The 122172-nt window shown below is 37.9% G+C and overlaps 4 protein-coding genes and 1 pseudogene across 5 annotated transcripts; 3 read left to right on the top strand and 2 right to left on the bottom strand.

Moving 5' to 3' along the window:
• Positions 1 to 7546: 7546 nt before the first annotated feature.
• On the bottom strand, positions 7547 to 31500 carry kif4 (kinesin family member 4). Its single transcript, XM_028466741.1, has 31 exons — positions 31409 to 31500; positions 29615 to 29757; positions 29350 to 29464; positions 28775 to 28965; positions 28602 to 28691; positions 26579 to 26745; positions 25140 to 25234; positions 24881 to 25000; positions 23406 to 23581; positions 23187 to 23248; positions 22970 to 23102; positions 22301 to 22359; positions 21889 to 21994; positions 21309 to 21407; positions 20925 to 21101; positions 20700 to 20803; positions 20466 to 20610; positions 18737 to 18847; positions 18501 to 18584; positions 18303 to 18416; positions 18069 to 18224; positions 16722 to 16819; positions 16397 to 16526; positions 16105 to 16275; positions 13588 to 13707; positions 13424 to 13501; positions 11930 to 12028; positions 11599 to 11760; positions 10508 to 10633; positions 8954 to 9052; positions 7547 to 8030 (listed from the first exon to the last, which is right to left on the bottom strand). The coding sequence occupies exons 2-31, from the start codon at positions 29735 to 29737 to the stop codon at positions 7830 to 7832; spliced, it is 3711 nt and encodes a 1236-aa protein (XP_028322542.1). The 5' UTR covers positions 29738 to 29757; positions 31409 to 31500; the 3' UTR covers positions 7547 to 7829.
• A 1754-nt stretch (positions 31501 to 33254) lies between these two features.
• LOC114476056 (homeodomain-interacting protein kinase 1-like) lies at positions 33255 to 36336 on the top strand. Its single transcript, XM_028467300.1, has 6 exons — positions 33255 to 33781; positions 34227 to 34418; positions 34916 to 35097; positions 35211 to 35448; positions 35538 to 35627; positions 36019 to 36336. The coding sequence occupies exons 1-6, from the start codon at positions 33485 to 33487 to the stop codon at positions 36334 to 36336; spliced, it is 1317 nt and encodes a 438-aa protein (XP_028323101.1). The 5' UTR covers positions 33255 to 33484.
• A 6193-nt stretch (positions 36337 to 42529) lies between these two features.
• Positions 42530 to 63510, top strand: ammecr1 (AMMECR nuclear protein 1). 2 transcript variants are annotated; one of them, XM_028466126.1, is made up of 6 exons: positions 42530 to 44010; positions 48977 to 49087; positions 53152 to 53266; positions 56175 to 56265; positions 58051 to 58147; positions 59334 to 63510. In XM_028466126.1, the coding sequence occupies exons 1-6, from the start codon at positions 43535 to 43537 to the stop codon at positions 59446 to 59448; spliced, it is 1005 nt and encodes a 334-aa protein (XP_028321927.1). In that variant the 5' UTR covers positions 42530 to 43534; the 3' UTR covers positions 59449 to 63510. The 2 variants fall into 2 exon arrangements, with proteins under 2 accessions (XP_028321927.1, XP_028321929.1); XM_028466128.1 differs by lacking the exon at positions 48977 to 49087.
• Positions 63511 to 66114: 2604 nt separating this feature from the next.
• tmem164 (transmembrane protein 164) lies at positions 66115 to 97525 on the bottom strand. Its single transcript, XM_028466909.1, has 6 exons — positions 96660 to 97525; positions 78625 to 78674; positions 75538 to 75604; positions 71794 to 71872; positions 69436 to 69536; positions 66115 to 67254 (listed from the first exon to the last, which is right to left on the bottom strand). The coding sequence occupies exons 1-6, from the start codon at positions 97095 to 97097 to the stop codon at positions 67048 to 67050; spliced, it is 942 nt and encodes a 313-aa protein (XP_028322710.1). The 5' UTR covers positions 97098 to 97525; the 3' UTR covers positions 66115 to 67047.
• Positions 97526 to 104064: 6539 nt separating this feature from the next.
• On the top strand, positions 104065 to 104182 carry LOC114476295 (uncharacterized; annotated as a pseudogene).
• Positions 104183 to 122172: the final 17990 nt, after the last annotated feature.

Raw genomic sequence — 122172 nt, 5'->3', positions numbered from 1 at the left:
TTTTGATGATTATAACTGACAACTGATGAAAATTCCAAATTTCATATCTCAGAAAATTAGAATATTACTTAAGACCGATACAAAAAAAAGATTTCTAGAAATGTTGGTGAAAAGTATGAACATGAAAAGTGTGAGCATGTACAGCACTCAATACTTAGTTGAGGCTCCTTTTGCTTGAATTACTGCAGCAATGCGGCGTAGCATGGAGTCGATCAGTCTGTGGCACTGCTCAGGTGTTATGAGAGCCCAGGTTGCTCTGATAGTGGCCTTCAGCTCTTCTGCATTGTTGGGTCTGGTGTCTCACATCTTCCTCTTCACAATATCTCATACATTTTCTACTCTAAGGTCAGGCCAGTTTGCTGGCCAATCAAGAACAGGGATACCATGGTCCTTAAACCAGGTACTGGTAGCTTTGGCAGTGTGTGTAGGTGCCAAGTCCTGTTGGAAAATGAAATCTGCATCTTCATAAAGCATGAAGTGCTCTAAAACTTCCTGGTAGATGGCTACGTTGACCTTGGACCTAAGGAAACACAGTGGACCAACATCAGCACGTGACATGGCACCCCAAACCATCACTGACTGTGGACACTTTACACTCAACCTCAGGTAACGTGGCTTCTGTGCCTCTCCTCTCATCTCCAGACTCTGGGACCTTGATTTCCATATGATATGCAAAATTGTCTTTCATCAGAGAACATGCATGGCTTTGGATCACTCAGCTGCAGTCCAGTCCTTTTTGTCTTTAGCCCAGGTGAGACGCTTCTGACGCTGTCTCTTGTTCAGGAATGGCTTGACACATGGAATGCTACAGCTGAAACCCATGTCTTGCGTACGTCTGTGTGTGGTGGTTCTTGAAGCACTGACTCTAACTACAGTCCACTCTTTGTGAATCTCCCCAACATTTTTGAATGGGTTTTGTTTCACAATCCTCTCCAAGGTGTGGTTATCCCTATTGCTTGTACACTTTTTTCTACCATGTCTTTTCCTTCCCTCCACCTTTCTATTGATGTGCTTAGACACAGAGCTCTGTGAACAGACAGCCTCTTTGGCCATGACAATTGTGTTTTGCCCTCCTTGTACAAGGTGTCAATGGTCGTCTTTTGGACAACTGCTAGGTCAGCAGTCTTCCCCATGATTGTGTAGCTTATAGAACTAGACTGGGGACCATTTAAAGGCCTTTGCAGGTGTTAGTGGGGCACCAGGTGTCTTCAATATTGAACCTTTCCACAATATTTTTATTCTTTACAGTGAGGAAGAATTTTGCTGAACGTGTGGTTTTGACTGCTTCGATGACCTCACATGGAACATGAAGGAAGATAGAAATAGATATGAGCGCTTAATGTTTTAAATGAAAAACCTTCTTCTTTCCAGTGAAGGCGTTTTACATCTTTTATTTTCACTCTTGGCCTATCTTATCTGAGAAGCGGTACACCCCAGTGCAGAGTCCAGGGTCTGCAACAGAAAGCCTGTGTGCACAGCATTAATCTGCCACAGATAAAGTCATTTCTGACTCCTTCACATTGGCAGCAATGGAACCGTTATCATTTCTGATCTGATAGCAGCATCAATTCTATAAGCATAAAATCCTCTTGTGCACAAGGTCACATGCACAACTGCAGTGGAAGATCTCATTTCAGTAATGATTGACTCCATTAGGGTTATTAAAGCGCTGTATAGATTGGTCTCCTCTGAAGGTGCATGACTAATTTAAAGTGAAACTTCTGGTTTCTGACAGGATTGAGTTGAGTTTAGACCTGACTGTAGAGGCATGTGACAAGGCTTAAACACATGTGATACTACATTTACAGCTTTTCTGTGATGTAATGATGCTTTTTCTTTACAGGAAACGTTTTTTTTTTTTTTAAATCATGATTTCAAATTGCTACAGAATTGTTCTACTACAAAGTAATAATCCACAGTTGTGTTTGTCAAATAAAGAAATGTCTTTATGTATCAAACTCATTCGTAAATGGGAATTAAAGCATGAAAATGAATATTTTCAACATTATTGTGCCCTAGTTTGCAATTCCACATAAAAAATTTTATGTAAAGTACAGATGTGAAAGTAACAGATTACAAGTACTCACGTTACTGTAATTGAGTTGCTTTTATGGGTACTTGTACTTGTTTTGAGTCTATTTCGTAATCACTCATTTTACTTGTACTTAGGTATGTTTTAAAAGAAGTAAAGTCATTTGCTACATATCTTCATCCAATCGTTGCTGAGTAAATTATTAATTTTTGTTTTCAAATGATCAACCGACATTGCGAAACTACAAAAAAATGAAATGACCAGACAACAATCAAATGCATCACATCATAGCCGACCTATCAGATTAAACGTAGTGCGCCGCGCCAAAACACCATTGAATGTAGGTTATTTACTCAGTTTTAGAGTTCATTAATTTAACTATACTTGGAGGCTCAGAATATTTTTATTTTGAATATAATTCAATGGTGTTGTTTACTTCATGTTTTCAATAAGTGTCAGAAATCAGTCCCTACAGGATATTTACTTAAATTTCCTTGATTGTGTGACCAATTCTTTATTTAATCTTCCAACATTTAGTGGAATAACTTGAGATTATGAAGTACTGGCATTGAATTTGTGTAATAGGAGGGGCTAAAACATCTGAAACTGAATTAGTTGGTCATTTACACAATGATTCATGTTTTTTCTGCCAGTTTTATTTTCTCCAGTGGGCCAAATTGGATGCTCTGAAGGGCCGGATTTGGTCCACAGGCCTTGAGTTTGACACATGTGCTTTAAAAGATCAGATGGGGAGATTAACACAGAGACTAAATGTGTATATGTATAGCTTATTTTAGGGTGACCATACCAGATGTGTGAACCAAACACATTATGAACTGAAGTACAGCAGAGTAAACCTTAATTTTGTGTTGCACATTTTTGCAACATACTCAATCAAAGTGCTCAGAGTTACCCTCTGGGTTTTCATCCCTTGCCCTTTAATAATTAGTATTCGTATGAGTAATAATGATTATTATTATTTTCCATATGAGTGCATTTTCTTTAAAGAGTTGGGTGTTGGGCATCAAACTCAAGTGATTCAGTTTGTCACAGCTCTCTTCATGGCGGAGGGTGGAGTCTATATAAAACAGTGACGTGAACATTATCTCCAATGACGTGCCGTGACCACTAGGGTTGGGTAGGCACTTTGCAAATCGAGACCACCAATGACAATTTCATATGTTTCTGCTGGCAAGTGTTAATTCAATTCAAATCAATTTTACTTGCATGAAGCAATTTCCAACAAAGTCATCTTAATGCGCTTATCAAAATATAAAATTCATAATAAGAAAGAAAAAACCCAACAAGATCAACATGAACAAGCATTTAGCCATCTAACAAAATCAACATCATAAACGCCATTAAAGAAACATAAACAATTATTTTATATAGCCTCCATACTCTCCCAACAAGATATATCTCATGACACGGCAGCACATCCGTTGTTTGTGTTGGAAACACAGAAACACGGAGAAAAAGACAACAACAACAACTCAGAACAGCCTCAGTGAGGAGCATCCACAAAGCCAATCCTTCCTTTTGTATCATTCACTGTGAAAAGTATGAAACATTTTCTGACCTTACCTTTGTTGAAGGTCTGGTAACTCAGGTGTTGGTCTCCCATCTTTTAAAAACTGTCGTTTTTCCTCAAAAAAAAGTTTCTCTATCATCTCTAGCGCTGTCATCCTGCCTGTAGTGTTACCCCGCCCACTAGCTAGAGAACGTAGCAGCAGCGGTCACATGGCATCTATTCACTAATGTACTGTGAACTTGTGTATAGCATTTAGCATAGCGCGGTTATGTCCAAAGGCAGCTCTCTACGCTAATTTAATTATATTATAATTAAAACAAATAATCAAAATATCAATTCACCCTTGGGTAGGCACTGCCTCCCTTGCCTACCCTGACGGCACGTCACTGATTAACCCACAAATCAAACTAAACAGAGAATTTGAGTCATAACTGTTGGCAGTGTGTGGGTTTCCTTATCACTGTCACTTTAATATGACAATGGTGGTCATACATCCAGCAGTGAGCACTACAGCCTTTAAGAGCTCATTTCACCTCTTTTTCAGACATCTGATGTAATTTATTATATATTTGTATTTATTTATTGATTGATTGATTGATGTGTGAGGTGCTTCAAACAAACACTGACACTTTGTTGATTGATAGAGATAAATCAGTAGGGGATCAGACATTGCTAATGGACTTATTCAATAGTTCATTTAAAGCTGTTGGTCAGTTTAAAGTGTATGAAATGCTAAATGAGTGTTCTGTTTTGATAGCTTTATTAGCTAAACATACCTGAGCAAACATTCTAAAAGTTCTAATAAAAGAAATCTGTTATTAATGTATGAATATGGCACTTTTAAGGGGTTATCTGCCTGAAAACAGCCGAGGGTGTGGGAAAATAACTGTTTTTAAACGTTTAAAGTGAAACTAAGAGGCTATTTTGGAGATTGTATTATTTATTAAAAATACTGTGCCTGAGACACTGAGTGTAACTGAGCTATATGAAAGCAACACTAAAACTAAAATATTCATTGATATAATTTGGTATTTTTTTTACATATAAAGTGACTCTCAGCTCGCTTTACTCTCAGTCTCATCATGTTAGGTTTTATTGTTATTATTCTATATTCTGACATTGTTGAGTTTTGGTCTTATCAAAACGAGCCTCTCTCAATGTGACTGAGCCACGCCTAAAAGCAGTCGTTACGAGGCTGATAAGCTTTAGTCGTTTCTCATTCTAACTCATGCAGAGGTTACAAGATCATAGCACAAACCATTAGTCGTTCACACTACAGCCATAATGGTGGAGGTGGCCTACAACTGTAGCCATAGCTATCCTATTGTCGGACACAAAAATGTATTACCACCATTTATTTCCTTGTTTTTACAATTAAAGCAGGGTGGTATTTTTTTTTAAAAGTTTTTTTTTTTTTTTTTTTTTTTTATCACAAATAAAACTGTTTTTTTCAACCTCTACATGCAATAACATGCAAATTAAACACAGAAAATGACTCCAAAAACACATAAATGTACAGAAAAATACACAAAATGACATTATACACAAAATTACTCAATAGACACACAAAAACACTCCAAATAAATAACTGAAAAAATATACATAATGGACTATAAAATGACACAAACATTACAAAAAAAACAATACGACGATGACAAAATTGCACAAAAAGACACAAATACACAACGTTATTTCAAAAACACACAAAAAGAGAGAAAAAACATGACAATAATCCAACAAAATAGACAAAATGAGAGAAAAATATACAATAATCCAACAAAAATACACAAAATGAAAGAAAAATATACAATAATCCAACCAAAATACACAGAAAACTTTGTTCCTTCTTTCATTGATGATCAGATCAGTCATTAATATTGATAATGTGGCCCTTTGATCAGACAATCACATTTTTGTGGCCCTTGTTGTAATAAAAGTGGACCATCACTGGGCGACACTCATTAACAGTAAAAGTAATTAAGATTAGACAAAAATATGAATGATCCAAATAAAAAACTTGGAGCTACAATTTATGTGTGAATGCAACTGAAAAATAAAATGTGTCTTTTTGCACAAATAGATTTAAACACTGATCAGCTGATGATCTGGATAATTTACTTTAAAATGTGATATTTAAGGAACAAACAGCACCATCGAGGATTTAAAATGAACAAAGCTCGAGGCTTTGTCTGACTTAACCCAATACAAATTGAAATTAGCCCAAATCTGGACTCTGAAAAGATTGCATCATCCCTCTTGTAGCATTTACAGGAATGCTGGAATGTGCAGCACCATCTACTGGTGGGTGGTGTGAACTGCAAACAGTAGAAATTCGTTCCAGTCCTGCATCTTTAAGATGCTTTCCATCACCTGACTGTAAGGAGTGACTCGACTTTCTCTCACAAGGAGATTCATTAAATCTTACTTTTCACTGAGATTCACGTGTTTTGTCTTAGAGCGCAACATTGAAAAGTGACGGCCCTGGGGCCACAAGTGGCCCTTGATCTAATTGTATGTATTCTATTTACTCTAAAATTATTGGGTTTTTTTTTTTTGTTTTTTTTATGCACAAATGGACAACCGAACCACACAGAACTATTAAAAACAAACAAAACAAGAGATAATATATAAAATAAGAACAAAAAAAGAAAATTACAAAAGAAACTATCCCCAAATGACAATCAAAACACACAAATCCTGTGTTCTTTCCTGTATTAACGCTCAGATTGGTCATTATTCTAAATGTTGGCATAAATGTTAATTGTGGCCGATGGATCAGACAATTTCACCTTAAAAGTGTACGACTCACTCTTCACCATCTGCTGGTCATTTTATTTTATTTCCGCTCTATTTCAAAGAGAGTTTTTCGATCCAACAGTGTTGCTTTCTAAGCCAATGCAGCAAAACAATGCGTCACACAACAGGTCTGCTTCCAGAGTTACTGCTGATCAGTTGGAAACCAAGAATTTGGACGAATATTGGCAGTGGAATGCCTTTGTTCCTGCTGAACGTAATGATCTGCATTGTTCAAAGAAAGCTCACAGTGTATCATCGACCTGCATGTGCAGTAAAATAACACCAGGGTAATGAGGCGATGAGTTCCCACTGAGAGCCAACTCCACATTTTGGCTGAAGCCTCGTCAAAAAGAACATCGCAGACATCTCAAATGTCATTTTGACCATAGGCAGAACAAAAGTTAGACATTTAAAGTAGTATGCCGCTAGTTGATTTCCAAAAGTAAGTTTTGACTATAGGCAAAATGACGTACCCCATTTACATAAATAGGAATAGTGACATATTTATACATTTAACTTTAGATTGGCATGTTTAGGTAATTGATGGTAAAACAGCCGGTCATAGGGACTAAATCTACCATGTACCCTGCATTCATGTCCTAAAAATATAAAGAGGCTATTTAGCCAGAGCCCAGGAGTATAAATTATATTTGATCCTCAGTAGCAAGATAATTATTAAAAGCATAACTGAGCACAAAGTAACCCTTTACAGTGACTGAGCTACTTTAGCAGCAAAACAGTGAGGATTTATGATATTGTTTATGATTTTTTTTTAATAGAGGTTTCAAAACAAATGTGTTATGCACAGGTTGAGCAGACATAAGTTTCAGTTTAAAAACTAACCAGCAGCAGATGCTACAAAATGACATGACATTTGTTGATGGTGTTCTGTGTCTAACAAGAAATAAACTCCACAAATGAAAAATTCTGAACAAGAAATAGGAATTTACATTTTTATTTTTGTGCTAAAACGATTTGCAATGTTAATATTCCAGTGCAAACGAGGCTGTAAAAGTTTAAATGATCCGACATCCTGATAACAGAATCCAACCAATCGGGCGAGGTAATGAAAAATCCACAGTAAGCTTGAATCCTCTACGGTTAAAATTTAGTTTTTAGAGGCATTAACATGTCAAAGTGTTCCCTCTCAACCACAGAACTTACAGGTAAGCAGTCTTTAGTTATAGTTTTATTTGTCTGACACAAAAAGCAATATGTACAAAAACAAAAACAGACGCTTGAACTCCACAATCAATCATTTGGGTCCAGTTCAAACCCAAAAAAGACAACTATAAAAGCTAAACGCAGAGTCTAAAATGCACAAATTAAAACCAGGAGAAAGAGGCAGATTTAATCAGTGGATGAATTACAAATACATACAAACGATCAAAATCCTTCTACGACTAAACAAATGGACGTTAGATTTACAGTTTAATAACATTAATTATACATTATGTATAAACCTAAATATTAATCTTCCTCTCTGACTGGGGTGCAGCCAGAGAAGAAACTGTTCTGGAAACTGGTCAGGATTCGTTTCTTCTTCTTCAGGAAGCTGACGGTCGTCTTCCCTTCAAAATCGTCGTCTTCCTCATCGTCTGCCATGAGAGGCTTCCTCACCAGCTTCAGGTCAGCTGTGGAGTGGCCCATGTCTCCGATTTCTTTCAGCACCTGAAACGTTACCAGAATAGAAACTTGAAACATGATGCTTCCCCCAGGAAGACTAATTGTGTAGATCAGTGGTTCCCAAACTTTTCACAGTCCCATACCCCTTCACACCTTTAACCTGAAGCCATGTACCCCCTACTCCTGCACACTTAATAAACATAATGTCATATACAATGTAGAACTACAGTTAAATTTGTCCCTGAATTTTACCTGTCCTGTTGAGGAATAATACATCATAATAATAATAATAACAACAATATTTGCATTTCCTGAAGAACATGCAAGTGAGGGTGCAGTTGCTAGCCTGCGTCATCCTACCTTAGCTTAGCATGAGCTAGCATTGACCTAGCATTAACATTAGCCTTGCAATAGCTTTAGCCTAGCATTAACATAGACCTAACATTAGCTTTAACATAGCATTACCACTAGCAATAACATTAACCTAGCATTAGCCTAGCAATAGCATTCACTTAGCATTAGCTTAACCCTTACAATAGCATTAGCCTAACATTAACTTTAACCTATCTTTAGCAATACCTGCTCTATTTATATTCTAGTTTCCAGTGTTTTTAATTTCCATTCACATATGGCAATGACAATTTGAGTACCCCTGGGGGTACCCGTACCCTACTTTGGGAACCTTGGGTGTAGATTAAACCTTTCTTTGTTTTCCTGATTATTTAGAAGTCAGACTTCTGTCTTCTCTAGCAAGATAAGATTAATGTCAAATTTTACAAGCACCAATAACAGGAACAATTTCAGGTAAACATGTTGATAGTTTGAGTTATGACCATAAGTCAGCAAAAAACAAACATTTTTTTTTACTAGTTTCTAATCGTCAAGGACACAAATTGTCACGCAAAGTCACAATCTATTTAATTACAACGTGTTTAAATCCTGAGTTGTGTTTAAAGATGTGGAAGTACCTTCTTGGTGGGGGTGCAGGAGGGGGGCTTGAAGAAGGTGGAGTTCTCTGGGCTGATGGAGGAGGGGTCCTGAGATGATACATTTTTACTGTTTGCCTCCTGAAACAAAGACAAATCCCCATGCAAAGAAAGAAAAATCAATGATCCATGTAACAAACAGGGTTCCCACACTTTTTTCACAATGATTTTTCAAAACTTTTCCAAAATAATTTACCAAACTTCCATGACTTAGTTCTGAAGCGCAAAGATCTTTTTTTTGTGTGTGTGTGTGTGCGTATTTGTTAGTTTGCTAGACCGTGGCTCAGGTGGTAGAGGGCTTGTCCTCTGATCAAGAGGTTGGGGGTTCGATCCCGGTTTATATATCTATGCGTTGAAGTGTCCTTGGGCAAGACCCTGAACCCCAAGTTGTTCCCAGTGGTTGACGAGCACCTTGCATGGCAGCTCTGTCCCATTAGTGAGTGAATGTGAGTGTGAATAAGCTGATATATAAAGCACTCTGTGACCTCTGTCTGTGAAAGGTTTATATAAATAAACATTACTTAATTCAGTCAAGGTTTGGGTAATGGTTATTGGTTCGGATAAGAAGAGCTATGGATGGTTAAGGTGAAAACTCCCATTAAAATGTATTACTTTGCACTCCCCACCAGGAGGCGCCACAACATCAACATGTCATGCACCACTAAACATTTTGTGCTGTGACACTACACTACTGAAGCACGTACAGTAAAATATGAGGAAAAGGTGTTGCCACGCAGGAAGAATTAAACAAAGTCCATTTCACATAATTGTCAAGAACTTTGTGCACAATTACAATAAAAAATATATATTTCACATCCTTTTACAAATGAATAAACCCAGGTGTGCTTTTGAGGTAGAATAAAAATGTGTGTAGTAGTAGTTCTGTTGAAGAGATGGTTTACTAATAAGGCCGAACAATTTTAAGAAAATATGTGGCAGATATTGTAACTTTCTTCAAATCAAGTTTTAGTGCAATATTCACAATGTACAGTAACATTTAAAAACATTACAGAAAATTACATAATACCATTAAAATATTAAATGCCATACTCTGGCACAAGAGTCCAACATAACTTTTTAACTCCTGTGAGGAAACAAAATAAATAATAATAATAAAAAAAACCTAAGTAAATGAAAGATGTATGTAAAAAAATAATAATGTAATTTAAAATATTGTGTAAGCTACAATTCAAAGGCAAATATAAATTGTATTGACATGGATTATTTATGTCATATAAAGTAGCATTAATGTCACCCCTCGGGGATCAATGGTTTACTGAATCTGATCAGGTTTATTGATTAAGTTTTGATCAACTTAATTTAAATTAACCTAATTTAAATGATCTGATGACATCATTCCAAACGGTAATGATTAAACATAAACAAATGGACGCATCAGTTATTTCACCACTACGGGTCAGAATATTTTACAGTATTATAATCAAGTTATCTGTCTGAAATGGTGATTTCGATCAGAAAATGATAAATCGTGTATCAGTGAAATACAGTGTGTGTGTGTGTTAGGTGTAGACGTACCTCTGCAGGTGATTGGTCGTCCATGTTTCGACACTTGCCGTGATCACACTGACAGTTCTCACCACACGTCATCTTCCCTTTACGACATCTGCACTGCTTATTAATGCAGCGCCCTTTACACGCACACTGAAGAACAACAACAAGTTGTAGCTTTAGTAAAATAAAAATTAGATTAGGACAATTTTAGATTTAAAAAAGTTAGGATATAGAGTAAACATGAGGTATTATGAATAATATAAGTCTCTGGTAACTCATTTTCAACATTTTAGTGAGGGACATTTTTTTTTAATATATTCTGGTTAACATCATAAACACTCAGTGTGAGCATCTTTGGCAGTGAATGAGTTAATAATACTCAAACCCGAATCATAACAGCCATTTTAGAGCATTTTGACCTACAGAATATTTTGTACTATGAAAATCTCAACTCTGAAAAAAAAAAAACAGATTCTGAAAGATTAGACTAATTTCATCAGAAATGTTCTTTTGTTTGTAGCTTGTTTCGTTCATTCATAATCAGCAGTTGAAAATAGGTAAGTTTAACACAAAAAGTCAGTTTCTGACAAAAAGCTGAGAAAAAAAACTTTCTGAAAAAAAAAATCCTGTCAGTGACTTTGAAGCCATTTTTTTTTGCTTCAGTGACACCTCAACATTGGTTTCCTTCTATACAACAACAACACTGAGACCGGGCTTTTGATGGCAAAATTATTATTATTTGTCTATCTGGGTCAGAGTTTTATGGTTCCCTTACAGTATGTTGACCTTCCTCCAAGTCTCCCCCTCCCCGCATTCTCCACACACACAACTTCCTCCTCCCGACATGGTGAGTCTCGCCGTTTACCACGGTTTGTTGATCGTTTTCTCTCATGATCGTGACACTCTCAATAGTCCACTTAGGTCCACACATGCTCTGCTCAAGTGTGAGCTTCACCGTCTTATATATAAATATACATTTGAAGCGAGCATTTGGATTTGAAATGTCGTATACTTACATCAATGGCAGTGAGTGACATAATTAAAAACAGTGCCTGCACATGTTGTGAATGTGTTTCTTAATGTTTAACATCCTCTATCATCCAAGCTAGTCTCACCCCGGTTGCTTTGGGTTTCTTTGAGTTTCTTCGGCCTTTCTCAGGTCGCCATTCATCTAATTCATCGTCGTCCTCGTCGTCCTCACTGGGCGACACCAGCTCGTCAACAGAGATGGTTGTATTCAGGGCTAATTTAGCTGTGGTGAACCGCTTGACTTTAGGCTTTTGTTGAAACACAAGGTAAGGAGAAGACCATAAAAACCATACAGCTTTGGATCATACTGTACATACAGTATTTATATATCAAACTTTTCTCATTCTGATGCAGTTGCATATTGACAAACATGACAAATGAAGCTGAAGGAACTAAAAAAAAGAAAACCTTACTTACTTTTGGAGGACGATACTCAAATGAGTCATCTGGGGTTTCTTTGACGCTTGGAGGCACCAATACTTTAGTCTCACTGGCCATGTGAAGCAGAGAGAGTTTCTGAGAAGGAATTTTAAAGACATAAGTAGAGCCTGGGTTTACTGCTAAGCTAAACCCAGTGAGATCACATCACATTAAAGAAGACTTATTTTCTGTCTTTCATATCGGGAGGGGTGGGGGGGGGGGGGGGTCGTGTCCCATGGCTTCATTTTAAACTACTTTCTTAAACCTAGAGAAGTGTTCAGTAGAGATGATATCAACGTTCAGCTGACGACACACTCTATCATCATGTCTGCAACTACAGCCAACTGATGATCTCACAGTGTCCACAATCAGATGCTATGCTAATGCTAATACACACACACACACACACGCATTACTATTGAAGTTTCATATTGAATGTTAAAGGTCACAGGTGTCTTAGTCATTTATTTCCCAGGTTTGTTGTACTTTTAGTCATTTAGAAACTGATGCAAATCCTTGTGCTGGGCTGCTTTTTAGCAACAAAATGAGCCTAAAGCACCAAAAACAATCACAGGTTTGTAAAAGTGTCAAAAATATTCAGCAAATTTCCACAGCAACCTCGATTGAAGAAATTTGGAACTATTCAACAATATAAACCTTTCATGGGAATTATTTATTGAAATTAACTGGAAATTGGGAGTAATATTAAATAACTGCATCATATCCAAACATAAATATTAGCATCCATTCAAAATAATACAATTAAATAACATAACATTTCAACTAGGGTTGCAAAATTCTGGGAACTTTTAAATTTTGAATATTTCTATAGAAAATTGTTAAATGTTAAATATAGAAGGAAAACAAATATTTTTGCATCATATAAAATACTGAAATAATTTATTTTAAAGTTACTCCCAATTTCCAGTTAATTCCAATAAATAAATCCCATGAAATGTTCATATTCATGAATATTGCCAAAATTACCAAACTTAAGTTCGTGTGAAAATTTACCACAAAATTTCCTCTCCTTTGTAATCCTATGAAGCTAAAACTGATCTGGCTTTAAAATAAAGCATCTCCTTTTCATTTATTACATTTTACTTTACAAATTATTCACAGACATTAACAATTACATTTATTAGCCCAAACTTCAATGTGTTCAACTTCTATTTCATGTAAACATTACTTAAACAGTTTGTTGTATTTTACATATCAAGTCATGCTCTAGTGTTTCAAATAGTTTTTAATTTATGTTTCTGATTTAAAACGATTAACATGATTTTTACATGAAGCAGATTATCATTTTATGGCTTATCTTTTTAATGTATATAAAGTATGTTTTTATTATTGTTTTGTTCTATCCATTTTTGATCACTTATTGACTTCTGCCACAGAACTGCTACATAGCCTTTGATACACGTGTGCTATAACAAAAAAGGGAGGATCCTCTGCTTTTCAGTCAGATTCAACTTAAATTGATAAAGTTACCTGTCTGTATTCCTCATTTTGCTCCACAAGTCTCTGGTTCGACTCAGTTATTCCTCGAAGCTTTTCCAGTTCTTCTTCCTATAAACGCATTAAAAAACATTTTTAAATATTTTGTCAAAATAACTTTGATTAACTGCATTATTTGTTTAGTTTGTGAGACACACCTGGAGTTTCAGGCGCTGGAGAAGCTCCTTGTCTTTTGAGCTTTGCTCATCTTCCTGCTTTGTTTCAGCCGTTTCCTCACAAATGGGTTTGTTCTGCAGTTGGTTCAGCAGGTAGAGAACCTGCAAACAGTAGGAGAACAAAAGAAAAGCTGGTAATTAACACACACAACTACAAAGACATGCAAACTCACAGTAATCCTGTTTACTGTCCATATGTTAACTAAATACACTCCATAAAATATCTCCAAGACGTGCTAATTTCGACTTATACATTTTTGTCCTAGTTTTCACTGGCTGCACTTTTTCACCTGATTAAAACTAAACAAAGACTAACTACATAACAAAAGCAGATATATTTGAAGGGTGCATTCACACAAGTGAAACCTGGCACGAGTTAACAATGCCGAAACTTTTTCCGTGTTCCCGGAATGTCTGGGTGGTTTGTCCTCGTGTAAACATGCAAACACAGCTCTAGAAAGTGACAACTTTACTGTCAATTTGAAGCAATTCTAAAAGTGCAGCTTAAACAGAAACCGAGCTAAATCAAAGTGTTAAAATGATCAGCTGTTCTCCAATCACTCACTGAAGCTGAGTTTATGGGACTATTCTAAACCTAAAACCAACCTAAACTGATTTTGACCAATCAAGTGGGTAAATTTAAGGTGGACCAAGACAAACTCAAATATAGTTGGGCGGACCCCGCGCACAAAGGACTCTGCGCGGACTGTCCCCTCTCCTCGGAGCTTACATACCCAGGTGCACCACCGCGTAGTAGTTTCCATTAAAATCCTACATGTCCCATGATTCTTAGCGCTTCTCTGTAGTCCTTGTACTCCTGGGACGTGTTTTAAAGGTGATGCTCCTGTCGTAGCTCGTCTACCAGTCTCTCCTCTAAACTCGTGTTCATCTCTTCTGCTCTGTTTCACCATGTGGGTGAAATACAGGTCGATGTTACATTTAACGGGTCGATACAATGACGAGCAGTGTTTTGTGTGACACCAACTACGCAGAGAATACCCCGCGGTAGTAAAATTTGAACTTTGCATTTAATTGCTTTGTGAGTGTCCGCCCGAGTATGTTTGAGCCTTTAATGAACCAATCAGGAGAGATATCTGTGTGATAACTTAACCCATATAAATACCAGTTAAATAATATAAAAACATGTTTTAGTCGACGTAAGCAGTGGGCGTGCACTGCCGCTGTTCCCACTCAACGTTCTTAAAGCCAAAATACAGCGCTTAGGGGAGCTTCCATTTTGCAAATTTGATGTCATTTGGAGCCAGAGTCTGTGCAGTAGGGTCCAGCGGGAGGAGCCCTGGTAACATAGCCCGCCCATTTAGCATACTCCCCTGATGACTTCTGCAGCCCAGCTACGCCAAGAACATAAATATCTTTCCTGCTGGAATTCTACCAACGGCTTGTTCAGATCATAGAGTTTAGAACAAAACGACCATATATTTCAACACAAAAATCTAGTTAAATGGCGTCTGGGCTTTCGTTCATGAAGATTAAGATTAAATCGGGGCTTTCGCCTTTAATTGGCCATGTAATGTTACTACATTAATGAAATTTGTCCTCTGCATTTAACCCATCCCTGAGGAGCATTGGGCAGCCATTTTGCGGTGCGTGGGCGGCGTTCAGGGTTAAGGGACTTGCTCAACATCCCACAGTGATGGCCCAGGTGAGGCTTGAACCGGCAACCGTCCGATTACAAGCCCAGCGTCCTTAACCACTCCCTCTGAAGTAACTGCTATTCACAAAGAGAGCTCTATGGCTGTCAATCATCGTCATATATGACGTAAAATCCTTTTTTTCAACCTCAAATAACTTATTTAAAACAAAAAATGAGCACGTGAACACAATGTAGGGTGATAATAACTAATGATCAGAGTTTAGATTTGGAATAAAAATATGAAGTTTATGACCTATACTGCAGCCAGTCAGCAGGGAAAGCTCTAAAAATAAAAGCTTCACTCCAGCTTGTCCTGTCCATTCTTTTTACAGTCTATGGACGCAAGCACTGAGCAGAGGCCACATAAAGGTTGTCTGACCCAAGGGCCAAAATATTAACATTTTCTGCATTTAGAATTGTGTGCGTGTGTGCTTTCTCTCATTTGGTGTATTTTTGTTATTGCTTTGTGTTTTTCTCTCAATTGGTGAGTTTTGGTGTCATGTTTTTTTTTTCTGGCATTTTGTTGTTTTTGGTGTACATATCAGAATCATTTTATGTTTCTGATAGTTTTGTGTGTTTTTGTTGTCGTTTTGTTTATTTTTTGGTCATTCTGCGTAGTTCGTTGTCATCTTTTATATTATTCTGTCTGTTTGTGTGCTTTTAGAGTCAGTTTGTGCATTTACATTGGGAGTCGCGCAACAGGTCTCCAGTTGCCTGTGTCTGAACTACAATAATAGCAAAAAAGAATTCAGATGACTAAAACAAGAATCAAACTTAATGCTTTGTCAGAAAACTTGCCCTAAAACTAAAGTGTCTTTAACCCTGCTTTATAGGAATGTTGTCACCTTCCCTTGATGTCTCTGCTCAAGCTCCAACATCTGCTGCTGGTGCTCCATGTCCATTGTTGACATCACAATTCTCTCCTCACTCAGCACCTTCCTCATATCCTGAGCATTCCTTCTCTCATGTTCCAGCTCACTCTCCAGTTTGGCACTCAGGATTTTGGAAGAGACCAACTAACAACAGGGAACAGATGCATTAAAAAAACGATAATATTATAAGTATAAATTCAGGATGCTGTCACACTGTGGTCAGACAGGTCAAGGTTAACAAAGACTCCTCTCAGCTTGGGCTCACCTCAGAGCTCAGCAGCCTGATGGCACACTTAGCTTCCACTATGCTAGTGAGACCGTCTACACGTTGTTTCAGGCGACTCTCGCTGTCTGCCAATAGAACCTTCTGCTGAAGATCAGCAATTTGGGCATTCCTGTACAGAAGAAAACCACTGCAATTATTTACAAAACCTTCACTGCTCAAAAACACATTACAATGCAATAGAAATAAATTTTTTGGTTGGCAGCGCTAACCCTTAAGACAAAAGCGTATAAAGCCACTTGACTTGAGAGATAGACAGAGGGGGAATGTAAAAAAAATAAATGAAAAGGCAGGAAGTCTGTCTCACCTGAGCCCAATTTCAGTCTCCAGGTTCTCCACCTGCTTGGTCAAAGGAGCCTCTAGGGCCTCCTGGCTCTCCAGCTCAGAGATGATCAGTGTTCGACGCTGTGTAAGAACAAAGCAGGAATATAAATGTTAAAGCACAGATGACGACAATAAAGCAAACAAATCTGTGGCTTTACTTCTTCAACATATCTAACTAACTTCACGTTTCATGAAACATGTAAACATGTGGACTGCGCTTCTTAAAAACTCTCTGAACTTAACAGGACAATACAAGACCAGACAAGAAAAAATAAAATAAAATAAAAATTGCAGCCTTTGCAATTAGAAAATTGAGTTTAATGGTATCGTGATAATATCGTAAATGCAATTGATCGTTCAGTCTTAATCAGTATCCAAAGTTACTGAAAACAAAATAATTCATATCCTCGCTAATAATTTTGATAAATAATTAAGAGCCGTTCATTATTGTGACTTGATTGGTGCTCTAAGGCAGTGTTTCCCAACCAGAGGTACGCATACCCCTAGGGGTACGTGAGCACACTGCAGGGGGTACGTGGAATAAAATTAAGAATTTATTTCAAAGATAATAAAAAAATATTCTCAGTCATTTCACGTCCGTCAATAAAATGGTATGTGTGCGCTATGACTTGTTTTTAAAGTTTAAATGCCTGTTTAAAGGAGACATATTTAAAGAAGCTCCTTTTGTGGTAAATGTCATAAAAGTTATATATAACACAGGCAGGTTAATTATTTGTTTTGTAATTATTTATATTACTTATTTTTTTCTAATTTCAACTTTATTATTTTTCTTTAATAACAATATAATCATAATATATTAGCATTAATTACACAGTATTAATAATACAAACGTTTACTATAAATAATATTATTTCTTATATTTATCATTTTTATTGCCTTGAAGGCAACATAATTTTATGTTTCATTTGAGTTAAATAAGAAGATAATACCTGAATATCAATTGTTCAATTTAAGAAGATGAAATAAAGTGACTTGCGTTAAATATTCAGTTGTGTTATGTTTTACTTTTGGAGAATCATGAACATGTATGAGTGAGGGGGTACTCATGGTATGACAAAAAGACTCAAGGGGTACATGAGACAGAAAAGGTTGGGAACCACTGCTCTAAGGTACGAGGCTACTATTAGTTATTCAAAAAGTAGTAATGGAATGTGCTCCATCCAGAAACCCTGTTAGAATTCCTCGACTCTCAGTGGACAAATGGGAGGCAAACCCTTTAAAGCAGTCGACTGTCAGTTTGCTTTGTGCAGGGTGCAGCTGCAATCCTTTTCTATGTTAGCATTTATGAGAGCGTAAACTTGTGGCTCACCCTGATCTTGCGAGCAGGATTCTCTCCAGCCTCGATCTGCTCTTTAAGGTGACGGATCTCCTGCGCCAAAACCTTCCTGTCATCCAGCAGATCGTTGAGGTGGCGCCGGGCCTCCTCTGTGCTGACCATCACCTCCACTTCATTGAGAAGCCATGCCTGGGGATTGAAGGAAACATTCAAATGAAAGCTTTTAGTCTTAGTCCAATGTATTACATCTTTTAAGGCTTTAACTACCTTAACTCGAGCAGCAGCTCCCTCCATGCCTCGGTTCTGAGTATCTTTGCGCTTATCGGTGACCTCGCTTCTCTTTTGCAGAGCGTCTTTTAACCTCTTGTTTGCAGCAGCAGCCTAGGAGAGGAACAGTTCTTATGAGCAATCACTGATCACTTTATCCCTTCTAAATGTTTTAAGGACAGATTTCTTCACTCCCACCTCTTCTGTTTTTCGTCGCAGAACGGTCGCCTGGTTCTTGAAGTCTCTCTCAAGTTTCAACAGCTCATACTGGCGTTTACGATCCTGTTAGTCAGTAAAAAGAAAAAAAAAAAGCAAGGTTTGAAAAACCACAAAAGGAGCCATTTTTCAAGGAAGAAAAATAAATAAATAAATAAAATAATTGCTGCTTGTGACTGACTCAACTTTTCCTCATTGAAAGGTTTATATTCACTCACCTTCTCCTTAAGCTGAATCACCTCCCGGTCCTTCTTATTCTTCCATTGGCGGAATTTTTCAGAATCTTCCCTCATCTGTCTCATTAGCTGAGTGCGCTGTGTTTTCATCGCCTGTGACAGAACAGTGCTATTAGCATCTGTGGCTAATTAAAACCCTTTTCTGCAGTGGAGACCACAAAGAGAATCAGGGCCACGGACCTTCCTTATACGCTTACAACTGAAAATTGATAAATTAAGCGCAAACCAAATTAAAATATACCTAGTTGTTTACAGTGCAAAAACAAAACATACTTTTAAACAAATTAGCATTAAACAACACATTTAATTATCCTTTTTGAAGATTGTGACATGTATTTATTTTTTGTAATCGTATGACATTTTTTAAATAAAAGAGGCAGAAAACTGTCCAGTGAAGACTATGGACTCCTTCATCAGTTCAGCACAGCCTTGTTTCCCTTAATATGAAGGAATTCAGAATGGCATGATTTTATGGGGATGGCAGACATTCTAATCAAGCACATTTATGATTTAGCAAATTGTTTTTAAAAAAAATGTATTAATCATCAGTTTTAATTAGTGATGCACAACCTTATTGGCACATTACCTGTATTAACCAACATTAGCATTAAAATAAAGTATCAGGCATTGGTCATTCTGCCAATAAAATAACAAGTTTTTTTTCTTTGATCAAACCATAGACATCATTTATGTAGACGCACATATTGTGTTTTTTTTCCTCATATATAGCTCTGACACGGAATGCTTGGATCTTGAAAAAATGCAATTCTTTACCTCTCCAATATAGAATGTAAGTAGGTAGTAACTAGGGGTAGGGGAAAAATTGATTCACAGAAGATGTTTTTTTTATTGCAAGTCAAACAATACAACAAAGTACAGGACGAAAGCAGTTATACAATTCTTGTAGTCACTGAGAGTTGAGACTTACTTCTGGAAGAAAGGGGCGCTGGCCTAAGCTTTTATTTAGGCTATTTTATTTATGTAAGTGATTTCTTGTACAGTAAGTACGTTTTTATTTGTTAAGCATGAATAAATGTTACCTTTAATCTTAAGTTTGCCTTTGTGTGATTACATGATTGGAATCAGTTTATTTAAAATTACCTTATACAAACTGTATTGTTTTGATGCCATAATTTGCCTTAACACACTATGCATTGTATCAATTTTTGAATCGAATCGTGACCCTAAGAATCAAAATCGAATCGTGAGACACCCAAAGAATCACATCCCTAGTAGTAACTGTTTTAGGTAGGATAGGCTCCAAGTATCTTCATTGTTTAAAAAACAATTCTTATGAATAAATACCACATGTTTTACAGGACACAAGTTGAAGTATTTTTTTTAATATTTTGCATAAAGAATCATCACTGATGTTACTCATTCTTAGCTTTGTCTCATGTCTGCATTTGTCAGCGGGACAACATGATAAAGAGAATAAAGAATAATTTTGTATGTCCACTCCACTACAGAAACTAGATGATGTCTGCAATTAGGTGAGAAGAGAAAAATATCTGTATTGGACAAATGAGTTGCAAAATATCAGCCAAAAAGGCAATATTGTGCATCTCTAATATTCATCCTTTTAGAATGAGTTCATTTATTCATCAAGTTTGCTTGTGTGATGTCAAAATGAAAAACTTTTTTTTGAAAATGAATAATTAAAAAAATAGTTGGGAATAAATCAATAAAGGTAACAAAAAAGGCTGAATACCTGTATTTCCTGCATTAGCTTGCTGACTTTTTGAACAGATGACTCTTTCAGTTTGAGCAGCTTTGACTGCTCGAGGAGCTTTTTCTTCATGTCCACCAGTTGGTTCTCCAGCTCCTGCAGCCTCTTCCTCCTCTGCTCACTGAGCCTGGAAAGTGCAGCGTCACGAATACAGACAGGAAAAGAAAACCCATTATCCTCACACTTTGGCACCAACTAAAAAGATGATGCTCTTACTTGGCGTGGTTGGTGTCTTTCTTGGCAGACTGAAGGGCCAACACCAGGTCCTCTTTCTCCTTCTGAAGGGAATCCACTGCAGTTTGAAGCAATTGGACATTTTTCTGCAGACCACAGAATGTTAGTTAAATACTGGAACAAATTACTTTGGTGAATAAATTGTATGTTCCCCTGAAGGGGGAAAGTCTTGCAAGCTTTTTTCAGATACTTGGTGCATCCTCTTACCTGGTGCTCTGACTGCATGGGCTCCAGCTGGCTGTCGTTCTGGCACATTTTCCTGACAAAAGCTTCCTTCAGACTCAACACCTTGTTGAGTTCAATCAGTTCTTTGGAAAGCTGTGCTTGCCGCAGTGCATGATGGGTTGTGAAAGCCTCAGGGGAGTCCTTGACAGCAGCAGCATTCTGTTAAAAAAAAATGTGTTCAGAGATGAGAAACAAGCAGTGAGTTAATGAGAGTTTTCAGCCTTTGAATCAAGTACTGTGGGGGTAAAAAGAGAAAGTTTAGAAATAATAAACAAGAAAAAATGTTTTATTGCATAAACATTGTGCAATAATCTGAATGCATAATGTAAATTTGTACATTTACAAGGAATATAATTGATAACATACGGATGTAGATTCTTCTGAGGAATTGTTCCCGGCTCCATCAGGTAAATCTTCCCCAGCAGCCATTGCGTCGATGGAAGCAGCAATATCAGCACTCTCATTCTGAAACAGTGCACATTAGATTGTTCTCAACAAAGTTATTAAATACATGCAACTGTACAGTTTTGTTGCATCGTATTTGAATTTTTAAAGGTAGATTTATTTAAAGGTTATTTACCAAAATCAGGTAAAAAATGCGGAAATTACATTTTTTATTTTTAATATCTATGTCCTTCACTTAAAAGAGAGAATATTCACTCCACTGCTGGCAGCTAAATATGGCCTGTGCAATTCCCTCCTTTTTCTTCAAACTTGGCCCAATTCAGTACAACAATTCAATACAACCCTGATATCATCAGTAACACGAAAGAAAAAAATTACTGTTTGTTAATTGTTCAAAAGTAAAATGTTCTTGAAAGTGATTCTGTCTACATTAAGATAGAATTAAAATGAGCTTAAGATATAGTTCAGCAGGAGAGATTTCCAAGCTGAGAAACCCTTTTGAGAAATTTATTAGTATAAAATATGAAGGAAAGGAAAATACCTTCAGCTCCAAAATTACTTCTTGCAAGTTCTTCATCACCTCAACATTTTCCTTTAACTCTTGGTCCTGCAGCGTCTCCAGCACATTCTGTAGGTTAACTGTGCAGCTGGGAACAAACAAAGACTTAATATCATTCTCAAAGCCATTTTAAAAATAATCTCTACTGTTTTTTAACATGTTTGGCCTAAAAGCTTTTAAATATATCTATTAAAATATGTGAGCTTAAAAAAATGCCGAATTAAGCATCTTTTCATTCCATTAAATGGTAAATGATGTGTTGTGGGACAGCAACTTATACTGTATCTTATAGCTTCTAGGCCAAACTTGTTAAAATAAAATAAATAAATAAATAAATAGGTGACCGTTCCCTTTATTTAGAGTCCTAAACATCCGTGGCTTTAAATAAACTTACGCTGCATGGTCCTGCAGCAGCTCCAGTTTGCCTTGCAGTTTCTCATTCATTTGTTCAGTCTAAAAATAAAAACAAAAAGATAAACATGAACATCTGCAAAACATAGTAAGAACTAAGGCTGAACGATTAATTGCATTTTCGATATGATCGCAATATCATAAAACACAATTTTCTATTCGCAAAGGCTACAATTAATATTTTTCTTCTTTTCTTGTCTGGTCCTGTTAAGTTCAGAGAGTGTTTAAGAAGTGCAGTCCACATGTCTACATGTTTCATGAAACGAGAAGTTAGTTAGATATGTTGAAGAGGTAAAGCCACAGATTTGTTTGCTTTATTGTTGTAATCGGTGCTTTAACACTTATATTTCATATTTATTTAAAGTTTAAATAAATCTGAAATTGAGTATTAAGAAACAGATTGATTTATTGCTTGTGTTCATCAAAAAATACATTACAAAAGGCCCTTGGAAAAGAAATCGCATATTAAATTGCAATCGCAATATTGAGGAAAAGAAATCGCAATTAGATTATTTTCCAAAATCGTTCAGCCATAGTAAGAACAGACATTAGGGGGAAAAATCTGATTATTCAAAAGCAGTTTGTAATTTGTATGTTTCAGAATATTATTATCTTGGAACAAAGTCTAGAGTATAATGGAGGTGGTGCTCACCAGAAGGATCTTCTCAAACATGATCGCTGTCTGTCCAGCTGCTTCACTCAGCTCTCTGCTCAGCTTGTTGTTCTCGTCCTGCAAAGCGCGGTTCTTTTCCAGCAGGTGAGACACATTCTCTCCCGAGTTGCGTCTGTGAGAGCAACAGCGACATTTGTTCACTCCAAATAAAAAGCATTTAGAGTGCAGTGTAACTGGTGGCACTATAACACCTTACCCTGACAGCACGGGGGCAACTCCTCCACGCGCGTGTAGTAGCATCACCTTAAGTTCCTGGACCTACACAAGAAGATCAATCAATCATTGAGGATAATGATCAAACCACGAATATCTCCAGCTCATTGAATCTCTTTTAAGAGAATTATGGCTGGACTACAAGGCAGAGCGACCACATTTGATCTGTTCCGACACATACAATTAATTTTCCATACTGTACCTGTTTCTTTAAACTGTTCATCTCTGCTGCTCTGGGATCAATATTTACGATGGGTTTGTTCTTGATTTTTCTAGCTCTATCAGCGTATCGCAGTGTGTTAATGGTTTCCTCCATATTTGAGTCGGCTGGACTAACGCAGGCAATCATCAAAGTGTGGCTGTTGCCTCCCAATGAGTCTGAAAACAAAAACTTCATTTTAATTTGAGATTTTTTTTTCAGCGGATTTGAAAGCTGAATACCGTAAAGATAGCGTAAACCTTACAACATGCAAAGTTGCAATGGGGTTCCATTCTAAATTCTGAATTTTTTATAGTTCAATATGCACACTATACATTTTTAGTTTAATCGGATGAAAAGTTGTTGAGATATGGCCAATTAGTGAAGGGATGTGTTGATTTTTGCTCGTCATTTTTTTTTTTTTTTAACCCATTTTCATCTTTCAATATCTCAGGAGCGACATCACACAGGAAACTGAAATTTGATATAATAGTAGAGCTCCACCTAATCTCTCAGAATATACAAAAAGATTTGCTATACATCCTATCTGGTGGACATGCCAGCCCCACAAAATTGGAAAAAAGTTTGTCTGAGTTTCGGGCTGAACATTTTTGGGCTTTCAGTAAACAACTTAGCATATGTCTCAGCTCACTGTAATTTGATCAGCTTTGAGCTACAAACATAGACTGTTCACATCACTAATGATTAGTTACATATATGCTCTTTGTTGACAGTCTCCTGAAATTGAAAAAAATTATTTTTTTTTTTTACAATTTTCATTGGCCCATATCTGCATGTAGGAATGTAAGAAAACAGTCTGGTCTCCATTTTATTTTATACTTTAAAGGTTAGTCTTTCTTAAGATATAAAACAATTTTTCTTCATTTTTTATTGTTATTTCACTACTCGCCAATATTGAAAATCATTTACATGAGACATTGTAGCTCGTCTGTGTCTTATAATCATTTATTGTTTATTAGTTTTACACTAGTAACACACACACACAAAAAAAATGTCACGTCCACCCGATAGTATGTATAGCAGATCTGTTTGTATATTCTGTGAGAGTAGGTGGAGTTGTATTACAATACCAAACGCGGTGTAATTTTTGAGATATTGGAAGCTAAAAAAAGGCAACAAAAATAAGGACACACGAAAATAGACAAATATATCCCCCCAGATAAAATGTCCATACCTAAAAAAATCATCCGATTAAACTAAAAATCTAGAGTGTGCAGATTGAATTATTAAGGACAATTGGTAAAAATTTCAGAATTTTTTTAGAATGAAGTGTGTGGGATGTCCTGAAAATGTATTGAAATGACATGGAATGACCCTATTATAGAAGAATCAAAATGTTTTTCTTTAGCGATGGCAGAACAAAGCTGACTGCATTATCATCATCATTTATTTTGTTTAAGGCCCTGTCCAAAAAAAAAAATCTATTCAACCATTTCAACCTTGAATTAAAAGCCTACCTTGAAGCAGACGGGTGAGCTTAGAGTCTCTGTAAGGAATAAATGTGTTTTTCTTGCTTTCTTCCCCTAAAGCACTAATAACATTACCCAAAGCCAGAAGGCCTCGATTAATGCTTATGCCTGCAGACACAAAAAGACATCACATCAGATACCCACTTTTGTTTTTACAAATTTTCATCAAAAAGTGCAGCATTGAATAACATTAAAGAAAAACTGCTGGTGGGCTTATTGGAATAGGATCATGAACTAAATGAGTTACCTTCTTTTAAACGATCCCCTTCTGCTTTCGTCTTCTTCTGTCGTTCTGAACCAGCCAGATCAACAAGATGGAACTTGGAAACTATTGAATCCACTCTGCAACAGAGAATGTAAACATTTACTGTAAGGAAGAAACCAGGAAAAAACTGTGATATCCCCTGACAATCTCTGGCACAATCAGTTCCAACACAACAAAGGTTCAAAAAAAGATTATTTCAAAATGTTTCAATGCTTCTGACCAGATTAAATGAGCACTAAACCTATTGAAGTTATGCTTAAAATGTGATCCTCTAATTTTTGGTGCAATGCATGTATTGCTGCTAAGGCATCCCTGTCCTTGTGTAAGGCAAGTGCATTTCATGCACAAGGCCACTCAATGGGCTTTACATGAAGAAAAAGTGCAACAGAAAACATTAAACAGCTTAAAAATCAATAAGAACATCAAAATCAGCAGCAAAAACATTTAAAATCAGCAGCAAAAACATTTAAAATCAGCAGTAAAAACATTACCATAAATAAACAATACCAAGATTAAAAGTCTCCCTCAGTCATAATCAGTAGAGAAAAAGAGTGCCTTTAACTTGTGTACCAGGGTTTCTACAGCTTCAGTCAAATTAAATTCAAGACTTTTTATTGCCATTTGTAATTCAATGCCACATTAATAATTGGGTTAGAGCACATTTTTTCCAGTGTCTGCTATTGCAGACGTGCAACTGGCGGCCCCCCAAAGTAAACACAAAAAAAATACACAAAACAATAAAATACACAAATAAACCAGACTAAAATGATCAAAATCACTCCCAAAACACAGAATGACAACAAAAATAGCCAGAAATCTATAAAAAAAACAACCAAAATACTTAAAATAAAAACCATTAAGAAAAGAAAGTGTCTATTCATACAGTTGCCGTATGTACATCCTCCGGTGCTATTGGTTTGTTTACCGAAGTACACGTACTTAGAGTTAGGGTTAGGTTATAACCCTATATCGCAACAATTTTTTAGGATTAAGTTTACTCTTAGTCACGTGACCTAAACGGGCCAATGACTGACCTATCACATGACCTAACCTGGCCAATGAGGGGTGCTGCGTACGGATAGAATATCGGTTTATTGATATGGCAACTGTACGGATAGCCACTGCCTTAAGAAAAATCTTTGTGTGACAGGCAACTTTTGTTAAATTTACATTTTCCCATGTTGTTTATAAATAAAAAATAATAATAATGCTACTGTTACAATCATAAAATCATACTAATTAAGTGTTAAAATTGAAGACTTTTGAAACTTTGATTGAAGACATCTTAATGACAACTAATTATTTTTAGATTCATTAATGTAATGCCGTTTAAAACATTTTAAGGATCTGCGAGAACCCTGTGTGTAGTGTATGAATTGTCTCAAAATGTCATTAAAATTTGAGTGTAAGAAAAGACTGACTTGTCTGTCCCTCTGCGCTGCTCCACTGTGACGGTAAAGATGGCGTGGGACCTCGAGGACGCCGAGTTCATGGCTGTGGAGCCGACAGTGCGAGCAGAGTTCCCGCGCTCCAAACATCCAACCATCTCTTGGGCAGAAAAGACCTGCTTCTCAGTCAACCCCACAATCTGAAAAAGTGGTTTAGTGACAAAACAATTAATGATAAAATCATTGTGGGAAAGCAATTAGAAAAAGCTGTGTCAGCTTCATGACTAATGGCACGTTCACATGAAACGCGTCGAAAGCGTCAGGTTTACATAGACAATACCACGCCTCCTGTGCGGTGCATTTTTGAAGCTTCACCCGAGGCGGATGCTGCACGTTTTGAGATTTCACGCTTTTGACGTGCGCCTGGCGTCTCCAACGCAGCTGACACTAGAGTTGGGATTGTTGAACTTTTGGGGCATATCGCGGCACTTCGACCAATCAGGAGCTTTCCATAATCGTGACAAATTCAGAATAATGAAAAAAAAATACACTAACAGGAGACAGATGGACAGGCGCTCTTCTGCTGAAATAGAGTGCCTGTAGTTGGTGTCCTGGTAGGAGATGCGAGCGCTGATTAGGGGTAGGAACCTCTGGGTACCTCACGATACAAAGCTCACGATAATGATTATCTCACGATATGACGATACTGCGATTATCGATATATTGGTCAGAAATCAATCTACGATAGTCTATGACATAACAAGAAAAAAAGATTACAATTTTTGTTTTACATCTCTGAAAGACAATACATTGAAAAAGTGTCCTACGAACAGGGACACTATTAGTGCAACATTTCTGTAAATAAGTGTCAAGGTATCAATGTAAACGAATAAGAATCTCCAATAGTGCTTTCTGTAAACAAAAAATAGGGTCTTCTTTACCAGTGACACCATTATAGTGCAATATTCCAGTAAACAATATATTGGTTCCTTCAATAAACAGTGACAAAATTTCTGTGAAGACCTACCTGCACATTTTAGTAAAAAACCAAAAAAAATAAAAAATAAAAAAAAATTGATACTTAGCGGGAGCATATCAATAATCGATCGTGCGGAAAAATATTGCGATACATCGCCGTATCGAAATATTGTCACACTCCTAGCGCTGATGCGGGTCAGCAGGGTGGTCAAACTGGGCATGGGAGAGACAGAAGTAGCAATGAAAGCGACTCGTCCGTGCGCATCTCGTGAATCCAGAAACTGTTTAACTTAGCGTTGTAACGTGGTTCCACGTGTTGTGTCGCACTTGTAGTTAACGAGCAGCTGGCTGGAGGATTGGCGTGTGTGTTTTTCTCTCTCTCCCTCTGTTTCTCCATCTCTCTCTGCTCCTCACTCAGCGCTGTGCTGAGAAGAAGCTTTTAAACTTTGCTTGAATATTTATTCCTGTTGATGCAATTTAGAACAGAAACGAACAGTTTGTTGCTTAAAGCACATCTGACGTCACGTTATTTTCCACTGCTAATTTATTTTCTGGGGTTGTGTTGGAATGGAGTATTATTCATGGTTCCTTAATGTGCTTAATACTATAATTATATATCTTTATACTCAATAATCCTGTTAATAAAATATATCTTCAGTCAGGCCAACTTTTGTCAAAGCTATTTTCAGGACAAGGACAAAGTTATCTTTCATGTCTCACTCTATTTTTTACTTGCTCTTGTTCTACATCACCTGTTTTTATTATTTGTTAAATATTTTTTACTTGGGTGTCATTCTACATCACCTTTGTTCATTTCAATAAATGTTCATTTTTTCTTTTAAATTGAGACTTGTAGCATTTGTTATCATCATTGTGTAATTTTTATTATGTAAATTCGGCTCAAGAAAATTGGCAGTCCGTATCGGTCATCGCCTAAATCTGATGGAAAAAAAATCGGTATCGACCCTAAAAACCCATATCGGTCAACCCCTACGTCCAATGAGGCACGATTTTGACGCCCAAAACGCGTTTGGTGTGAACACGCCATAAGTAAAGTAAAAAACCAACAGACACTCACTTTAATTCCATCTTTAGGGTCCTCCCGAATGCTGAGTGCAGATTTATCTTTGGAAGAACACAGCAAGTCCAGGATGTCTTCATTATAAATCTACATTAAAAGGTAAAAACTTATTATGAGCTTATGCATTAGGATGAAACTAAAGCTTTACAGCGTGGTTTATAATAACAAACCTCCAGGTAAGACACAGCCAGACAGAATTCAGAGTTGGTTTGTTTCTCTCTTTGCTCAAAGATGCGTTTGATGACTCGAGGAATGACTCCCACTGAAGCGTCGTTCTCCTGAGCCGAGGTGTAAGTTCCTCCCATCGAGAAGGTTTTTCCTGAGCCCGTTTGCCCGTATGCAAGAACAGTGGCATGGTAGCCTATAAAAAAAGAGAAGAAAAAGCAAGATATTAACACCTACGCGAGTTATTTCAATTTAAAGGAATTACAATTAATGTTACACAGCTGGCTTTTTGTAACCAGGCAAGAACTGGGCATCAAGCTTTTATTGGGAGTGTTGAAAGTCTTATAATATATACTAATTAAGAGATCGCAGAAGCAATGATAAACAGAGGCATTTCTTCTGTTTTTTTAGGAACATTTTCAGTTCAAAACAGTGTATTTCAGACATTATGAGAGTCAGAACTGTAACTCTGTTCACTGTACAAAGTGATAAACTAATGTAAGTTAGTTTTCCCCAAAGCCTACACAGAAAATATGAAATAATGAGCCTGTGGGAAAGGGTTGAGAAAAGTGAGTGCTACCTTTGAAAAGCCCATTTAATAAAGGAGCGACAGCGGTGCTAAACACTTCCTCTTGCTCAGCGTTGGGATCAAACACGTAGTCATATGTGAATGCCTTTTCTGTTCCGACAACAACCTGAAAACAAACAAAGCAATTGTAGCAAAAAAAATGCCAAGTGTGATTGGCATTTAAGATAAAAATAAATACATTTTAAAAAGCTGAATTAAAGCAGGAGGAAGTATTGAGAGAAAGCCCTTGCATGTGATGCTCTCTGTGTCCACATACCTGTTGTTCTCCTGCTACAAATGTGAGACAACACTGACACCCCTCGCCAAGTTCTTTAGGCACCAACGGGCGACACCGTAGGGCAACACGAACAGGGATCACCTTTGCATCCTCGTTTGTCATGATGCGATGCAGGGTGGGCACTTAAAAGTAGAAATAAAAAAAATATGATGTTTAAGAATCAACACAAGTGGACAAATGAGGTCAATGGGATTACAGAAAATAATTAGTTAGACATTTCCCAACTATAGCAATTAGAGGGCAGAACTGCAGTCAACATGACGATTAATTTTCCTTCAAAACTCCACTCAGCTACTATATCATCACTTTATTCTAATAAAATAGAGAACCAAAGGATAATTTGTCATGCTTATTGCAAAACACCAGCCATTGCTTCAGGATTTTATGAAAGTGGAGAAGCTTGCTGTGAAAGATGTTTGTTATAAATCCATGACTTCAATAGGATTGCCCCTAAAGCCTTATGAATGAATAGAGTTCATTATAAAACTGAGATGTTTACTGCTATAAATAAAATCATAGGTGACTTGAAGCTATCTTAAGTTTAAGTAGGACCTCATGTAAATTAAACAAGTTGCCATAGCAACATGGTTATGCTAAAAAAGATGCTTTATCGCATGAAACAAGTCATGATTATTACTGGTTTGAAATGTTTCAAATATGAAGGTTAACCATTGGTCTTAAATTCAAATTCTGTAAAACCACCATTACGTGTCATTATAGTATTAACCTAATAAACATAAAAGTCACAATTTTTAATTTTACAGTGTCAAAATCAGGTAGCCCACAATTATTTTATGTGCAATTAATATTCATTGCTTAATTTAGCATTTTATAACATGTTATGAAATATTGCATCCAACTATTCAATTCTATGTACATAGTAGTTTTTGTACAAGCTAAAAAGGAAAAAAAAAAGTGGATCACTTAAAACAAGCACAACAGAGAGCAGAGGAAAGTCATCATACAGTATGTTGAGTATGAACACGTCCACACAACATAGGAACTAATCTTCAAACTGTGGGAAAGCATTGCTAATTACGGTAAAAGAGGTGGGACAAAAGACGATACTGGGCTCACAATATGGTATTTTGTAAAAAGGAAAAAAAAAAACTTAAGATTTGCATTTAAAATGAATACCATACTTACTCTGGGTGTGACAATTTCAACACAACAGATATGTAAGGAAAAAATAAACAATAAAATGAATAAGACCAATTTAAATTTAAATCAAATCACGTCATTCTGAAAAAGAAATATTATACACACACATATATATATATTACTTCACACGTTTTTTAATCATCAACCTATAACAGTCTACACAGCCCAGATATAACATATGGACATATTATTTTTCAATATTAGCTTGTTTTCGCCTGGCGAAATAAAGCAAAATAAATGATAACAGTATCACAAATCCTTTCATGCCATCCTCTGTTGATTGCTTTAGTCTAGATACACACAGACTGTATTTCCTTGCGTTTGGTTCACACTCTTAATGTACAAATATATGTTCTTCCATTGAGTGAGTCATCTTCATCACACCAATACAATGATCATATTGAAACTGCTCATCTTTGCTGAGCTGACAATAGCAGTGAACAAAACAACAAATGCTAATGTTAGTATTAGCAGCAAGTTAGTCACGGAACAAAGCTACCTCCAAACATACTTAGGATTACAAGCAAAAAAAAGAGCCATTGAACCAACTTTGAACTCGTTCTACATGTTAAGTACTTGATAAAATGCACAAGTGTGAGTAATATTACTTACAGCTGCCTGGTTAAATAACTTTAATTATCTGTGTTATTCTCTCCGGTTTGTCAAGACGTCTCAGCCCGCGATTTTCAAACCCAAGCTCCGCCTCCTTTTTCTTCTTCTACTGTTTCTCTATGAGGTTGATTTAACCTGAGGCTGCACTACTGCCCTCTACTGGAGGAGAAGAGAACTAAAGCCTTCGCCCATGTGTATTTGGTTAGATTATTGAAATAGAACGGGAATAAACGGAAAATAAGCACAGATAGATGCTCACAAAAAGAAGATTTTTGAACATCTACTTGTTTTACTACATCATTGCTGCCACTACATTACACCTACTGTATCGTATGCACTTCAGAACGGGGCATTAGGTCATTAGCATAGGGCTTCTCCATCACAACGTGATTGTTTTTTAACCGATGAGAAGTCGTATCTGATTGGCTGCAGAGGGCACTACGTCCTCAACCAATCAGGAGCAGGTATGAGATGAAAACGAGCTGTCAGTGAAGACAGAGCAGTTGCAGTTAGTGAGCATTGTGAAGACAACTGTTTATGTGACTTTTAAAGCATCTGAGTGGAAAATGTCCCAATTTCTGTTCTCTGGAACTTCAGCTGCTGCAAGTAAGAAAGACTCAATGACAAACAGGGCTTTTATACTTTAGAGAGGGCCTTTAGACTGGAAAGTGTGTGTTATTACAGTGGTGTAGCAGCAAGTATTTATGTCTCCTCAGAAAAATAGTTCCTGTATTTTATTCCTGAGATGGATAATTAAGCAATATCACACCAGAGGGAGTGCTGGTGTGCTGAAATATCAGCACTGGTGTAGATTTGATTGTTGTAAATATCTGTATCTTTCTAATCCTTATTTTTTAACAGTCTTTTACTTAATTACTGTATACACTTATTTAACGTTTATTCTTTCTAACGTTTATTCTTTTATTTGTGATTATTTCTTGAGTGGCTGTAACAAAAGTAATTTCCCCCTGGGATTAATGAAGGAATTCTGATTCTGATTCTGATAATCATACCAGTGCTGATATTTAACCCAACAGCACCACCTCAAGTGTGATATTAGCTGTTGCCAGGCAACACATAAACGTTTCCTAACTGACCGTTGACTAATGTCTGTATAAAGTCCCAGTGCTGTTGTTGATCTATATCAGCAATTACGTTTTCAATTACCCATGTTCAATTACAATTAAATTAAGATAACAGTGAGCAGCATTTTTTCCCAATCACAATTAAATTACAATAATTTTTTTATCCTCAGAAAGTCAATTACAATTGTGTTTTCAATTACTAAAGTCCAATCACAATTACTGAGCTTGAAATAAATAACCTAATAACATTGAACCTACCTCATGTGTTAGCTTTCTGTTAGCATCTCTTATGATAACAGGTCCTAAATCAGCTAAAACACACTAAAAATTAATTTCTATCATCTAATTTATTTCCTATCCATTGGTTACATTGTTAGGCTTCCTAATCAATGAAAATATAAGTTCTAATATTTTTGTAGTGGGCATCTGAGCCTTTTATGTGTCAGTGTACCCCTCAATTTTTATATTTTTTTAATGGTAAAATGTGGAAAAGCTGGATTTGAAAAATATTTGAATAATTGTTAACTACATATGTGTAAAACTGTGCATAAAACTGTAACATGGTTCTTTAATTTTTGTGTCAAATTATAATTGACAATTTTTATAGAATTTACATGGTAATTACAATTACAAAATTAAATTTTCTGATTTCAATTACAGTTTAATTACTCTTACGACAGCAACATAATTTTTCAAATGCGATTACAATTACAATTACACCAAAATTGTAATTAATTATCAATTACACGATTACAATTTTAATTGACCCCAACCCTGATGGAATGTGACGTCTCTTTTCCAATCAAATTACTAACTGTTGTATGAGTTGCATTGAGTCTCTTCCAGGTACCAAGTCCTGTTGGAAAATGAAATCTGCATCTTCATAAAGTTGGTCAGCAGCAGGAAGCATGAAGTGCTCTAAACTTCCTGGTAGACGGCTGCGTTGATCTTGGACCTAAGGAAACACAGTAGACCAACACCAGCACATGACATGGCACCTCAAACCATCACTGACTGTGGAAACCACAATACAATTATGGAGAAAATATGTTGTCCACTACAGACACATACACAGACTGAACTAGTCTATACTCACCCTCTGTTCTTTCTTTCTACTGCAGCAGCAGAACTTCAGGTTCTCCACAGCAGCACTGTGGATTACTCCATCCTGGAGTGTGTTGGTGAAGGCAACTTTGGGAAGGTGGTCAAGTGCCAGAACCTCAGCAACAATGAGACGGTGGCTGTAAAAATAATCAAGGAGGGCTTTGAAGAAGATCTTGAGCATGAGGTACTTGTTTGTACCTTCTATCATATTTGAGGGCTCAGGTTTTGCTACTTCTAAACTCTATGAAGAATATTTTTTGTTATTAATGTGTAATTACTTCAACATAGCAATGTACATTTCAGGACTTCTGTTCTCTTCAATGCAATTTTGGGAATAAACATATCTATTTTTATTTATTCATAACCTAATATTCCATGTACATATCATATCAATATACATGTAAATGTAAAGCTGATTTACACTTGTTTATATAGCTTTTGTACCTATTACTTTATATATTTATTCATATCTAATCCAACATTGAAAACAAACTTTGTTACCATTTGCACTTTTTTGATATTTGCAAAATAACAATATAAGATTATTTAAGACCTGTTGGAACCAGATGATGTATTTTAAATCAAACTGTGCTTTCTTCTTCTTTTTTTCTATTTTTTTTTTTTTACAGATTTCCATGCTGAAGTTAATCAGTGTCCTGGATGCTGACCACACAAATTTGCTCAAATTTTATGAGCATTTTGTGTACATGAACTACAACTGCCTGGTATTTGAGATTCTGGACGTCGACCTTTACACTTTAATGGAAAACCGAGAGTGGGAGTACCTGAGTCTGACTGAAATCCGTTCTATTGCTGAACAGGTATGGTTTATAATATTTGTTGTCAGAGTGTGGGTGTGTGTGTGTGTGTGTGTATGTGTGTGTGTGTGTGTGTGTGTGTGTGTGTGTGTGTGTGTGTGTGCGTGCGTGCGTGCGTGTGTGTGTGTGTGTGTGTGACCTTTTAACCACAAATTAATGCAATATCATCCGACCAGCAGCAAAAAGGGGCGTTTTGGTTTGTAAGCGGGTACACCCCCTTTAAAGACAGATACACCCCCTTCTTCTCATTCATTTTTGAATTGTAACTTAACGTCTGGTCTTGATCGGTATTTCATCTGACCAGCAGCAAAAGGGTTAGGTTAGGGTTAGGGTTACTTCTACTTCTACTTAGACTATGACAGAAGTCAAGTAGCAGAAATGATGTATTTTCAAACCCTTTCTTATTGGTTGGTGAAAGGCCAATCAGATTGGTGTAAAGCCTATACAGCAAACAGACAATGTTTATTCTAATCCTGTGTCTTCTGATCTTGTTTCTGCAGCTACTGGTGGCTTTAGATTCCCTGAAAGACCTTGGAATCATTCACACTGACATAAAACCTGACAATGTCATGGTGGTCAGTGGGAAGATCCAGCCATTGAAAGTCAAACTAATCGACTTTGGTCTGGCTATTACAACTTCCAGCATGGAGCCTGGCCTTGACATTCAGCCTCTAGGATACAGGTAGGAGGATTTCTCCTCACATGGCTTAGCTGTGGTTATGACAAACCTGTATTGTATTGTATTGATTTGTTGGTCACAGATTCTCACTCTTAACTCGTGTCTTTGCTCCTCAGGGCTCCTGAAGTCTCCATTGGCCTTCCCTTCAGCGAGGCCATTGATGTGTGGGGCCTGGGTTGTTTGCTCACATTCCTCTACATTGGAGAAAACCTCTTGTCTGTGTCCTGCGATTATCAGATGATGAAGCGTGTTTCAGAGCTTCTTGGTCTACCAAAGGACGACCAGCTCCAGGCCGGGGTTCACACCAGGAGCTTCTTTTGTGAGGCTGAGGGAAGCCCAAAATGGCGATTGATGGTAAAACTGAAGTTTTTTTTTCGGCAAACCTGAGTTCACCAAAGTTTAACTTTACAATGAACTTCATGACACTCATCTTGTTTTCCCAGACACCAGAGGAATATGAAGCTGCGAACAACATCGTACCTGAGGAGGAACAACGTTTCGTTGAGTTCTCTTCTTTGGATGATCTGGTTAATGTAAGTTTTGAATTAACATTTTCTATTTAAACATTTGTTTTTTTTTCAATTTAAAAAAAAGCAAGTTTTTAAGTTTAATAACTCTTAAAACATGGATGACATAGATTACTGTTTAAATATTCTAAATCATTTATTTGGAAAATGCTATTCATGATGAATGAGAAATTTCCTTTAAACAAAATCATTGCAGAAATATCAACAATATCTCTGTAAATGGTCCTACTGATCATTTGATCTGATGTAAATTCATGCAGTGTCCAAATCTATTCACTGTCCTGTTATTAAGTCTTGACTGCCATGAAGCTTGTGAGATATCCTGACCATAAACTACTCACTGATATGCCTGATGTGTGAGCTTGTGTAATAACCAGTGTCTTGTATTAAAATGCAGGTTCATCCAGGAGAAGAAAGTGGTGAGGCTGAGGACAGAAAAGCCTTTGTCGACCTGCTGAAGCATCTCCTGCGCTTGGATGGAGATGAAAGGCTCTCTCCCTGTCAGGCTCAGGTTCACCACTTCTTCACCACATCCCACCTCAACCAGCAGGAGACCAGCAGACACTATCAACCCTCCTCACAGGTTGATAACACAACCTGCCCTGCATCTGGTGAAGAGTCTGTTCTGGATCAAGCCTGTGTGACAGAACGTTCTTTGGTGAAGAGGATTCGAAGGCTTTTCCGAAGAATCAGGACTTTTTTTGTCAAGAAGTGAATCCTTATACATGTAAATACATTTATGTTCAATAGTTGGTTTTAGATCATTTGGACTTTCACAGATATATTTTATATATTTTTTATATTAAACAAATAAACATGTAAATATTTATTCTTTTGTTCTTGTTCCATGTTTGTGTTGTAGTTTAAGAGCCTCTTAATTTTATATAAGTGACTTAAACTGGAGGTGATCAAAGAACAGGTGGAAAACGCTAGAACCTTGGTGTTCTGATTGACTCAGATTTGATCTAACTGCTTATTGTTAGATTAAATCAAAAACAGCCTTCCACCAAACTTCCTGTTAACTTCAAAACAAGAGCCCTTTTTACACAAGTGTTTAAAAACACTAATGGAAGACGAGACGAGATGTTTTTTTATTTTGAAAGGGGATGTTTGATTTTTTTGCCGGTGTCATGTAGTGAGAGCACATCGTACTGAGATTCTACAGTATATACGCATATATGCACATGCGCGCACATGCGCATTACCAAAAAATAAATTTTTGCTAAAAAATAGTAATTTAGTCTTTTTTGTTTATTTTGTTTGCAAAGTGAATGGACGTGTTTTATTTGTTTAATGGATTATGTTAGGGTTAGGATTAGGGTTATAATCTCAATACGTAGGTAAACTCAGTACGTGAACCATTTTATATTCTGCTCACAATGCATCATGGGACAGTTGAGTGTGACAAGTGTGCCCACCGTGCACACTTTAAAACTGTCCCAATATAGCAGGGGTGCACACACTTTTTCGGCTCCCGAGCTACTTCTACCATGGACAGATCTTCAACATCTACTGTGTTGGGGGGGTTAAAATAGTAAATATAATGCACAATTATGATTATGATTATTATTACAATTGTTTCATAATGATTAATTATTTGTATAATATCAAGGCAAAGCAAATGTACAGGTACATCTAAAAAAAAAAATTGAATATCATGAAAAAGTTTATTTTTTTGTCAATAATTTCAGAAAGTCAAACCAATATATGATATAGACTCATGACACATAGAGTGATATATTTCAAGCCTTTATTTCTTGAAATGTTGATGAAAATTTGAATATTACATAAGATTAATTTAAAAAAAAAAGGATAACTTAAACAAAAATGTAAGGCTTCTGAAAAGTATGTTCATTTCTATGAACTCAATACTTAGTTGTGACTCCTTTAGCATGAATTACGGCATCAGTGCTGCGTTGCATGGAGGTGATCAACCTGTGGCACTGCTCATGGTGTAATGGAAGTCCAGGTTGCTTTGATAGCAGCCTTCAGGTCATCTGCATTGTTGGGTCGAGTGTCTCTCACCTTCCTCTTGACAATAACCCATAGATTCTCTACGGGGTTCAGGTCAGACCATTTTGTTGGCCAATCAAGCACAGTAACACCATGATCATTCAACCAGCTTTTGGTACCTTTGGCAGCGTGGGCAGGTGTCAAGTCCTGCTGGAAAATGAAATCAGCATCTCCATAAAGCTTGTCAGCAGAAAGAAGCATGAATGTCTAAAATGTCCTGGTAGATGCTGCGTTGACTGTGGACTTCAGAAAACACAGTGGACCAATTAAAATACAAAAAATAAAATAGAAACAGTAACACTTAAAAACTGAGTTGGATTAAAAATGTAGTATTATTAGGTTTAGTTGACAGGTTTGGAACATCAAAAAGAGGAAGCGCAGACTGCAAAGATATGCTAAAGGAGAAGCTTTAAAGATTTTTTTTTTGTACACATGAAAAAAATAAATACTTCTGTATCCCCATCTCAAACTCCCTTAAATTAAATCCATTTATTGATTTTATTTATTATTTTAAAAAGGAATTAATTTATGCAGGCATATACTGTATTTGTATATGTGTATTTGTAAATGTGTTTTATGTATTTATATGGATACATGCTTTATAAAAAGATGTGGTATGGATGGTGCTGCATGAACGGATGCTTCTCCTATTCTTTCTTTTGGGCCCCTTGTCTTTGCTTTCTTTGTTCTGATTGAGGATTTGTTTGAGTTTCAACAGACCTCATAATAGTGTAGTTTTGGAATGGTTTTGTTAGTATGGTGTCATACGCCGCCATTAATGTTCATATTTTGAATGGAAAAAACAAATCAAAGGATCAAAAGTGCCATTGCTATGAATGATCGCCCATGTAAAAGCCAGTTATCTAAGTGCTAATTTGTCTGACTTGTCCTGCATGAAAACCAGGTGACGTCTGAGTTGAGAGTGATTCCAGCTGTGGCAAATGTGCCACAGGGATGAACAACAACCAGAGCTTTGTTCCCCATTGTCCATTCAATTATAAATGAAGATCACTGAAGAAGAAAATGCACTTCTTTCCACAAATAGGTAAATCACAGTAACAAAAGATGCCCTTAGTCATTTGTATTGCAAGGACATTACCCAGACATTACATCCTGCACAGCTGCACTGAGGATCTGCATGCATTAACTCCAAGCTCAGCAAAAGCTGGCCATTACAAACTGTGGATAGCCTGGAAACAAGAGAAAGATAAATGATCATCTAAAAAAACTGTCTTTCATGTATTTTCATAATCTGTCATTTAAACAGATCACTAAATTATATCCCATGTTAAATTTGACCAATTTCGTAACCAAAATATTTGTTCATTAAGCAATAGCAACGATTTCATAATGTGTCCATTATCCTTTGTTGACTATACGTCCATCCATTCAAGATTAAAGACGCTGAGTCATTCTAAGGTCACTCTGTGGGGATTATTCTGTATAGCTGCTGTGTTCCTGAATGATGAACACTGAGACAGTGAGTATGTAAAGACAGGAAACTACACAAGCAAATGCAATTCTACACTAAGAGCATGAAGGAATATATTAGTTGAACAAGAAACATAACAACAGATAAGATGCAATAGGTGGATTGATTCATTTGTATTCCTATATTTTTTTTATTGTACCATGTACAATTAGTTGGTAAATGGTTAAACACTTTTTGCTACAATGTGTGAGCATTAAAACATTTGGTTTAAATAGAGGTGGATTGAATAAGTGTTTGAGGGAGATAAAAACAGATTTTTTTGCTGAGCCTCACTTACTATGGGGTGCTGAATGTGGAAACTGTCACATTTTCATAGCTGTCATATTTTGAACAATTAGCTCACATTCCTTACATTTAGCTCATTTTCTTTCATTTGAGACATACATTGATGTAAAACAGCATGTTCTTTAGCATTATAAAAATGTGCACACATGAAGAATAAATCTAAATGTAAATGTTAGATGTAAATATAAATGTTTAATGTATATCTAAATCTAAATGTTAAATCTAAATCAAAATGTGTAAAGCTAAGTGTTTAGAAATTATGTAAAGTGGACAAGTCAGGGCCTGTCAATCACTAGGCCTCGCCCACACCACAGACTGCGGCTGCGTCCGAATAGTCCCTCCTATCTCCTTTCCTATCCACTGTTCCTTCAGAAGTGTTTAAGAGGTGGTCATGATAAAGTGCGTCCAAGTTCTCTTTAAGCTCAGGAAAAAAGGCTCAATGTTTCCTTTTTTACCTCCTTTAGCCTAGGAAACACTGATGCATCCTTTACCAAAGTAGACCCACAATTCCTTGCGGCAACAACATTTTCTTACGGAAACTCAGGATGACCGACAAGTAATGTTAATAAGTTACCAATGCAATAATGTGCCTGGAACAACAGAAAAAAAATAATCTAAAACCCATATTTTATTATATGTAACACATATTATCAGATTATAACAGACGTAAAACAGACACTCTGTGGTTCAAGAATAAGGGATCAAAAACATTTTTATCCACATTATGTTTTATTCAACATAATTTATATTAGTGAGTAGAAGGTGAGTGTGAGCAACCATTCTCAATGTGATGCTCTTTTAGCTTCACTTTTGTTCCTCGTAGCCTGTAGCCTCTTTTCCTTTGATTTACATTCAAACCTTTTTCTGATTATATCAGTGGAAAGTGTTATAAATGTGCTTTTAGTCCATTTTCGGAAATTTTTAGTTTTTTCACCACGGCAGACGTCACTAACCTTCGCGGCCGTCAGATTATTATGTCACGAGTTGAAGTGCGAATGATTGTCAAAACAAATGTGAATACCTTTTCCTTACTCCTCTCCTAACACCTTTCCTTAAAAGTGCAGTACGCAACTCTCAGATCCCTCTCTCCCCCTCCCTCCCCGCTGCTCTCTTGCCCTGCCTCCAAACTAGTGTTATAAATGTGCTTGGTCACTTTAAATGTTGTTGCCGCAAGGAATTGTGGGTCAGCATTATCTGGTCTCCTTTGGTAAAGGATGCATCAGTGTTTCCTAGGCTGAATGAGGTTATAAAGGAAGCATTGAACCTCCTTTCCTTAGTTTTAAGAGAAATGGAACACTCCTTATCATGGCCGCTACTTGAACACTTCTGGGGGTTACGGAAAAGTGGATAAAAAGGAGATAGGACGGATTATTCGGACGCAGTCATAGATTCGCTGAAAGTAACAGCATGCTGTATGTCAACTCACTTTTGCCAGTGATGAAGACAGAGGATTCAGAGGACCTTACGGTGGGCGGAGCCTTGTGATCGACAGGCACTGACCAACCCACTTTGTATCATTTCTAAACATTTAGCTTTACACTTAGTGACCAATTTAACATTTAGATTTACATGTAACATTTAGATTTGACTTTTACATTTAGATTTGACTTTTACATTTAGATTTGACTTTTACATTTAGATTTGACTTTTACATTTAGATTTATTTTTCACGTTTAAACATTTTTAACAATAATATAGAACATGCTGTTTTAAATGAATTTGTCTCAAATGAAAGAGAAATGAGGAAAGTGAGCTAAATGTTCACAATATGTTGGCTACGAAACAGTGACCGAGTTTTTACATTCGGCACCCTATACACTTACTGCCAAATCTCGGCCTCTGAACGAAGTTAACTTACTTTATTTAAAACAGCATGAGAAACCACAGACTTAAATAGCTCTATATCAGAGGGGTCAAATATACAGGCCTTATGCCAACTTCATTTGCAAAAGGGTCCAGCCTGGCCTCTGGTACAACATTACTAAGTGTACACATATAGCAACATAGACAATTTATAAACATTTCTGAATTTTATTCAGAAAGCGGTTACTTGTATTATTTGTACATTTTTAAAGGATACAAACCCTAAAATATAAAGTGCATAGTAAATGCTTGGATTGCAGTGCATATGATGATGGTGGGTTCTAGAAAAAATAAATAATAAAAGTTTGGGATCCAATCTGATATTGAACAAAACCAGTCCAGTGTTAATTTTTGGACAGTAAATTTTGACTAAACTGCAACTTAGTTTTAGTCCAAATTTGGTAACTATTTCAGATATAGTCTAGTTTTAGTCAAATAAATCTGTTACAGTCGACTAAAATATACAGTTTGTGCTGTATATTATATAAAATATATTTTTTTAAAGACAATTGACATTTATCAACCAGATATCGGATGGTTCCATTTGAGAATTCTGAGATCAAAGTCAGAATTTTGAGTTTAAAGTCAGAAATTAGAGTTTCAATTTGGAATTCTGAGAAAAAAGTAAGAATTCTGAGAGAAGAAAGTCATAATTTTACTTTCAACTTTAAACTCAGAATTCTGACTTTTTTTCCCCAGAATGAAATCTTCTCTCTCAACAAAATCAGAAAAAAAAAACCAAAAAACAAAAAGCACACACACACTATTCACCATAAATAAGCAAGTGGCTTGTATGCGTTCATCTGTTTTCATTGATGATGATTTCTCATCATTTTGGTATAAATAACCTTGTAATTCAGTCTTTAGCTACAATTGTTTTTTGTTTTTTTTTAAAAAAGTACCTCATTGTTTTGTGTCTTGATTAAAGTAACATCTACTTCCTTTTGGGGTTAATAATATAGACCATCTGTGTTTAGTAATATATTTATTATCCTTTTAAATTCACCACAACAATTTTGCTTAGTAGAGAGTAACATTAACTAAAGTCTCACGCACGCACACGCACACACGCACACGCACACACACACACACACACACACACACACACACGCACACGCACACGCACACGCACACGCACACGCACACACACACACACACATAGAGAGAGAGTTTATAGCGACACTATTTCCCCTTTTTGCAAACGTGACATCCTAAAGCTACGCCATTAGTGTAGCGACTTGACGCAAACGCATTCTCTGAATCGTGTTTCCTACGTGCCTACGACACGGATGCCCGTCGGTGCGTCCGTGTCCACAGCCTGAGTGCAGCGGGCTGTCAGCCGAACACTGAACTGTGGCAGCTGACACACGGACCGTGGGTAGCTACTAGCTAGACCCGGTGGTTTACTCCGGGTCTAGAACCATCCTCTGTGAACGGACCAGCCCGAACACACGCTCAGTGAAAACTTTCAGCTCTCCATCTGACGCCTGGGCGGTTCGGACCGTTTCCTTTGTCAGTCGGTTCTGGAGCAGACTGCGTACAGGTGTAAAGTGTGCAGTGCTAACGCTACTGTATGTGATGACTTGTTCGGCGCTGACGCGTCTCACGGTGCCATGCCAGCACTGCATTGTCAGATGCCATTTTACTGTGCGTTACTATCCCAGCGTGTGGAATTCCAACATACTGGGCCTGCTGTGTCATTAGAAGTTCGCCAACAAGCTGGTGCAATGAGAGACTGCGCTGTCTGCCACACTGTGCGCAGTTTGTGCTGAAGCCTGTGAGTCCTGCGTGCTCCGGGGCTTCCACTCGGTCGGTAGGTGGGTAGGTAGGTAGGTAGGTGTGCTGCTGCTGCTGCTGTGGGGTTTCACATCTGGACCGACACACGGTCATCTGTGGCCTGTCAGGACTCGGTTCTTCCTGAACTTGTATGTTTTAGGGGAGCTGAGCTGAGCTGGATCGTGTCGTGTTGGACAGTGGGTGTGATTAATAGGCCGGGACCTGGCAGTGTGGAGGATCCATTGTAGCCTGTGTAGCTGGACTGTGTGACAAGTCGAGGTAACACCGCTATACTAAACATGCATTTTCAGTAGCAAAGTCACGCATGTAAAGTCGAGTTCACAGTCTTCTCGCAAAATCTGTTTCCGTCGTGTGACATAGTGACATTAAAGAGTGAAAGTGGAGTATTGTCCGTCGTACGTCTCAGCGCAGTGGGATTTTTACGTCTGGCCGGCGTCCCCCCACCCTTCCCGCGGTGACGGTTATGGGTCGGAAGCGGTGTGTCGGTGCAGATTGTTCCAAGATGGCGGCCGGGTGCTGCGGGGTGAAGAAGCAGAAACTGTCGGGATCGCCCGGGTCGGGGGGTCCCGGCGGGGTGGGGGCGGGAAGCGGGGTGACAGGAACCGGACATTGTGGCTCGGAGTTGGGGATTGGCTCCTCCGCCACGGTTGTGGCGGCAGCAAATGTGAGTAGAGCCAACGGCCTGGGGGGAGCCGGCGGCAGCGTTAGCGGTGGTTGTAGTGCTGGTGGAAGCAGCGGCTCGAACACTCTGTCTCCAGCCCCGGCCGGTTACACCTCATCCGGCCTCTCCCCGAATCTCAGCCCGGGACCTGGCTCGGGAAGCGGAGGCAGGAAAATGGTCGTCTCAGCGGAGATGTGCTGCTTCTGTTTTGATGTGCTTTATTGCCATCTGTACGGATACCAACCTCCAAGAACACCCAGGTTTACAAACGATCCCTAGTAAGTATTTCTCTCATCCATTGTTGTTAGACTGCATATCTGAGCCACCGTTTGTACTCCTGTGTAAACGCGAATAACACAATTAGTTCTTGGTTAGTTTTGGTACAGGGTTCAAGGACATGAACACAAACTACCAGGTGCAAATTACACACACTAATTTGTGAATATATTCATTAAAAACGGACGATACTGGCTTTAAATGACCAAGTTGTACTCGGTGTTGTGGTTGACTTGGTGAACAGTTTAACTTGTGACCGACTTCCGATCCCAAAGCTGATTACAGCAGATACAGTAAAATGTAGGTTGCTTGGTTGTCCACAGACCTGTTTTCAAGTTTTGATTTAAGTCTAGAAAATGGTTTAGAATAATGTGTTTGTAATTATTGGAGTGGTCCGTTAACGATTAGCATGGCCCTGAAATAAACCTTTAGACTTTGAATATCTGTATCGAGCTGAGTGAGGTAACACAAGAAACAAAACCCAATCCAAAATCCACCATTGCGTGAATTTAAGCCAACTATGTTGTATTTATTTCCAAAGGCGACTATAAAAGGGCTTAGCTGCTACCGGCAAACAGCCGGCGGTCGTTCACCAGTTAAAAGCCTCACCATTTTATCCTTCACACTGGGCCTTGTGGAGCCTTTTGCTTGGCCCACCGCTAAAAGCAAGCCGATTCCCAACGTGACAGATACATTATATCGCTTCAGTTTAATGAATGAATGATGACCGGTGTCACTTTAATTTCATCTGTTGATGATTTCCCGAGTGTTTATTTAATAATGAATATTACATTGGTCCATTCTAAATAGCACTGATAGCTAATGCTAGTTCAGGCTGTTCGATACTAGCTAATATCAGCTAGCAGTGAAATAGGAGAACATCGTGTAGTTTTACGGTTTATCTGTACTTTATCCCTCCAAGGCTGGCTGAAATTACGAGTATTCTTTAGAAAACATGTGAACCTCACAGTCGGCCTTTTAACTTCCATAATTCTGCTCAACAAACAGGTAATCTGACCAGGTTAGCATTGTTAGCTCATAGCTACTGAGCAAAGTAGTTGGAGAGAATCAGCAATAATTAGTATTAAATGTACTGATGCTGTCTCTATTAATGGTAATATAAACATTTACTATAGGGATGGTTATATACACTTTGTTTTATGAAGTCTGGATTAGTGAATTGTCGATTTAGGAGAAGATATAAATCTTAGCATCAGCCAACAAAGGAAGGTGCTTGCTACAGCCATTAGCTGTAAAAATAAGCAAAAAAAAGTAGAATAAAACCCCACCAGGGACTCCCATTCTTAGCTGGAAACAAGCTTTTATTTATTTTTAAGGTGTTTTAGAATTAATAGTTGGCACCATGTGTGATGGTTAGAGCATATTAAGTGTTTAATGTATGGACATACTATAGATACATAGTGTCCCTGGCCTCCTACATACAGACAGACAGAGATCCTTGTAACATGATACAGTGCTATTTAGCTGTCTGAAAGGACACGTGACACGCCAGTATTGACCACAAGTTGTTAAAGAAACATTTAGACTTTTATTTTAACGAGTCAACGACTTTGGGTTTACTCAGTCATGCCTTTGTCTGCATCACATGACCTACACTGACAGCCTTGGACAAAGTGCATGTCTGCCAAACACGCACACACTGTACTAAATGGTGTACATTCATGGCAAGCAATGGTTAAAACGTGCACATGTGGTGTAATGTAATACATATTGTTTTAACAATGTGGGCATGGTAAACCCATTATACAAGCAAGCAAAAATAAACCTCTGGATAATAAGTTTGCCATTTCTGTGAAGTTCAATGCGGCTGTGCTGTTCTGCATACATGTAATTTAATGCTTTGTCATGCACTGTAATCTGTTGGATGTATTATTAAGTGGTTAATGACAAAATGTGGTATAATTTTCCATCTTATACTGTGTATACCTGCCTTTCCAGTTCAGGTTGATACAATAGTTTTCTAGAGAGGCTCAGTTAAACTTCTGATCCTCCGTCCTATGCTGTAAATGTACCACTGAGTTAACTCGGTATCCTTCATTTTATAGGAATGGTAGGAATTCCCTGTAGAGGCATTTCTGCATTCACAGCAAGAGTCTTTCGTGAAACACTGCTTTGACATTAGACCTTTTGAATGAAAATCTAGCACTTAGTGGTCTTGAATTATTCAGCCCTGTCTTCTAAATCTATCACACCATCACTTTAACTTCACTCTTTCTCAATGTTTCCCCCCCAGGAAATTTCACACAAATTGCTTTATGCATCAAGATGCAAGAACTAATCCAAACTCGCAATTGTGTAGCAATAGCTGAACCATGAGTTGATTAATTTGTCCCAGACTGAAGAAATCTATCTTACTGCAGCCGCACCATTTATTCCTTATACCAGATCAGATATGAGCTTTTAGAAACCCATTTTGAAATGTTTTACCTGTTTAAATTAATATTATTATTTCCTTTGTGGAATACATAACTTTTTAATACCAGTCTTTGAAAGTATCTTGTACACCTTCTTGACTCCATGGTTGCCTTCAAATCTAGCTGTGAGTGTACAAAGTGTAACCCCTAAATAAACGATAAACGTGTGCCTCACTGAGCTTGGTTTTATGAAAGGGACACGACTATCGGTGCGATTAAAACATGTTGTCCCTGAGTCATGCTGTGAAAGCCTGATTGCAGCATCCACGCTGAGCACTGGCTCCTCTAAACATTTACTACCGCTGTATCATATGCTAATTAGGCAAAGTGAAAGATCAAACTTGAATAGAAATCAAGAGTTTTGACTTAAGAGTAAATAATGCAGGGAGTTTGTTTTCTTCCACCGCTGAATGATTTTGGTGAGCGATGATGAAATATTTAAATGTCTTATCTGTCCTTGGGGACACAAAACCCATCCAAGCTCAACTCTCGATCAAGGATTTATAAATGGGGAGGAAAATATGGTTTTAGAGATTACTTGTGTCAAAATCTGGCCCTTTAGAATATCTATTTTAGTCTGCAGGTGTAAATAAAAATGTCATAGAAAACACAAATCATTGTGTAAATGACCAACTAATTCACTTGTAGATATCTCCGCCCCTCTAAATACATCAATTCCATGAAACTACACAACATTTAGCTGTGGCTCACACCGTTTGCCGATGGTAATATCACTCTATACTCTAAATAATTATTTCACATCATTTCACCAAATGAAATAGAAATTGGTCACAAAATCTATCGGGAATTTATAGTTAAGCTAATGCAGGGACAGTTATCTATTACATATTGCTTTGATATTGTTGGTGCCTTCTAAGGATCGACCAAAGATCGGCCGAAATACGGCATTTTTTATGATAATTGGTATCGGCTGTTTTTTCCCCACAAAAGTGTCTATTTATATGGTTGCCGTAGGGACAACCCCTGGTGCTATTGGTACGGTTACTGAATTACAAGTACGTAGCATCTTAGGGTTAGGATTAGGTTAGGTTATAACCCAATATCGCAACAATTTTTAGGGTTAGGGTAATGCTGCATTCACACCGAATGCGTCTTCAATGGCAATGGATGCATCTGCCGCACGAAACGTACCGCAGAATCAAAAAATGTCCCCAGCGAAGCCCGGCCCACCAGTGACACATCCAACTCAATGAGTTTTACTGCCTGCTGAAGCGAGGAGCTGGGCTCTTTTTTTTCTCCTCTCATAAACATAAACCACCAGTGAAAAAAGCCGGTGTGATTAGCGGCTAATGCTATCCTAGCTCAGTGCCGACTGTCAAAGATGAAAACTGCAGAGAGAACTTTTACCTGCTACTACCACCTCCTCGCTGATTCTCCTCCACACCTCATCCTTCCTAGTCCAGCCCCAGTTATAAAGGCTGTGTCATCCAGCTCCAGGTGGTCACACTCAGCTTCTACTACATGGTTGAATGGGTGAACAGACCGGTGTCTGTGTTGACGGCCTGACGTCATTGTCAACAAAGACTCTGATTGGCTTTCGTCACGCGAAACACTCGCAGGAGTTCAATATTTTCAACTTTTGCGAATGTGCGGATATGTGTAAAATCGGGAGCGTGCTCACATGGCCAACGCACTTGTGCGAATCAGACCCCACCGTTGCACAGGAACGATTTTGCACCTGGGACGCATCTATCCATTGACATTGTATGTAATCTGGACGTACAGACATTTCGCGATGCATCCGGTGTGGACGCAGCATAAGGTTTAGTCTTAGTCACATGACCTAAACTGACCAATGACTGACCTATTACGTGAACTAAACTGGCCAAATAGGGGTGCTACGTATGGATAGAATGTCGGTATATTGATACGGCAACCATACGGATAGCCACTGCCATTTCCCACCAATAGTTAATAAATAAGTTCATTTTAAAATGCACAACAGTGTACCAAATCAAACTGTATACTGTATTCAGTTTAAATCCAGGTGTGTTACTCTAAAATTTTGACACCAAAATTAAAATTTTTACTGCAAATAAATAGCGGTTTTCTTGATTACTAATAATCTATGCTGGCCCTAAAAAAAAAAAAAAAAAAAACAATTTTGGCTGACCCTTCGTGCCTTCCATACTTTATCATTGATACATGCAAGTGCAAACTCGGGCAGAATAATGTTGAAATTGTTCTGGTTCAAGATTTTTATTGTCATTTTCTTTTGACATAAAAAACGAAATTTGTCCAACACCATCCAACCCTTATTCACCTAAATCTGCCTCCCACTAAGACCAAACTGGTCCGTATCGGCCCTGATCTGAGGCAGGATGAGGACATTTAAAGGCTCGAAACTAGCTGTTAGATATGCAGGCTCAGATTCTAACCAACATGAATGAAACATACCAATGAGAATAGATGCCACTTAATAGAAACAAAGCTATTCCTTTAGTCTTCTACTAAAGTGTAGTGTCCATCTGCTGTGCATGTTGGTAATTAATGTCCTCCTGTTCTCTTTCAGTCCGCTCTTTGTCACATGGAAAATAGGCCGAGACAAGCGGCTGAGGGGTTGTATAGGTACATTTTCTGCAATGAATCTGCACTCAGGACTCAGGGAGTACACCCTTACCAGGTAAGCAGCAGCAACACAAGTGCTGCCATGAGCAATGTCACTAGGGGAGAGCACTAACGCTTAGGACAGCAAAGTCAGCAACACTTGTCACAAACACTAACCCACTGCTCACACAGTATATGTTTTAAGCTCTGTCATTTTTTTTCTTCTTCTGTACGTTAGATCCTCTGTCAAGTAGGGCTGAACAATTTTAGAAAATATTGTAATGGCAATTTCTTCAATATTGCAATTTAGTATGCGAATATTTTTTCAAGGGCGTCTTGTCGTGTATTTTTCAATGAACACAAGCAATAAATTGATCTGTTTTATAATAAGCAGTTTCAGATTCATTTAAACTTTAAATAAATATAAAATATACATTTTAAAGCACAGATTACAACAATAAAGCAAACAAATCTGTGGCTTTACCTCTTCAACATATCTAACTAACTTCACATTTCATGAAACATGTAAACATGTGGACTGCACTTCTTAAACACACTCTGAACTCAACAGGACAGTCTATAAATAAATAAAATAAACATATATATAAAAAATAAAGCTTACTAATATCCAGTCAGTAACATCAGGAGAACTAATATCTGCTTTAACCAATTGGATGTTTTTTAGGTTAATCAAAATCCCAACAAACTTAAAAAATAAATTATTACTAACTTTGCGATTAGAAAATGGCATTTTGTTATTTATTATTTGTTTCGACGCAATTGTCTGTTGTGATCACAATATGAATGAATAGTTTCCATCATTTGAAAGTGGAGTTTCCATCCAAACCTGACACTCGCATACACAACAATCTTTTTGTTCACAAATGCGACTTGGAAACACAATCAAAGACTCGATCCAGTTCTACTGCTCTCTTTGTGTGACGCCAATTTTTTGATTCAAATTGTGAGGTGCAGCCTCACAAATACCTATAAAATGCTTTTTCTCCTCCTTCAGAGACAGGTTTTGGCTGCATATATACTCGTGCAAGTATACGCGTATCACTGTTTTTTTAAACTAAAGATTTAATGTATTATTATTTAAACATTTTGCAGTATTTAATTATTATAATTGCTGTCAGAGACATTGTTCTATTTATTTACTGAAAGAAAAGAAAGAGGGCTAATATATGTAGTATTCTGTGTCCACTATTCTATTTCCAACCAAAAAAAGACAGAAATGGACTCTTGTTTGGAAAACAAGCAGAAAAGTGATTTTTTTTTTTTCTTTTACGATTGGCCAAAATAAGTGGATCACGTCCAAAAAAACAAGTTAAACAGTTCTTTAACAAAACTAAACTCCCAATTTGTGTAATCTCATGTTTGAATAAGCTTCATTTCGAGGAGGATTTAGCATTCATTGGCTAACTTGGTACAGATTGTCCATAACAAACACCATGTTCAAGCATAAGGGTGTCCATATGTGCACTTGGCACCAGGACACCCTAGGCCGCAGTTCGATGATCGACTTCGTAGTCGTGTCATCGGACTTGCGGTCGCATGTCTTGGACACTCGGGTAAAGAGTGGGGCGGAGCTGTCAACTGATCACCACCTGGTGGTGAGTTGGCTCCGATGGCGGGGGAGGATGCCGGTTAGACCTGGCAGACCCAAACGTATAGTGAGGGTCTGCTGGGAACGCCTGGCAGAGTCTCCCGTCAGAAGGAGCTTCAACTCCCACCTCCGGGAAAACTTCAATCATGTCTCGGAGGAGGCGGGGGACATTGAGTCCGAGTGGGCCATGTTCCTTGCCTCTGTTGCTGAGGCGGCTGATCGGTGCTGTGGCCGCAAGGTAGTCGGTGCCTGTCGTGGCGGCAATACCCGAACCCGTTGGTGGACATGAAAGGAGTTTGGTGAGGCCATGGAGAACGACTTCCGGATGGCTTCGAAGAGATTCTGGACCACTATCCGGCGTCTCAGGAGGGGGAAGCAGTGCACCGTCAACACTATGTATGGTGCGGATGGTGCGCTGCTGACCTCGACTCGAGACGTTGTGGATCGGTGGGGGGAATACTTCGAAGACCTCCTCAATCCCACCGACACGCCTTCCAATCAGGAAGCAGGGCCCAGGGACCCGAGAGTGGGCTCTCCTATCTCTGGGGCTGAGGTTGCCGAGGTGGTTAAAAAGCTCCTCGGTGGCAGGGCTCGGGGGGTGGATGAGATCCGCCCGGAGTTCCTCGAGGCCTTGGATGTTGTGGGGCTGTCATGGCTGACACGACTCTGCAACATCGCGTGGACATCGGGGGCAGTGCCTCTGGATTGGCAGACTGGGATGGTGGTCCCCCTTTTTAAGAAGGGGGACCGGAGGGTGTGTTCCAATTATAGAGGGATCACACTCCTCAGCCTCCCCGGTAAGGTCTATTCAGGGATACTGGAGAGGAGGGTCCGCCGGATAGTTGAACCTCGGATTCAGGAGGAGCAATGTGGTTTTCGTCCTGGCCGTGGAACTGTGGACCAGCTCTACACCCTCAGCAGGGTCCTTGAGGGGTCATGGAAATTTGCCCAACCAGTCCACATGTGTTTTGTGGACCTGGAAAAGGCATTTGACCGTGTCCCTCGGGGATTCCTGTGGGGGGTCCTCCGGGAGTATGGGGTATTGAACCTCCTGATAGGAGCTGTTCGTTCCCTGTATGACCGGAGTCAGAGTCTGGTCCGCATTGCCGGCAGTAAGTCGAAATCGTTTCCGGTGAGGGTTGGACTCCGCCAGGGCTGCCCTTTGTCACCGATTCTGTTCATAACTTTTATGGACAGAATTTCTAGGCGCAGTCAGGGCGTTGAGGGGGTCCGGTTCGGGGGCCTCAGTATTGCATCACTGCTTTTTGCAGATGATGTGGTCCTGTTGGCTCCAACATATCGTGACCTTCAACTCTCACTGGATCGGTTCGCAGCCGAGTGTGAAGCGGCCGGAATGAGAATCAACACCTCCAAATCCGAGTCCATGGTTCTCGACCGGAAAAAGGTGGAGTGCCTTCTCCGGGTTCGAGATGAGGTTCTGCCCCAGGTGGAGGAGTTCAAGTACCTCGGGGTCTTGTTCACGAGTGAGGGAAGGATGGAGCGAGAGATCGACAGGCGGATTGGTGCGGCGTCTGCAGTGATGCGGAGTCTGCACCAGTCCGTCATTGTAAAAAGGGAGCTGAGCCAAAAAGCGAAGCTCTCGATTTACAGGTCGGTCTACGTTCCAACCCTCACCTATGGTCATGAACTTTGGGTCATGACCGAAAGAACAAGATCACGGGTACAAGCGGCCGAAATGAGTTTCCTCCGTAGGGTGGCTGGGCTCTCCCTTAGAGATAGGGTGAGAAGCTCAGTCAGTCGGGAGGGGCTCAAAGTAGAGTCGCTGCTCCTCCGCATCGAGAAGAGCCAGATGAGGTGGCTCGGGCACCTAATTAGGATGCCCCCTGAACGCCTCCCTAGTGAGGCGTTCAGGGGGCATCCTCCCTGAATGCCCCACTAGGGCATCCTCCCTAGTGAGGCGTTCAGGGCACGTCCCTCCGGAAGGAGGCCCCGGGGAAGACCCAGGACACGCTGGAGAGACTATGTCTCTCGGCTGGCCTGGGAACGTCTCGGGGTCCCCCCGGAAGAGCTGGAGGAAGTGGCCGGGGAGAGGGAAGTCTGGGCCTCCCTACTGAGGATGCTGCCCCCGCGACCCGGAAACGGCTAAGCGGGAGAAGATGGATGGATGGATGGATGGCTAACTTGGCTAATCATTGTTCCTCCATGATGAAGTGCCCCCCCCACCACCCCATTAGTCAAGCACATGGCTCTATGTGAACCAGACCCTGTGGAATGTGTTAACCTGCTTCTCCTAGCCTAAGGCGTCCATAGCTGACATGTTATTGTGTGCATTTGCATTGTCAAACAGACTCTAGCTGGCGTCTTCATGTCCGTGCGATGTCGACATCAGATTACTGGCCTTGATGACCCGCTGCCACACACTGCATTAACTGAAAGTCTCTTTTCTTGCATGTTCTCACACAAATGACTATAAAAGTCAGGCTGTCAGAATTCACATCATGTAGTGGATCCCAAGTCTTTTTTTTGTCTTTTTGCATTATGACCATTTTTTGTTCTTTGTGTGTATGCAGTGCCCTTAAAGACAGCCGCTTCCCCCCTATGACAAGGGATGAGCTGCCTCGCCTCTTCTGCTCAGTGTCTCTTCTTACCAACTTTGAGGATGTCGGTGATTACCTTGACTGGGAGGTAAGAGGCTTGGAGTCTTGTTTTTTTTTGTCCCCAGTGCTCCTTAAAAGAATAGCTTTTATAATGCAGTGCAGCAGCCAGACTCATTAAGGAATCCCACATAGTTTGCTTTCATTGCACACCAGTGCATCCACATCCCTGTCAGGTTTCCTCCTGTTTCTATCACCTGACATTCTTTGAATAACAGATACTTTGGGTATTTGAGTGAGTTAAGTTAAGAATCCTGATCCATTTAATTTTTTAATTAGATTGCATGATATATAATTCACAGGAAAATTCTGGCTTTGATGTATAAATTTGCCTGACTAGCCTTGGATTCAGTGCTTCTATTAATCCAGCAAAAGTCGTCTGAATGTTTATATTAAAGGGAATAAGATTAAGCATTGATGAAATAGGCACATTTAATTGCTTTCATTTCCTTGATAAAAAGGTTGAAGTTAGTTACCAGGCGTCCTGCAGAGCTGCACAATGACTTCATCACATTCTGCTGTGTAGCAGCAGGAAAGCATGGACTGAGTTTAGGCACATTAGCTGTGCCTAAAGAGGGCCCTGGTATGCAACTGGCGGACCAGGGCTCTCAATCTAATTTTGTGTGGTCCCCAAAGTAAATGCATTAAAACAATTCACACAAAATGACAGAAAAATACACAAAAAGGCTAAACATTTGGACTCCAATAACACAAAAAACTACAATAAAAATATATAAGATTACTCCAATAACACACAAAATGCCAACAAAAACATACAAAACTACAATTAAAATGCACAAAATGATTAAAAAATACACAAAATGATAGAAAAATACACAAAAAGACAACGAAATGACACAAAATCCCAACAAAATACACACAAAATTGCTAAAAAAAACATATATTCCAGAAAAATACACTGTCAACAAAATGGCATAAAATTGCTCCAAAAACCAAAAATATCAACAAAATGACACCAAAACTACAATTAAAAATACACAAAAGGGCAACAAGATGTCTCCAAACGATACAAAAACACACTCCAAGATCAAGAATATGGAAAAATCAATGGAGGAAAATATAGAACGACCACAAAACTCCTAAAATCCTTTGTTCTTTCCTGTATTAATGCTCAGTTTAGTCATTATTCTAAAAGTTGACATAAATGTTGATAATGTGGCCCTCAGAGCAGACAATCACATTTTTGCCACCCTTGTTGTGATTATTTACCCATCCCTGCTATGTACGCTAGTTAAGTATCCTGATGCAAATGTACGTGTTTGGTTCAGTGTTTCCTTAGAGGGATTGAATCAAAGACGTGTAACAATAACTACAGTGGGGCAAAAAAGTATTTCAGCCACCAATTGTGCAAGTTCTCCCACTTAAAATGATGACAGAGGTCTGTAATTTTCATCATAGGTACACTTCAACTGTGAGACAGAATGTGAAAAAAAAATCCAGGAATTCACATTGTAGGAATTTTAAAGAATTTATTTGTAAATTATGGTGGAAAATAAGTATTTGGTCACTTCAAACAAGAAAGATCTCTGGCTCTCACAGACCTGTAACTTCTTCTTTAAGAAGCTCTTCTGTCCTCCACTCGTTACCTGTATTAATGGCACCTGTTTGAACTCGTTATCTGTATAAAAGACACCTGTCCACAACCTCAAACAGTCACACTCCAAACTCCACTATGGCCAAGACCAAAGAGCTGTCGAAGGACACCAGGAAAAGAATTGTAGACCTGCACCAGACTGGGAAGAGTGAATCTACAATAGGCAAGCAGCTTGGTGTGAAAAAAATCAACTGTGGGAGCAATTATCAGAAAATGGAAGACATACAAGACCACTGATAATCTCCCTCGATCTGGGGCTCCACGCAAGATCTCATCCCGTGGGGTCAAAATGATCATGAGAATGGTGAGCAAAAATCCCAGAACCACACGGGGGGACCTGGTGAATGACCTGCAGAGTGCTGGTAACAAAGGTTACCATCAGTAACACACTACGCCGACAGGGAATCAAATCCTGCAGTGCCAGACGTGTCCCCCTGCTTAAGCCAGTGCATGTCCAGGCCCGTCTGAAGTTTGCCAGAGAGCACATGGATGATACAGAAGAGGATTGGGAGAATGTCATGTGGTCAGATGAAACCAAAATAGAACTTTTTGGTATAAACTCAACTCGTTGTGTTTGGAGGAAGAAGAATACTGAGTTGCATCCCAAGAACACCATACCTACTGTGAAGCATGGGGTGGAAACATCATGCTTTGGGGCTGTTTTTCTGCTAAGGGGACAGGACGACTGATCCGTGTTAAGGAAAGAATGAATGGGGCCATGTATCGTGAGATTTTGAGCCAAAACCTCCTTCCATCAGTGAAAGATTTGAAGATGAAACGTGGCTGGGTCTTCCAGCATGACAATGATCCCAAACACACCGCCCGGGCAACGAAGGAGTGGCTCCGTAAGAAGCATTTGAAAGTCCTGGAGTGGCCTAGCCAGTCTCCAGACCTCAACCCCATAGAAAATCTGTGGAGGGAGTTGAAAGTCCGTGTTGCTTGGCGACAGCCCCAAAACATCACTGCTCTCGAGAAGATCTGCATGGAGGAATGGGCCAAAATACCAGCTACTGTGTGTGCAAACCTGGTAAAGACCTATAGTAATCGTTTGACCTCTGTTATTGCCAACAAAGGTTATATTACAAAGTATTGAGTTGAATTTTTGTTATTGACCAAATACTTATTTTCCACCATAATTTAAAAAATAAATTCTTTAAAAATCCTACAATGTGAATTCCTGGATTTTTTTTTTCACATTCTGTCTCTCACAGTTGTGAGAGACAGTGTACCTATGTCATCATTTTAAGTGGGAGAACTTGCACAATTGGTGGCTGACTAAATACTTTTTTGCCCCACTGTACATTGTTGTGTGTGTTGTGCCCAGGTGGGTGTCCATGGTATTAGGATAGAGTTTTTCAATGAAAAAGGATCAAAGCGCACCGCCACCTACCTACCAGAGGTTGCAAAGGAGCAAGGTAAGATTAGCTTCCACATGTGCACTAGTTAGAAACTGGGCTGACCGTGTCCTTTTATCATCCCACACCACAAAGCAGAAGGTGGACATACTGTAGGTTTGAGCTCTGTGCGTCCGTCCGTCCGAGTTAAAGGAGACCGCTTTTCTCAGAAACTGTTTAACATAGGATAACCACATTCTTTGTGTGGCTTCAGGGTATCATTACATTGATGGAGTTTGAAACTCACATATGTCCGCAAGCAGGTGGGGCAATATCCAAGGTCAGTGCGTTTTGGCCGATAACTTCCACACCGTATGTTGCACATTCAAAAACTTTATATCTACAGATTCCCTGAACAGCACTGAATCAGCTGAGCTAGGACACACCCATTTCCGCCTCGACTTTTGTGGCGCAAAATCGCGAAAACTGCAAAACCTACTTTTTCTAACTCCTCCTTGGGATTTTGTCTAATCAGCGTGAAACTTGTCACATAGTATTCAGTTGGACCTGATATGAAGTTGAGGAAATTATTTTCTTCGGTCAAAATATGCGCAAATTATTAACAAGTAAAGTTTTCAAGTTAGCTATTGAAACGTGAACTGGTGCTTATCTCGGTCAAAATAAAAGCTAACAACACCAAATCTGAGATCCCTGGTTGGCATGTGACTGTGAGGTTATAAGCAAAATTTGAATAATGTACACCACTAGGGGGCGCTGCAAATATGGGGCATTTATATCTCTTAAATGTCACGACCGACTAAATTTTACCAAATTTGGTGGGTATGACCCTGGGGGCGCTCCGGAGGCCATATCTCGAAAATCGTAATTGTTCAAAGTGGGCGTGGCTTATTACAACATAAACAACAAACATTTATTTCATCCTTCGTGACTTCGTACTTCCATGGGCTCCGCAAAACCTGGGGGCAGAGTCGCGTGGGAAGGCTTGGCCCCCTTTCGTAACGGCTTGCAGTTCTAGTTATTATTATTATCCCTCGCCACAAAGTGGAAAGGGCGATATAGGTTTGAGCTCCGTCCGTCCGTTTAATATAGTGAGATAGTTAGTTACTGGATATTCTGATGTGGTAATATTTTCTTATGTATACATGTAAGTTCTTAGATTTAGGACATGTAGGAACAGGTTGGGAGTTATAATGACAACCAGTCTGGCAGGGGGTGTTGATGACTATGGGTATGTATTGTCTGGCATCTGGCGATACATTTCGTATCCTGATTCATAGGTCACGATACGATACGATATGTCCTGATATTAAAGTTTAAGGCAGTTATTGTGATTTTTTTTTTTTTTTTTTTTTTTTTTTTTTTTAAATAAATGACTTAATAAACAACTAATCTGTAAATGTGTACACCTTCATGAGAACATTATGTATGAAATATATTTTATTGGCATATTTTACACTCAAAACATTGGCTTTAACATGCCATGTGCCAACAACTTAGAATAAAATATAACATACAATCTGCCTGTGGCTTTTAAACCAACTTTGACTTTAGTGCAACATGACTTTAGTGTAACTTAACTGAGGTATATGCCTAGAACAACAAATAAATGAAGAAAGTTTGTACTTTCTTTTTAGATTTTATTGAAAAAACACAAGCTGGTCAACATGCCCAGGTTTCAGTGCATTTATTTGTGTAGTTACAATGTCTCCTGCAGTGGAAAAGACTTTCCTGGTTAAATAAAGGTAAAAAAAAAAAAAGATATGAATGCATTTTGAATCGATCCGAGAATCGCGCGACGTAATATTGTGATATATCACCGAATCAATTGTTTTCTTCTTGTTCCAGGCTGGGACCACATTCAAACCATAGATTCCTTACTACGAAAGGGAGGTTACAAAGCTCCCATCACAAACGACTTCAGGAAGACCATTAAGTTAACCAGGTAGGTAAAATACCATTCTGATCCATTACGGTGTCACAGCTGTTTCCTACATTACAGAAAACAACAACACATTAGTCAGACGAGTGGAGCCAAATGAGACGAGCACTGTCATGATCTTATGATTTACTGGTTTGGAACGAGTGGCTTTACCTACACCAGCTATCAGAGCTGGGATATAAAACTCAACACAATGAAATGCAACACTAGACAGAAGACTAACCAAATGTAAGCTTTACCACAATTATGCAATATATACATTGATTATTTAGACTTTGTTCTCTAAAATCTGAATCACTTCATTGTTTTGTAAGCAAGAAATGATTTTGTATGTTTTTATTGGGGCTAAGATCATATGCTTTTGTCCCAATTCCTATTTTGTAATTCTGATTCATTGGTATCCAAAAAATAAAGTTGAATCATGAGTCATAGTTTCAGAAAAACAAAAAAGCACATCACATGTTATTAAAGTTCCCCACACTCTATGTTGTTTCAACCTTTGATGGAATAGGCAGACATGGTAATAAATAAATAAATAAATAAATAAAAATCAATATTGGGGTGAAATACAGGGTTGGGGTCAATAACAGTCTTCAATAATCCATGTTTAATTTCACTACTCAAATGTCAATTATAGTGACTGTCATTTTTGCCAAATACAGTTAAAATTACAATTGTTATTTTTGCACCTGAAAGTAAATTACAATTACTTAAAATGGCTGGGCCTTTAATAAATAACCCTTATAAATCATAACCTTCCTCTTGAGTTAGAATCTCTTATGATAACGGGTCAGCTTTGACCCATGTATTAAATCAGCTGTAAAATACATTAAAAATATTATCTATCATCTAATTTGTTTCTCATCTCTTGGTTACCTTGTTAGGTTCCTAATCAATAAAAATATTGGTATTAATATTTATGGTGTGAGCGTATCAGCTTTGTTCTGTCATTATATCTCTTGATTTAAATTTAAAAAAAAAAAAAAAATGATAAAATATTCCTGAAGAGAAGTAACAGGTAGTGGGAAAAGTTGATATGAAACATATTTTAATAATTGTAATTACGTATAGAACTGTAAAATGGTTCCACAGGTTTGCATTTAATGAAATTGTAAATAACAGTTTTTATAGAATTTCTCCACAAAGCAGATCATAAATGAACGCAGCTAAACCCTCGTCTCGTCTCCAGGTACCGTAGCGAGAAGATGACAATGGGATATGCAGAGTACATCGCCCACCGCCAGCACCATCACTACCAGAACGGCATCGGGCACCCTCTACCCCCCTACAACCATTATTCCTGACAGCGAGCCGCATGACCAATCATTGGACCTCTCTGCGGACCTATTCCCAGGAGAGCCCGCCCCCTCCTGGTCTAGCTATTTCTACTACTGTACCATTTTATGATGATAGTTTCCGTTGCCATGCTGGCCGTCTTCCTAGACGTTGACATGGCAACGGGTGGCAACGAAGCATCATTTGATTACGGCAAGAAGTCCTCATTTCTCTTCCTTTTCATCTCCTGTGGTCAATCGTTTGCAGCATTTTTATATCGATAACTTTAACCCCCCCTATTTGTGAAATTGAAAATGACAAATATTAAAGTTTAATAATCTTATATCTTTAGCGCAAACCTAATCAGGTGTTTGATTCTGTGGATGGAAGGAAGTCTCTTTTGATTGATTAGTGCTAAGTGCACGTGGTTTAGGCTTTGCTACCACTAACATTTACTTAGACTTTCCTCCTTTTAAGAATAATTTTCTTTTATTTTACAATCCATACATGTAGCAAGGCAATTGCAGTTCTCAAAGGCTGTGTCATCTCTGATTCCTCTCAAAAGTAAAATAAAAAAAAGAGCTGTTGAGGTTGTTATAGCTGTGTAAACGCTTGTAGTGTAGTAGTTGGAACTATGTATTGGGACATGTATACTGTAGTTAGATTTATGCTGCCCTTTGTTGGTAGTGTTTACTGTCTGAGCTCACCGTGTGTGTGTGTGTTTCTGCCTGTGGATATAACTCGTCTGACACATGATTCAAACCTGTAGAAGGAAGGAAGGAATTGGATTTTACTGACAGTTCCCTTCAGAGATGTGTGGGAAACCCCCTGAGCCTCTGCGTACGTATTTGGTGTGTTGTTGTGGTGGAACCTGTAAATCTTGACCTTAAGACAGATTCCCTCTTACTTTTTTTTTTTTTTTTTCTTCAGTAACATTCAAAGCTAATGCAGAGGGAAGCTTTCAGCTCGAGTATAGTCAGGAAATGGTTTGGCGATTGTCTGTGGGACCAGTAGGTCAGAGGTCTTTTATTTTGAAAGGGGCATGAGTTGTGCTTTCTTTGAAATGAGCAGGGAATCAGTTGACAGGCCAAACAACCCAGAGCCATATTTCCTGTTTCAGCCCACGTTTGATAGCAGCTGCCTGCCCCATGTTCTCCCCCCACGCTGTAGAAACACTGTCTTGCCTTTTTCAGATTCTAGCTGACCATTGTCACTCGTCCACCAAATATATAATAACGTAGTTAAACTTCGGTAGTTTAAGTTTAGCGGTGCTTGTCATTGTGCTGTGTAGAAACCTAAAGGTGCGTTCCCTTCTTAATACTGGATGAGCTCAACGCAATCAGCCTACACTGAAAATTGTCAGGATTTTAAAAGCCATTTTCCATCCAAACATCCACGCACACACATGCACGCTTGGTTAACTTATTGGAATGTTCCAACTGTTGATGATCACCACGTTGGTCCCGTTAGTTTTTAGTGTTGGCTAACTGTAGTTTCTGAGAGGTTCTTGTTACAATGACCAACATCTTTTCTTGGTGACAGCCTTTACTAACGGACAGGATATTTCTGTTGTTTTAAATTTAATGCAATATGTCAAGGGCTTTTGGCACTCCATCCACAGTAACCCGCAACGATCCAGATTTCAGTTGTGTTGCCTTAACAGTGGGATTTGACAGAAAATAGAGCTGGAGATTACCGTGCTGAGTGTTCCTCTGAGTCGTGGGGCTTTTCTCAAGCGACACCACAGAAAATGGCGTGAATGTGCGTTTTTTTGTTCCGGGGCGCCAACGTTTGGCTGCATTCTCCATTCACAACACATTTCCCTAAATAGTTTCTTTAAATGGAAGTTTGACTCTGCGGTGTCGTCAGCAGCCAGCTTGGGAAAAAGCCTGTTTATAGTCTGTACGCATCCAACCCGTGACGCAGAGGAACAGTCGGCGTGTGACTCCAGGTCTGTTTTAATACAGCACAACCTGAACCTTCTGCTGCAAAACCAAATTGACCCTGCTCTTTTACATACATGTCTTTGTCTACACATGCAATTGTATTTCGTTGCATGTACGAATATGAGACCTATGGTTTTATCCATGATATGCTTGATCTTATGGCTTAGACACTCTTATTAACACTTAAGAGATTTAAAAGACAAATATGGTGCTATCAGACCTCATATTGGGGTGGTCACGGCTCGTGACTGGTCATGCGGACTCATCGATCATATCATACTTAAAAGATGCTGCATGTAAGATTTCCTCCGCGGCGCATCGCTGCGGAACACGTCATGACGGCACTTTTTATATATACCGAAGGACGACTGAGTCGATACAAACAGTAGCCCCTCAAGAAAACCTCACCAAGGCCAGTTTGGGTGGATGTTTTTGTGGGATCAATTCCCTATGGGAAAACTTTACCTTACATGTATTAAAACGAAGAAGGAAAAGTCCCGGCTGCAGCAAACCGTCACAGGGGCTACAGAATGTACTGTCACTGGCCGTTATTACAGCCCAGCAGCGATGTGTTGGGAGAAAATTCTACATGCGTTACCTTTACTATCCTTGATATATGCAGATCTGTTCAACAGGTGTTTCTTTTTGTTTTGTTTTTGGTTTGTTTGTTGGTTTTATTCCAACGAGTGAAAGCCCAACACCACGGCAGGTTTGAAAGGACAAGAAGTCACAGTTACTCTCCTTCCCCCTGATTACTCCCTGCACTGTGGCCCAACCTCATGGTCCAGTCGGTCAAAGTTTGACGCGTGTCGTTCTGTAGACGGTAGCAGTAGTTGTTGCATTTGGTTTGAAGATTGGATTGTGTTTGTTTCCCCCTCAAGAAGCATTTCTTCAGCTGAATGGTTTGACCTCCTCTGTAAGGACAAGGGTGAGAGTGTTGGACTCAGCAGCAGCAGCAGCAGCTCTGTTGTTCAGGGCGTCTTTTTCAAGAACACTGAAGGTGAACGCCTCCGATAATGGAGAGCAGAAGAGGAGGTTTAATGGGGGGAACGATGGTCTGTATAAGCAACGCTTTGATACCTCTCGAGACGCTTTGGAACGACATGCCAAGTGTTGTGTAGCAGATAGTTTTGGTTCCATACCAGGGTTTAGAGTTCAGCCTCAGCATTCCTCGTGCGATTTCCCTCTCGTGTTGCGTGGAATGCTCGAGCTCGTGTTACCTTCGTATGTCGGACTGAACCAAAGACGCCAACGGCCATGCCCAAATGCTGCTCTTCAGGCCTGGCTTCCTGTCCTTCCAAAACACACCCCTGCAACTGACGAGATGTTTTGTGTTTCTTTTTTGTGCGATTTTTCTCAAATGTCTCGACTTAAAGCAACCGGGTTTGTCAATGAATTTTCATTGAGTCTATCACTGAAGCCGCACACGGCATCAAGGGTGGTTAAAAAGGTTGCCATTTTATTTTGTTACTTGTTCATTGTTATTATTGCTATAATTTTCAAAAATGAAAATCCCATGGTGTGCCTCCTAGCTTTATGGGTTTATAAAGTTCTTTTCCTAAAGACCAGCAGTTATACTTTGTATAAAAGATGGATTTTTCCTTATTTTTATGCCATTAAAGAAAAAAATAAATCCTGTTTTCTTTACTCTGGACCCAGTAGCTGCACTGGTATACAATCGCACTGATGGAAGAGTTTAAAAAAAGACAAAAAACAGTGAATCAATAATAGTTATTAGTAACACATAAAGAAAAAATTACAATGAACTTCAGTTTTATTATTAAAAAAAACAAACAAAAAAAACATTTAAAATAAAAATACTCTAGAAAATGACTTTTTGTACGATCAACTGGAATTCTTTCAAAAGAATATTTTGGATTTAGGTTCAAAATGAAGTGGTTTTCTATGTTCACATTTTTGAAGACACAAACTTCGAAAATGTGTTGCTGTACAAAAGAAAACCTTTTTTTTTTCTGTTGCAGTGGCCTGATGGGCTGTGAGGGTTGCCTGATGTAACTCCTCATACCAATTTTAATTTATATTTCCAATTTTGGATTTTATCTGCTTTAGAAACTTGGAAAAAAAAAAAAAAAACATTGCTGGAACAATATGTACTGGGAATTTCAAACCCACTCTCCCCGTAGTGCTAGACCCTCTGCCCCATCCTTCTTTGCTATTGAATTGATGTTGGTGTAACGAAACTTGAAATGGGCATTTATCATATAAGTATGACTCCAAAAAGAAGAAAATGTACACAAAAAAAAGCAAAAGATTAAAGGGTGTGGGGAGGGTTGAAAGAATCTATTTAGAAGGGTTATCCAAGTATGTAAGCAATGGCTGTGAAGATAACGTAGTTTTAAACATTGTTATTACCTTTTAAAATCTTTTATTCAATAAAAAAAAAATACAGTTGAAAAGAAACATTTGTGATGGTTTTTCTGTTGCTGTGTTGAATTTAATTTCTTCATCTTTTTCAGACAATTTTGCTGTTTTTTTTTTTTTCAAACTTAAAAGTTGATCATTTGAAGGCCCTCCGTGATCATCAGCTGCATCTGTGACAGAGCTAAAGCTAGGTTCATGTATTTTATGAAGAAATGCAATAATACAAGAAACAATATTACAAAAAAATAAATAAATTAAAGAAAATGATTTAATGCAGATGGCTTCCCTCCAGAAAAAAAAAGCAGAACATTTAAATATGTTCCAGCATAAACAGTGTTTAAAAGGGAGTGGGTGGAAGTATGAACCTTCTAGTCTCACCCCATTTCCTATATTACAGTAACACACAATCTAATTTTCAGCATCCTGTTTTCCAACCCTTGCTGCAGTTAATATGATTATGATTAAATGGTACGCAATACAAAGGTCAGAAATCAATCTACGATAATCTGACATAAGGAAAAAAAAGAAGTGAAAAAATACAATTTTTATTTTATATCTCTGAAAGACAAATTGAAAAAGTGTCCTATGAACAGTGACACTATTTTAGTGCAACATTTGTGTAAATAAGTGTCAACATACCAATGTAAACAAATAAGTAACTCTCATAGTGCTTTATGTAAACAAAAAATAGGGTCTTTCTTACCAGTGACACCATTATAGTGCAACATTCCAGTAAACAATATATTGGTTCCTTCAACAAACAGTGACAACATTTCTGTGAAGACGTACCTGCACATTTTAGTGAAAAAAGCAGAAAAGGTTTTGAAAATAATAAAATAAATCTTAAATATTTTTTTAAACCGATACTTAACGTGAGCATATCGATGATTGATTGTGTGAAAAAAATATTGCGATATATCACCGTATCGAGATATTGTCAGACTCCTACTTTCAAAATTGTCATACAGCACAAGATATATTCTTTTAAAATGCTTGATATTTGTACACGCTTTAATTTTCAATGACAAACTTCCAGAATCTAATTCCACATACGGAAACACAAAAGCTTTCCTTGTCTGCACACTCACAGACCTAAAATACATTTTATTTCTTAGTTTGTTTTCTGGTAATAATTTATTCTTGGCCTTAAATACAACTTGAATAGTTTGAAAAACAATGTTTAAATCTTTAAAACTTTGACTTGAGGAACAATGGGTCGGTATAATCCAAATATCTAACGTTATGTAAATAGTTTATTGCACCTTTTATAAGTTTAGCTATTGATTGTAAATTTGTTTGATCTAAAACCAGTCTCGCTCTCCTGAGACTGCAACACTTTTAAAAAAACTTTTTTTTTTTCTGCATACTTAACATTTCCGATTAATTTGATTGTCCATAATAACACCTAAAAATCTAATTTCATTTACTTATGTAATGTTAATACCATCCACTGAGATAATGTCAGCATTATTAGTTCTATTTCCAAAATATTTAAATTTAGTTTCATTCATATTCAATGATAGTTTATTTATATTTGCAATGCCATCGTTTATAGAAATCTAAACTAAGCCCCAGTTTGTTTTGGTCTACAGGTGCTAGTTCTAATATGAGGGGCGGGGCTAACAATACTGGTTTGTGACGTAAGAAGGTCTCAAAAACGTCACTGAATCTTGTTCTCCACCAATAACATTATTCAACTGCCTCTTGATTATTTTAGCAAAATTATTACATCCAAAGGTGTAAGTACAGCAAACAAAAACCAACCTTCATTCACTTTCATATTAATATAATAAATTACATAAATCAAAAAACAAAAAGGCTCAGAAAACCATTTACATCTGTAGTTTCTAAATTGTTTGATTGTATGTGAACCCCCTGGCACTCCTTTTGTCTATTTTGCCAACAAACATTTTGCCCTGTTTTTTGGCAAAATTTAAAAAAATAAATAAAAAAATTCAATATTCGACTGTAAAAGCCAGGTTTCAACCCATAGAGGGCAATCACTTACATTTTACAACAAAATATGCCTACCTCAAATAATTTGACTATAATAATAACACAAATAAATATAAATAACAATACTTATTAGTATTACCTAAATACACATGTATTCAGCAGACAGAGTGGTTTGTGGGTTTAGTTACTTTAAGGATTAAAATGATTTGTGGGCGTTTCATCACAATCAGAAGGTCTAGGTTTGAAATCCTTTTTTTTTTTTTAAACTTAAATCAACATATTAACAACAGTGCTGTGGAAAAAAAAAAAAACATTCCTTCAATAATTACACATGGGTTTCATATCTTTGATAATGAATCAATAAAAATAACAAAATTAATAGAAAGTATTTCAGTGTACACACAGGACAAGTTAGATTAAATGACATGACCTTTATTATCCATACGGCACATACTCAGTGATTAAAAATACAAAATCTTCTCTTATCCCTTCTTCAGTGAATACGCTACATTAACACACACACCCGTCAGACTTGAAATGAAACATATCAGGACAAACATATCACCATAAGTATTAATATTTTCTTTTAAAATTGTTCTCTATTACTATCTGGGTGTTTTACACAAAACTGAGACGTAACCGTTTCAGATTTTGGATGCTCCGTATGAAAAACTTGAGATTTGAGAGAACTTCTCTTCAAGGGTCAAGACAAGGCATTGCAGCTCAGACACATGATCAACCAAGACTCCAACTGGTCCAGTGTGGAACATTAAATACAGACATCAACACGTCCTCCCTTTAGCGGCGACCAAACCAAAACACTGTGTTGATCTGAACGTTATCACTCCAGACTTTCAGCCACATCCTTATGTTTTCTGATGATCCCGTCCAGGGAGGAAAAGGCAAAAAGAATTACTAAGCCACGTCCAACAATGAAGAACAACGTAACCGTGGCGACAATGACATGATTGTGTCCTCACGCTGTAAAAAGCAGTAACGTTAACAACAGCTCAATTTGTACCCAGCAGTAGTGTTTGGCTCTTATTGTCTGACTTAAAAACTCATATTTAGGACAATGCAGCTTTAAAAACAAATTTAAAAAAATTATAAATCACCTGCGAGTTTTTCCATCTTTCATCTGAACTGTAACAATCCTGAACTGGAGCACATGCAAAAAACATAACCACAGGCAACATTAAAACAAAGGACTGGCCCTGAAATGCTCATTAAAGTACAACCGATGGTGAATCTTAAAGGCGAATAAAAACAGTTTATTTCAAAATAAGATCTCCTGGAAAAAGGGCAGGCATTCAGAGTGAAAGGCTGGCTTCTTTGCAGATTGCTTCAGTCAACTTTCTTGCTGCGTAGTCGGAGTGTGTCCAGCATAAACCTGGAGGCGGAGCCGCTGTGCTGCGAGAGCAGCGTCAGGATCTTTCCGTGGAGTAGAGTCAGGAGGGTTTGGTGTCCCGTAGCCCAAATCCTGTACCAGGGGCCATAAAAAGGATCAGACACCGCCGGGCACAGCATGTTGTTGAGGTTCACTTCTGTCATCTGGGAGTGAAAAGATAAGACATGGTCACTGCTGGTGAAGCTGGAGACGTCCTAACTCCACCAATCAACCACAACGACAACCACCTCTGACAGAGGAAGCCTTTAACATGCATCATGGCACCTGTGAGTAGGTTATAGAGCAGGGAAATAAACAAAAGGCAGTTTATAAGGACCTAAACCAGTGATTCCCAACCTAGGGTACATGTACTCCCGGTGCACAGCTCAAAAACGTGTGAAATTTCTTCAAAAACCCCGTCAGACCATGGGGATAATTCAGTGACATGCAACACAAGTAATCATGACAAATCTCACCACTAAAAGGAAACTTTGCAGTAGTGGTGGAAGAAATAATCAATGCGTCGTCAATCTGACATAGTCATCAAAAGAAAACAGTCATCAACATCCCCCGCCAGATTGGTTGTCATTATAACTCACAACCTTTTTCTAAATGTCCTAAATCTAAGAACTTAGATGTATACATAAGAAAATATTATCATATAAGAAAATAAAAATACTAACTATCTTAAACAGTTTCTAAGAAAAGCTTTTACCTTTGAAGATGCCTCCAACAGAGAAAATGGAACAAGGGCAATAAATCCGGAAAAAATAATTGCGCACTTCTCATTTTCAAACTCAATCAAGGTATTGATACCCTGAAGCCACACACTGAATTTGGTAATCCTATCTTAAACGATTATTAAGAAAAGCTGTCCCCTTTGAAGATACCTCAGAGTCCAAAAAATGGAACAAGGGCAATAACTCTGGAAAAAAAAATCATTGCATTCTTCTCATTTTTGAACTCCAACAAGGTATTGATAGCCTGAGGCCACATACAACATTTGGTTATCCTATCTTAAACAGTTTCTGAGAAAAGCTGTCCCCTTTAACTCGGACAAACGCACGAAGCCCAAACCTATATCCCCCTCCCACACTTTGTGGCAGGAGATAATAGTTGATCCATACATTATCAATGATCAATTAAATGAATGGTAAATAGATGAAAAGTTCATATAAGCACATCCCAGAGGAAGACTGGGTGCCGGACTGAAAAAATGATGACAAAAGTAGCAGAAGTGAGTCCTCACACCAGATATACAGTAGCTCCAAAAAACTGGTTTCATGAAAAGTGTAACGTTTTGGGTAACGTGATGTAAAACACCCGTGTGGTCATGTGACAAATGGTAAATTGCCTTGAATACTGTAGACGGAATGTTAAGAGTTATTTTAAAAGCTCTTTGATTTGCTAATGTCGGTTTCATACTTTATATCAGACACAGGCAAATGGTGGCCCGGGTGCCACATGTGGCCCTTAGTGTAATTTTGTGCGGCCCCTAAATGAAATCCACAAAAGAAATTTAAAAAAAACAAATACTAAACAATAACAAACAAAAACATTAATTCAATGACACATGAGACAACAACATATATACACAAAATAAATGCAAAAAAACAACAACACTAAATCACAGAAAAATATACAAAACAACTAGAAGAATATACAAAATGACTCGGATACACAGAAAGACTACACTAATTAAAAAAAACTAAATATATACTGTACTGTAACACATGGGGCTGTGCAATAGGCTATGCTCTATTAATGCACTTTTCTTGTACAGTTGTCCAGGTGATATTTTTATATATCTATGCGTTTTGTTTTGTTTTTATCAATTGTGTCCTTTTAACAGTTTTATGACTGAGTGATTGTACAACAGTTCTTATGTGTATGGACTATTAGTGTATGCACAAATGGCAAATTAAATGATTGATTCTTGATGTACAACACAACAACAAGAATCCATAAAATAACTCCAGCAATACACAAAACAATTACAAGGACAAAAGAATATATACAAAATGACTCCCAAAACACAAATAAAACATACAAAATGTGAAAACACTTCACTAAAGGACAACAGAAATACACATAGGAACTTTAAAAATACACAAAACCAAAACAACAACAAAACTCAAACCCTGACTTTGTTCTTTCCTGTATTCATGCTCAGATTGGTCATTATTTTAAATGCTGACATGAACGTTGATAATGTGGCCCTTGGGTCAGACAATCACGTTTTTGTGGCCCTCACTGTGATCACTGCTGTCTGATTCTAAAGGTGTGGTTCTAACATGCACTAAATGGTGGTACAGCATTAAGCCCAGCAGGGGGCCCCCTCTTACCAGTCCGAGGACCTGCAGGAAGAGGAAGTGATAAAGGAACAGGAGGCCATTGGAGAGCAGGGCCCACCACATGTCCCCCAGGGGCTCAGGCTTGTACACACCTGCAGAGAGAAGAAGTGATAAACAGCTTTGACAACAACAACAACAGCACGTATCACGTATCACGTATGGTTCCCTCCAACAGCTGCACACACGTTTGTTTACGCTGACGAGCTCACACACATTTGTACACGTTGCTGTGCTGACGTGTGTAACTGTCAGAGGAGCCGATGAGTCGCAGCTGTACAAAAACCAGCAACAGGATGTGCCATCAAACTGGCTTTTCCTGTTTTCTGACTGCTGGGAGTCAGACCAGCAGAAGGTTTCACATCCACTGACACTTCATGGCCTTCATCAGACGGAAAACTGCGAGTTTCCTTTTGCCCCCAGCTATACATGCTACACTACGCTTGGGAATTTTCCAAACACACCATAACATTCAGCTTCACTTACAGAGCTGACAACTTTCCTTGAGCATAAATGTGATTTTACTGATAGTAACTGTGGTTAAGCTCCATTAATACTCAATTTTGGATTACGAGTGCGCAATTACGCTTTACTAGCAACGCAAAGGGTGAGGAAAAAGTAAGCGTTGTTTGCTAATAAGGGGGTGGGGAAAAAGCTCATTCAGCATGGCCTTTGGTTTTCAAAAGTATTGCAACCAATCAGGGAGCTGGATTTGGTTCTACTTCCTCCCACTTAATTTGCATTATGTCTACTAGTGAATCTTTTGGCTTCTACTAAACTAAAAACTAGAACTACTAGTGAGATTCTAAGTGTACAAGTAGCACTCGTAAACAAACATTTGTTTTACTAATAAAGGTTTGTGGCACACTACTGCGTGGGTATACCTCACTAGTAAAGCAATATCATCTACTAGTAAACAATTTTGTATTATTAGTACTAGTAGACTTAAAGTTTATCACTAGTAAAAACTCAAAGATTTACTAGTACTTGGGGCTAGAACTAAAAACCTTTACTAGAAAAACTAATTTTATGTTTACTAGTATTACTCGTACACCCAAAATCTCACTAGTAGTAATAGAAGGCTGTCTTTAGTTTACTAGTAAAAAGTGTCTATTTGTACAGATACCGTACGGACAACCCCTGCTATTGGTACAGTTACCGAAGTACACGGGTTAGGTTAAGCGTTAGGTTTAGGTTATAACCATAATCCATGGCGCTTTTGCGAAATTCCTCCTCATAAAAGCGTAAAAACATTTTAGCAATATTTGAGTGTTTTTTTGCAATTCAGGTGTTTTCATTACCAGTTTTTATTGCGATATTTAGATTTCGAGCATTTCCAAGGGTAATGGAAACACAGCTTGAGACACATTTTGCTGCACTAATAAAGTGTACTCGTACACTAATAAACCAATGTTGAGTACATGTGCTCCAGATTATTTGCACTAATAGAGCTCAACTATGGTGGCTATCATAGTTGGGGACGACCGTGGATCAGTGGGTCATCCAATAACTGAAGGGTTGTGGATTCGAATCCCGCTCTATCCAAGTCATGACTTGACCCACATTGCCTCGTATGAATGGATATGAATTGTGCATGAATGTTGGGGTTGGTCACAGGGGCCGTAGGCGTGAAATGGCAGCCACACTTCTGTCAGTATGCCCCAGGGCAACCGTAGCTACATTGTAGCTTACCACCACCGGTATGACTAATGTGAGTGACTGGTGTGATTGAATAATGGTTTATGTATGCGTTTTGAGTCTCCTCGAAAAAAGCGCTATATAAATCGAAGCCATTATTATTATTACGATATCAAATCCATGCTTAAACAGTGAATCACTGCACCACCTTCTGGTATAAAACGGTATAATGAGCTTTATCAATCAAACTCATTGGAGGTTTGTCATATTTTGGCAAATTTTAAACTACCAATAAATATATTAAACACTAAAAAGGTAAAATATTGTTAAACATCTGAGCTTCCATCATATCAAACCAAATGGTGAAACCCAGTGTGGTGGATGAGAAGGCTGGTGCACAGTTGGAGGTGCTGGTCCTCACGTTCACACATATCAGCGGAAGCACTTAGTGCCGTAGGGTCTGAGGTGTGTGTGTGTGTTTGGGATTCATGGATGAATGTTAAAAGGACGCGAGTGCCTGGTGGGGAAAAACGTCAAGCGTCAGCAGCAGACGACAGTCCACAACGAGCAACGATGACGGATGCCACGCTGAACCAGAAAAAGGCGTGAACCTCTATCATCTTTGACAGACTGAGAGAAACGGTGAAGCCAAGCCTCTGCTCCACTTTTATCTTCAAAGCTATTTGATTAAATGAGTATGAGGGAGACACATACCTCCTTTCCTGAAAAGGTAAAGAGGCACCAAATAGAGCATGGAGTGCTGGATATAGTAGATTTCCTTCTCGAATGGAAGCTAATGAAGAAACACAACAAACAATATGTTCACGTCTGATGCATGCGGTGTATTTCAGACTTTACTGAAGACAAATGTGTGGTTTGTTTGCAAAAACTCAGCTAAATAATGCTGACCCACACATTCTTTACATATTCAGAGATACATGGAAGTCACTGTTTATGATGAGCTTGTTATAAATTTTCATATATACTGTATATCACATATTGTGTAGAACTCTGGGGAACTACTTTTAAAAGCATAATCAATTATATTGTTTTATTGCAAAAAAACAAAAGAAAAAAAGATTTGTTAAATCAAAACTTATGAAATTTAAAGTTTATTATAAATCAATTTATGTTTATTCTACCAAAAGCTATAGATTAGAAGTTAAACAAAGATGTCTGTCTTTTCTCGGGCTTAATTTGTGGAATTCTGTTGCTAAAGAACAAAAAAAAATGACACTATTTAATTTCAAAAAGGAAATGTCACAATATATTTTAGAGTTACGGTATGTGAAGCAGTAGAAATAGGTTTGTGTTTTTGTTAAATATTGTGTATAAAAGAAAGTACATGCGTGCGTGCGTATGTATGTATATATATGCATTATTTGAAAAAAGGCAACTCAAATGTACTTGTTGAATGTTATTTATGTTGGGCATATAAGCATTTTTGTCTCTGCCTGTTTTTTTAAATTGTGATTTATGTTTGATTTTTTTTTTGTGAGACTGAAATAAACAAACAAACTGAAACTGATAACATTCTATGCACACCTAAAAAAGACCTCTGAAAACCATGTTTGACGGTTGGTGGTTAAAGTTAAATTCTCAACATTCTTGGATTGACAAAACATTTCCTGTTTGTCAAACACAAAGTTTCATTATGTGGCCACCGTTTTGCGTTAGGCAACTACTTCCCTGTAAGTAGCTGTAGTTGATTCATTATTGTCCAACTTCGTTTTAGTCTAAGTATTTCAATTTGGTGTATTTTGTTGTATCAATGGAAGAGTGACTGCCCTCAATGGGTTGAAACCTGAATTAACAGTTGTATTTTGCTATTGGTTGACAATGATAGTTTGTGACATTTTGGTGGCCCCGCCCCTTTCATAAAACTAGCACCTGTGGACTTTATAATCTGTGGTGAGTAGGTTGGATTGAAAGAATTGTGAATAGAGAGGTATAGTGAGTATTGAGCATAAATTGCTCTATGGAGATTTTATAGTATAGACTGGGTGTGTCTTAACTGCTCCAGAAGCCCCGCCCATAATCAAAGTATTTTTTTTTTTAAATTTCCAGTCTAAATACACATTAGCAGTCATCTTGGGATTTAGTTTATCTTTAAAGACTGGCCATTAAGGGCTCTATTCTCCCATCTGGGTTAAGCGCTTTTTTGCGCGCCTACAGTTACGCACTTCTCTCCTATGCGTATTCTCCGGTCCAGGGTGCTGACACGCCCACCGCGCGTATGGAGCCAAAAAGCGTGTATGTGTGAATGAAGGCGGGCTAAAGGAAAGGAGACGGTGATGTCATTTTTTTGGGCTGTCTAGAAATCACGGAACATGGAGTTTTTCCAACGCTTGTAAATGTCATTGAAATCCATGAAAATGATAAAGTTCACTTTTATTTTGAAACGCCTTCATTGATAAACAATTTACAGGTTGATTTAATCAGATTATTGATCAGATTATTGCAGTGTGACTGAGTCACAGTTAAAAATCTCTTTCCTTGATCATCATCATCATCGCTGTAAAGCGTGACCAAGTTAGATGCTGGGGATATGAGGAAAAAGCGCGGCCGCAGAGCGTCCTGCTTTAATACAGAGGGATGTTTGCAGTGAAACAGAACTACTGGCTTCCACAATACGCAGTTTTAAATATAAGTTGTTTAAAGCGACCTGAGCTGAGCCTTATTAAAATATGCGTGGGAACAGTTTCTGGTCCATCCTCATCCTCATATGACAGCTTGTTTCACTCTGTAGTGGATCAAACTGTGACTTTACGTTGGACATAGTATGAAAATAGTTGACTCACTGTGACCAACGTGGACAGAAGTCTGGGTCTGTCAGTTTTAATTAATCGCGCAGCAGCAGCTGTGATCACTCAGCTGCTGCTGCGCACAAGACCGTGTGGCTTCAAATGTAACTAAGTCCATATTTCTAGTGCAATATAATGTTTCATCTTATCGGGGCGCTGCACTTATTCCAGGGTTAGAAGCGCGTGAGAGGAAAAGGACTTACGCACACCGTAGAATGCGCGCAAGGACAGATTTGAATGGGAACACCCACATTTCAGGGCTGCTCCACCCACAGTGCATAATTGGGATGAAGCCGCGCAGCGACTGACATAAGTACAGGGGGAGAATAGCACACAGCCAAAAACAGCGCCGCTGTGTGGCTTTTTGGATTTACGCACATGGGAGAATAGAGCCCCAAGTGAATAATTGTCTTTTCCCATAGCCAGCAGCTTGATATTTTATCACATTTAAACTTTGTAAAATAGTGCTAGTAAATAAACTCATCACTACATGTGAAACTCAAGGCCTGTGGACCAAATGCTGTATATTCACTTAATTATGATGAGCTATGAAATCAAAAGGGTTTTCTGTTCTGCTCAGTTTGAGAGAAAGGTTAAAAATGAGCTGCATATTTAACTACGTGCAACACGATGAGTCATGCTTTACAAGGAAACTTGGTTGTTTCCATTGGCCCTTTGAAACAAGACTCATTTCAGATAATGGTTGCAATGCACTGGTATGTGAAATAAGATCAGTTTAAAGGGAGATGAACAACTTTGACTTTATTACTGTTTTGACTTTACATTCTGCTTCAGGCACAGATAATAAAGGGGATTTCCCATAAGAGGCTCCACTGGTGCGTTCTCCTCTAACTTTTTTGCCCTGAAGTCTTTTACTTTGAAAATTAGACAAAGGTTATGTGTGTCCATTTTAATGCATTGACTGTTTGCCTCTTAAAATGACCACTGACAGGTGAAGTGAATAACACTAATTAGCTTTTTTCCACAGCTTAAATCCAATTAAATTCAAGACTTTTTATTGCCATTTAAAATTAAATTTAAAACCATAATTGGGGGAAAAACACCACATCAATTACATAGGGTTAGGGTCAATATTTTTCTAGTGTTTAGTGCAGACGTGCAACTGGCGGCCCCCATAGTAAACGCACAAAATGACCGTAAAAACACAAAAAAACCCAGACTAAAATAATCAAAATCACATAAAGTCTATAAAACAACAAAAATAAAAACAAAATTAAGAAAAGCCATTAAAAATTTGTTGGACAGGCAATTTTCGTTAAATTTATATTTTCCCATGTTATTTATAAATTTAAAAAAACAACAACAATGTTACCATTTTTTTTCAAATGTGAGACTAATTATAATTAAAAAAAAAACATACATTGTGTGTTAAAATGTAAGACTTTTGAAACATGAATTTAACATTTTAATGACAATTAAGGCTTTATTTTTAGATTGATGAATTTAATGCTTTTTAAGACTTTTATAGGATCTGTAGGAATCCTGTGTACACGTGTTGGGATTTACATTGTTAGTCAGCAGGTGAACATTTAGCAATAAAGGTTTAATTAAAAAAAAATGTTTTTGTTTCTTTTCACATTGTAAAGAGGTCTGACTATTTTGAACCACCATATTACCTTAGAATGTTACTCACCAGTCTCGTGTTGACCACGGGAAACATTAGCGCTAATAAGGCTCCATTCAACATGTGGACCTGCAGCCTGGAACCACAGAATCAATTATTACAAATTTAATATTGCAACTTTTTTTTTTTTTTTTTTTTAAACAATCGTTATTATATTACTGTAATGCTGACATATAAGCTTGAATCAATTAGATCTGAAATGAGATCAGTCGAGCAGGTGCAGAACTGAGTGAATCATGTTCCACTGAGCTGTAAACCAATCAGAAGCTTCTCTGATGCTGTTACCAGCATTCGTCCATGCCTCCTTAGCAGGGTTGCTGTATCGGAGAGCACTGTATGTCCAAATACAGGTTGTAACTTCCTGGACTGACATTTTCCACATGAAATAAACATAACCTGAAATTGCATTAAACTGTTTGTGGCTCGATATTAACTGGCAACTATTTAATTATAGGTCTACACTCAGCAGAACAAATATAAAAACACACACATTAATGTGGCTCACATTATAATTATTATTACATTACACCCTTTGTACACAGAGCTGCCTCAGACAAACAGGTTGGTCTATTTACAAATGGGAATCAAAGAGGATATTAAAACTTAATATGGTTACCATGCAGGGTTGGGGTCAATTATAATTCTAATTGCATAATTGATAATTAATTACAATTATGGCGTACTTTTAATAATCTCTTGCTGTCGTACTTGAATTGTAATTGAGTTCAGATGATTGACTTTGTAATTGCCATGAAAATTCTATTAAAAATGTCAATTATTATTTAATGCAAAAATTAAAAAACTATGTTATAGTTCTATGTACAGTTCTACACATGTGTAGTTAACAATTATTAAAATGTGTTTCATATCAAGCTCTCCCACATTTTACCATTTAAAAAAAATGAAATCGACAGGTAAACTGATACAAAAAAGGCTCAGACTCCCACACCAAAAATATTAAAAACCTATATTTTCATTGATGAGGAAGTCTTTTTTTTTTTTTGTCTGCACATGCTGTCAACGGTCAACACTACAAACAGCATCATCTCGAAGCGCCAAGCAACCCAGCCCCAACCCCGCTACAAACGCCAGCGGGCCCACCCCCCACACCGGCAAGGCGGGCCGCCCCGGGCCCGCACACACTGAGGACAGCCCCCAAGGCGACCAGGAGACGAGACAAGGACCAAGCCACATCCATAGGGAAGAGGCACCCCGCCTCCCCGCCGGGCCGACACCGCCCGGAGAGACGCCGCGAAGAGAGCCCCCAGCAGCACCCCCCACGCCCCCCGAGACCCACCGATTAGGAAGTCTAACAAGGTGAACAATAGATAGGAAAAACATTGGATGATTGATATTTGTTTTTAGTGTATTTTACAGCTGATTTAGGACCTGTTATCATTGGAGATGCTAACAGAAAGCTAACACAAGAGGAATGATCAGATCTTTATTTTTTTTTAGGAAGGGTAACTTTTATGGGGTTATTTATGACAGGCTCAGTAATTGTGATTAATTGTAATTGACAATTTTTTTATTACAGACGTAATTGTAATTGACTTACTGAGGCTAAAACAATTATTGTAATTTAATTGTCATCGTAAAAAATGCTGGTCACTGTAATTGTGATCTAATTGTAATTGAACATGGATGATTGAAGATGTAATTGACCCCAACCCTGGTTACATGTTTCTCTGTATAAAATCTGAGTGAAGGCTGTACCTGTCTGTGTATTACAGTGTGGACACGTATGTGTGTGTATGTGAAGCAGTGATAAAACTTCTGTAGAATAGCAGCTTTGTGTTCATTCAAAGGGAATTATCAACGAACCATAGAAACCTGTGAATTCAAAGTTCAAAGCTGCCTTTCACAGACTTTCAACCTGAATTTTGCTATTTTGACACTGAATTGAGAAGCTGAAGTTACTCTCCAATGCAGCAGTAGAAAGCTATGGTTAAAAACAGACGTATTCATTGCCTCTTGTCACAGAGAAGAAGTAGCAATAGTTCACTTTTCAGACGAAGCTCTTTTCTTTCACGCGATGACAGTGAATGTCTCACATGACTGTCATTAATTGACAAGTTTGTGCTGTTGCTAAGTGGATTAAACCCAAACACAAGAGAGTGTGGATGAAAACAGACTGGTTTATCAATGCTAGATAAGAGTATTTTCTACATTTCAATAAGTGAAGCTTTAAGGACAAACTTTATTCCTCTGCATTAGCAGGAGGTGAACTTTTGCTGAGGGCAGACTAACCCTACATTAATAATTTACTTTATTCATCATTTGAAGTATGAGAAACAGTAGGACAGTGTTTATATTTGATATATTAAATAATGCAATTAATAACTAGAATAATTGCATTTCCTGAAGAAAATGCAAGTGAGGATGTAGGTGCTAGCCCACGTTGCACTGCATTAGCTTAGCAATAACATTAACATTAGTATTAGCTGTCATTAGCAATAAATAGCATAGTAGTAGCTAACAATAGCATTAACTAACATTAGCATTATTATTAGCTAGCATAACATTAGCATTCCATTAATCTAATGCTAATATTAGCCTAGCAATAGCATTATTATGAGTTAGCATTAACAATATCTAGCATAACATTTACCAACCATTAGCATCAGCCTAACATTAGCATTAAACTAGGATTAGCACGCACCATCCTAGTATTAGCATTAACCTAGCAATGACATTAATCTAGCATTAGAACTAACCTAACATTAGCATTAGCCTAGCAATAGCGTTTACCTAGCATTAGCATCAGCCTAGCAATTACATTTATCTAGCATTAGCATTAACCTAACATTAGCATTAACCTAGCATTAGTATTAAACTAGCATTAGTATTAACCTAGCAATGACATTAATCTAGAATTAACACTAACCTAGCATTAGCATTAGCATTAACCTAGCAATAAGATTAACCTAGCATTTACTACACATTAACCTAGCAATAGCTGAATATTAGCAATAGTGAGGATGCAGGAGTCATCCTCACTAATAATAATAATCAATGAAAACATTAACCCAACCTCCTCTAACTGGTAAAAGTAACAAAGCTACATGATGGACACCATGAGGTAAATATACTCACCTAAACACAATCATTGCTGTTTTACATGGCGGGCAGGCTAGAAGGAAGATCTGTTGAAGAAGCACAATGTAGCATTTAGTGGTGACAATGTACAAAACTACTACACTAAAATGTTTTGGCAGGGTGACACACTAACTTAAGCTCAGTTTGTTTTATTTTGATTAACAAAGAGAAAAAAAATTAACTAAAGCAAAAAATAATCTCAGGCAGAAAGTTGAGGTTATTTTTGAACAATAATCTGTGCACAGAGACGAGGCCACTGGGGCCGACAGGACACTGCAGACATGGATTAACCCACAAACACGTTCAGACACAAGAAAGAAAAGAGTGGACTTCCCTCGAGCCCTGAAATAGAAATACCAGAGGACGACTGGGCTGAGGTTTGTTGTACACGTGCCTGCTGTGGATAAGCATTTGGTCTGAAGCACTGCACGACTGTCAGTGTGTTTACATCCTGACACTTTAATTCAGCATGATGGAAACCAACAAACAAAAATCATCTGTATTAAACAATTCTAAGATTTAAACTTGACTGCATTTAAGAAGTAAAGCAACCCAGACTTGTTTTTCTCAGAGTAGAATTAATGTGAGCTTGTGAGTCCTTCGCAGACTTCTGTGATGTAGCGATATTGTCATTTTCTAATGTATGATGTGTTGGGATTAAGCTGCTGGCAGTAAAAGGCTCTCACTTGGATCTTTTGTTTAACGTTAAGAGACCTAAAAATAATCATAACACTCCTTCAATCTGACACCTGAGTATTTCAATGGGAAACTAATAAGAAAATCTACTTAAAACCGTATTTTAAGCTGCTGGAGATGATGTATATATATTTTTTCTATCAGGTAAAGTCATTGTATAATATTGGCCTCATGGATCAATAAATGGAAGATCATTTGCTTTAAAAATATGTAAAAGATTGAAATTGATGCTTGAAAGTTTGCTTTAATCGCCACCATAAACGCTTTTTGACATTTTTTGAAAGGTGCGTGATATAGAGAGTCCTGTAGACGAATGGATAGATGTGTTTTTACTTTATTCGTTCTGTGGCTTCTTGCTAATTATCAGTGGCTACATTTTTGGGGGGTTCACTAGGAAAAACGTTACCAAAAAATAATGTAATTCCATGAATATAACCTAAATTTTAGATTTTGATTGTTTAGTTTAGATTGATTGTTGTATTATTCACTCATGTACACGACATACAGCATGTGAATAACCAGAATCAAACAACAATCAACCTCAACAACTCACTCAACCATCCTTTCTTGGAAAACCTCCATTTAGCCAATTGCGCACATACAACTTAATTAGTGCTTTACAACATAACACACTTTATAGACCTTTTTCACAATAACCAGAAATATGCAGTCACAGTGTATGCGGACTTCTGGTAAAATTTCAACACAGCAGAAATGGACATTTAAATGGACATTTAAAATGGACCAGAGAGTCCACATAACTACCCTCCCGGATTTTGCCTTTCCTACGTAAATATTCAGCCTAACAACTCTACCCGTCTTCATTGGAGTCACAGGAATCTGCAACGTTCCAAGGATAAAGGCTTGGAACATACTTGATGAAGTGACAGCTGACAGGTGACAGCAGCGCACCTTTGGATGAAAGATCACCCGTGATGGGCAGAGCTCAGAGGGAGATGAAAAGAGTTTACGAGACAGAAAATGGCGCTAAGAGAGTTGATGCTGAAGTTCTCAGCAGCTCACAGCAGTGCACACTCAACCAGAGCATGTGTGGAACTAAGTGGACTATTGAGAGTGTCGCGATTGTGAGAAAAAAAATCCAAAAAAAGGGGCAAGTTTCACTCGGCATGTCCGGGAGAAGGAGGAAGTTGCGTGTGGGGAGAATGACGGGGGAGAGACTTGGAGGAATGTCAAAATACAGTAAGAAAACTATCAAACTCTAACCCAGATAGCAAAATAATACTAATTTTGCCATCAAAAGCCTGGTCTCAGTATTGTTTTTGTAGTTTTTTAGAAGGAAACCAATGTTGAGGTGTCCCTAAAGCAAAAAAAAAATAATTGCTTCAAAGTCACTAATAGGTTTTTTTCAGAATAAGCCATTTTTTCTCAGCTTTTTGTCACAAACTGGTGATTTGTGTGGAACTTGCCTCTATTTAACTGCTGATTACTGAAGAACGAAACAAGCTAGAAACAAAATTATTTTTTTCTGATGAAAGTAGAGTGTCTAATCTTTCAGATGGTTCCAGGTGTCAGATTGTCATAGGACAAAATATTCTGTGGGTCTTGAAGAATCGGGGCCTGGGCTACTGTCCTGGCATCGCGCTGGCGGTGCGCCTGGGGGCTGTCGGTGCCGTGTGCGGCGTCCCCTCGCTGCCCAGGGCGGCCGGGGGTGTGGTCGTTGTCCTCGGGCGTGCTGATCCCGGTGCTGCTTCTATTCCGGGTCCTTCTGGCCAGGGGCCCTGCCCTCTTCCCCCCCCCCCCCCCCCCCCCCCCCCCCCACCCCCTCTCACCTAGGTGTAACACTGCCCTCTCTTTTTATATTCTCCCTTTAATAAAGAGTTTCTTACCCTTCCTTAGGGGGGGCTGGTGATGGTCACAATTATGCAATAAAATAATGCAATTTATTTAATTGGAATAACAAAAACAAAAAAAAAAAATGCATTGCTGTCTAAAAAGATTGCACTTCTTGTAGTGTTGACCTTTGACAGCATGTGCAGACAAAAAAAAAAAAAAAAAAAAAGAAGAATCAGTGAAAATCATCTAAAACACCTGGCAATATGGGGTTGGCTGCTCTGGAAATGGCTGGCAGTGAATGAGTTAATAGTAAAAGTTGGACCTTCATCCCGCAGTGCCGAATAGCCTGAACCCATTTTCGTCTAGCTTCATCGTTAACAGGGAAGGAGTAGAATGATAGATATGGCTGCTTTTGGGCATTACAAGAACAGCCCGGTACGCTGCTGTTTACCCGTTGCCCTGACCACAACAGGAAGTAGGTTCCCACAACAATTACGTGTTTCCGGTACAAAATATGGAAGTTGTGAGAAAGGTTTATATACTTAAAGAATAGTCAACTTCTAGTGCATGTATTAATGTGTTTGTGTAGATTAGGTATTATTAGGTGATCAGATTTGACCAACTAATGTTGAATATAATATGTTCTAGACACACATTTATGTAAGGGTGTCCCAATACAGCTTTTTCACTTCCAATACAATATCCGTATTGCAGCCTTGAGTATTGATAAGATATGGTATCAGCACAGATCACACACCCTTTTATTACTTATTTTGTAGTGTTGAATGTTAGAAAAATGCTTGTGCATGACAAGTTTTGCACTCAGCTCAGCTGCCAGACGCCCAACATCCCTCCTATTCCTTGCTACTTTGTGAGCACATTTGCACATTCTGCTGTTGTGATCATGTGGTCTCTGCATGCTGGATCTGGGTGCTGGTAGATAAGAAGTGCTGGGGCGGAGTATGGAATGGACTGCTCTTATCAGAGCTTTTAGATACAGGAAGATACAATCCAATCCAATCCAACCTCTCTTCTTTTTTTTTTTTTTACTACTATCAGGCCAATAACCAGTATCATTGGAACACCCTTACACTTATGTACAATGAAAGCACTGCAAGTCATTGTACAAACAGGAAAAAAAGATTTAAGAATGGAGTGAAGTGTGAGAAAACACTGCTTTTGGTCCAAAATGTTCCCATGATCACACACTGAGAACCCGAGTGCTACATCTATCATTTCAAAATGAACATTATCTGCATTAACTTGTAGAACCTGCAGAAAGGTTTTCTACTTCACAAGAGAAGTCATTGTTTAGTATTTTGATACAGTTTCTGTTATTGCCTATGATGACCGCTTCAAACATATTTAAAGGATCTTCTCTGGTTCAAAGACATATACAGTCTTCATGTAGGTACTACTGTGTATGTTTGGCAAAGGGTTAGCCAGTCTAAGGACAAACATACACACATCAAGGTTGTGTTTCACATTAACTCCAAGGTAGCAGACAGAACAAAGTGGACTAGTGAACTATTGTGCTGCTGGGTAAGTTTTTATGAATTTATTAACTAGTAGATTGGAATGCTGAAGTGCACTGGTGCATGCAGGGTAGAACTTACCTCAGTACACTGATACACTGTACTTTGTGTTTGCCACAAACTTTTAATTTGCTTTCTTGTGAGGTCGCTGGTTGCTGAGATGTGAGTTTTGAAGCAGTGGAATTTCTTCAGTAACCTCGACACTTAGAGCCGTTTGTGGTCAATGTGGTCATAGCAACTGAAAACACACGCACTGGGGTGGAAATTTTTGTACCTTCTTTCATCAGACATACATGTACAGACGCGGGTGGCACATAAGTTTCACTTCTATCTACAGTAAACTAAATGTATTTCTCTCCTTTTACAGACATTTCTTTTTTCAGATCGCTACATGCACAAAATGTATCGTTTTCAAAACTATGAAACAATGAAACAATCACAATGAGTATACAAACGTGGGTCAGAGGGAAGTTCACATTTGGACAATGTTCCAGGCAGAAGTGATTGAAAATACAATCAGGCTGTAGTTCTTCTAGCCACGTTTCCCTACCATTGGCATGCAAACTGTTATTTCCACAAGTAGGTGACAGGCAATGTGTACATTAGAGCTTTAATTCCTCTTTAATTCAGAATAAAAGTTAAATCCTCTTTAGAATGACCTTGTAAACACTTCATTTTAAAAAAAAAATGGCCATTATGAATTAAAGTAAAATCTAAATTAAGTGGCTGGTTTATTTTGATTTTCTAGTTCCACTTCAAATTAATTTTGGTTGTTTTGCACATACTCGTCCGGTCTCAATGACGCGCTGGTGACGACATAATCCAAGATGGCCACACAGAGCAAGCGGGACTTGAGCCAAGACTATTTATTTAATAAGAGCCTTAGAAGACATGGATATAATGAAAAGAGTGGGTGGACGGAAGAATAAATAAACATGTGGACATTCACACGGACATATTACACACACACACGAACATTGACAAACAACACAATTCAACATAAAGCCCTACACTAGACCGCTGAGCTTCACTAATGACGTGCGGGTCGTCATAAAGTTCTCCTTCCACTCAACATCCTGTAGAGTGGAGGTAGAGCAACCGTTGCATCAACCGCTGGCTTTGATTGTGTGATCATCGAGCTGCTGCTTCTAAACTACTTTTAAAACTAAAGTGAAAACAGTTCTTATTGTGTGGTCTTCTATGCCATAGCCGAAAACAAAACGTTTGTTGCGTGTTTTTACCCGATAGACGTGAATACTTACTTCTTCCATGTAAACACAAAGCAGAATACTTAAATTCAGAATAATTAATTTCGAATTAAACAACAACATGTAACCGTGGCCATTGGCCAATTGACAATCCCCTTACAGGCAATTCTTATTTATTTAAAAACTAACCTGTCCCATCAATTTGCTGACAATTTTAACCAAAACATCATGAATATTTAAAGCACAGAACTATGTTACTGTATTAAACAGATCTGCTGCACTGTACCACATACGTACCTCATGTATTCACTGTCCCTCAGTGTTTAAACAGTTTTGTTGGCATGCATGTTCACTAAGAATGTGTGATATGGTATTGTTTGCGATATATAGTCAAAAACATTCTCACCGGTAAGAATGTCATCCCACGATTAAAAATTAAATTCCCATTGATGAGGTATGTACGTGCATGCAGTGTCAGAAATTAGTGAGGGCCACGGGCCATTTGGCCTAAATTCAGCTAAGAATGCCCCTAAAAACTTAATGTATTGATGATTATTACACCAGAATATCCTATTAGTAGTGCTCTCAGTAGATTAAATATTAACTCATCAAGCCTGATCTGGATTAATTAAAAGAAATCTGAGAGATATTTATCAACCATAACTTTATGTCACCCATTATCAGATATAAATTAAAGTCTGGGACACTCGGATGGACTATCCTTCTATCCTATTGTTTGTCCTTCTGTTCACTAACCCAACCAGTCAGAACGGATGGCTGCCACCTCTGAACCTGGTTCCGCTGGAGATTTCTTCCTATAAAAAGAGGGAGTTTTTTCTTCCCACTGTCGCTAAATGCTTGTTCATATGTATCTTGTTGGGTTCTTTCTTTTTTACTCTGGACTTTATATTTTGTTCAGCCCTTTGAGATGACTTTGTTGTATTTTGCGCTACATAAATGAAGCTGAATTGAAAATAAATAAGATTCATCAGCAGTTGTTTATATTAAATGGTAAAAACACTACTATAGTTTTTTTTTTTTTTTTTTTTTTTTTAGAAAAGAATGTCATTATAAATGAGGAAATGAATTAATAAAATAAATAAAATAATTGCATACAATAACACGAATAGAGTGATCCACATGCACAAAAATAGCAGCCCATGAGATCTTCTAGTGAGCAGCTATTGTAACTTCTTTTAATGTGCAACTGCTATTACTGAAGCAGATGCTAGTGTTGATGTATTCAATTTAATTTGTGTTTGTAAGGAATTGTTTTATTTATTTATCTATAGTTGTTATTTATTGTAATTGTTATAGTTACCTTGATAAATACCAGAAATTGTCAAAATCAATTTTTTTTGTCTATATCACCCATCCCTAATGTTCACACACACTCACTAGTAACCAGCTGAATAACTAGCATTCTCATGCTATAATGACAGGAGCCGGTAATTAATTATAGGTTGTCAACTGAATGCATGCAGCATCAGCGGCAGCTGCATTGTGAAGCATTAAATAATGAGTAATTTCCCCTTCTTAATCTCCTCATGAGCAGCAGACTGCTTGAAAATCCCAACTGGTGTATGTCACAGGATTATTGCTTCCACAAACAAGTTTTTGTGTCGTAGTTTATTTACTTTGTCCGTAAATAGTCTAACTTGATTTTCTAAAGAAAATATCTTAAATGGTATAAAGACGCGTGGTTAGATTAAAACGTTCTATTTGACCTAATTATAATAATTCAAGAAACATCTTTAGTAGACATGGTATTAAGTAAATACATTCAAATATACTAAATAAATCATATATAATACAGATTGATGATACAATACTTAACTACAGTTCCTCCTAATGTTAAACAGTACCATTGCTTGTTTTTTTTTTTTGAACAGAGAACAAAAACAACACTATTGACCTGTTTCTACATCCTACCAGATGTTTTTGATTTAAACATAAACCAATACAGATATCAATAAAGGTTTTGTCCCCCAATCAGTTCATTTCTCCATCACAGAATCATGTTAAAGAAGCTTAAAGAAACTTAAATTAAATAAAAAAAGTAAACTAATGAGGTCATTTGATATGAAAGCATAACTGAATATTATTTTTTTGCAAAAGTTTAATACTTGGTTGAAGTAGAAGAGCTATTATTTCACCCCAAGTACTTTGAAACAAAAGCAGCAGAAAGTTACAATGATAAATGGCCTTTTCATGGTTTGACAGACCTCATTACTGATAAGTCATGCTTTTACAAGTAAAGTCATAAAGCGATAGGCTCTAGTGCTTCATCTGACTCTGAATAGCTGAGTCAACAATATGCTCAGTGGCAGAAACAGTGAATACAGCAGTATTTAAAGCAGATGCTGTCTTATCTTTACTGATACAGAGCATTTCTTATAAATGACATACCTACACTACTTCATTTTTATTACAGATCTTTCATTATGTATGTATTCATCAGAAGCCCCTGGTGCACAGGAATGAGGTGATTTCATGTCACTTGTGGGAAAATGTGTCGTTGTCCAACTTGGTGACTATATTACTTTTACATAATAAGTAACATGTATGCTTGATAAGAAGCCTTTGCAGGTCTTGCCTCACAAAGAGTAAAGGGCCAAGACACCTTGGAGGTAGTCATTGTAGAGGAAAAATATATCTAATATGTGCAGTAGGACCAGTAGATACATTATAACATCAGACAACAATGTGTACAGATCAGACTAAGCAGATACTGAGGAGAAAACATTGACGTAAATTACAGCAAATGTAATATTGTTCATTCCCTGCGCCAAATTACATACTTTTTACTGAAATATCAAAAAAAAGTGCACTTTGTCCTTTCTTGGCAAACCATCATGTTTCAATTTTTTAAAAAAAAAAAAAAGAACAACCCGACCCTTGTGAATGTGTTCTATTAACTAGAAGTATTGCCAAAGGGTTGGACAGACTGGTTTGAATGCTTTTCATCTCCCTTTGACCCTGAACAAGTTGTGTGTTTCATGGAAGGTTGGATCACATCAAATACTACTCATTTTTTAAAGAAGCATCTAAAACAACAAATACTGTAATATGATTTTCTTTGGTTTCGTGTCTTATTTCCTCTGTGATCATCTGTGATGTGGTGAAAGTTGTTAGTTATAAAATTAACTTTGTGATGTCACAAACATCTAAACTGATCATTAACATTTCTCGGCTAATATTGGACTGTGTAAATTAGTACGCAAAAAGAACAATAAATGTCTGCTTGGAGATTCTTATGGATTTGTTTAATGTTTAACAACATAATAATAATAATAATAAATTATTATTAATAATAATAATAATAATAATAATAATAATAATAATAATAATATTTTATATAGCGCTTTTTGGACACTCAAAGTTACTTTACAGAATTAAAGGATTATTCTTTCACTCAACACTTAGTGGTGGTAAACTACTATTGTAGCCACAGCTGCCCTGGGGCAGACTGACTGAAGCGAGGCTGTCATAGTGCGCCATCGGCCCCTCCGACCACCACCAACACTCACTCACACACTACATTCATACTAGGCAATGTGGGTGAAGTGTCTTGCCCAAGGACTCAACTGCTACATTTACATGGGAGCTTTAATTCCTCTTTAAAGCAGAATAAAAGTTAATTCCTCTTTAAACTGACCTTGTAAACACATAATTCCTAATGCTAATTTCATTCCATATTAGGTGGCTGGTTTATTCCGTTTTTAATTTCGAATTAGATAATTCCTCTTTCTTGTAAACACTTAACTTGTTTAAAGCTGCTTTAAGTGAATTTGTATCGTTTTGCACATGCGCGACTAGTGGTGATTACGCACTGTTGAAGTCATAACCCAAGATGGCGGCGGCCTGGACTCCAGCCTAGACAAATGGTTAAGAGCCTTAAAAGATATGGATATAATGAAAAGAGTGGATGGACGAAGGCATAAACATGCAGACTTTCACACGGACCTCGGTAAACACGGTAAACGGAACAGGCTTCACCGGTCTGCTGGCACTAGAACCCGGAAGCGGAGTAAAGGCGTCCCCGTACTGCATTCACAGGCTGTAACATCACCAGTTTATCATTTTACCAGTTGTTAGAGATACGATCTTTACCAGGGAGCAACTATTTATTCCTGGTGATTGTTTTTTTACCGGTGATTAGTTCCTATCTCTCTTCCGCTCCGTGGTCCAAACTGAAATCGTGTGTTATTGTCGAGCTGCTGCTTCAAAACTACAATCAAAATAAAGGTGAAAACAGTTCTCATGTGTGGTGTTCTATGTTACAGCCGATAATAAAAGGTTCGTTGTGTGTTTTTCCTGATAGACGTGATTCTCCCCCTATCCAATCAGAGCCTTCCCAACCCCCAGACCGAAAGTGGAATTATCTAAAGCCAAACAAATCAGTTTTCCATGTAAACCTTGTTCGGGAATTACCATTTCCATGTAAACACAAAGAACATTTTAATTCCGAATTATTTAATTCCGAATAAATAATTCCGAATGCAAAAACATCATGTAACCGTGGCAAAATGATACCACTGAGGTGACTGCCCCCCTACTGTGGCACCTGGAATTCTCAGTGGTCTCCGTCCAACTACTAACCAGGCCCAGACCTGCTTTGCTTCTGAGGTTTAATGAGATCGGGCAATGACAGACTGGTATGGCCACGCATTAAAGCTAGCTCAACAGATCCCTGTGGCCTGTCATTTAATAGAATAGGCACTTGTCCACTGACTTTTTGATATTTGTGAATCAAGGATTCAGGAACTCCACTAGAGCAACCACCGCAAATATAGTGGGTACAGTGTTTGTAGCAAGAGAACCATTTACATTTGCTGGTTATGAAAAACTTGTAATTAGTTCATCAACAACAACAAAAAACACAGTACACTTCTCATGACCTCATGGAAACGTCAGAGAAAATGTCTCACTAATTCAGTCTTGACTCTCTATTATTTCCAGATGGGCTCACAGAAAGAAAACACAACAGACTCATGAATAAATCCACAATTCAGATTTCTATCAGGTCTGAAAATGGATTTCAGAGCAAACCACCGCACCCATTTAATGTGCTTTGGATGTAACATGAGGAACTCCACAAAGGAAACGCCTCAGTCTCATTCTGCTCTAAGGCCTCAGGAGAGCTGGAAGACATTAGACATTAGATGGCAACTCCCTCTTCTCTAGCAGGATCAAGCTTCAGCAAGCCTCTGCTCTGAGTACCTCTGGTTAGGGTTCGCACCAGGAATTTTTCATAGCATTGGGGGTGCTGAAAATTTAGAAATTTATAATTCTTTGAGTGCCAAAATTAGTGAAGTAAAGCTAAAGTTGTTGTTTTTTAATCTTTGTTCCTGCCTTATGTTTAGGGGTGTGCCACCTAAGGGACCTCACAATACGATTCGATTTCGATTCAGGGTGCTATGATTTGATCAACGATTATCACTATTTTTACGCATTTTTTCTCTTTTCCTCACTTTGTGGCTATTTCATACTTTTAAACAAGGAATATATGTCTGAACCCATTCATTAAAGTAACCAAACAAATGTATCACTATTATCTTTATTTATATCAAATCACCAAATCCAACAGTAATCATATTACAAAAGAAATATATGAATGTAAAAATAAAATATTAGCTTATTCAGCTACTTCAGTCTGACCTAACACAAATGATTATTCATTAAAAATATAGACTTCCAAACAAAACTTAAATGAGCAGCATAAATCACACAAGAAACTACATATTTTTGCTGATGTATGCGTTTTTTTCGGTTATGCAGATTGAAAAGAGAGTTAAATAAAAACCTGTGCACACCTGGAAGTCCCTTTTGTGTCCAAGAGTGCAACAATTATTACGACGGCACCAATTCAAAAAGGAAAAACCTACAGAAAATTCCCCCAATGTTGCTAAAAACTGAGCATAGGGGGCGCCAAATTACAATGTCAGGGGCCCCTACGCTTAACAGCACTGGTGAGGACCCTGCCTCAAGTACTCATAAACCAGCAGCCAATCCCTGTGAAGCAGGCAGTTCAAACGCCAGTCTTGGAAGACTCCTACAATTCACTCACATTTGTGCCAAAAAAACATCCGTGCGAACCACAAAAATAATTTAGTCGCATATTGTGCAAGTAAAGATAAATACCAAACTCGATTAATCATAATCGATTACGTCGACTATAAAAATTTGTTGAGGCAGATTTTATAGCGTCAATGCATCGTTTAATCTTGTAAACAATAACAAAGGTTAAAAATATAAAATATATGAACATTAATTATGAATCATAAAATGCTTTCATCTACTATCAATTGTGTAATTTTAAATAATATTGATAAATTATTAGATTTTTCTTAACTTGTAGGTAATCTGATAATCAAAACATAAATAATCTTTAAATTGTGAACTAATGTGCATCTTTTATTTTTTTAAATTTTATTAGTGCTCCTAAGCAAAGGCGTTTCGATGAGTTTATCACGAGGAGAGGTTCATACACCCACCAAATGACTAAATTACTAACAGAGAGCATTCTGAGGTATCTATGGTTGAGGATGATACAGACCTTCCATTCAGAATACACCTTACCATGCACAACTCTTTAGTTGCTTTAAAGTTCTTACCACCAGAACCTGTAAGGCAGGTTAGCAACATCTTTTGTTACTTGAGTAGTCGTTCAAGACAAAATGCATTTTGTATTATTTAATTCATTTATTGTGATCACAATTTATCATGTTGAAAATACAACTATTATAAATGCATTATTTTGTCCTGTCATTGTTTTATTTCCTTTCTGTAAAACATGCTGTCAGAGTACAACAGGGTCACTTTCACAGGTGTGAGGATTTAAGCCGGTGGGTTAAAATAGCCATTCAAAAATATGTGCCTCAAAACAAAAACAATAATTGTGATTTGTCTACTAATTGAAAAAATAACCCCAAATATAAGCTCTACTTGTAATCCAATTGAGACTCCAAAAATTGGAGTTTAATCGGGAAGTTGAACTGATTAAAGGGCCCATGTTACGCTAAATCGACTCTTCTGTGTTTTAAACATCATAAAGTGTTATATGGGCTTCATACACATGCCCAAAGTGTTTTTTTCATTGATTCCCTCAATCGTTAGTTAGAGGGTGATTTGCTCCTTTCTTACTGCAGGGTGAGCACAAACACCTCACTCCAATTCGATGATGCGTTCCCACTTTGATGACGAATTTGACGCGACACTGAGCTGGAGAAGCCGCGCCTACAGGAAGCTCTCTGCCGTGATTGACATGTAAACAGACACGCCCACAAAGGTGAGCATTTCAGCATCCTTCGCGCAGTACTATGTATGTATTTTCTATAGTCTATGTATGTACCGGTGTGGTAAGTTTCCTACACTAGATAGTAGGCATTAGGGATGGGCGATATGGACTAAAAAAAATTATCCCGATAATTTCTGGTATTTATTACGATAACGATAAACATCACGATAAACAAAAAACTATAAATAAATAAAACAATTCCCAACTTAAAATGTAAACAGGTTCCTTACAAACACAAACACATTTGAATACATCAACATATTAAAAAGGCTACAATAGCTGCTGACTCAAAGAGCTCATGAGCTGATATTTTATGGAATATATCAGTGCATGCGGGTCACTCTATTAGTGTTGTTGTACAAATTAATTTATTTCCTCACTTAAAATAAAATTCTTTTCTAAAAAAAAAAAGAACATGAAAAGCAGAAATAACTCCATTAGTGTTTTTACTGTTGCTGAATCTTGTTTCATTTATCTGATAATGAGTTACATAAAGTTATGGTTGATAAATAACTCAAATCAAGCTTGATAATTTAATCATTCAGTATATTTTGGTGTAATAATCTCAATAGTTACATTAGTCTAATGGGACCAGCTTTGTCTGTGAACACGTGAAATATAATTAAAAAAATATTGCATTTCACAAGTTTGGACGGATGAATAGTGACATTAATATTATGCTAATATTTATTTCACACATTGTGCGACATGTTTAGCTTTTATCCTTCCATACAAGTGTTAAATCTGACCATAAACAATACTGTGGCTTTATGACAGTAAGACATGTTCCTTTTACTTGGCCTATTCATTATATGCAGTGGTTAGCGTTAGCTCTTAGCCCAGTCTGCGTGTCTGTGTGTTAGCTTAGCATAGTTAGCTTTAGTTGAGTTTCCAGTTCATAATCGTTGCTACGGGTTCATCTCTGTCCCCGTGTTTGTGGAACTTTGGGTGGACATGACGGAGGAACTTGGATTGGTTCATTTTGTTTGTTGGATGGTTATCTGGTCTTAACAAAGTAGCGGTCTATGATGTATCGCAGCTCGGCAGCTTCAGGTAGCCGTGACGAGCACCGCCGTCTGTGGGTGTGAGAGCTGGGGGCTGGAGGCGTGGTGCACACCGCGGCTGCGGAGGCTTCGCTGCAGAGCTCCCGTAAACAGGGTTCCGCTCCAGAGAATAATACGTTGACAACAAACAGGGGCAGTTTTGGCCTGTGGAACAAGGATTTTATGGGCATTCTTGGCCAAATGGCCGGTGGCCCTCGCTAATTTTCGGCATGGGAATTTATCGTTTGTATCGTGGGATGACATATTCTTACGGGTGAGAATATTTTTGACGATAAATCATAAACGATAAAATATCGCACATTCCTAGTGGGCATGCACAGCTGGCGAACTGCGCATGTGCGTCCATCATTTTGGAAAAAAGGAAAGAAACTTTCCTTTAATTTTTAGGGTTAAAGTTAGAAATAGGGTTTATCATAGTAGGAAAAAAGAAGGTAGCAAAATATTGTACGTATACGTGTAAATATTTACTACGCTATTAGGAGTCTATTCTCCCGTCTGGACTTAAGCGCTTTTTTGCGCGCCTGCAGTTACGCACGTACTACACGTGTTCTCCGGTGCAGGCTTCTGACACGCCCACCGCACGTAAGGTAGACCTAAAGCGCGTATGTGTGAATGAAGGCGGGCTGAAGGAAAGGAGGCGGTGATGTAATTTTTTCGGGCTGTCTAGAAATCACGGAACAGAGTTTTCCCAACGCTTGTAAATGTCATTGAAATCAGTGAAAATGATAAAGTTAACTTTTAATTTGAAACGCCTTCATTGAAAAACGATATAACAGGTTGATTTGATCAGATTATTGATCAGATTATTGCAGTGTGACTAAGTCAGTTAAAATCTCTCTCCTTGATCATCATCATCATCGCTGTAAAGCGTGACCGAGTTAGATGCGCTGGAGATATGCTGCTTTAATACAGAGGGATGTTTGCAGTGAAACAGAACTATTGGCTTTCATAATACGCAGTTTTAAATATACATTGTTTAAAGTGACCTGAGCCTCATTAATATATGTGTAGGAACAGTTTCTGGTCCATCCTCATATGACAGCTTGTTTCACTCTGTAGCGGATCAAACTGTGACTTTATGTTGGTTGAAAGTAATTGAGTCACTGTGACCAACGTGCACAGAAGTCTGCGTCAGTCAGAGTTTTAATTAATCGCACAGCAGCAGCTGAGTGATCACAGCTGCTGCTGCGCGATGCATGAGTCCGTGTGGCTTCAAATGTAACTAAGTCCATATTTCTAGTGTAATATAATGTTTCACCTTAACAGGGCGCTGCACTTATTCCAGGGTTAGAAGCGCGTAAGAGGAAAAGGACTTACGCATACCGGAGAATGCGCGTAAAGCCAGATTTGAATGGGAACACTCTCATTTCAGGGCTGCTCCACCCACAGTGCGTAAGTGGGATGAAGGCTAGCAGCAACTGACTTAAGTACAGGGGGAGAATAGCACACAGCCAAAAACACTGCCGCTGCACAGCTTTTTGGACCTACGCACATGGGAGAATAGAGCCCTTAGTGCGCATGCGCCTGTAGGAGGCTTTCATGCGCAGGATTATTTTTCACTACACCGGCGAACGTCCCGCCCCCATGCTCTGTCTCGTGTTTATAAAACAGCATGAGCTTGGCTATGGAGTGGGTGCGAGGAGGGCGGGCCATCCTCTGGCCCTACGTCATCGTGCGGGGAGGAGGAAGTCAGTGTCCCGTCTACAGACACACCCATTCATGAATATGCATAAGTAGGCTGCAAATCAGCCTATTTGTGTAGAGTTGCTCAGAAAGTGACTTTTCAGAGGATAAAACTCTGGAAAACTGGCGAGTTTGAGAAAATAAACCTCAAATACTGTTTTTGGGGTTCTTAAAATAAATGGAGATGGGTGAAAAATAGCATGATATGGGACCTTTAACCACCCCTACATGAAACAACACCCTTTGTGATTACTTCACAGAGGACATAAATGAGAAATCAAAATGTAAAGTTAAAAAAATGCATGAGGTGCTGCATATTTTTGTGTCTATGAATAAATGTTTCCTGTGCTCCCAAATGTTTTACTTTACGAGCACAGTTGCTACTTGTGAAAAATGCCAGTGTAGAACCCTGTCCTAACAAGCAGCTTAGAGATGCCTCTGAGCTATATCATACCTGAAACTCTCTTTCAGCTCGAGCCATTTGTTCATAGGAAGTCGTGCACTTTTACACTTTCCCATAAAGACAGTTTGGAGTCATTTTCTCAAATCACGTGTCAACAAGTAATATGACTGTAGCTTATTGCAACAGTGATTTCCACACACACAGACAACTTTAAAGCACATCAGCTGTTTCCTAATCTATGAACTTCAATTTATCAGTGTCTGCTGGGTAATATTTCTAATCCCTATCTCACAAAATAAATGTATTATACGTCTGTATTGTTAAACGTTTGTGATGAATACATTGATTAAAGTTCCTGTTGCATAAAGTTCGTAGATGAAAAAGCTCAATCAGCGCAATTGTAAAAACAAAAGTACATCAATAAATAAATTAAAAAAACACTCAAACTGAGATCTAAACTCTCATAAGGCATCGTTTAAACCAAACTTCTCCTGCTGGGTTGAAACGTTTTTCTAACAGTGCTTATCAAAAGCCTTACAAATAATCAGATCACACCCAGGTTCAGTTGTGAGGCAAAACATGAGACATGCTGGCACATCAGATCAGATGTTTTGTGCTTTTCAATGTGTTGCAAATATACACAAAACTCGATTTATTTAGTCTTTCAGGTGTATATACCATGAGTGTTACAGAGAGGAAGGAACTTAAAATACTACCGAGCTAAAATACAGCCTGGAACCTGCCATAGAATCAGGAATCAGCATGCACTTCACTGTGTGGCTGGTCATTTGGTGGATTTGAAGCAATTTGAGTTTCAGTTTGAGTATGATGGCCAATAATGGCATTGAAAGGCTGCCCCAACCGGCAATCTAAACTGAATCTGAGCTAAATCTGTCCCCTGTAATGTAAGGAATAACGTCATAACGTCCAAGGAACGCAATGACACATCTCAGCGCTAAAAAAAAAAAAAAAATCGGGTTAAAAAGGAGATGCCCACATATAAAGTGAAAAAAAGAGCATTTGAATGCAAATAGTTGATATAAATAACTTAAAAAGATGATTTTTAAATGAATAAGTTTGATTATTTAGCTTTAGACCTATCATCTGAACAAGTGTTTTCATGTGATGGGTTGTGTATAGTTATCGTAATGTAAGTGACTTGTAATATTTCTTACACGTCAATGTGCAACCTGAAGAGCTTTGAGATATTTTTAATTTGTGCTTTTGTTCTTTCACACAAACATGGAATTTTCTGGTCCGGCCCATGTATGTGGCCCATGGACTAAGATTTTCACACTGTCGTGACTCTGTTGTTAGCGGAAGTAAGGACTTTAAATGATAAATTATGATGCTGTATTAATGCTTTTAATGATACATGTATAACAACCAAAAGATTATGTACTTGTATTGTTTAAGAATATATAAATGTTTTATTTTTAAAGACAGAAGTTCCACTCACTAATAGTTTTGTTCAGTGTTGATTAAAATTTCAGCCAAAACCTCCTGCTATTTTGAAATATATGTATTTATATAAACTTTATTGACATAGAGCGAATTCACTAAAGACCAAAATGAGTCTCCTTGCAAACCTAATTTCCGAGTGACAACATGAATGATCCTCTCTGTGAAATGAAAACATGTCAAAGCAGCAGTCAAAGGAGAGCGAACCAACATGTACATCAGACCCGGATGCCTCATGTGGCCTTCAGTTGAATTTTGTGTGGCCCTCAAAACATATGCACAAATTGACTCTAAAAGTACACAAACTGACAGGAAAATATGAAAAATGACAACAAACCACAAAAAATTACAACAAAAATTTGCAAAATGACTCCAAAAAATACACAGAGAGAGACACATTTGCAAAATGAGAGAATGTACTAAATCAAAACCAAAACACACGAAGTAAGGGGGGGGAAAAATACACTAAGATTAAAACAAAAACACAAAAAAATGACTCCAAAATGACACAAAGAGAAAAAAAAAAATGCACTATGATAGAAAAATAAACAAAATCACAACAAACCACACAAAAATACAACAAAAACACAAAGTGAGAGACACAATTGCAAAATGAGAGAATATACTAAATTAAAATCAAAACACACCAAACAAGTGAAAAATAAATGTACTAAGACTTCTACAAAAACAAACAAAAAAGACACAATGACAAAAACATATGCAATATGAAAGAAAAATATACAAAATGACAACAAAAACTCACAAAGTAAGTGTTACATATACTTAATTACAACAAAAACACACAACAAAATGACTTGTTAACAACAGAAAGAGGAAAAAAATGTACAAAATGACCAAATGAACAGATAAACAGTGCAGTCACTTTACCTGGACCATTGTCACGACATGGCACGGGTTCAGCAGGTAGATCACCGTCTTGGTAGCGAACTTAAAGCCGACCTCCACTCCAAAAGTCATGCAAAGTGCAACCAGCAACAGGTTCTTTCCCAGACTATCCTCCTTCACTCTGCCGCAGTCCTTGCCCACCACCCGGAGCTCTTTAGACACATCGATCTTCCTCAAGGCCACTCCGATCTCCAGCATGGAGAGGAGGACGATGACCAGGCTCTCCAGGATGCGCTGCTGAGGGCCGAGGAAGGCGGCACACTCGGGCCCCCCGTTGCCCTCAAACTTCGGATCCACTCCACCGTAGACCCATTCCAACAGGCTGTAGATGTTATACCTGGACATGTTCCTCTTCTCGTAATGGAAAAGATACGAACAAGACGGAATGAAAGACGTCACACTGACTTCCTGGCGAAACATGAACCGAGAGATTTTGCTTTGGCGGCTCAGATGCAGACATGTATCCCGGGGTGAAACGGTGCAGCTAGCCGAGTTGTGTGCTGAACTGGTTCATCCACACACACCGGGTACAGAGATCAGCAAGCGGGACAGGACGGAGCTTCTAAAGGCGGAGTGCTGCTGTAGGGCAAAGCCTCCCCCACGTCCACTGACATAGCTGAACACTAACTAACTAGGCTGACTGTAGGAGTGGAACTGGCATGTCACTCCACTAGACAAACATAGAGCCTGGGACTCTCAGAGGAAGGGTTAGCACGCTTTAGCACCAGCGCCCGCACCGGAGACACAGCTAGCTTAGCCGCTAACTGTACCGTGTATGAAGCACACTGAAGCTGCAGAGGGCTCACTTTACCCAGAACTGTGTCTTGGAGGCTACTCTAACAACACAGCCGCTCAACAAACTTCAAACTTATGCCAAGTCTACAATACGTTTTGCCTTCAGTTGATAAACTACGATTTGTTTTTACATTTTTAAAGAGGATACATTTGCATTTTTTTGTTAGTTTTTTTCTTGTTGTTTTTTTTTTTTTTAATGGGCGTGTCCGTAACCAAACGCGTGTGTACTAGGGACAGGGCGATATGCAAAGTTCACGAAACAAGACGACATACGATACTGGGTTCTCGATAACAATACGAGATTATACATAAATTTATAGTTATGAAAGAAACCTATGCTTTTATTTGACTTTAACTCAAGGCGAACATAGTCTGGGTATGGCCTTTTCAACTCAATACGGAATATAAAAATAAAATAAAAAAATAACACGAGCTTTTTTTTTTTTTTTTTTTAATTTGAAGTGCAAAAACTACCACTCTATAAACATAACAAAAACAGACATTGAAAATACATCACATTCTAAGATTAGAACTTAATAATGTCAACATCAAGACATATGTGTGTGTGTGTGTGTGTGTGTGTGTATATATATTCATCACAAATTTATTATTATTAATCAATTTTAAAAATTTGAATTTTATAAAGTTCGATTATTTACATTTTTAGATCGTAGTACAAACCTATTCCTCCTTTCACCGGTTGTCATAAAGGATTTAACCAGAAGGCGGAGCTATTAACTCTTTGTCATAACAAGGCACCGTGTAACGGACTCAAGTCCTCCTAAAAGTTGAGGCTACTGACTGCCCAAGAGTACAGATCAAGCTCCAAAACAAGAGAGTAGGGCATGCAGCTCACTGAGCCTCACCTATGAACCTTGTTACAACTTTTATTTGCTAAAATAGTCAAGTTTGATTGTCTTTTCAGCAGTCTGCCAGAGCCGGGCCAAAGACCGCACTAAACCATCCAGTCGGTAGTTACGATGGGCAGTTTGTACAATAAAAGCTCAAGAGAGTTGGTTCTATTTTCATTTAAGTTACCATGAAAGTTCCAAAGCAACTCCTTCTTTGTTGGAGACAAAAATCAATGAATAAATACAATTCAGGGATCTATTCACGAGGTGGACATCTTTTTAACAGTGAAAAACTACATTTCCTGTCTTTGCAAGCCTCCGTCATGATGTCACGCCCCACAGTTTGAGAACTACTGTATTAAACACATAAGAGAGTTCAGATCAGCCTGTTGACACAGCTTCATAGGCTATGCAACAAAAACTAAGGGCTACTGTGGATAAGACAAAAGATGTCCCAGAGATAAAAAAAAAAAACAAAACTAAAAATGTGTATGTTAAGAGGTAGGCAAGATGATTGGACATTTAAAAAGTAAAGCCCAAAAGATAAAACAGCTGGCTAAGTATGAGAAAAACATAAATAAATGGTTTTATCTCTATTGTTGCTCTTGTTTGAGCAAATGAAGACCAATAAAAGCGTCTAAAGTTCACCAGCAATAGTTTACCAATTTTTCGAGCGAATTGTTTCTTTCTCTCTCCCAAACAAGTGGCCTTTCAATGATACAACAAAATGACAGTTTACATTATTCTCCCCCATTTCATTATTCAATATCAGTAAGAACTTTGGAGTAATTCAGTTACTTTTGAGTTATCACACAGAGACATGAAACATAAAGCCATTGATTATTTTAACTTTAACTGGTTCGATCTTCATTCCAGTTGTATAAACAAACACATGTGACTTCATACAGACAGTTATTTACCAGCCTGAAATTTGTAAAGGAATAATTATATATAGTCTTTCAGGATCTCTTAGAGGCTCAAATGTATAATTTTCATCCTATTTTAGATAGTAGTCATTTTGGAACTCATATAGCTCTATGTTTGGATGAAGGGAAAGATACCACAATGTATAAATAAGAAACAGTTTGAGCACTTTGAAACAGTTTGAGGGCGACCGTGGATCAGGTGGTAGTGGGTCGTCTTCTGATCGAGAGGTTGGGGGTTCGATCCCAGTACCTGACTATGTGTCGAAGTGTCCTTGGGCAAGACACTGAACCCTAAGTTGCTCCCAGTGGTCGACTAGCGCCTTGCATGGCAGTCCTGTCCCACTGGTGTGTGAATGTGAGAGTGATTGGGTGAATGAGGTGTTATGTAAAGCGCTTTGAGACTGCTTCAGTGTGGTGATAAAGCGCTATATAAAATCAAGTCCAGTCCAGTCCACTTGGACACTTGTTGTGCTCATACATGACAGGATATTGTAATCTAGTGTTACAACCCCCTCTAGGATAGTTAGCCAAAGGCTTGAGGGGCCACAACATAAACAGGACGCCACACCAGAAATAAAGTTTAAAAAGTTTAGTACAGTTCTTCTCCATTAGTTTGGCTCATTTCTTCGAACAGAACTTACATTCTCAAAACAACATGGACAAACATCCAAACCTCTTGGCAATTGTTCACAACAGAAATAATTGAAGTTCTCCTTCATTGCAAATTGCAAATGCCTTAGTGCATGTCCCAAAGTCTCAGTACATATTTTCAAATTATTAAACTCAGAAAGCCTGTATTTGGCACAATTTCTAAGTGAATTGAGAAAATGAAGAAGGGCAACTGCTCAAATAGAAGAATAAAAGAAGAGGAAGAAGAAGAAGAGTGGTGGAACATGGGGAAGAGGCTGAGGACGCAAAGACACCATGCTGTTCCGGATCAAATTCAGGCCACAATAATTGACCATGTGATCAACCATTGCCTCACAATGGTGGAGGCAGGCCCCTGAGTGCAGCCTAATGTGCCCCGCTTTACAGTGTCCTCCATCATCCAAACCTTTCGTAGGGAAAACAGGTATGTATTCAGTCAATGATGTACCTATAGTTGTATGTGTGTTATAGGCCAACAGTAACATCTAACATGGGATGTTACCAGTGACCAATTTGATTTTATGATACTAAAAATGATAAAAGAAATATTGGAGAAAATAAACTATGGAATTTTTGATGAGGTCTCGTAAGGCCTCACCTACGAAACTATGTCATTGTGTTGGACAATGTGAGTTTCCACCGTGGCCCTCATCAGGGTCTGGTTCATAACTCATCCAAGGATGGTCATGGTGTGCCTACCACCTTACTCTCCTTTCCTCAACCCTATTGAGGAGTTTTTCTCTGCTTGGAGGTGGAGAGTGTATGAGCAAGGGAGAATACACGGTGTGATGTGGATGAAAATGTGGCAAGACAGACAGCAGCGTGCGGACAGCCAAGAGTATGAGGACGATGGCCAATAAGGCTGTTAGCTGTCAAACTCCAACATACATGGTACATATAATTTTCTTTGTTTTTTGTTTATATTGCAGAATACTATATTAACCCTTAGATCACGCATCACCAAATGGCGGACCTCGGTCCGGACTCGGACCGAGTGATGGTTCTGTCCGGACCCGTGAGCCGTGACCAATCTCTGATAAATTTACGAGAATAGACGATTTTCATGGAGCATTTTTTCTGACGGTCTGAACTATAGACGGCGGGCGCTGCTACTCGAGTCAATACGGCAATTGCTTCACTCCGTTGAGCCAATCAAATCCTTTGTTTACCCTGCACGGCCGGCGCACCAGAGCAGAGAGGAAGAGACATGGCTTGTTCCAAAAGAAGGAAGGTCGATGCGGAAAACCGTTGTTTTAAAGATGAATGGACGGAGAAGTTTATGTTCATTCTTCCGGCAGGCAGTTCAAAACCAGTGTGCCTCATATGCTCCGAAAACGTCGCATTAATTAAAAGTGGCAACGTGAAGCGGCACTACGAAACAAAGCACAGCTCGTTTGAGCAAAGTTTTCCCCTGAAGTCCGAGCTGAGGGCAAGCAAAATAACCGAACTGCAAGCCCAGTATGACAGGTCTACCCGACTCATCACGCATACATTTACAGCCCAGCAACGTGCAAACGAATGCTCTCTAAAGGTATCGTGGATTTTGGGGCAACAAAAAAAACCATTTAGTGATGGGACAGTTGTGAAGGAGTGCTTAAATGCTGTTGCTGAGACATTATTTGAGGGGAAACAAAAAGACGAGATGTGTGAAAAAATCAAACAAATCCCGATGTCAGCTTCAACAGCAACCAGAAAATCTGAAATATTAGCAGATGATGTATTGGCACAGCTTGATGCAGCCATTCAGAGTGCACCATGCATTTCTTTGGCAATTGATGAATCTACAGATGTTACTGATAATGCCCAGCTTTTGGTGTATGTGAGATTTTTTCACAAAGATAAGAGGGAGCTCTGTGAGGACCTGCTGGGTGTAACACCACTTGAAACACACACAAGAGGAGAGGACATATATGCAGCAATAAAAGAGATGCTGACAAAGAGGGGCATAGATCTGAAGCAGGTTGTCTCTGTCACCACGGATGGTGCCCCTGCCATGGTGGGAAAAGAGCGGGGGGCTGTGTCCCGGATGAAAGAGGACAACCCAGATCTTATTGCTTACCACTGTCTCATCCATCAGACTGTTCTGTGTGCCACTCTATCAGAACATTTTGCTGAAGTAATGAACACAGTGATGAAACTCATCAACTTCCTTAGGGCATCCTCATCCCTTCAGCATCGCCTCCTGAGAGAATACCTGGAAGATGTTGAGGCAAATGCCAATGACCTGCTACTGCACAACAATGTAAGGTGGCTGAGTAAGGGCAATGCACTGGGACGTTTCTGGTCTATTCGAAAAGAAATAGAAGCTTTCTTAAAGCAGGTCAAGAGCCAGAGAGCAACACCGTTTTCACTGTTTCTGCAAGATGAGCACAAGATGGATATGGTTGCTTTTTTGGTTGACATTACATCACATCTTAATGAGCTCAATTTAAAGCTGCAGGGCCAGAACAATTCAGTTGCTGATTTGATGACAGCTGTTCGCTCTTTCCAGAGGAAGCTGGACATTTTCAAAGAAGATATTGAAGGAGAGTGTGAACACTTCCCAAAACTGCAGGAACAGATGCAGGGTGAGAGAGATGTTTCTCCCTATGTTGACTTCATCAACAAGCTGATTGAAAACTTCAGTAACAGGTTCAACAGCTTCTGCCTTGGGCCACAGCTCCTCCTGCTAATTCAGAATCCTTTCCTGATCAGAGAAGTCAGAGGATTTTCAAAGGAGGTGACACAGACATTCAAGTGGGCACATGCAGGATCTCTACAGCTTGAGCTGATTGATCTGCAAGGAAATGATGCATTAAAAGAGCATTTTGAGGCAACTGACCCTGCTACCTTCTGGCTACAGACTGTGTCTGAGAGTGTGTTCCCCGGTCTAACTAAAGTAGCACTGCACACCTTGACCATGTTTGGATCTACTTACAGCTGTGAGTCAGCCTTTTCCACCATGAACATCATCAAAAACAAGTACCGTTCTAGGCTGACCAATAGTCACTTACATGTCTGCATGAGGATGGCCCTGACTCCATTCCAACCCAGATTTAAATCATTGGCAGGGCAGTCACATGCCCATTTTTCTCATTAAGAGAAAAAGAACAATCAAAAGAGAAAGGTGATGTCCAAGCTCTGTTCTCATTTTTTTCCCCCTAAAAGAGCAATTTATTATTTATTATGTTCTTAAGATGTTGACCTGTCAGTTTTTTAGGCTGGGACCTCTTTGATTTAAGAAAAATGTAGTCAGTGCTCTGTTTGCTCTTGTTTTGTCCCTAAAAGAGCCACTTTTTATTTATTATTTCCTTTAATTTAAGAGAAAAAATGGTTATTAGGCTCTGTTTTATTTATTTTATTCTGAGGTTTCTGTTTTCTTGAAAAAAAGGCCTTAAATTTATTTGCCTGCAGGACTACTTTTATTTATGGTAAAAGAGCGAGTTTACTATACAAGTTCACTCTGTTAAAGGTTTCCTGCATTGACAATAAATATTATCGAAACCATATGAAAATGTGTGTTGAAATGAAAATGTTCGGACCTTTTACTTGGAGGAAATTCTAGTAACTGGACCTCGGTGACTTTTAATTGAATACCCCTGCCTTAGATGCATAAGTGGGTCAAAAATGACCCGGTGACATTGTTTTCTTGCAATATCTTCGCAATGAAAATTTGTTATCATTTCATATTCCAGGTATTCCTCAAAAAACATGTTTTTGATATGATGCCATTGAAAATTTTAATTTAGCTTTTATACATTTTTTAAAAATTCAGTTTTTGTTTTACGACCCCAAGCTTTCATAAGTGGGTCAAAAATGTGACTGTGGCTGCGAGGAATCTATTAATTTAGGACCACACACACTTTATGTGTTAGTATTATCATCTTTCAACAATGATTTTCATTTTCAGCAACATACTTGCACATTCATGTGTGTGTGCGCATGGATTTAATCGCCACCTTATCATGGTAAAAATAATAGTAATGCATTTTATCTATATATTTTATATAGCATTTTATCACAGACACTCACTTTACAGAATTAATGCATTATTCATTTACTACACACTTTGAGGTGGTAAGCTACTATTGTAGCCACAGCATTCCCTGGGGCAGACTGACGGAAGCGAGGCTGCCATAGTGCGCCATCAGCCCCTCCGACCACCACAAACACTCACTCACACACTACTTGTGTGGCCATACCAGCCTGTCATTGCCCGATCCCGTTAGATCTTGGAAGCTAAGCAGGTCTGGGCCTGGTTAGTAGTTGGATGGGAGACCACTGAGAATTCCAGGTGCCACAGTGGGGTGGCAGTCGCTGCAGTGGTATCTGTCATTGTGTCCTTGGGCAAGGCACTTCACCTACATTGCCTAGTATGAACGTAGTGTGTGAGTGAGTGTTGGTGGTGGTCGGAGGGGCCGATGGCGCACTATGGCAGCCTCGATTCCGTCAGTCTGCCCCAGGGCAGCTGTGGCTACAACAGTAGTTTGCCACCACTAAGTGTGGAGTGAAAGAATAATGCCTAAATTCTGTAAAGCGTCTTTGAGTGTCTATGATAAAGCGCTATATAAAATTGATGCATTATTATTATTATTACATTCATAAGCAATGTGGGTGAAGATACCACTGGAGCGACTGTCCCCCACTGTGGCCCCTGGAATTCTCAGTGGTCTCCCATCCAACTACTAACCAGGCCCAGACCTGCTTTGCTTCAGAGATCTAACCTGATCGGCCAATTATAGGCTGGTATGGCCAGCTGTGTCAGGAAGAAAGGAATTCCTGTTGTGCTGCTGAGCATGATGCACCATGACAAAATGGTGGACGAAAATAGCAGAAAGAAAAAAACAGAAGTGGTCACATTCTACAAGTCCAAAGGAGGTGTAGACACCATGGACCAAATGGTTGGAACCTACACCTGCAAGTGCCAAACACAGAGGTGGCCCATGGTGCTGTGGTACTAGAATGCTTGACATTGCCACCCTGAATGCCTACACCTTCTTCACAGCTCAGCATCCTGATTTCAAGAGTGGTATCACCAATGCACGAAGGCTATTCCTCAATCAGCTCTCAAAAGAGCTGGTGACACCACACATGAGGAGTTGTCTGGAAGGCTGACCCCAACGGCAAACCCCAATCATTGAGGCAATGGGACGGTGTGGGGTAACAAAAGCCTCAACCCAGCCACAAGCAAGAGGCAGATAAGGCCAACAAAAGAAAAAGAGGTGTCAGATCTGCCCAAGTCACAAAGATCGCAAAGTCAACAACAATTGTGGCAAATGGAATGTACCTGTGTGCAATGATCACAGCCAGAAGCAGATAGTTTGTGACAACTACATGCAGTAAGACACACACACACACACACACACATCCTAAACATCTTTTTATTTTTCCAAATCAAATTCTCAACTAGCTCATTACACTAAATTTGTGTTTCGATTATTCATTTTTAAATTGTTAGAAGTATCCAAATTAAGAAAATAACAATAGTAACCATGTTTTGTTTTATGTAAAAGTTTTTGGTTGTATTAACTTTTCTAAACCTTATCCATCTTCAAACCATTTATCAGTATGCTACATTTTAGCATGAAGGGTTGTCCTATTGTCATTTACACACACACACACACACACACACACACACACACACACACACACACACACACACACACACACACACACACACACACACGTTTCTATTGCTGTGTTTTGTGCAATCAATTGTCTTTGTTTTCAATTGTTATTGTACAGTCAAAAATAAAAATAACTCAAAGATGAAATCATTCTTTTATGTACAATACAAAACATAACACAAATGATAAGTCTAAACAAAATGACAAAAATGCATTGATTCTAATACGGGTAATTTTTGACCCACTTATGGAAGAGTGTAGGGTCCAGTCACTCATGCATCTAAGGGTTAACACAAAAACCATGAAAAATGAAGTCCTTTTGCATGCGAGTCCTTCAACAGTCTGTGATTTACTCGCTAACTTTAGCCACCAGAGTATCAGCTGTGCACTGTTTAAGAGGGAAGTTAAGGTCCCTTTGGAAAGCTCTTCTTCTCTGCTTCAATGTTTACTTTGAAACCACAGAGTTGGAACTGTCGCCACCTGTGATCACAAATCTTTTCAGGTCACAGCTGTTTTTATTCTCTTTTGGGAAACAAAAGAGGTTTACATCTGCATCTTGAACTTTCCCTAATTATTTCAAGCAACCAAAAGCAGCACAAATTGGCATTTTGACCAAAAAAGGTGCTTAATGCTCTAAAACGCAGGCTGAACGTTTCACTCCAATAGGAAACAATTAGATGTTTACAGGCAAATGGGGCTTGTGATGTCATCAATCACGTGATTTCAAGATGGCGGAACACAGGCTCTAAAATAGTGAAGTAGTCCCCTTTTTAAAAGTTAATAAAGCAAATATGGTGCAAAATAATACATTTTGTTAGGCATAGATCTTCTAATAAGTACATTTCAAAGGTTTTAGGCCACATTTGTAAAAACAGTAGAGGATCCCTTTATGAATCTAAATCGTTCTGTAGAGCATTTTTCCCCACAGGTCCTTTGAAGTACAGTATATCCCCAAAGTTAAGTATAATCTTGTGTTTCTGTAATTTAGTTTTCAAAACCCGTCTTTCATGGTTAGAATTACATCAGTCTACTACTACATGATCAATTGTTTCTTGGCTACCTCAATGCTCATATTTTTTTTTTTTTTTTTTTTTTAATCTTTAGTGTATCGTTTAATCATGTATAACCAAACCTCATTCTTGATTTGTCTTCTTCTTTTCTACTTTAATTAGGTTTCCTTGTCTGACCTACCTTACTTTGTATATTGTAGTAATTACTTCCCTCTATGCTCTTGTTCAATTCTCTCTCTTGCAGTATTGTAATTATTTCCTTTTTGTTTTGTTGCCCTTTTTGCAAACACATCTATCTCATTCCTCCCTACCCCAATATGTGATGGTATCTACACAAGTTGTATTTCTCAGTCTGTTTTCTTAATTCTATATATTGTTTATAAATATACCCCAATGCTATAGGCCTGTCTAATCTGTTGAATATTTCAGTTATCATAATAACAGAAAACAATAGTGTGGAGTTCCATGTTCTACTAAGTATTTCTTACTGAACTGGTTACCTTCCCTTACTGAGATTGTCCTGTCAGATAAGGATCTAGTACAGCATAATATAATCCCACAAAGTTACTGAAAAAAAGTTTCAATTTGCATAGACAGTTATGATGATTGAGCTCTTAATGTTTTTTTTTTTTAAATCGTGTTTTCTACTCTGAGCCGTGAAATTCATGCAGTTTTTATACTTAATGAAATCTCATTTACTGGCAAGGAAACGATCAATTTTTTGTTTCACATTAGTTAACATAATATCTTATACAGTTGACTTCTAATACCATAAAATGGTTCGATCAGTCCTTACAAATGTTTGGATCTTTGTAGAAAACAAACTGGGTGAAGGACATCCCCAATTAGAATGCTTAATGAGTGGCATTTAATGCATGAGTGGATCCCAATGACTTCCATTGAAAACGCTTCAGAATGACGATCAGGCTCCAAAGTCTGATTTTAGTGAAGATCAAAACTCAGAACTCTGCCAGTATGAAAGTCCTCAAAGAAATAATTTGTAGAACAGATTTTTTCATTCAGGTTTGGTATTTTGTTTCCATCACAGTAGGGAGCAGTGACGTGCACGCTCTCCACATGCACTAATTGGCTTGGATGGCACTTCAGCGCCATGAGCTTTTTCCTTGGAAACACGCTACGGGATGAAAGAGTTCATTTGAGAAGGGTGCAGGGATTTGAGTTACATAAAGCCATGAGGGAAAAGAAGAAAGGAAAAAGCTTTGGATTCAACTAATGTTTCCCCAAAGTATCTCCTTTGGTTCATGGTCAGAGCTCAGTTGTGAGAAGAAAAAAAACCCCAAGTTGCTGACAAAATGCCATTAGCTTACTAAGTGCTGTTGCACTTAGTAAGCTACAGCAGCACTCTTCAATTCAGGTCCAGCAGCTGGAGTCTAAATGACTGCTCTTTGAAATGTTGTCATTGTGGTATCAGTGGTTCTAAATATATCAAACAGACAATCCTCTATTAACATGAAAGTGTCTATTTGTACGGTTGCCGTACATACAACCCCTGGTGCTACTGGTACGGACAGTTACCAAAGTACAAGTACGTAGTGTCTTAGGGTTAGGGTCAGGTTATAACCCAATATCGCAACAAGTTTTAGGGTCAAGGTTAGGGTTAGGTTTACGGTAAGGTTTAGTCTTAGTCACGTGACCTAAACCGGCCAAATAGGGGCGCTGCGGACGGATAGAATGTCAGTATATTGATACGGCAACCGTACGGATAGTCACTGCCTAAAAGGTTTGTCATGCACTGATGTGTATTTCAGGATACATTTAGGTATTAATGGAGTGATTAATTTTAACGCACATGGAAATTGCAACAATAGTTTGCATGCTAGGGCTGGGTGATTTTGCCTATATAAAAAAATCTCAGATCTTTTAATGAAAAATTCCATTCTCGATTCGATTTTTTCCCCCCATGCACTTAAAAATGACTGCAGACATCAGACATATTGTCAGAAGTGCGACTTTATTGCTGCGATTGTCCTCAAGAGTTAAAATGGATAACACAATCCCAAAATAAAAAGTAAATAACATAGGTTTAAGCAAAAGTGCAACCGCAACTTCACAGTAGCTTAAATTTTCTGATTAAGAAATCAAAAAACTACATATAACATTATAACATATAACATTACAATTAAAAAAATAATAAACATGCTTGTGGCACATATATAGTCTACTCAAAGGGTAAACAAATGTAAACAAAGAGGGGGCTGGCTCACATCGCGCTATGGTAGCCCACAAGGACGGAATGCGAAAAAGGCCAAAAAAACTGTGGTGGAGGGAAAGAAAAAAAAAAAAAAAAAAATTACAAACTAAACAGAAGCAAATACCTTTTTTTTGTTTGTATATATATATATAGATATATATATATATATAATTATTAGTAATTTATATATGATGTGATTATACACATATACACAAAGCTGCTCAATCTGATACAATGACTATAAGGCATAAAAAAAAGCAATAACAATTGATCTATTTTTTAAAAAAATTTTTTTTTAAAGAAATTAAGGCCCTAAATGGAATTTAAAGGCATTTATTTAAAACAGCACTTTTTTCTTTTTTGTTTTTAATTAATCAACAGTTTTTCATAGGTTTGAGTTCTGGTTTTGGTTCTCTTGAGCATGCGTTCTCAGTAGGTATATCAGACTTTCTCCTTCACTCCTAAACACACACGTTTAGTGAGGAGTAATGAATGGTTGACCCTCGTCTGTCTCTCTCCGTGCTAACAAGACATCTGCCAAGAATCCATGATGGCATTGGCTCTTGCATCTGAAAAACAAATCCAAGACTTAATTATTATTTGTTTATTATTCTAATAAATCAAGTCGCAGACGCAAGTTTTAGAGCAAGGGTCATCAATACTGTGTGTGTGTGGGCACCAGGTAGCCCGCACGGACCATGTGAGGTGCCCTTAAGGGCTCTAATCACCAATGAGCTTCATCTAAAATCTGACTTACTTTCCTGGATTCAAACTCACAAAGATAGATATGAGAGATGAAGTTAGAACTCAGTAAAGTTACTGCTGATAAAATAAAGTTAGTATTAAATTAAACATCAACACTGGTATGTTATATATAAAACACATTTTTAAAAATGCAAGGTGGATTTTCTCTAAAATGATGAAACAAATGCTTGAATAAGGAGAAATAAAGTGTTTTATGTTGAAACCTCAACATTTCCTACCGTTTTAAGTTACTGTTAGCCTTCATTATTATTTTACCCACTAATTAAAGTAGAACCATGAAAATGTAGTATTCAAGAAGTGCTTTTATAACTGGCAGTCCTTCAGACTATACAGTATGAAGTAGCACACAGTTTCATCAAGGTTGGTGACCCCTGTTTAAGAGGATGGCCTTAAACACTCATAGCATTTTTATTCTAAAAGATTATAAGACAGGGTTTCGTAGAAACACAAAGTGCCTTGAAGGTCCCATTTGATGGTTTCTATTTTTTATGCCAGAAGTTCTTAGAAAAACCTTTTTTTAAGTTCAGGGAAAAAGTTGAATATGAGCAAACATATTTTATTGGTTTTTCAGTGTAGTGAGATTTTTTTTAATACAAAATATGTGCATAGAAATGAATTCATGGAAGTCCATCAAGGGAATTGCACCGAGCTGACTGAATTGATCAAACCCTCCACCAAGCAGGTGCAGATCCTCAGATTTTCATCTTTTGCTTTTCATAGAAAAATAAAGAAGACCACATTCTCTGTCATATAAAAGGGCAATATCATGCACTCAGAGTCTCGTGAGAGAAATGTATTCTCCCTCAAAGACAACATTTCCCTTCAGGATGTAGAGAGGAGCAGAAGGCGTGCCAAAGATCAACCAGCATCCAAGCATGTGATCCTGAGGGAGGAGGAGTGAGCTGCTGCTGCTGCTGCTGCCATGCTGAACATGATGCTGGGAGTATTAAGTAAATGTAAAACCTAACGGATTGAGAGAACAGGAAAACCTTTACTGTTAAAAGAGCCAAGTTAGATAAACCCTTCAAGAAGTATAAAGAATTCCTGGATCACAAAAAAATGTGAACAAAGTTTTTAAAGAGACACTTTTAAGCCAGTATTTCTGGGTTAAAATCCACAATGATTGTTGGGATAAAGAATGAACGAGGAGGTTTACAGCTTTGTACGAACAAATGTTGGTTCTTCTCTTTCACTGCACCAGGAGAGTCAAAGTTCAGCAACCTTCACAGTTATTAACATTTCAATATAAAACTGGGGTTTCTAAATGATGTAAAATAATAAGTTATGGTGTTCTACTTAATAATTAATGTCCTTCATTTTTAATATTATCACCAGAATTTATTCATTTGTTTGTTTGTCTGTTAGCAGTATTATGTCAAAAGTACTATATGGATTTGAACAACATTTTACCCAAAGGTAGACATTACACCATGGAAGATCCCATTCAATTTTGGAACAGATCTGGATTGATGAACTGACTCTGGATCAGTGTCAAATGTAAAAAAAAATCATTCCCCATCTCTCATCATCGGTGAAAATGTACAAATTTGTATCTGAGATCGTAATTGACCAATCTTTATGAAATTTGACAAGTTATGTTCAATTACCCCACCAAGTTTCACCTGGGTGTTATTTGGATTGTGCATTTCAATCAGATTTTTCAAAAAATAAAAAATGGGAGATGCCCACACATTTGGACCTACTGTATCGTTATTCATGAAGATAAAAACATCTTACAAGCCTTTAAAGTGTGAATGATATCTGCCAATATCTGGCAAAGAGGATATTTAGCACTTGGGGGAGGTTTTGAGCTCTCTGTGCTCTCGTTTCCAGAGCCGGCCCTACCACTAAATGGATTAAGAGGCTGCTTAGGGCCCCGTGGTCACCAGGCCCCCCCCACACGATGGCTGTCCGACACACTTCTTTAACCTGTTATTTACAGTGAAATGCCTACTTGCTAACACCCATCCTTCAAAAAACACTGTCAACGTCACTATCAACATTAACCATGAGGTTGGAGACAGATTTCCTATGATGACATTATAAACGACTTTGCTTTTTTTTTAAAAAAACAAGAAAAACAAACAAGTCAGTAGCAAGAAGAAAGAAAATAAAAAGGTGGTTGGAGATAATAATAATCTGTAATATTTTTCTTTAAAGTTCCAAACAATATTTTAATTATTTTTTTTATTTGGATGTTTAGACTTTTTATGCAACATTTCTTTTGAGGCTCCCTTTTTTTAATATAAACAATTACATTTTTCATTTTATAACTACTATTCATATTTATTTTGTTGCAATTAGTTTTTTAAAAAATTTTTTTTTTCTATTCATGTTTAACTTCACTTGTTTCTTGTTTTAAGGAAAGACGTGTTATTGAAGTTATTAACTCGTTCATTGTGTTTCTGCTAAGTAGAATAGTTCAGCGATGGAAGTGCATTTGAAGGAATCCCTCATGCAAATAAATTATTATTGGCTTAGTGAAAATGATCATTTATGAACACATTTAAAATCAGGCGTTAACCTTTTGTTGGATTTATTTATCTTCCATTAGAGTGGCTTTACATACAATTTATTTTACCCTCAAATTTAAAGTGGTTCATCAGAGTTAATGTTATTTAAAACATTTTTATTTTTGACACTGAGGAGCATTCAGACAGTAGAGGAGCAAATTATTGTGATTTTAACTTTGAACATAATACTAATATAAACTAGGGTTCTGATATACAGAAAAAAAGAGTACACTTCCTTTCCTATATATAGGTCTAAATTTACTCAAAACTACCATGTTCTTAAGAGATTTTAAGGTCTCCAGCAGGGCCGGCCTTCCCTACAGGCAACACAGGCGGCCGCTTAGGGCACCGTCTGCTGGAGGGGTGCCAAATTGCACCCTCAATATTTTTTATTTTTTTATTATTCAGTTAAAAATGTATAATAAACGTGAAACACACCCTTTAAAATCACTTTACATGTTTTCTCTTAATTAAATATTAATATTGAAAATCTGCAACTATACCTGCTAATCTTCTGCCCATATTTATATTTATTTTATTTTAATTCTTGTTCTATTCTATATAATTCTATTGTGTTGTTTCCACATTGTGTTATTTGGTTTTAAGATTTGTGTCACAGACTAGTAAAACCAAACAGGAAAGTAGAAATTTTCTTTTACTGACATTTTTACATCTTATTTTAACTTTTGATTGCACAGTTTTGCATTGCTTTTGGATTTTGCACCGTTTTTGTTATTGTTCCCTCAAGACATTTGCACTATACCTGTAGGTGTTATATTGCATTATAGTGCATTATTCTACATTTTAAAATAGGTTGTGTTTTTTTTCAATGGTTTGTTTTGTTGCAGAATTGCATTGTTTTGTCTTGATATTTAAAATAAATAATGTGTACACATTGTGTATACATTATTTATGTTACAGATGAGTATATATTACTTTACTACATTAAGTATTTTTTCCCCAGGGCACCAAAAGGGCTAGAGTTATGGTTATGGTAGAAATAATGACATACAGTAATGACTGTTCTGTATTAGAAATCCAGCCTGTAACAAAAAGGCCTTGTTTTTAAATCAGAAGATAATTTTGTATACTGTATATTAGAAAGAAGAGTTTCTACTAACCTTTCTACTTGGGGTTCTCAAGTGTTTTCGACAGACTTTTATTTTGGAACTGTAAGAAAACTTCCTTTTGGTTGATACACCAGTTAAACATTAGAATTGAACACAGTTGTGTTTTCTAATAAGACAAATAATGAATTCTAACAAAAGACAAAAAAAACCAAAAAAAATATGAATTTAAATAAGCACATGTCCAAAGAAAGACTGCATTTGGTTATTTCAAAATAAAATAACAAAACATACCTATATTAATGATTTTTGATAATGTTCTTCACCAAAGACATCTTTAAGCCATTAATTGTTGAACTCTCTTTCAAAAGTGTAGAAAATGTGATTATAAGATGCAAGACAAACACTCAGACACAACTGAAATAAAGAATTTAAAAATTTCCTGTTTTCAATCTAAATGCCAGGAAACAGTTTTAAATAAATAACAATTAGTAATAGTTTCAAGTTCTATTAGAGTCACCAGGGGGCGCTGTTACCTCTTTTAGTCAATGTGTGAACGTCAGGGAAAATATAAGAAAACAACCCACTTTATTGTAAATGCATGCATTGTGTTACAGCACTGCTGCTATTTTTCATCGCACAATGTGCATTTACTTTCCATATTATCATTTTCAAAAGCACCAAAAAGCTGCTGTCAACACATCACCAGGTTGAATTTTCATTAATGCTTAAACACGAGTTATTTATTCTCGACATGAGGAGTTCTTCATTTAATCATGTATTCTGTATAGATTGTGTTTGTTGCAGGGGAATAAAAATGTATTTGGCTTTAAATTACAAAACAGAATAATTTATTTCAAGCTGTCACATTTGCACACGTGTGTATTTCCTCACTCATTCTCTCTGCATTCATTTAAATAAGTAATTTCCGTGAGGACCTGTACGACATATAAACCTGTCAGCGTACGCACACACCAAAGGAAGGTTGTGTTTTTTTCTAATTTTCTCTCCTCTTAACAGAGGTAATGGCCTCACTATTTTGTAGGTTTATGTTTGCCAGAATTGTGTGAAAATCGATGGACTTGTGAGGTCTGATGGTGGTCTTCCACTCACTGCAGAACAGGAATCAGTCAAGGATATTAATCTAAACATCACTCATGCATTAGGAACAGCCCATGAGGAGAATCAGCTTGCTCACCCATGCATTTCTTAGGGAGGTGGGTGGTGGTTGGGGTGATGTTGAGCAAGGTGGAGCTGCATGGCAAACAATGCTCAGAAGATTGGAGGATCGACCTTTGGATTCATAAGCAGAAGTGCGAGAAGTGTTCTAATCCACTATGAAATGTGTGCACAGCTCAGCGAGTCTCATTAAAAGCTCTGCAAGTCAAAAAAAAAAAAAAAAAGTCAGATAAGGTTAAAAAAAAAAAAGCATGAGTCCAAACAATGATCAGCAGAGTGCAATGTGTCTCCTGTGTGGGAACGCTGCATCCCTGAGTTATATGGTAATGTAATTCATCTTATTGCACTCTAATCCTCTAGCTATTCTAAGAAGACACCCGCGCAGCTGTGCGTATTATTATTCAGGACCAGTCCATTGTCTTATTACAGGAAAAAAAAAAACAATAATAAATGCTGTATTTCATTTCCTTACAGAACATCTTCTCTGCCTTGCTTATTTTTTTTCCTGTTATAGGTTATCTTTCCAAGGACGAGTGCAGCTGTTTAGATGTTTCCTCCATGAAGATACTCCACACTGACTGCAGGGCATCACCACTTTACACTACACACAGCTGATGTAGCACAAGTGTCAAGGCTGCTACAGCTACACACGCCCAGATAGATCAGGAGAATTTACTAATCAATGACGTATCAAAAAGACCAGGGGCAGATTTTTCTTCACTCAGTCTATGTGAACTGTCGACTGTCATTGAAAAATGTGAGTTCGGGAGTCGTTTCTAACCTTGTGTTTGGCAGAGTTTGTTGCTACTTTTCCAAGATGAGATACAAAGGCTTGTTTTGTGAGTGCGTGTGTGTGTGCGACACTTCTTTCAACCCACGCAGTCAGAGGTCAGTTGAACTTAGCATCTCAAAGTGCAGTGTCAGTAGAAATGTGTTAACCTTGTAATGTTTGGACCAGAGAGAAAAAGAAATTCATTGAAAATAACTCAACAGTTCTTTCACATTTTTGTGTGTGTGTGTCTGTATTTTGGTGTCGTTTGGTTGATCATGTCGTTTTGTATGTTTCTCTGTTATTATATATATATATATATATATATATATATATATATATATATATATATATATATATATATATATATATACATATTATTATATACATATTATTTTTTTAATTTATTTATTTTTGTTGTTTTTGTGTGTTGTTGATATTACCTAAATGGCAGTGGCTATCCGTACGGTTGCCGTATCAATATTCTAATATTCTATCCATACGCAGCGCCCCTATTTGGCCAGTTTAGGTCACGTGATAGGTCAGTCATTGGCCAGTTTAGGTCACGTGACTAAGACTAAACCTTACCCTGAACCGAATCCTAACTCTAACCCTAAAAATTGTTGCGATATAGGGTTATAACCTGACCCTAACCCTGAGACGCTACGCACGTGTACTTCGGTAACCGTACCAATAGCACCGAGGGTTGTCCGTACGGCAACCGTACAAATAGACACTTTCTATTTAAATCATTCTGTGTGTGTGTGTGTTTGTGTGTGTGTGTTTTGCGTGCTGGTGCTTGTGTGCTTTGACCAGTTAGGCCACATGTGTCAAACTCATGGCCCGGGCGCAAAATCTGGCACCTTTGGAGCATCCAATTCGGCCCGCAGGAGAAAGTAAAAATGACAGAGAAAATATGAATATGTAAATGAAATTCAACAATATTTTCAATATTTCCTGGTGCTTATATCGCATGATTGCAGTCATTTTTTATGTTAAACAATTGAAAAATAAAACTCAAATCTCTTACAGAATCCTTAAATTTAGATAATCAGGAGGCTGAGGACAGCTCAATACAGATACATTAATACAGATCTATTCAGAATAGACAGACTCAAGTTATGTGTGTTCAATTTATTAACGTTCTGAAATGGAAATTAATTAAGTGCAAATATAACGGAAAAAAAAAGAATGGTACAATTTTTTTTTTAGTTTGCCAAGTTTTTATCAGTCAATATTATGACAGCAGTTGTAAGGTAAGCATGCATGTGCACTTTGTACTACAGTGTAGCAGATATACTGTACATGTATAATGGCCGTAACGGCGTTACAACATAATTGTCCCTCTCATGGCCACACACAGGATGTCTAGAGTCCTATAGATTGCATCCAATAGCTTGTAAATATAGCAGATACTTTCAAAATAATAATAATAATAATAATAATAATAAGAAGAATAAAATCCCTGGTTAAAGTATTTGAAGATAAGAACATGAATAATATGTCTGTTCTTGTTCCTTAAACCAAAGCATGGTAGTACCTGTGCTCTTTGAAATATGCATCAAAATAGACTTTTTCTTTGAGAGAAGAAATTGACATTACTCAACAGGTTTACAGATGTTTACAGTAAATGAATGTATTTATTGCTCATGAATTTTCATCAGGTTTATACTGTTTTGTGTTATCAGCTTATGTATCTGGGGGAAGCATCAGTTATACTGTTGTTGGTTTCTCATTCACACTAAAGCAATAGGCAGATACAACATTAAAATGTTAGAAAAAACTATAGAATGATTTTTTTGCAAAGTATTTTAAGAAATAATTGTTAATAAATTCCTCATAAACTCGTCACTGCTACTTACCCCCCTCCCATCTTGACCGAATTAAACACCGCCTAAACCACCTCCAACAGCGTCTAAACTGCCAAAAAATTACGCAAATAATCAGTGACTCCTAAAATCAGAGCCGACCAGTGCCCGCTTAACTTTCCTGTGTCTGTAAAACTACGTTCGTTTCTCGTCAAGAGCAGTGACTCTCTGTGAAAACATGAGTCAGCTTTAATCATCTTCATCTGCTCAAAGTGTTTAAACAACATCTCATCAGTTCTACAGAAGATCTATGGATGAAGTTGTTCTGTTGTTGTGGACGAGACCATTGATACCAGGGTTTGTAGAGTCTGAAACATCGTAGATTAATGATCACTTCTGATACTGTCAAATAATGAAATAATCAACTGATGCATCCTTGCGTTCATTTGTTTTTGTTTAGTCATTACGGTCTGGAATGATGTCATCAGGATCATTTAAATTAGGTGAATTTGAATTAAGTTGATCAAAACTTAATCAATACACCTGCTCAGATTCAGTAAACTATTGATCCCTGAGGAGAAATTTGCAATTGGGTGACAGGAATTCTGTTCTCTTACACGTTTATATGACATAAATAATTAAAAAGGAGCAGTCAGAATAATTCATGTCTCTACAACTTATATCTACCTTTTAATTGTATTTTACTTTATTGACATACATTTTTGTTTAATTGTGGGTTTTTTATTTATTAGTATTTATTTTTGTTTCCTCACAGTAGTTGAAAACTAATCTTTTCTGAATTTTTTGAATTAATATTTATAAAAAAAGAAAACGGAATTTGGGAAAAAATAAAACTGAATTTGGAAAAAAAATTATTGCAATATACAACTACACAAAAATAATGTTTTTTAAATGTACTTCTTTGTATGCACTCATTTCATAATACAGAGGCAAACTCTATATCCATTTTTTAAAATATATTTTATTAATAAATATTTTTTTTTCACATTTTATTTGGCATTAGTAAATAATTATGCACATTTACAGATATTGTACATGATATGAGTGATAACATGTGTTATAAAGGCTATTTTGCACAATAAGTGTGCCTTCAGATTTTTACTTGTCCTTTGGTGCGCCATGGGCACAAAAACTTTGGGAACCACTGCATTCGACCATGGGCGACCTGAGGCTCCAGAGCCACTTATGGCTCCATGGCCCGTTTTCTGTTGCCCAGCAACTAACCTCAGCCCCTCTGTAGTCATCAAGCTAATTGAGGTGAAGCGAGTTTATTAAAAAATCTCAGCATGAAAAGAGGAAGCCTTTTACTGAACAAAAATAACAAGAAACAACTTGAAACTATTCATCCTAAACATCTTTTTATTTTTCCAAATCTAATTCTCAACTAGCTCATTACACTAAATTTGTGTTTCGATTATTCATTGTTAAATTGTTAGAAGTATTCAAATTAAGGAAATAACAATAGTAACCATATTTTGTTTTATGTAAAAGTTTTTGGTTGTATTAACTTTTCTAAACCTTATCCATCTTCAAACCATTAATCAGTATGCTACATTTTAGCATGAAGGGTTGTTCTATTTTCATTTGCACACACACACACACACACACACACACACACACACACACACACACACACACACACACACACACACACACACACACACACACACACACACACACACACACACACACACACGCACAAAGGAAGCAATCCAAGTAATATTTTTGACTTGACACAAAACTAAAAGTCTAATTAAAAAGCTGCAAAAAGCTTCCCAAACAACTTTTTCCGGCCAAGTATCTTCCAGCACTTGCACTAATCAATGAAAAGAAGCCAGCATATCTTACAGTAACAAGCACTAAATGAACATGAGGTTTCTGTAAACAAGCTACAAATAATAATAATGCACATGGCATTATACAAGGGAGGCTGCATGGACCAGTTTAAACCACAAATTATAACAGTTACTACACTTTCACTGGAAAACAATTCAATGTGCTTCCCATTAGCATAAAAAGAAGGTAGCTTACCGTAATACAAACATGTGGCCGGACAACTTGTTCCATTTGATAAAGCCAAGTCCACAACTACTGTCCAATACACAGGCCGCAATGTAGAAAAGATGCTTTACACATTAAATTAGGGTTAAGATTTAAATTGAATTCAAAAGCACAAATAGTAGCTACAAAAGCCTAATTATATTGAGAAAAATAAAAGAACTGGAAACTTTTGCCAAACTGAACAATAGAAGAGACGATACGAGGCCAACCCTGCAGTGCATTCACACCCAACATTAAACCCATACTGCACCACCTCAAAGATAATAATATTACACATAAGTCAAAGTGGAGGGGCAATATTTGGACTAACAGCAATCTATTGCTCAACCAACACAACGCAGCGGAGAGTTTTAAAAAAAATGGGCTTTTGGATGAACAGAAAGAAGAAAGCATACATAGTAAACTCCAGTGATGTGCAGTGACCACTAGGGTTGGGTAGGCACGTTGCAAATCGAGACCACCAATGACAGTTTCATATGTTTCTGCTGGCAAGTGTTATTTCAATTCAAATTTACTTTATTTGTATAAAGCAATTTACAACACAGTCATCTCAATGCGCTTATCAAAATATAAAATTCATAATAGGAAAGAAAAAACCCAACAAGATCCACATGAACACGCATTAAGCCATCTAACAAAATCAACATCGTAAAACACCATTAAAGAAACAATTATTTAATATAGCATCCATACTCTCCCAACAAGATATATCTGATGACACGGCAGCACATCCGTTGTTTGTGTTGGAAACACAGAAACATGGAGAAAATGACAACAACAACAACTCAGAACAGCCTCAGTGAGGAGCATCCACAAAGCCAATTGTTCCTTTTGTTCCATTCACTGTGAAAAGTATGAAACATTTTCTGACCTTACCTTTGCTGAAGGTCTGGTAGCTCAGGTGTTGGTCTCTCATCTTTTAAAAGCTGTCGTTTTTCCTCAAAAAAAGGTTTCTCTATAGTCTCTAGTGCTGTCATCCTGCCTGTAGTGTTATCCCGCCCACTAGCTCGAGAACGTAGCAGCAGCGGTCACATGGGATCAATTCACTAATGCACTGTGAACTTACGTATAGCATTTAGCATTGCGCGGTTACGTGGAAAAAGAAAAAAAATTATAATTATATTATAATTAAAACAAATAATCAAAATATCAATTCACCCTTGGGTAGACACTGCCTACCTTGCCTACCCTGACCGCACGTCACTGCTAAACTCATGGGGAGAGGTTTTTCCTCCACATTTTCCACTTTATTTATATATTTCCAGATGCAACAAGTCTTCTCAAGGCACTCAACCCAAAATATAGTTAGTTTTTTTTCTTTTCTTAAAAATAACCTAAATCTCTACAAAAAAAAGCATTAGGTGCAGATTGAGAGGAAAAACTCTTCAGAGGTGGCAGCCATCTTCCAGTTGGGCTTAGAGGACAGGAAGCGGAGAACAGAACATGATAGAGAGAACGTCAACATTTACATGTAATTGGTTTCAAGCCCTAACTAATCTATTTTGATCCATCAGGTAATGAAAACAGGGAAGGATTAATCGAAAGGGTGGAGAGAAGGAGAAAGACCTAAAAAGTTGAGAAAGGCTGATCATGGAGAATCCACCTCAGGGTTAGGGACTTAGCGTATAGAGACAAAGAACTACACCAGACAGCGCAACCCTCTGAGAAAGACGTGGTCCCATATTCTATTAATACCCCATCCATAAAATGATGCTTAATTATTCATCATATTCTTAGATATCCTCTTTTATACACTGGCATTTTTAAATTTCACTTCTAAAAATATATTTCCTGAATATTATAATGCATACATTTACTCAGCTGTAAAATGGCTGTTAACCTGAATAATATGGTGTATAATATGGTTGGTATGCTAACAAAACAGGAGGATTTTAGATTCTACTCTAGATTTAAGAGGAAGAACAATATGCTCTCTCCTGCTTGTACCTGTTGGTATTATAGCCGCAGAATTCAGCTGGAGCCTTTTTGGGGCGAATGTGGCTCAGGTGGTTTAAGAATGGTAAAAAATGGACTAAATGGACTTGATTTATATAGCGCTTTATCACCACACTGAAGCAGTCTCAAAGCGCTTTACATATCAGCTCATTCACTCTCACACCAATGGGACAGGACTGCCATGCAAGGCGCTAGTCGACCACTGGGAGCAACTTAGGGTTCAGTGTCTTGCCCAAGGACACTTCGACACATAGTCAGGTACTGGGATCGAACCCCCAACCTCTTGATCAGAAGACGACCCTCTACCACCTGAGCCACGGTCGCCAAGGTTTCTCTTCTATTGAAAAGGTTGGGCGTTGGATCCCAAGGCCTTTCTATGCATTGAAGTGTCCTTGGGCCATACACTGAACTCTATGTTGCTCCCACTGGTCAACTAGAACCTTGCATGGTAGATCTGTCTCATTGGTGCATGAATGTGAGTGTGAATGAGCCGATATTGTATAGCACTTTGGTCAACTTTGGTGCAGTTTAGATCAAGTCAATTTACCATTTTTAATGTGTTACTGCTTCTTTCTGACTGAAAAGAGTCTTTTTTTAATATAATTTAAAAAAAATAAATACTATTGCATTAATTAACAAGCAAAATGTCAATTTCACTGACAACTGCAAGTACACTGCATTTTTTTGTATATATAACACAAAACAGACAAAAACAGAACAAAAATAAATAAATAAATAAATAAATAAATAAATAGGAGATGAATAAAAAGTATAAGTGCATTTTTGTCACACATGCTTTCATGACATTATGTAATTGTGAAGTCTACTTTCAAGTCTATTTTCAGAGTAATTTTTAGCCATGTTTTGCAAGTTATCTCTAATTGTTAATGCTATTTTTTCATCATCTAAAATTTGCTCTATCGTTCTCAACCATAGATTTATTTTGGGTGAGATTTGTTGTTTCCATGTCCTTGTCACCTGCTTCATGGCTGCAACACACAAAACACTAAAAAGTGGAATATCCATCTTGCTGATTAATAATAGTACATGTATTCTTAAAATGTGTTCTAATTTCAGGTTTTGTTTTAGTTCAGAAATATCTGTCAGTGCCTTCTCAACCTCTTTCCAGAATTTTCTCAGAGTAGGACATGTGAGAAGCATATGTATATACTGTAATTTGCTTTTTCCTCTCCACACCTTCTCCAACATTTAGTGCCATGAGCAGATAGGGTGTGATAAAGTACCTCATGCTCATCTTTCATGCAAATTATCTCTAATATTTGGAATTTTTTTTCTTTAAGTTTCCTT

The sequence above is a fragment of the Gouania willdenowi genome, chromosome 14 (genome assembly GCF_900634775.1).
Source record: "Gouania willdenowi chromosome 14, fGouWil2.1, whole genome shotgun sequence".
NCBI lineage: Eukaryota > Metazoa > Chordata > Actinopteri > Blenniiformes > Gobiesocidae > Gouania > Gouania willdenowi.
This window is presented reverse-complemented; position numbering and strand designations above follow the sequence as displayed.

Bases quoted from the DNA above. Each gene is read 5' to 3' on its own strand.
- tmem164 (XM_028466909.1), bottom strand. From the start codon at position 97,097: ATGTTTCGCCAGGAAGTCAGTGTGACGTCTTTCATTCCGTCTTGTTCG. The intron at 78,675-96,659 runs GTAAAGTGACTG...CTTCTTCAACAG, and splicing joins ATGTCGTGACAATGGTCCAG to ATCTTCCTTCTAGCCTGCCC. The intron at 75,605-78,624 runs GTGAGTATATTT...CTGTGGTTCCAG, and splicing joins ACAGCAATGATTGTGTTTAG to GCTGCAGGTCCACATGTTGA.
- kif4 (XM_028466741.1), bottom strand. From the start codon at position 29,737: ATGACAAACGAGGATGCAAAGGTGATCCCTGTTCGTGTTGCCCTACGG. The intron at 23,582-24,880 runs GTAGGCTTTTAA...TTTTGTTTTCAG, and splicing joins GCTCACCCGTCTGCTTCAAG to ACTCATTGGGAGGCAACAGC. The intron at 18,585-18,736 runs GTGAGTGAATAT...ACTGACTAACAG, and splicing joins TGATTCAGCTTAAGGAGAAG to GATCGTAAACGCCAGTATGA.
- LOC114476056 (XM_028467300.1), top strand. From the start codon at position 33,485: ATGGCACCTCAAACCATCACTGACTGTGGAAACCACAATACAATTATG. The intron at 34,419-34,915 runs GTATGGTTTATA...TTGTTTCTGCAG, and splicing joins TCCGTTCTATTGCTGAACAG to CTACTGGTGGCTTTAGATTC. The intron at 35,449-35,537 runs GTAAAACTGAAG...TTGTTTTCCCAG, and splicing joins GCCCAAAATGGCGATTGATG to ACACCAGAGGAATATGAAGC.
- ammecr1 (XM_028466126.1), top strand. From the start codon at position 43,535: ATGGGTCGGAAGCGGTGTGTCGGTGCAGATTGTTCCAAGATGGCGGCC. The intron at 49,088-53,151 runs GTAAGCAGCAGC...GTGTGTATGCAG, and splicing joins AGGGAGTACACCCTTACCAG to TGCCCTTAAAGACAGCCGCT. The intron at 58,148-59,333 runs GTAGGTAAAATA...TCTCGTCTCCAG, and splicing joins AAGACCATTAAGTTAACCAG to GTACCGTAGCGAGAAGATGA.